The 144179-nt window shown below is 44.6% G+C and overlaps 2 protein-coding genes across 2 annotated transcripts; both read left to right on the top strand.

Annotated features, from left to right (window-relative positions):
• The first annotated feature begins 40578 nt into the window (after positions 1 to 40578).
• Positions 40579 to 110473, top strand: LOC143975931 (extracellular calcium-sensing receptor-like). Its single transcript, XM_077478464.1, has 5 exons — positions 40579 to 41019; positions 56898 to 57189; positions 85478 to 86278; positions 108431 to 108658; positions 110390 to 110473. The coding sequence occupies exons 1-5, from the start codon at positions 40673 to 40675 to the stop codon at positions 110471 to 110473; spliced, it is 1752 nt and encodes a 583-aa protein (XP_077334590.1). The 5' UTR covers positions 40579 to 40672.
• A 15166-nt stretch (positions 110474 to 125639) lies between these two features.
• On the top strand, positions 125640 to 131906 carry LOC143975609 (vomeronasal type-2 receptor 26-like). The gene is made up of 2 exons (XM_077478085.1): positions 125640 to 125759; positions 128245 to 131906. The coding sequence occupies exon 2, from the start codon at positions 128259 to 128261 to the stop codon at positions 129150 to 129152; it is 894 nt and encodes a 297-aa protein (XP_077334211.1). The 5' UTR covers positions 125640 to 125759; positions 128245 to 128258; the 3' UTR covers positions 129153 to 131906.
• The last annotated feature ends 12273 nt before the right edge of the window (positions 131907 to 144179 follow it).

The raw sequence follows: 144179 nt of genomic DNA, 5'->3' as shown, positions 1-144179 counted from the left end.
TGCATTGATTGGACCTCGTTCAGCGACTGGATGGGTGGTGAGGGCGCTGAGTTGGGTGAGCCTCCCGAGTGTGGGATAGAATGCCTGTGAGTTTCCATCGGTGTGGTTGCAGTATCAGGGATTATGCCCCATGAGCGCAGATAGTTTAGTCCTTCCGTCAGGTTGGAGGCTGTAACTTTAGCCCCATTGTAGGTTATCAAGAGCTTAGCAGGATTTATCCATTTGTAAGGAAGATTATGGTTCCTCAGAGCTTTTGTAACCGTATTCAGCTCTCTACGCAGCTGAAGCGTATATTGTGACAGGTCAGCAAATATTTATAGGTGCGAATACGGATCGGGTAAAGATTTCTCTTTTCTAGCAATTTGCACTATCTGCTCCTTGACATGGTAAAAATGAATACGTAAGATCACGTCACGTGGAACGGAGTCAGGTAGGGATGGCGGTTTCGGCAAACGGTGGATACGGTCTATCACCATTTCCATATTTTTCAAATTGGGTAGTAGTGTTTTGAAAAGCCCTTTAGCATAGGCTGATAGATCTTGGGGTTGCACCGTTTCCGCTATTCCTCTAATTTTTAGATTGTTGCGACGAGATCTATCTTCGAGACCTGCCAATTTGCGTTTAATCCAAGCGTGATCTTCTAGGTTAACCTCATGTGCGTCAACAAGATCATTCACGGTCGATGCGAATCCCCCCAATCCGTTTTCAATATGTGATACTCTAGTAGATACGGAGGCTATATCAGCATGCAGGCGTTGCATAATTGATACCATATCCGTTTGCATAGAATTTCTGAGGGTGGATAACATATCCTTAAGTGTGGTATCAAGAATAGGCTGGTTGTTGGTAGGGAAGCTAGCAAAAGGATCAATGGCATTGCAGGGGTTAATAGACTGTATAGTGTTCAGGCTCACCTCAGGTGCTACTGGGTCCTCTGAGTCCAGCCTCATTCTAGCCTTTGCAGGGCTACCGGTCAATGGAGTGCCTGGATAAGAGGCAGGGAGGCTCTGTGCAGTGCTAGTGAGCTCCATGAAACCCTCCTCTAGCTCACTGGTCTGATGGCTCTGTAACGCTGAAAGCTGTGAGGGGAGACCTGCAGACGCTGCAGCCGCGGCGCCATCTTGGATTTTTCCGGCGGCTGGCTGGTGTAAATAGGCCGTTATTTTTTGTGGATGGCGGTATCCCTTCCGTTTAGAGGACATACTGCCACGCTGCAGGGATATCCCAAGAGTTCCCCTGTGAAGTTTTCGTGTGAAAACGAGGTCTCAATGCGCTGTGGTAAGTCGCTAATCGCGGGTGTCTCTCAGCCCTCAGTGAAAGACGTCCATGCCGCTCGGAAGTTGGCCACGCTCCCCCCCATTTGGGTTATTTTTACCAAAGAAATGTATAATTTTAAGCATAAGCATAATTTTTGGTCAAAATTTATCAAGAGAAATTACTTATTTGCTAAATTTTATAACAGAAAATAAGAAAAAATAAATTTTTAGAAAATGTTTTGTTCTATTTGTAGCATAAAAAATAAAAACCCCAGCAGTGATTAAATACCACAAAAAAAGCTCTATTTATGTGAAAAAAAATGATAAAAATTTCATTTGAGTGCAGTCATCATTCAAAGAGTGACAGCGCAAAAGCAGAAAATTGCTTTGGGAAGGAAAGGGGTGAAAGTGCCCAGTAGTGAAGTGGTTAAATATGTTGCTATGTATGTTTAACAACAATATTCCACCCATCATCCTCATGTAAAAAAAGTATTATGTGCATATTATTATCAGAAATGGGTTAAAAATGTTCCAATGTTTGTTTAACTATAATATTCCACCCATAATCCCATATATAAACATAATTATATGCATAATATTATCAGAAATGGGTTTAAGATATTCCTATGTAGCTTAATTGTAATTTTCCACCCATAGTCCCCATGTAAAAACAATGATATGCATATTCTTATCAGAAATAGATTTAATGTATTCCTATGTATGTTTAACTGTAATATTCCACCTATAATTCCCATGTAGAAAATGTATTATATGCATATTCTTACTAGAAATATGTTAAATATATTCCTAGGTATGTTTAACCACAATATTCCACCCATAATCCCCATGTAGAAAAATTATTATATGCATATTCTTATCAGAAATAGGTTAAATACATTCCTAGGTATGTTTAAATACATTCCTAGATATGTAGTCCACCCATCATACCCATGTACAAAAATAATGATATGCATATTCTTATCAGAAATTGGTTAAATATGTTCCTATGTATGTTTAGCTATAATATTCCACCTATAATTCCCACATAGAAAAAGTATTATGTGAAAATTCTTATCAAAATGGGTTAAAAATGTTCAGATGTATGTTTAACTATAATATTCCACCCATACCCCCATGTAGAAAAATAATTATATGCATATCAGAAATTGTCTAAATATGTGCCTATGTATGTTTAACTACAATATTCCATACATAATTCCCATGAAGAAAATACCTATATGAAAATTCTTAAAAGAAAAACGTTAAATATGAAGTGGTTAAATATGCTCCGATGTATTTTTAACTATAATATTCCAACCATACACCCCATGTAGAAAAATAATTATATGCATATCAGAAATTGGTTAAATATGTTCCTATGTATATTTAACTACAATATTCCTCCCATCATCCCCATGTAGAAAAATAATTATATGCATATTTTTATCACAAATGAATGAAATGTGTTCCTATGTATGTTTAACTACAATATTCCACCCATCATCCAGATGTAGAAAAGTAATTAGAGGGGCGTGGCCAGCGCATGAGCTGAATGGAAGCTCTGTGAGAGAGCTCCGTGACACGAACGGGCATATTAGCGACAATTCACAGTGAATATCGGTAAAAAAGATACGAACAGACGACGGAAGAGTTCCTGAATCCGAAGGTGATGTCAAATAAGCGGAAAGACGAACAGAAAATGAAAAACCTAACGACATTCTCCTCTCAGTCAGCGGGAGGGAGAAAAAAAGATGGCACAGATCCTCTCACAGCTGCTGTACCAGCAACGGCCTCCTCAGGGAGAGTGCAATACACTGACAGGCCTGATGCTGCTCTAGAAGAATCACCTCAGAAAACACATCTGGAATCTCCTCATGAGGAAGATTGCCTCAGCCCTACATGTCGCAGCCCGGCTAAAACTCGTATCAAACTGGATTTCACAGACCAGGAGGTAAGCTATAAAATACCTCATATTAGTCAAGATAACACAGTCATAACTCCTATAGCTTCACCTATAGCCGCATTTCCCACTAATAACCAGCCTATTCTGGACACCCAATTAAAAGAAATGCTATTAACTTTACATACTTCGCTTCATACGGATATTTTACAACTCACAAATCAATTCTCCAAAGCAGTGAACTCCTTAGGTGAAAGAGTACACATTATTGAGAACTCTATGGGAGACATGACCAATACTATTAATGATTTAATAGATGCTCATGAAGAAAATAAAGCGAAAAAAGAGTGGCTTAAATTTAAAATCGCAGATTTAGAAGACCGCTCAAGGAAGAACAATCTCAAAATCAGGGGTATCCCTGAAAATATACAGCAGTCTGATCTTAAAAAATATGCCACTGACTTATTCTCCAACTTGCTGCCAGCTATACCAGCCTTAGAGCTCACAATTGATCGTATCCATCGGATTCCGAAACCGTCATTTTTCCCTCCACAGATACCACGTGATGTACTACTTAGAGTACACTTCTACCATGTTAAAGAACAAATCCTATATAAAGTGCGACATCTAGGACAACTTCCACAACCATATAATACAATCCAGATTTATGCTGACTTGTCTAAACATACTCTAGATATGAGAAGACAACTTTCCACGATTACAAAAGCTCTGCGTAATCATAAAATTGAATACCGTTGGAAACAACCATCTAAACTACTGATACAGAAGAACGACACCTACCATACAATCACTTCTGTGGAACAAGGCATTAAGTTACTTCACGCATTGGGGTATTATCCCCGAACCAACTCCACCTATCGGAGCTAAGAAGAATCCTGAGAAACTTACGCCACAATGGCATTAGCTTTCATTGACTAGATCCGGTCAAAATACAATCCTATCTTTAGGAAACCGATCTATCAGCTTGTCCGCCGTGCCGTGCGATACTAAATCTTTGGAACAGCTGACCTTTGAACTAATTCCCCATTCTAATGTTGCAGTATACATTGAAATGTTTACCACTGCAAGTTAAGTTTAATGTTTGGTTATATTTTTGTTTGTGCTTTTACTTTTATTTTTTTCTTCGCAGTATCCTATACACAACTCATAGCATTCAAAGGGACAGGTATGTTGTGAACCTACAAAATTTGAATCAAAACTTTTCAGTCACTAAATTTTTGGACATTCATAGTCATTTCAGACTACAGATTGTTCACATGGAAGTAGAATTAAAAGCTATTATCAGGCTAGTATGTACTTACTTTTTCCATCTTATTAATATCCTTTTATGAGTATAAAGTTAATATCTTTAAATACTAGACATGTGCATTCGTTTTCGTCCGAATGCATTTTCGTCCGAATTTCAGCTATTTTTGTTTTCGTTTTGACAAACGATAACGAAAGCACAAAATCTGAAAAACGAAAGATCCGACATAAATAAATGCTTTATTTTCGTTTTCATTGTTACAACAGTTCGATATAGAATAGGAGATTCGACATGACTCTGACAATAACAATCTGTCTATAGAACCTGTGGTCGAATGTGCCTAACCTTACCTCTATTAGTCCAAGATTATATAGAGAAAATATGCGACAGAGAAAAAAGATTTGGCAGAGAGAAAAGATTCTGCAAGTTACTGTCCTAAAAAGTGTTTGGGGACCCGGGTCCTGCCCCAGGGGACATATATCAATGCAAAAAAAAGTTTTAAAAACTGCAGTTTTTTCGGGAGCAGTGATTTTAATAATGATTAAAGTGAAACAATAAAAGTGTAATATTCCTTTAAATTTCGTAGGGGGGGGGGGTGTCTATAGTATGCCTGTGAAGGGGCTCATGTTTCTGGTGCTTAGAACTGTCCCTGCACAAAGTGTCATTTATGCAGGAAAAAAGGCCTTTAAAATCACTCGCAGCTATTATGAATTGCCGGCTCCGTAATACAGAGAACACTTGATTGTCCTTCATTGAAAGACATTGATAAAAAAATAAAAAAATAAAAATAAAAAAAAAAGCGTGGGGGTCCCCCAAATTCAATTACCAGGCCCTTCGGGTCTGGTATGGATATTAAGGGGAACCCTGCCTCAAATTTAAGAAAACATTTGACGTGGGGTTCCCCCTAAATATCCATAACCAGACCCTTCAGGTCTGGTATGGATATTAAGGGGAACCCCGCGTCAAATTTTAAAAAAAATTGACGTGGGGGTCCCCCTAAAAATCCATACCAGACCCTTTATCCGAGCATGCAACCTGGCAGGCCGCAGGAAAAGAGAGGGGGACGAGAGAGCGGCCCCCCTCCCTCCTGAACTGTACCAAGCCACATGCCCTCAACATTGGGAGGATGCTTTGGGGGTCTGTGACCCCTCAAAGCACCTTGTCCCCATGTTGATGAGGACAAGGGCCTCATCCCCACAACCGTGGCCGGTGGTTGTGGAGGTCTGCGGGCGGGGGGCTTATCAGAATCTGGAAGCCCCCTTTAACAAGGGGACCCCCATATCCCAGCCCCCCCCTGTTTGAAATGGTAAGGGGGTACAAAAGTACCCCTACCATTTCACAAAGAAAGTGTAAAAAATAGTTAAATAAGACAAACACACTTTTGAAAAATTCCTTTATTAAAAAAATAAAAAATAAAAAAAAGATTCCAGCGGCGGTAATCCACTCTTGCTATCCAGCGACGGACGGTCATCTCTCCAGTGATGGCTCATCTCATCCAGCGCAGCGAATCCATCCTTCTTCTGTCTCTGCTGAGGAGACACTGCAAGGATTCCGGCGGTCTGATGTTTCTTATATACGGAGGGCGGGGCCACCCGTCACCTGACCCCGCCCCCCTCTGACGCAAGGGGAAACCCGGGGTTCCCTGTGACGTATGGGTGACCCCGCACCCCTCTGATGTAACACAGGCAGGTTTCCGTTACAGGGGGTTGTGAGGATGAGGCCCTTGTCCTCATCAACATGGGGACAAGGCGCTTTGAGGGGTCACAGACCCCCAAAGCATCCTCCCAATGTTGAGGGCATGTGGCCTGGTACGGTTCAGGAGGGAGGGGGGCCGCTCTCTCGTCCCCCCTCTTTTCCTGCGGCCTGCCAGGTTGCGTGCTCGGATAAAGGGTCTGGTATGGATTTTTAGGGGGACCCCCACGTCAATTTTTTTTTAATTTGACGCGGGGTTCCCCTTAATATCCATACCAGGACTTTTTTTCCTGCATAAATGACACTTTGTGCAGGGACAGTTCTAAGCACCAGAAACATGAGCCCCTTCACAGGAATATTACACTTTTATTGTTTCACTTTAATCATTATTAAAATCACTGCTCCCGAAAAAACTGCCGTTTTTAAAACTTATTTTTGCATTGATACATGTCCCCTGGGGCAGGACCCGGGTCCCCAAACACTTTTTAGGACAGTAACTTGCAAATTAGTCTTTAAAATGAGCACTTTAGATTTTGAATGTTGGAGTCCCATAGACTTTAACAGGGGTTCTAAAGTATGCTATATACTAGCTCCGTCGAATCTTCTTTATACATTCGACAGACACCATAAGCCTTCAAAGACAGATTCGACAGTAATTCATGTGGATTTTCAGACGAATGCAATTTTTGAACGAAAAACTAAATAAATAAAAACGAATTTCGGGAGTAACTAAATAAATTAAGTTTTCGGCCGAAAACGAAATTCCGAAACGAAATATTTTACTCTGCACATGTCTATTAAATACTAATGGTCTTAACCATCCAGCAAAAAGAGCGTCGATGTGGCAAATGGCTAACACCCAGCGATGTCAAATATTGTGTATACAAGAAACCCATTTCAAAACAGGCGCTATTCCCACTTGCACCCATAAGATCTTTCCTCACATATTTACAGCATCAGGCCAACAGAAAAAAAGAGGAGTACTTATTGCCATACATCATTCAGTTAATTTTCAATTGCATGAATCTATTGTAGATACCAATGGACGATACCTCATATTAATATGTACCATTGATAATACACTTACTACATTGGTAAATGTGTATGCGCCTAATAAAAGGCAATCCTATTTTCTGAATGGCCTGATGAGAAAAATAGGTAAATGCCAAAAAGGTGCCTTAATAATTTGTGGAGACTTCAACACAATACATGAACAAGAACTAGACACTTCTAATCCCAAAACCAGAACCAACTGTGCACTTAAAATTTTTTTGAATAAAAGTGATCTCTATGATGTATGGAGATGCCATCATCCTGGAGATCGTGAATACACATATCATTCCCTGGTACATAATACCTATACTCGTATCGATTATATTTTTACGGATAAGTGGTTATTGCAGCGGGTGAGGGAGTCTGACATTGCACCCATCACTTGGATTGATCATGCCCCAATTAGTATGACTATTCTACCTAAACACTCTCAAACGACCCATTTTCTATGGAGAACAAATGCATATCTTATCAAAATGCCTACCTATGCTACAGCTATACAAAACCAGATAACTGAATTCTTTAAATATAATGTGGGATCGGTGTCAGACTCCGCCACCCTATGGGGTGCTCATAAAGCATTTAGTAGGGGAATCCTAATGCAACTGAATGCTCAATTCAGGAAAAATAAAACGAAACTCATTGAGAAACTTACTGCTGACATTAAAACATTAGATTCCCAAAACCAATCTCACCCATCACAACAACTGAAAACTAAACTACAAATATTACGACAGGAACTCAGAACGACTTTATTGGATACATTTGAAAAACATACTAGAAAACTTAAAGCTAAATATTACCATACTAGCAACAAAGCAGGAAAAAACATGGCACTTCGGATCAAAGGCAGATATTCCAAATCAAAGATTCCATATCTATACCACCCTATTACTAGAGAAAAATTGCAAGACCCCCAAGACATAGTGAATGCATTTAGCTGTTATTATAGCTCCCTTTACAATCTTAAAGATGATTCTTAAACTCCCACACCTACCCCAAAGATAATAAGTGATTTCTTAGATACTATTAGTCTCCCATCATTAACTACTGATCAAATCTCTGATCTTAATGTCCCATTTTCAGTGGAAGAAATTGCTATAACTATAGACTCCCTGCCCAACAATAAATCTCCGGGCCCAGACGGAATGATAGGAGAATACTATAAATTACTTTGAGATATACTGGCTCCCCACTTATGCTCACTTTTTAACGAAGCGGCATCCAAATCAGAATTTCCGGCTGAGATGCTTCAGGCCTTGATCATAACACTGCCGAAACCAGGCAAACATCCCAATGCTCCCCAAAATTTCAGACCGATTTCATTATTGAACATTGACATCAAAATATACGCCAAAGCAATAGCGAATCGACTGATGAACTACATACCAGACCTCATTCACAAAGATCAATCTGGCTTTACTAAAGGTCGACAATCTTCAGATGCAACAAGACGTCTGATTGATATTATACACTTCACTGAGAGACATCAAACGCCTTCTCTGCTCCTTTCTTTGGATGCAGAGAAGGCGTTTGATAGGGTCCATTGGGGCTATTTACAGTCAGTGCTTTTAAAATTCGGCTTTCATGGAAATATTTTATCGGCAATTTTTGCACTGTATAAGGGCCCCTCAGCGAGAGTATACACAAATGATATGATGTCTAGGCCCTTTGGCATCTCGAATGGAACACGACAAGGTTGCCCCTTATCTCCTTTAATATTTAATTTAGCCATCAAACCTCTAGCAGAACGTATACGATCTGACACAAAACTATCTGGTATAAAAATTGGGCAAATAGATAATAAAATAAGTCTGTTCGCAGATGACATAGTGCTTATAGTGTCTGATCCTATTTCATCTCTCCCTAATCTCCAAAATATACTAACAACATTTGGAGCAGCATCATATTATAAAATCAATGAAACTAAGTCCAATATTTTAGACCTAGGATTAGATAACACAACCAGGCAGTTATTGTCTAATAAATACCCCTACCACTGGAAAGACGAGGGGATTTCTTACTTAGGAATCACTCTCACTAACAAAACAAAACAGTTATTTAAAACAAACTTTTTACCATTTAAGAAACATTTTGAAACAGATCTGACAACACTTAGTAAATTCGAATTTACATGGGCTGGTCACCTGGCAGCTTTCAAAATGATGACCTTGACAAAATTATTATATCAACTCAGGTCCCTTCCAATATGTATCCCTAAATACTACTTTAAATCCTTACAAAGCCGTTTGGGAAAATATCTATGGAATGGCAAAAAATCCCGTTGCGCATACCATATACTAATTAAACATAGAAATATAGGTGGTGCGACCGTACCTGATCTACAGGATTATTATGACGCAACTCTTTTGACCCAATTGCAAGAATGGTTCTTGCCTACACCTAAAACTTTATGGGGACAAATTGAGAAAGACATCACACGACGGCCTAATATGCAATTCTGGTTACTTAGTAGGAAAATTAAGTCCACAATTACAGCTCAACGGTGAAAGTGACGCTACACTCTTGGCAGAGAATCATCACATATAAATGGGATAAAACTCCAATAACGGTGTTAAACCCTCCTCTAACAATTATACCAACATTAATTCCTGGCATACAAATACACGACTGGAATTTGGGTCGGGATATCAAATTTGGTTCCTTCTTCCAACAGGGCTCATTAAAGTCTTTTTCTCAGTTAAGTAATGAATTAAAGCTTCCGAATTCTGAGCGATCTACATATATTCAAATAGAAAAGTGTCTGCTACACAATCCACAACTCAGAGCTTCAATCCCGGTTAAAATATGGTCTTTCCTCAATAACCATGCCACCTCACAGAAAGGAGTAGCTACAATATACCCAATTCTAGGGGGAAAAAACATACCCAGCAAACTACTTTCCTTCCTTAAATGGGAACAAGATTTGGGGCAAGACTTTTCAATTAAACAATGGATGGCTTCCCTACGAAGCATATATAGGGCCACTGCATGTGTTACACTATGGGAACTGGCACAAAAAATTGTTCAAAGACAATACCTGACTCCACATATCCTAGCAAAATTCAAGGGGAACTCGTCACCTAATTGCTGGAGAAATTGTACCCAATTGGGGACCCTATTTCATATTATGTGGGACTGCCTAAGCTTACATAACTACTGGCAGGCAATCTCCCATTTACTCACTTCCGTAACAGGTATTGTCCTTCAACTTTCACCAGAACTAGCCATTCTGAATATGAATTTACATACGATTCCCAAACAATATCGTAATGTAGTAACACATATACTTTTAGCTGCGAGACTATCCATAACTAGAAAATGGAAAACTGACTCTCTTCCTACTATGACAGAAGTTATAGAATTAACCCAACTCCACCACTCCTACGAATTGTTAGTTCCTAATGACAAATCCCTATATATTAAGGAACAACAACTATGGGAACCTTGGAGTACATGGTACAAAAATTATACTTCCACAATTTAGATAATGCTGATTCTTTAATCATATAGAAGAAAGAACTCCTGTGCATTTTAATATTTTTTTTGGATGGCTTTAAAAATAATTTCATAACAAAGTGACAAATATATCACATGTTTGTTTATCTGAATTGAGCTGCGGAGTAAGAATAGATCTTTATTTTCCTTCATAAAAGATAACTACTGTGTTTGAATTTCCTTTAGGATGTTGGACTAGGTACTCCAAGACACAGATAGATCCCTGTGAGGGGTGTCTTGGGGTCCAGAAGTGGCCATTATCCATATCGCTATTTATAAATCTTACAATAATTATATTACGGACTTTATTATACAAATTCTAAGAGACTTACTCTTGTTCGAGTCCCTTTATGACTATGAATATTAGATACTTGGGAATACTACTTTATTCTTTATTGTGGATTATTTGTTTATATGCTATATTGTGCTGAGAAAACCCTGTCACTACATTATACTGTGTTATGTTACTTTTATTACTATATATATATTTTTTTTGTTTTGTAACCCTTGTTGTAACTAACTCTGCTAAAAATCTCAATAAAAACATTTGAAAAGAAAAGTAATTATATACATATTCTTATCAGAAATGGGTTGAATATATCCCTATGTATGTTTAACTAAAATATTCCACCCATAATCCTCATGTAGAAACATAATTATATGCATATTTTTATCAGAATGGGGTTGAATATATTCCAATGTATGTTTAACTACAATATTCCACCCATAATCCCCATGTACAAAAATAATTATATATGTATTCTTATCAGAAATGGGTTTAATATGTTCATAGGTGTGTTTAACTACAATATTCCACCCATAATCCCCAGGTAAAAAAAAATTATATGCATATTCATATCATAAATAGGCTAACTATGTTACTGTGTATGATTAACTGTAATATTCCACCTATAATTCCCATGTAGAAAAAGTATTGTATGCATATTCTTATCAGAAATGGGTTAAAAATGTTCTGATGTATGTTTAATGCCGCGTACACATGAATAGACTTTTCAACGGACTTGGTCCAGTGGACTGGAGTCCGTCGGACAATTCAATCGTGTGTGGGCTCAAGCAGACTTTTTCTTCCACAAGTCAGTCGGACCTAGAAATAAAACTTGCTTCAAATCTTTACGACGGACTTGAGTCCGGTTGAAAAATCCGGTCGTCTGTGTGCTAATCCGATGGTCTAAAACCGACGCTAGGGCAGCTATTGGCTACTGGCTATGAACTTCCTTATTCTATGTCATCACGTTCGAATCCATCAGACTTTTGGAGTCATCATGTGTGGCCAAGTCCGTTCGTTTGAAAGTCCGGTGGGACCTCAGCTGCAAAGTCCGCCGGATTATCCGCCGGACCAAGTCCGTCGAAGAGTCCGGTCGTGTGTACACAGCATTACTATAATATTTCACCCATACTCCCCATGTAGAAAAATAAATATATGCATATCAGAAATTGATTAACCACTTTGCGCTGGTAGGACGTCCAGGGAGGGCCCCTCGGCTTTCGGTGTTTATATCTGAATGATGCCTGAGGCCACAGACATCATTCAGATATCGGCATTTTCAGCCGGCGATTCCCTGCACCATAAGAACAATCATAGCGGCTGTTCTGCCACTTGATCGTTCTTATGGGAGGCGGGAGGGGACGTCCCCCCTCCCACAACCCTCCGGTGCTTCTACCGACTCACCGCTTCCATCGGTGAGTCGGTCACAGGATCTACCGCCCCCCGGATAATACCATAGAGATTTCCAGCGGACCAGATCATCCCTGGAGTCTTTATGATCGTTTGAGGCCAGGCACGATGTTATGACATCACACCCGGCCTCTGCATTCAAAATAACAGCGCCAATTTGGCTAGGAAGCCAGGATCGTTTTTTTATTTTTATTTTAGGCTTCCCAGCCTAGAGGTGAGATGTGGGGTCTTATTGACCCCATATCTCACTGTAAGTAGGTCCGATCATGCCATATTTCTATTACAAGGGATGTTTACATTCCTTGTAATAGGAATAAAAGTAATCAATTTTTTTTTTTTAAGTGTCAAACTAAAAAATAAAAGTAAAATTAACAATAAAAAAAAATTAAAGCGCCCCTATCCCCGTAAGCTTGTACGCAGAAGCGAACGCATACGTAAGTCCCGCCCACATATGAAACTGGTGTGCAAACCACCCATGTGAGGTATCGCCGCGAACGTTAGAGTGAGAGCAATAATTCTAGCACTAGACTTCCTCTGTAATGCAAAACATGTAACCAGTAAAAAATTTTAAAGCGTCGCTTATGGGGATTTTTAAATACCAAAGTTTGGTGCCATTCCATGAGCGCGTGCAATTTTGAAGCGTGACATGTTGGGTATCTATTTACTTGGCGTATCTTCATTTATCACATTATGCAAAAAAATTGGGCTAACTTTACTGTTTTTTTTTTTATAAGCATGAAAACAAATTTTTCTGAAAAAAACGCGTTCGAAAAATATTATATGCCTATTGTTATCACAAATGGGTTAAAAATGTTCAGATGTTTGTTTAACTATAATATTCCACCCATACTCCCCATGTATAAAAATAATTATATGCATAATCTTATCAGAAATGGGTTTAATATATTTCTATGTTCCTTAACTGTAATATTCCACCCATAATCCCCATGTAAATAAACAATAATATGCATATTCTTATCAAAAATAGATGAAATATGTTCCTATGTATGTTTAACTGTAATATTCTACCTATAATCCCATGTAGAAAACGTATTATATGCATATGCTTACCAGAAATACATTAAACATATTTCTAGGTATGCTTAACTACAATATTCCAACCATAATCCCCATGTATACAAATTATTATATGCATATTCTTATCAGAAATAGGTTAAATACGTTCCTAGGCATGTTTAACTACAATAGTCCACCCATCATCCCCATGTAGAAAAATAATTATATTCGCATTCTTATCAGAAATAGGTTAAATATGTTCCTAGGTATGTGAATAGTATTTTAACCTCTATCTCAAATAGACAGTGATAAAAATAGTGGCACAAAAATCACAATTAAAATGAAAAAAAATGTATATATAAATCAAATGTGATAAACAAACAATGTGCACATAATATATATTATCACCCTGTGACAAGTGAAAACATATATGTGTATATAAGTCCATAAAATAATACAAAAGCAATGATTCAGTGTAGTATCTTCTTAATCATCCACTACACCGTGTGCAAGTGATTCCGCTCCCTTTAGAAAACACACTCACCTACTCAAATTGCCTCACACTCTCGTGTTTGGCTATACCACTTTAAACTACACAGAAAGGGTTAAAGTTAACTTAAATATCAAGCCATGAGAAAACCAGGATCTCTCCACATGAAAACAATAAGAAGTGCTCCAATAGTGTAATACCATAAAACCAGTTTAATATACCACTACAAAATCTTCAATCATTGCACTCACATCAATATCGATTAAGTAAGCCAAAAAAATCACAGCAAACTTACCATTAAATGCCCAAAGGGGTGTATAGCGGTCACCGAAGACCCGAGGTGTGTGGACTCTGTCTCACCCTCACCCATTATTCAGATTCAGATCTCGACTTCCTAGTGTAGCGTGCCGTGTCAGACGTTCATGATGGTTCCCGTATAGCCACGCACTTACATGTTTCGTCACACAGACTTAATCACGTGATTGGCTATACGACACAGCAACCCACCCTATTATACCCCTTACACCAATTACGGGCAGAAGCATTCCCATTGCACATGCGCACATCTTGTGTCTCCGTGCTCTCAATACCCCAACAAACGGGTTGCTGATCAGCCATTCAGAGGACTTTATACAAGACTTTGCCACAAATACATAAACTTTTCATATTTGGCATCACAACAAAAAAGGTGATTAAGCCTAGGAGTAAGGATGAGCCGAACACCCCCGGTTCGGTTCGCATCCAAAACATAGGAATAGGCAAAAAAATGTGTTTGGAAACGCAAACACCATTAAAGTCTATGGGAAACGAACATGAATAATCAAAAGTGCTAATTTTAAAGGCTTACAGGGTACATGCAAGTTATTGTCATAAAAAGTGTTTGGGGACCCAGGTCCTGTCCCAGGGGACATGTATCAATGCAAAAAAAAGTTTTTAAAATTGCCATTTTTTCTGGAGCAGTGATTTTAATAATGCTTAAAGTGAAACAATAAAAGTGTAATATTCATTTAAATGTCGTACCTGGGGGGTGTCTATAGCATTCACGTAAAGGGGCGCATGTTTCTCGTGCTTAGAACAGTCTGACAGCAAAATGACATTTCTAAAGGAAAAAAGTCATTTAAAACTACTCACGGGTGGCTGTAATGAATTGTCGGTCCGACAATACACATAAAAGTTCATTGATAAAAACAGCATGGGATTTCCCCACAGGGGAACCCGGAACCAAGATTAAAAAAAATGCATGGGGGTCCCCCTAAATTCCATACCAGTCCCTTCAGGGTCACCCATTTACGTAAATGGGGTGACCCCACCCCCTCTGCCAACACGGGGAAAGCCATAGGGAAGTCCCCGTGCGTTAGAGGGGGCGGGGTCACCGGGTGGCCATGCCCTCCGTTATATAAGAAGTGTCAGAAGAACCAAAGCATCACATGGTGGAAGACTCCCACTGAGGCGGATCGCGTGGAGGATGGAGCGGAGAAGAAGCTGGACGAAGATGCGGGACGAAGAAGATGGAGAAGATGGAGAAGAAGATGGAGAAGAAGAAGAAGATGGAGGAAGAAGAAGAACACCGAAGGAAGACCAGAAGAAAGAAGATCTCGTCTCTTGTGTTTCTTAACCTTTTTGACACTTTTTTTAGGGCTGATTAAAAATTGTGTTCGATTAATCAATTTATTTTTTTAATCGATTAATCAACTAATTTAGATTAATTATAACGCGCATACAAATCCAACTACTTTTAGCTGATCTCCTTGCATTGCAACTCTGCATTAGGCAGTGGTAAATGTGCTATACACTATATACAATCACCCGACACTAGTTAGTTCCTACAATCCATGACTTAACTTCACAGTTCACAAAAATAAGTTTTAAATTCAAACTGTAGCACTGGCGTAAGTAATTTTTTTTCACAGTAGCGTGACAATCCCTCCACCTCCAATCTAACTAAGCACTCTCGCCTTATGGCATGGACCCCTGTGCAAACAGGTGGTCATGCAAGTGGGTATCAAAAGAGTTAACACGGACCATAAACTTCTCTCATGTCTCCTTAGATCTCAGCAAGGACACCAGGTCATGGGTAGAGAGAAAAGATCTAAGTGCTCATCGCTTAAGTATAATATAAAATGTTTGTGTTTAACCCCTTTCCGCCAAGCGTACGCAGATGTGCGTACTCGGCTTCCGGGGGGTATACCGGGATGATGCCCGCACCTGCGGGAAAATTACAAACTTTTTTTTTTTTTTTTTTTTTCACAAAGTTGTCACTAAATGATATATTGCTCACACATGCCATGGGCATATGTGAAATGACACCCCAAAATAAATTCTGCTGCTTCTCCTGAGTACGGGGATACCACATGTGTGGGATTTTTTGGGAGCCTAGCTGCGTACGGGGCCCCGAAAGCCAAGAACCGCCTTCAGGCTTTCTAAGGGCGTAAATTTTTGATTTCACGCCTCACTACCTATTACAGTTTTGAAGGCCATAAAATGCCAAGATGGCACAAAACTTCCACAAATGACCCCATTTTAGAAAGTAGACACCCCAAGCTATTTGCTGAGAGGCATGTTGAGTCCATGGAATATTTTATATTTTGCCACAAGTTGCGGGAAAAGTACAAACTTTTATTTTTTTTTATTTTTTTTTCACAAAGTTGTCACTAAATGATATATTGCTCACACATGCCAGGGGCATATGTGAAATGACACCCCAAAATAAATTCTGCTGCTTCTCCTGAGTACGGGGATACCACATGTGTGGGACTTTTTGGGAGCCTAGTCGCGTACGGGGCCCCGAAAACCAAGAACCGCCTTCAGGATTTCTAAGGGTGTAAATATTTGATTTCACACCTCACTACCTATCACAGTTTTGAAGGCCATAAAATGCCAAAATAGCACAAAACCCCCCAAAATGTCATTTGTTTTTGAAAATGAAGAAAAAAAAAATAATGTATATTTTTTTTCTTTTTTTCAATTTTCAAAACTTTGTGACAAAAATGAAGGTCTGCAAAATACTAACCATACCTCTCGGCAAATAGCTTGAGGTGTCTCCTTTCCAAAATGGGGTCACTTGGGGGGATTTTGTGCTATCTGGGCATTCCATGGCCTCCGAAACTGTGATAGGCAGTGAGGAATGAAATCAAAAATTTACACCCTTAGAAATCCTGAAGGTGGTGCTTGGATTTTGGGGTACCGTACGCGGTTAGGCTCCCAAAAGGTCTCACACTTGTGGTATCCCCGTACTCAGGAGAAGCAACAGAATGTATTTTGGGGTGTAATTTTACATATAACTATGGCATGTTTGAGCAATATATCATTTAATGACAACTTTGTGCAAAAAAAAAAAATAGTAATGTATTTTTTCCACAACTTTTGTCAAAATATAAAATATTCCATGGACTCGACATGCCTCTCAGCAAATAGCTCGGGGTGTCTACTTTCTAAAATGGGGTCATTTGGGGAGGTTTTGAACTGTCCTGGCATTTTATGCACAACATTTAGAAGCTTATTGTAATTTTTTTTTCATGCAGCCTGTGGGCTGAACGAAAAAAAAAATATTGATCGGTGGGTATGCCCACCATTAGATACCACCCTTCATCCACCCACTTTCTAATGGTGGGCATACATGCACCATTTATATATGCCGAAGCATGGGGGCATCCTCCCGCAAAAGGTAGGAGCAGATCGCTCCTCCACCCCTTATGCCCCCATGCTTCGGCATATATGCTCTTTTTTAACTGTGGTGGTGAAATCACCCCCGACAGTGCTGGAGTCGCGGCTTTATGTATCATGGGAGCAAACGCTGTTGCTGTCAAGATAAATAAATCCGCGCTGCAACTGAATGGCGTACCTGCTAAGCAAATGATGGTTAACAATAAAACAAAGTAACATTACAGTATAACAGTAAGACGTACCATACCTGCAAAGCAAATACAAAAAAAATAGCAAAAAATAACACATTTAACACAATCTGTGCCTAAAATATATATATGCCGAAGCATGGGGGCATCCTCCCGCAAAAAAGTTATGCCACGTACATACATTCAAACTTTTCCACGGGCAAGCCCTCCGTCGGAATTTTGACTGTATGTACGTGGCATTAGGAGCAAAATCGCTCCTCCACCCCTTATGCCCCCATGCTTCGGCATATATGCTCTTTTTTAACTGTGGTGGTGAAATCACCTCCGACAGCGCTGGAGTCGTGGCTTTACGTATCGTGGGAGCAAACGCTGTTGCTGTCAAGATAAATAAATCCACGCTACAGCTGAATGGCGTACCTGAAAACAAAAAATGGTTAACAATAAAACATTGCAGAATAGAATACAGTACAAAGGAGCAGAACAATAGAGAGAGAATAGAGAGAGAGAGAGAGAGAGAACAATAAAACGACAACTATTTTTGTTTTTTTTATTTTATATTTTTTTTGGTTTTTTGGTTTTTTTACTTTTTTTTTTTTTTTAACACTTTTTTATGTAACTTTAACACTTCTGTTGTGTCGGTTTGGGTCTCTCAAAATGTGATGGCATCTTGGGAGACCCTGTGAACGTGTGCCTAGCCTGTGCAATGCTGTACCCTACGCTAATACTCAACTAGTTCATGGTAGCGTTCAAAACACTCACCCTGACAAAGACCAGGATTGCCAGGACAGCGGGGACAATAAGAACGGGTGTCACGCCTAAATCCGCGCTTTCTGCAGACACGACATTTTCTTTGGGGGGCTCGTTGGGTAGGGGTACTCGGGAGGACATAAGAATAATGCCTCTCATGCAGCCGGCTTACTGCATCTGGTAGGGGAAGGTGAGGTGGAGCACCGCCTGGATACAGAAGGGCTCTGACGATATCCTCCTGGAATTTGAGGAAGGATCCAGTCCGTCCTGAAGCTTTGTGTAGTACATAAGCATTCAGTATAGCCAATTGGAATAAATAAACAGACACTTTTTTGTACCAGCGTCTGGACTTACGGGCAACTAGATACGGCGCCAACAACTGGTCATTGAGGTCCACCCCTCCCATGTTAAGGTTATATTTGTGGACACAGAGGGGTTTCTCCACAATACCAGTCGCCGTAGGAATTTGGACCGTCGTGTCTGCATGAAGGGAGATAAGAACGAAAACATTCTTATTATCCCTCCACTTCATAGCGAGCAAATTATTACTGCGCAAGCAGGCTCTCTCCCCCAGCCTAAGACGGGACTCTACAAGCCGCTGGGGAAAGCCCCGGCGATTAGGTCGCACGGTGCCACATGCTCCAATCTGCTGATCAAACAAGTGACTAAACAGTGGCACGCTTGTGTAATAATTGTCCACGTACAAGTGGTACCCCTTTCCGAATAAGGGTGACACCATGTCCCACACTATCTTGCCAGCGCTTCCTATGTAGTCAGGGCAGTTCTCCGGCTCTACGTGACTATCTTTACCCTCATAAACCATGAAACTACGTGTATAGCCTGTGGCCCTGTCACAGAGCTTATACATCTTGACCCCGTATCTGGAACGCTTGTTGGGGACGTATTGTTTGAATGACAAGCGACCAGAAAACTTAATCAGGGACTCATCAACGCAGACAACTTGATCGGGAGTAAACAAGTCTGCAAAACGTTGGTTGAAGTGGTTTATGAGGGGCCGAATTTTGTAGAGCCGATCGTATTCAGGGTCTCCACGAGGACGACAGAGTTCATTGTCGCTGAAGTGCATGAACCGCAAAATCATCTCGTATCGTGCCCTGGACATGGAAGCAGAGAACACGCGCATATGGTGAATTGGGTCAGTGGACCAATATGACCGCAACTCACTCTTTTTGGTTATGCCCATGTTGAGGGAGAGGCCCAGAAAGATTTTAAATTCGGAAACCGTAACTGGTTTCCATTGTCTGGCAAGGGCGGACTGGGGAATAGTGGCGATGTGTTGAGCAGCGTACAAATTGGTTTGGTCCACAATAGATCTATAGAGATCTTCGGTGAAAAACAGTGAGTAAAAGTCAAGTGTCGTAAAATCAACTGTTTCCACGTTAATGCCAGGTTGGCCAGTGAATGGGGGAAGTACGGGTTCTGCAGAAGTGGTGGGCACCCAAATAGGATTGGCGAATTCTGCAGGAAGGGCACTATGGGTACGACGGGCCTGTCTTTGTCTTCTTCTTGGTGGCAGCGGGACACTACTTGTGCTTGCCACCTCGCCAGCTTGAACTGCACTTATGGGACTCGCCACGTCACCACGTGTTACTGCAGTGCTGGATGTAGGTCCAGGGTGTACTAGGCCGCTGGTGCTTGCCAGTTCACCAGAAGGATGAGCGGCTCTAGTACGTCTCTGCTCCATTCGAGTGGCCTGCGGTTTATGCACCTCAACAACAGAATACATTCGGGATCGGGCACACCTGTCCCTAACAGAGGCCTCATCTCCGTCGTCAGAGCTATCTGTCATGGAGCCACTGTCCTCTACAGGATCGTATTCTGAGCCTGAATCTGACAGATGAGTGACGTCCTCTTCACTATCTGTCATGCTCAGAAACGTGTAGGCCTCTTCACTAGTGTACCTTCGCTTTGCCATTTTGGGCTCTAAATTTAGGGGTACACTAGTGAGACTCACAGGTAAAAAAGCACCTAGCCTGTCAGCGACTGTTTCAAAACGCTACAAAAAAAACTGTTAGCGATCGCAGGGATCAAGCCTGACTCTGCGAACGCTGCAGTTATGTGTGTTGTGTTTTGTAAGTGACAGCGATCGATCGATACTGCACTTGGGTGGGCTGGGCTGGGCTTGGCGGAGGGGCTAAACGCAGGTGCTAGCAGGTATCTGGGCTGATCCCGCTAACAATGCGTTTTGGGAAACCTAAAATGCTGGCAACGCTAATATAGATCTGATCAGATACTATATTACTAAGGGAGGTGTATGCTTTGCGCGTGGGTGTTAGCGGTACTGGCACTAACCTGACGCTGGGGCGACGCAGGCCTTATCTGACCCTCAAACTTATATCACCCGCCGGGTGATCAGGGGGTTAAACCTTTATTAGGTAATAAATGGCGGGTGCCCTGAAACAAAAAAAAAATAACTAACCAACCAGCGTCACCTGTAACAGTTATATGGTGATCACTGGTGAAAGGGTTAACTGGGGGGCAATCAGGGGGCTATGCGGTAGTATATGGGGGTCCCTGACGCTATAAAAAGCTGCAGCGAACCTAAATACCTACCTGCCTAACTAGCGAGAAAAACGATCGCTTATTAGTGACACTGGCAACGGGGGGTGATCACGGGGTTAAACCTTTATTGGGGGGGTTAGGGGGGCACCCTAGAGCTAAAGGGGGCTAGCCCTAACTGCCCTAACAGTTATTACAGTCACAAATGACACCAATGCAAAAAAATAAAAATAAAAAAAAAATAAAAAAATATGCAATTGGTGTCACTGTGACTGGGGGGGGCAGGGGTGATTGGGGGGTGATTGGGGGGTGATCAGGGGGGTGAAAAGTGTGCCTGGCGTGTTCTACTGTTAGTGTAGTGTTAGGTGCAACTCACGATCCTCTCTCCTCGGTGCCGGAACGAAAAAGACCGACACGAGGAGAAATTACATCACTTCCTCTGCCTGTGTTTACATTACAGGAGAGGAAGTGATGTCACCGAGCTTTTTCATTCGTCGGGAGCGATCGCGAGGGGGTGGCCATGAATGAATGGCCGTCCCCTCGTCCGGGATCGCTCCCGAACGAATACCGATCACCGCAGGCACCGGGCGGGGGCCCGATCGGGCCCCCGACCCGCGGGCAGGCAAGGACGTACATGTAAGCCCTTATGCCTGCCCGTGCCATTCTGTCGACGTACATCGTCGTGCGGCGGTCGGCAAGTGGTTAAAAAAACGGCTGTTTTTAAAACTTTTTTTGCATTGATACATGTCCCCCGAGGCAGGACCCAGGTCTCCAAACACTTTTTATGACAATAATTTGCATATAAACCTTTAAAATGACTACTTTGGATTTCTCCCATAGTCTTTTAAAGGGTGTGCCGCAGCTTTCAAATTTGCCGCAAACACCCCAATTTGTACGCTATTCAGCAAACGGGTGAACAGCCAATGTTCAAGTCGAACTCATGTTTGACCTGAACATAAAGCTCATACCTACCTAGCACCATCTAGTATCTAGTAAGTGCAAATATTTTAATGAACAATAAAATCCTAATCACAATAATTAATATTATGACTAGTCGACTAAATGACTGGAATTAATGCTAAATGTTGGTAAATATAATACTTGATAACCATTTACTGATCCACAAGATAATTAAAAATAAAAAAAAAATACATAAAATAAAAAATATGATATATGTTAAAAATTAATACAAAACTATAAAATACATATACAATCAATTATATATATATATATATATATATATATATATATATATATATATATATATATAGTATATTTTTAAAATTAATTTATCTTACACTAGTGAACATCCACTGGTAGGTTGTTATAGTACCACACTCCATTCAAATGATTCTACTTCTATTTCCTATATTTATCAAAGCAAATTGATCCTAAACATTAGAAGCCGATAATTTTCAATTATTAAAAATTATTAATGAAGTAATTAAGGTCTATCTCAATGTTTAAGCTTTTTGGAAAAATACATTTTAACAAGAAAATCCAACAAGTTTCCCAATTAAACAAATCGCTTACCCAAATCGAAACCCTTTTATGATGGAAACACACAGTCTATCCCACAAAACTGTAATAGAGTGGGATCTTGGTGATGTTTCTCTTTAAAATGTAGGGAAACACTATAATATCTAAAACCCTTCTTGATTTTAAATGTAAATGCTCAACAATACAGATTTTCAATAATCTTTTTGTTTGCCCCACATAAAATAACCCACATGGGCACCACAACAGGTATACCACATGAGGAATTACAAGTGATGAAATCTTTTATCTCAAATGTTTCATCATCCTTGTTCGTAATGCTAGTCATACACCTATTATTTACCCTCACCGTTCTAGAGCATATACATTTTCTACATGAATAGAACCCCTTCAGATTAATTTTTAATGTTTTTTGGCCAGGAAGGTCCAAGATCTTTCTATCCATCTGGTCCCCAAAATTTGGTGCTCTTCTATAAATACATTTTGGTTGTTCGGGTAAGACTTCCCCCAAATGCCTGTCTCTACTTAGAATATACCAGTGTTTTCTAAAAATAGTTTCAATTTCTTTATACTAATAGTGTAAATACAAAATAAATCCCCATTGATGTTGGTCGTTACCTACTTGAACCTCTTTTTTCTTTAAGCATTGATCCCTTGGGATATTTGCCACTTCATGAATTATTCATTCAGGGAGTTCTCTTCATAACCTTTTTGGATGAATTTTTCTTTGAGTATATTAGCTTTTATATAATAGTCTTCTTGTTTACTACAATTGTGTCATACTCTTAAGCCCCATACACACTATCAGATTGTCTGCAGATTTTTTCCTTCAGATTTACCAAAACCATATATTATGAGGTCAAACCTTAGGAGTTTCAATTTGTATGCAATCAGGCAGGACCTTGCACTACATGGTTTTGGTAAATCTGAAGGAAAAAATCTGCAGAAAATCTGATAGTGTGTATGGGGCTTTAGTATCTGCACCTTTGGGCTATTTCTAATCTAAGCAGGATGATGCCCACTTCTAATGGATAAGTAACTATTCCGATCTGTTGGTTTGAAGTATACTTTCGTTCAGATTCCTTTCAATAGTTACATCCAAAAAATTGTTAATTTGATAATCCCACACAATATTATTTGAGTTTTTATTCAGATCCCCCAGAAATTCAACCACAGATTCATCTGACCCCTCCCAAATAAACAGGAGGTCATCTATGAGAACCTCAATTGGGATCTCTGTCTCCTGAACACATTCCTATCTTCCCTATCTTCCCATTCTGCCATAAACAGGTTGGCTAGGCTGGGAGCAAACTTTTTCCCATAGCCACGCCAACCTGCTGTAAAAAAAAAAAAAAAAGAGCCATTATAGCAAAAATAATTATGCAACATGCAGAAATCCAATATATGTCCCAAAAACATTTCTGCATGTGTGGTATATCATCCCTTCTGCTCAGGGCCCAATTTAGCGCTAGTGATGCATCCTCGTGCTGTATTATGCCCTGTACATGAGGTTGGACTTTTCCGATGGAAAATGTGCGATTGGATCTTGTTGTCAGAAAATCCGATTGTGTGTGGGCTCCATCTGACTTTTTCTGTCGGAATTTCCGACATATGGTGTAATCCTCGCTGCTTCTATACAACCCACTTGGCTTCTCTAAAGATCTCCCAGGAATGGGGATAAAAGGGTTAAGCCCAGAGCTGTATTTAAAAAAGCTTGCTACATGTGGCAGTCTCTCCCCATATGAATCCCTGGGTGTGCTGATGCACTCATGCTGTGCTCCTTGCTCCCTACTACTCTTAGGCAAGATCCCTTCTGAAACCAGGTGCTAAAAGGATTCTTCCCAGCCAACCCAAGCCCAACCTGGAGGCAAAACCCCCTTAGACCTAGAGGACCCCTCCTAGGCCACCTACAGCCTCCTCAGAACTCCATCTTCCACCTTACTTCCCTACTGGCATGTCTCCACCATATTTAAGGGCTCAGTTAGCCACCCTGCCAGGAAATTCTGCCCTCAAGTATGCAGATCAGGACCTTCTGGCCTATGCCCACTAACTTCCAGAAGCTTCTACAAGCTTCTAGATCCAGGTAGAGGTACCAGAGACCTGCATCTGTGAAGTCATCAAGCCTGACCTGCAGTAACCCGACCCAATTTCAGACCCGCATAACTTATCATGAGTCATAAGCTTAAATCTACCTACACTTAAGCCTCGTACACATGATCGGATTCCCCAATATGAAATGTGTGATGACAGGCTGTTGGTGGAAAATCCGACCATGTGTATGCTCCAACGGACAATTGTCAGATTTTCCACGGACAAATGTTGGATAGTAGGTTTTAAAATTGTCCACGGACAAATGCCTGTTGTTGGATTTTCTGAGCATGTTTACACAAGTCCATCGGACAAAAGTCCAAAGTACAAACGCGCATGCTCGGAAGCAAGGATGAGCCGGAAATCTTGTAAAACTAGTGTTCATAATGGAGAATTAACATTTGTGACCTGGCAAATTATGAAATCTCACAATGCAGCGCACATTCTCTTCTTCTTTATAATGGGTTAATAATGGGATAATAATGAAGCTGCTTTGCTCGTGATATTGACAGGGTTCTGCCAAACGTATTTCAAAAGGATTTTATTTCTAGTGATATCCAGAATAATATATATATATTTTTTTTAATTTTGAGTCAAGTTACCACAACACCATTATTATCTTGTAGTTTTTAAGCTCAAAAATACAACTATTTTGGTGTTCCTTGTTAATTTGACATTGGATTTTTGAAATTAACCTGCCTACTCACAAACAAGCTGTCTTTTTTTAAGTAAAATTTAATAGGGAGCACAAGAAGGTCATATAAAAAAATCAAGAGGAAGGCAGAAATGGAGAATTGGTGAAGCCTTTGTACCCCAGGGTAGACACCAATGTGAAGCACAAAATTGGGAACCTGAGGAGCCCATTTAATAGGGAGCACAATACGATCCTGTACTCTGTGAGATCGGGAGCAGCAGCAGATAACATATATGTCCCCAGGCTGCGCTTTTTGCCACACCAGACCAAACCCAGCCATCACTCTCAACGCATCCTTCCACATCGGCTGAGGCCATTTTTTTCCTGTGCATTCTTTAACAAATCAAATAAAATAGATGATACATGTAATATGCCCTACAAATCAAAATAAACAAATTTAAATAAAAAAAGGAAAAAAAAAGTATAACAACTCAAATCATAATTTAAAAAATAAACAAAAAGAAAATTAGAAATTGTAGGGGTGAAAATCCCCAGGCCACCGGGCTTGTTGGGGCTGTATTTTACGATGGTCCGCCATGCTGCTGTGGTAGGTGGGGTTGCTGTGGTGTCTGTGGAGGTGGTGGAGGTGTGTCATCCAAATCCCAGATGTGTGTTTTAGGTGTAATTTGGCCCCTCCTCCCCTTGTTGAGGAGCTTCAGGATCAGCTCCTCACACATACTCCGTTGCTCCATGTCTCTCAGCTTATTCCCTGTCATACAGCCAAATGCCTCCTGTGCATCCGAGGAAGGCAGCCATGGCCTCATCCAGGTTCCTGTTCTTCCTGGCCCTTTTAGTAGGAGGGCGTAGGGGAGGAATATATGAATCTGTCTGGCTGCTGGGCATGGGCTCGTCCTGACTGAGACTTTCCTGTGTATGAAAATGGGACATATTTGTGTTTTTTTGGTCATCAATCACACATAATTTTGAGCTCATGACTGTTGCAAATTAAAATTTGACAAATAGAAAAGACTATCATTCTGACCCCAGCATTTTTCTTTCTTATCCCAATCCTGGGATTCCAGGACCTTCTTGCTCTCCCTATTATATGTACTACGCAGGCTACCAATTTTGGCCTTTAAATAAAATGATGTCTGCCGTGGGGTACAGTGGCTTCACCAATTCCAAGAGTTTCTCCATCGCTGCCTTCCTCTTGATTTTATTTGAGTAATCCTTACTTTTCTCTTTCCATAGACACGGCAGCTCCCGGTACTGCTCTATAAATTCTGGCAAAAAGTCTGGCGTTGGGAATTTATCCACCATTGTAAATTAATAAATTAACAAATGCCTGCAAGACAGAACACAAGACAAACCATAATATCTGGCTCAACTCCTAAATAATCTGGTCCCAATATAGGCCTCAATCAAAGCATTATAGGTCACTAACTACTGATGTCCCAATTTACAATTGTACCTTTGTTTTATGTTTCCTTTTGGCGATGTTGATAGTTCATCCTCCACTCCCAGAACGTTTCTATGGCCGTTACATCTACCGCATGTTATATATACACTGCGAATGCGTGAAATTCTGCTCTCAGTGTGTCATGATGCTGGCATGTGTACATCTCTCTTCTGCGTTTGATACACATGGCGGAAGATTCAGGAGTGTGACAGCATGGCGGATTCTGACAATTCGAGGCAGGTCCGTTGTGGTGGAGCTTATAGGCAGCACAAAGCCACCCCCATGAGTAAGGCTGAGATGGTGGAGATGGTGCTCATCCTTGAATAGCACCACTATGATTGCAAGCTGCACAACTACGAAAGGACCTCATTTTGGAGAAGGTCCTTGCCATTTTGGAGGTCGAATTTTCAGTCAAATGAACAAAGGACCAAATCCAAAAGCAATGGTCTGATTTAAAGCACCGCGAGCAAGAGCAGATGGAGTCCATCCATCACATAATCAAAAAAAGTAAGCAATATTTGTATCTAAACAATATGTATATGTGTAAATTCGCTGTCTATATATGTGCTTTCTCCAAGTATGTTTTTAAAATTCTAGATAATGTTTTCTCTAATCTTTGTCTAATCTTTATCATAACTTTAACATGAAGGTAATTATAAAGCAGATATGAACATTTAAATTTTTTTTCTTTTTTTGACATTTTTTTGTTTAAAAATATTTTTTTACTCTTCTTTCAACAGGGAAGCACAAAAAAGGAGGGTACAGACAAGCCACCAGGGGGAACAAAGGGAGCATACCCTAGCCTGGGCCCCAACAGGAGAGACAACAAGGCCATCTTCCCCCCCAAAATTGTAAGTGACAACTTCAAACACACTCATTTAGCCACTGACATGGGTGATTCTAGGTGGGCCAAAGGCCCTGGGCTTAGGGCAGAACTTAAGGGGTAAAGAACACTTTCTGGTTGCTGCCTGGCTCTTCAGTTCCCATTAATGCAGCCTTGCCAGGGTAGACATGGGTAGAGGAGAGGCTCACAGTCACACATGCCTGCTAGAATGAGCCTCATATATCCCCTATCCCACCATCCCACCATAGGAGACAAGAGGGATGGGGGGCAACTGCATGAGTTTTTCAATGCTGGCACTTGTCCAGTGTTTCCCCTTTGTAAAATGACATCACCTTCCCATTTTGATGCATTTTTAAGGGGGAAAAAAACACAGTGCAGCATGGTGTAGTCCACTTATCATGAGCAAACATTATCCCCAGTGCAAGGTTGGTCAACTAATGCAGCAAAATGGATGCTAGAAACATACAGTTTCTCAAAAAAGTAAGTATACTCCTCACATTTTTGTAAATATTTTATTATATTTTTTTCATGTGACAACACTGAAGACATGACACTTTCTTTGCTACAATGTAAAGTAATGAGTGTACAGCTTGTATAATAGTGTAAATTTGCTGTCCCCTTAAAATAACACACAGCCATTAATGTCTAAACCGCTGGCAATAAAAGTGAGTACACCCCTAAGTGAAAATGTCCAAATTGGGCCCAAAGTGTCAATATTTTGTGTGGCCACCATTATTTTCCAGCACTGCCTGAACACCCTTGGGCATGGAGCTCACCAGAGCTTCACAGGTTGCCACTGGAGTCCTCTTCCACTCCTCCATGATGACATCATTGAGCCTGTGGATGTTAAAGACCTTGCGCTCCTCCACCTTCCGTTTGAGGATGCCCCACAGATGCTTTAATAGGGTTTAGGGCTGGAGACATGCTTGTCCAATCCATCACCTTTACCCTCAGCTGCTTTAGCAAGGCAGTGGTTGTCTTGGAGGTGTTTGGGGTCATTCTCATTCTCATGCATCCTTCCCAACTGCCAGTAGGGTCACTCAGTGGGCCATGAAAGATAAATAACGTCCCTGTCCATGAACGCTGGACCATGAGTCAGCGGTAAAATGTACCTTACAAGACATTGCCTTCCACATACCGGTAGAGAGCCGGAATTGCCTTCTGTGAAAACAAGTGGCATTTGGGAACCTGCCACTGAGGAACCGCACATTCCACAAACTCACGGAAGGGGGCAGAGTCTACCAACTGAAAAGGCAACAGTTGAATTGCTATCAATTTAGCCAAGCTAGCATTCAAATGCTGGGCATGTGGATGACTGGAAGCGAACTTCTTTCGGTGGTGCAGCATCTGGGGCAGGGAAATTTGTCTGGTATAATCGGACATTGGTGTACCGATAGCAGATTGCCCACAAGTACTTGACAGTGACACACCTAATTCTACACCTTCATTCCTCTCAGTGCAGGTTTCAGAAAGGACTGAAGGTATAGTGGGGTTGGAGATCCTAGCTGATGAGGAGCAAGCAGAGGTCCGCTTTGTTCTTTGGTGTGGGTCTTTTATGTATGCTTGCATGGCAGATCGACATATGTCTGGTCAAGCATGTGGTGCCCAAGCGGCTGCTGTTTTGGCCACAGAGTTACGCTTCAGACATATGTTGTAAATAACAATGATGCGATCTGCTGCACATGTCTCAAAAAAGGCCAACACCAAAGAACTTTTGGAATAACACACAGAGACAGCAGCGCCCTGCACATGCGGAGCTCTGCAGTGTGATGCAGTCAGTTGGCTACTCTTAAGCTGGCCCCTGGAGGGCACCCTGCCTCGTTGGAGATGTGCCTTCTCCTCTCTTCTATCTGGCACCCACATAGAGTCAGTGACCTCATCATCCCTTCCCTCCTTGCCACTGGAGCAAACCTGGCAGTATGCTGCAGCTTGGGGAACATGACTGCCAGTTTGCTGTCCTTCTTGGGCGCCCCCTCTCTGTGGGCTCACGTAACTGCCTTCCTCAAGCTGAGTACCATCATCGGAGCCCTCAAAATGCTGCGCATCCTCCTGCAGCATGTACCCAACACTGTGGTCAAACAGTCTGGGGGACTCCTCAGGACATAGTGGGACTAGGGAAGGAGTGGCTGTTGCCACTGAGCCGAGGGAAGAGGCCGCTTTGGCAGCTGCTTTGGCAGACAAAGTACACTGAGCCTAGGTGAGAGAGGATGAGGAGGATGAGGACAGATTGGTCATCCACTCTACCAAGTCTTCTGAATGTTGTGGGTCAACACGAGCAGCTCCTGAAAAAAAGGACAAGCGTGCCCCACGGCCAGATGCTGAGGATGCACTGTGTCCACGACCAGCACTGTTTGCTGTAGACACAGAGCCTGCTTGCCCTCTTTTAGTGGCCTGTGAGCGTCTGCCTCTCCTTGGTGACCTTCCAAACATAGTGCACAATTATATTAGCAAAACAACACCTGAAGTTTAATATATATATATATATATATATATATATATATATATATATATATATATATATATATATATTTATGGTCCAGAGCCCTCTGACCGATACGGATAAGGATGACAAACAAGGTTAACATAAACTCTCTTCCTTGAAATGGACCTGAAAGTGTGCCCTGGTCTAACGTACGGTATACCAAAATAAGGGGGCATACCCTAGATAGAGAAATGGGTATAAATGAGATGAATATGAAATGGAGTGAAATGAGTACTCTCATGAGGAGTATAATGCCTGAGAAATGCCCTAAAAAGGGGATGGGTGGGTGGGTATCGCGCACCGGAACCGACGAGGAAGGTAGGCGAACGGGCTAGTTATATACCCCACCGGGCTCCTCCCATAATTCCAGGCCACCATACTGGCCTTTCTATTTATGGTCCAGAGCCCTCTGACCGATACGGATAAGGATGACAAACAAGGTTAACATAAACTCTCTTCCTTGAAATGGACCTGAAAGTGTGCCCTGGTCTAACGTACGGTATACCAAAATAAGGGGGCAAAACATTCAGGTAGGGGTTGTATTTTATTGTTTCAAGTTTGAGACTGGGTGAGTTTGACAAAGGCCTGGGCCATCTCCACTTGCGGATTGGGTATGTAACGGGCGAAACAGGTGGACTTCCATCTGCCCAACTTCTTGATAACATGGTCCGGGACCCCTTGGCGGGAGGCGGTTGAAGCTGCTCCGATACGGAAAGAATGTCCGGAGTAGTGAGTAGGATTGAGGTGAAGGATGCCCAGAAGTATCCTGACATGTTCCATAAACTGGGCAGCGTTCAGTGGTTTAGTGTGAAATGGCAGAAGCGGACCAGACCCTGGTTGACCGGCCAGAAGGGTTAACAAGCGGGTGAGAATGGCGACCGGGCACCAGCGGTTGTTGGTTTTATAGAAATGTATGTCCGTACCCGAGCCAAGCTGCTGCGTCTTGGAGACTGCTAAGTGTAGAATGTAATGGTCTTCGTATCGGACCAGGTGGTGCTTGCACAGCATACGTGCTGTGGGGCCATTACAAGTAAACTCGCCTGGCCGTAAGAAGCCGTAGAAGGCCAGGTGTATGGCTGCTTGCAAAACGATACTTATGCGGAGACCGAAAGGTGAAGTGGCCAGAATATCTGACATATCTCTAAAAACGTCTCCTGTAATAGGCAGCCGTTTGGTGCGGGCCACTGGCTGGCGCTTCTGGACGCCGCGCATAACAGCCCGCACGGCGTGATAAGAAAATAAGGAAGGTTCGGTAGGGTCCTGGAGGGACGAGAAATGTTGTACACCGGCCAGATATAGCCGGATCGTATTAAAGGATAACGCCAGCTCCGAGTGGCAGTAGGAAATGAAGGCTAGGACTTGCTTGACAGGGGACGTCTCTGTGCTGTGACACGTCATGAAGCGGTTAAAGGCCCTCCAGGCCGATTGATAGGCCTTAAGGGTATTGCGTGAGAGGGAGTGCTCGATGAGTTGGGTGGCCGCTAGGAGGTGTGGTGCTAATCCAGGGTCAGCTGAGACCAGTCCGGGATAGCTGCTGATGTTGGTCCGGCTCCGGGTACCTGATCAAAAAAAGAGACAAAGTTAAAGCGGGAGAGGGCGTCCGCTGCCTGATTGAATTTACCGGGGATAAAGGAACAATGGATGTTGAACTGAAATGATAAAGAGAGCTGGACCAGTCGACGAAGGAAGGACATAATCGCTAGAGAGTTGGATCTGCCTTTATTAATGATCTCCGCAGTGGTTAAATTATCTGTTGAAAAGGTCACCGTTTGCCCCGACCAACTGCGGCCCCATGTGTGTGCTGCAGCTACGATGGGGTACAACTCAAAGAGGGAGGACGTCTCGGCGAAGCCAGGAATAGCCAGTATCTGGGGAGGCCAGGGAGCTGCGAGCCACAGATGGCCAAAAATTGCCGCAAAGCCTGTGGAGGCCGCTGCGTCGGTCACCACCTGGGGTGAAAGGGAAGATACAGAGGGAATGAACAGGGACACGCCATTCCAAGAGGATAGGAACTCCTCCCACATAGAAAGGTCTGCTATCGCCGTGGGATCCAGGCTGAGGACTTGCTCCGGGTCCTGTGAGAGGGACAGTAAGACTAATAGGCGTGACACGAATGCGCGACCCTGAGGGATGATGCGCACGGCGAAATTCAGCATGCCGAGTAGGGGCTGTAGCTGTCTTTTGGTGCAAGTTCTGGCACGGGTGAAGTCCCTCAGGACCGTCCTGATGCGGGCCAGTTTATCCGGGGGGAGGCTGGCCTGCATGGTGTTGGTGTCTAGGCTGACCCCGAGAAAGGTGATGGTCTGCGTTGGACCATCCACCTTGTGCTCGGCAATGGGGACTTTGAGGTTACTGAAGACCGCCCTTAATTTATCCAGATCTCCTGGAGGTGAGCCGGGTGGCTCGATCAGCAGGAAGTCATCCAGATAGTGTATGACTCCCCGACACTGGGCTACGTGCAGCAGGATCCACGAGAGAGTCTGTACGAAAGTATCGAAGAGCCAGGGGCTGCTTTTGGACCCGAATGTTAGTTTGGTGTCGAAATAGTACCGCTCCTTCCACTTGATGCCATGCCAGCACCAGAGAGATGGATGGATGGGAAGGAGCTTGAAGGCGTCCGAGATGTCGGCCTTGGAGAGCCAGGTTTCTGTGCCTGTTTTGAGAATGGCCTGGATGGCCGTGTCTACGGACGCATACTTGAGGGAGAACTCCTCTGAGGGGATAAGGGAATTAAGACTGGGGACAGAAGAGGAATGAGGCGCTGACAAATCGTACACCAATCTGAGTTTATTTGAGAACTTGCCCTTGACAAGCCCAATAGGGCTGACTCTCTAGGTGTTGAATGGGGGCTGTGTGAAAGGGCCTATGATGAAGTCTCGGTCTAACTCTGACTGTAGTAGTTGGTCAATGGCTCGTTCATCCATAGCTGCTGACCGCAGGTTCTGGCATTCGTGCGTGAGGTGAGGGAGAGAAATAAGTCCAGTGTGAAAGCCTTGAGTGAAGCCCTGAACAAGGTAGGCGGATAGTGAGGGGGTAGGATGATCGGTAAGGTAGGTGCTGAGCCACGAGACGTTGACCCGGCTTAGTCAAGACTTCTTAATCTGTTTGACCTCACACATGAGCCTGGGATGAGCCCTATGACACTGCGTGCATACGTGGAGCAGCCTGCACTGACTAAAATTGCATGAGCCGCTATTGTAATTGTTGCAGATTGCTGCACCTCCCATGGTCTTGACCGGGCACCCAAATTTATCCGTCTGCGGCAGGCGTGCCGGCGCCTGTGGGCCCTGAGCGGTACCTGAGGTAGAAGGACCGTCTGAGGGCGGGGCTGCCACTGAGCTAGCACACCAAGTCGCGGTATGAGTAGCCGATTGGCAAATCGCACAGAGAGGAGACCGTAGCCCTGCGAAGTGGCGGCAAAATAGCTCGGTATCCATGGCGATCCAATCAGTAGGCGTCTGGAACTGGAAGAGCCTGGCGGCCGCCTTAGCTGAGAAGGAGCGGTGGTAGTCGTAAAATGAAAAACCGCCGTATTTATAACCTAGATATACTACCACATGGAGGTAGCGATCCAGCTCCTCCCTCCTGCCAGGGGAGACTGAGCAGATGATGTCCCTCATCATGCCGAAGGCCAATGTAAATTCAGTGACAGAAAGCTTCCTGTCCAGCCTGGGGTCTTTGGTCTTGAGGACCACCGACACGTCCCCCCATGTATAAGCCTTGTTCTCCGCAAGTTCATGAATGGAGATGAGAAGCGAAGCCAGATTGACGTCCTTTCCCTCTAGGATGTCCTTCCTGATGCTAGCTGATACCAGATGAGAAGGGTACACCACTGATGTACACCCGGTGGTACCTGCGAGAGGGTTAGTCACCGCCTGGGATGCTGGTACTGGAGGAGACACGGGCGGGCGGGTCTCGAGGAGGGCCACCCGATTCTGGACCTCTGACATTGAGGTCATCAGGGAAGACACCAAGGTATGGAGCTGCAAAATAGAAGAAGCGATAGAGCCCAGGGAGGCCTGGGTACTAGCCTCAGCCGCAGCTGGGGGAGGAAAGAGGAGCCTGAAAAGCTCGGCCTTTCTGGCTGTTGCCGGAAAGGGTACGCCTCTGCGCCTAAGCTCAGCTGTCAGCTTAGGAATAGTCCATGCTCTGAGGGACCGTTGGCTGCCACTCTCTGAGACTAGAGACAGGGATAATGGGGTAGTGAGGTCCTCGCTGCCAGCCCGGGACATGGTGGCGTAATCCAGGCCTGGCGAGCCTATTAGTCCTCGGGTTCGGGTTTTCTCCTACACGGAACCTACATGAGGGTGACATGGATTACAAGACTCGTTGGAGACTCCTGAAAAAGAATATATGCTTAACAAGAAGGATGCTTCCGCTCATGAGCGTTTCCTCCCAGATGACGTTTTTTTTTTCCTTACCTAAGGAGGCACCGTCCCACCAGGTGCAGGGTGGACCTACTGAAGACTCGACTGACCTGAGGAGATGAGGTGAAGTTTGTTTGAGAGTTCTATACCTGAACAGAAATGGCTAGCTAAAATAGTGACTTCATGGAGGTGAGATTTAGAAATGAAATGAAATAAAATAAATGAAAATGAAACAAACAAATGAAATGTTGCTTTCCTTTCTTTTTTCCTCTTTTTATTTTTTTATTTTTTTTAGCAGGTATGAAACTTTGAAGCAATTTATAGTGAAATGAGGCCGATGAGCAAGGCCCCCAGTAGGAATCCAAACTTGAAGAATCAACTGGACTCATACCGGGAAGCGGCATGTGACAGTGAAATTAGTGAATCTGCCATGACAGAGGTCCGGATCGCCATGCCACAATCTTGCGACCGAGTACGAAACGGATTCTGGAGCATGTACTGAAATGAGGCCAGTCCTAGGGCACGCCGAGACGAATTTGGTACACAGATGTGACTATTCGTACCGGAGCGTGATAGGTGAGATGAAATGATACCCATGACAAAGACAAGAATCAGAGGATGAGCCCATGAATGAAACAAATGAACCCTGTCTTTGGAGCATGTACAGAAATGAGGCGTGACAGCTGGGCACACCGGAACAAATCGGTGCATCAATAAATGCAACAGGATTCGAATCGGAGCGTGATAAGTGACAGAAATGATATGCCATGTCAGAGACAAGAATCAACAACTGGACTGATGGTTACAACAAAGAATCCGTCTCTGGAGCATGTACTGAAATGAGGCGTAACAGCTGGGCACACCGGAACGAATCGGTGCATCAATGAATGCAACGGGATTCGAATCGGAGCGTAATAGGTGACCGAAATGGTATGCCATGACAAAGACTAGAATCAGGGACTGTGCCTGAACCTGCGAGTGACTCAGTCTCTGGAGCATGTACAGAAATGAGGCCGAAACTGGGGCACTTCGAAGCGAATCGGTGCATCGGGGATGCGACAGGATTCGCACCGGAGCGCGGTAAGTGACAGAAATGATGAAATGATTAGAAATGATTGAAATGATTGAAATGATTCGATCTGACATAAGAGAGATTGAAATGATACGAAATGACATGAAATGATCGCAATAATTTGAACGGAATGAAATGATTGAAATGACTTTGAATATATGAATCGTATTGCAACGGTCGGACCGATTTACTGTTTGAAACGACATGGCATTTGAAATGGTCCGGACTGCTTGAATTTAACGTAATGAGCAGTCGGCTGTGGTATTGAAGTGTTTCGATCGATTCGAATATTTTTTAAGAAATGATCGGGGAATCGTTTCGGCTCGAACCGAAGTGCCTGACGTGGCACGACCGACATGTCTCGAAACGAAATAACGACTTTCCTTCGAAAGGAAAGGAGTAGTGACATGAGGTAACGAGTACGAGTGACACGGTTTAAAATGTTCGTGAAATGAAAAGTGAGAGGTTCGTGAGTTCGGGCTATCGCGTTTAAGTGACATTGTAACACATGAAATAAAAATGGGTGCCGAAGCCCTACCTGCGACAGCCGGCCCAGACGCGTTGTACGACAACGGCAATTTCTTTGAGTATTGCGACACTCGGACGGAAAAACACACGAACGCCAACGACGACAAGAAGACTGACAACACCGACACGATCGGGACAAACACGGGAACTCACGAACACAACTCGCTACGTTTGGTCTCGAACAGTCGGCCCTTGATCTCTGACGTATCAGATATCGCGCACCGGAACCGACGAGGAAGGTAGGCGAACGGGCTAGTTATATACCCCACCGGGCTCCTCCCATAATTCCAGGCCACCATACTGGCCTTTCTATATATATATATATATATATATATATATATATATATATATATATATTCAAGCCTGTACATATATATATTAAACACACTGATCTCAGTGAGTCACCTGCCTGGTGCACTGCCTATCATAAATAGCCCCCAGTTTGTCAACATGTGCTAGCTCCCATCATGGGCTATTAATGGACATGTTTCGGGGGTGCAACCCCTTCCTCTCACCTACTTTAGTTTTGAGGAAGGGGTTGCACCCCAAAATGCGTACTTTGATATCCCGTGATGGGAGATAACACGTTGACACACTGTGTGTTTTGGGGCTTTAGAAACTAACCTGTTTGTACCTACACACATTTTAGGCAGGGGATCATAAGGGACATTTTTGCCTCTATGTGTACATGGCTTCAAATTTTGTCTTATAGAGGGGTAAGATCACCCCATCTGAGAAAGGCCACATCAACACAGTCTTGGGATACTAATGTCTCATATGACCTTCACTTTAGCAAAGTCGAACTGTGTAAGTTCCTTAGTTGAGGATGTGTATCTTATGTTTTTAAACAAGGCAAAATAATGGCAAACATACATGTTATACACCAAGATGTTGGTTTGTTCAAAAACCTTTTAAAATGCATATGTAAATGTGCTTGGAGTAAAATGTTTTATACTAAACAATGTGTGGCTTCTTATTTCAATGCTCAATACCAGTGTATTTGTTAAGTTGGTGTAGTTACAGTGACAATGTGTTCTGAAATGTGGCAGATTTAGGGCCTAAAAGAAATTAAAGGAGTTGAAAAGGCTGAATATATTTAGCTGCTTGCACTTCTCCATAAGTAATTGTGCAGTATGCAGCAGCACAATACCACATTGTTGATCTTGTATTTGGCCAGGTTCATTTATGTTAGCAACAGACTGAAACAATTGGACAGTATGCCAAAGGCATTTTCCACAACCTTTCTGGCACGAGAGAGCCTGTAATGCCTTGTACACACGGTTGGACATTCCGACCACAAAATCCGTTGCATTTTTTCCAATGGATTTTGTTCGAAACTGTTGTTGCATGCACACGGTTTGACAAAGTTGTCAGAAAAGCCAATCATTAGGAATGAGGTGACATTTGTGCGTACAACGGGACTATGTAGAGGCTAGTAGCCAATAGCTTTGGTCTCATAATTTAATCTGAGCATGCGTGGCACTTTGTCCGATCGGAAATCTCTATAAATTATTGGAAAAAGTCCAATTGGATTTTTTTATCAGAAAATTTTAGATCCTGCTCTCAAATTTCTTCAGTTGGAATTTCCGACGGAAAAAGTCTGATAGAACCCACACACGATCGGATTTTCCGACAATATAATCTGACCGGACCTTTTCCGTCTGAACTTCCGACCGTGTGTACAGGGCATTATTGTAGATCCTCTGCTCTCGGATGAGGTTCCTCATAGGAAAGGGCTTCATAAGATGTTCCCCCAGAGCAAAGGCCTTATCTGCCACTTAGACAAAATTGAGACCCTCAACATTGTCCTCAGGAGGTGTCAAATATAAGGTGCCATTCTGGAGCCGATGGTAGAATTCAGTCTGTGTAATCAATCTTCCATCAGAGTTGCGGCCATTCTTCCCAACATCCAGGTACAGGAACTCGTAGTTGGCAGACACTACCACTAGCATGACTATGCTACAAAAGCCCTTATAGTTAGGAGCCTGAGCTGGGTGGTGGGACAATACGGATATGCTTCCCATCAATCGCCCCATCACAGTTGGGAAAATCCCACTGATGTCAGAATTGGGCTACAATAGCCTGCCATTGCTGTGGGCTGGAAGGAAACTGTGGAGTCAAACAATAAAAAAAATCCTACTTTTGCATATACAATTGCAAGCAGATTTGACACAAAAATTATTGGCCAACATAAGTAGAACATTTATTTAAATGAGTATTTAAAGACAAAATTATAAGGTCAAATTATCAGAATCCTTGCCCCCTCTAGTGGCCCATTCTAAAAATGTTTTGGTGGGGAGGGTGGGTGGGTAGATGTTTTGGACAGGTAACCCTTTCCACTTCCATGGGAGCTAATTGCATAACTAATGTGTGATACTTTGGCCAGCTTTTCCTTACTTACACTATTGCCACCCTACTGGCCAGGTAAGAAAATACAAAAATATGGATACACACTGTCCAAATTGAAGCACATTTTTACATTCATAAATTACCATCATTATAATAGGAGACAAAAACTTTCAACAGTACCATTTGAAGGTATTCAGGCAGGCCCTTGCACTACATGCTTTTGTGAATTCATCCAGAAATATGACCACAAAAGTGGTATAGTGTATATGGGTTTTGCAAAGTCAGCAGATAGATTATTGGAATCGGTTGACTTTGCATTTGGTGGGGCGGTTCCAAATGAGTTTGTGCCCCCCAAAAAAGGCCTTCTTGCACTTGGCCAGAATTTGAGGACCACAATAACAGTTATACATTTTTTTAGGGTATGTTTAGGGTAAGCACAAAAATGTAGCTGACAAAATACATTGTTACATTATTAGGCTAGGTGTGTATGGCCCAGGATAGCATTCTGGGGAGGTTAGTGAAGGAAAATATGCATGAAGGACAAGAAAGGAGCATTAAAAGCTTTTAGCATGCATGAGGACACAGAGGACATTCACAGTATATTACAATAATGGTTATTGTGGAATGAAGAAATTAATACAATACATTAGCAAACATTAAATACATAGAATGTTATGTTAAAGGCTAAAACTTAACCCGAATATAGTCCTTCTGCAGGACTTGGATAATGGCAGAACAGGTCTCTGGAATAATGGCTCCCAGACACTGAGGAGAGATCCCAGTTGTGAACTTCAGGTCCTGGAGACTTCTCCCCATCGCCAAGTACCGCAAGGTGGTGACGAGCCTGTGCTTGGGAGTAATGGCCAGCTGCATGCATGTTTCCTGCTTCCTAATATAAGGTATCAGCAATTCCAATAGACGGTGAAAGCAGGGGTCCCTCATCTGGAGATAATTCCTGAAATCATCACGATTATTCTCCTGGAGCTCCCACAGCAAAGGCATGTGACATAATTGGTCATGATTAAGCAACCAATTCTTGGTTCAAGAACTCCTCCTCTTTCTGTTTCTGGACTGGACTTGGGTCAAAGCAGTAACTCCTAGCCCAATGATAGCCCAATCTCTCTGATGAGGACGCCACATGTCTAGTAGACGAATGACTGTTCAGAAATGAACTGACAAGCACTCACTGAAAATCAGAAATTACCTGACAAGCATGACCTGAAAATCAGAAACTACCCAACAAGCACAACCTGAAAATTAGAAATGAACTGAAAAGCATGCACTGAAAATCAAAAATGATCTGACAAGCACAACCTGAAAAACAGAAATGAACTGACAAGCACAAGCTGAAAAGTGTGAATTGACACTCACCAAACTTCTGCTAACGCGAGATTAGCAGAAGGAGCCCAAAGGGTGGTGCATGACTATTGAACTTCCTTTTTATCGGCTCGTAGTCTAGTACGTCACTACGTTCATAATTGTTGGCCATCAATTGTGTGCCATGTGTATGCAAGACAAGTTTGGGCCAGCGCCCTTTGGAAAAAATTTCACGGTTTTGTTGGCCAACAATCCGATTTTGTGTGGGAGGCTTAACACTAGTAGCTCACTAGAGGGTGCTACATAAATACAATGGTTTGAAGACTCTATAACTTTCACACGGACTAAATAATATACACTTATTTGGGATGTTATTTTTTACCATAGAAATGTAGCAGAATACATTAAGGACTTAAGTTATGAGGAAGGATTATTTGATTTTCAATTTTTTTTATAACAGAAAATAAGAAAAGTGTGTCCCCCCCCCCAAAAAAAAATAAATAGGTAAATACCGCTAAAAGAAAGTTCTATTTATTTAAAAAAAATATATATAAATGTAACTTTGGTACAGTGTTGCATGTCTGCATAACCTTCACGTAACTTTGTCATTCATAGTGTGAGAGCCATGAAATCTGAAAATTGGCCTGGGCAGGAATAGGATGAAAGTGTCTGTGGTATGCGCTTAAATGCATTGTTATTAACAGGGAGTCTCATTTTATTTAAACATTTCACTATCAATTTCTTTAAAATCTGTCAAGCCATCTCATTAAAAGTACAGACCTATTTTAAAAAAAAGTTCAGTTGATTTATATATTTTTTTCAATAAAGTTAAAGCTATTTCTTTCAGTATTTTTTTAAAGTAAAGTTCAGTTTATTTCTTTCATTTTTTTTAATATATATAAAAGTTCATTTTAAGCACGGCTGAAAGTAGATTCATGATGATGACATGGCTATCTATATTTAGAACAATGAGAAATCTATCACACTGAACAGTATAAAATGAGCAAGAAGAGAAGGAGAGAAATTGACACCATCACATGCTGTGGAGATGTCACTGACCCGTATGTGTCATCATAGCACAGAACCCTGTAGACACTATGGTATATTCTCCATAACAGAGTGTGTATTATTGTCTATAGTTATGAAGATTAAAGCTACCGCTGTATGTACCGTGCAGAAATTCCGGATCGCTTGGATTGTTCTATGGATGGCTCTTTGTATATACAGCACTCAGAGTTCATCATCACCCTGTAATCTCATGATAAAGGACGTAGATGAGGAATTTGGATTTTACCAAGAGGGTGACTTCATAATCGGAGGAGTCTTCACTATACGTGCCGGGACTACAAATCTTAAGGGAACAAAATCATATATGAAAGAATTTTTCTGTGTGGAGTAAGTAACATTTTATTTCACTATCACACCACACAATGTCATTTTCCTATGTAAGCGCATTGTTCAATGTTTGGGATCTGTGTCATTATCAGATTAGGGTTGAAAGGAAACCTGTCACAAACATGCCTCACATTCTATGCACACACATGTATACATGACTTCATACAAGCAGATACTGTAAGTATGAATTGCAACACTGGCAGCTACAAGAAGATGGAGAAAATTTTGACATCTGCTTTCCTGTGCACACATACAATGCATTGAAAAAGTATTCACACCCCTTGTAATTTTCCACATTTTGTCATGTTACAACCAAAAATGTAAATGTATTTTTTTGGGGGATTTTATGTGATAGACCAACACAAAGTGACACATAATTGTGAAGTGGAAGGAAAATGATACGTGGTTTTCAATTTTTTTTTACAAATAAATATGTGAAAAGTGTGGAGTGGATTTGTATGGCACCCCCCGGAGTCAATACTTTGTAGAACCACCTTTCACTGCAATTACAGCTGAAAGTCTTTTTGGGGATGTCTCTACCAGCTTTGCACATTTGAGAGGGACATTTTTGCCCATTTTTCTTATCAAAATAGCTCAAGCTCTGTCTGATTGGATGGCGAGCATTTGTGAACAGCAATTTTCAAGTCTTGCCACAGATGCTCATTTGGATTTAGGTCTGTACATTTTCTTTGACCTAAACTATTTTATTGTAGCTCTGGCTATATGTTTAGGGTTGTTATCCTGCTGAAAGGTGAAACTCTTTTGCAGACTCTAATACCATGTACACAAGAGCGGAATGTCCGACAGAAAAAGTCAGACGGGAACTTTTCATTGTATATTCCGATCGTGTGTATGCCCCATCAGACTTTTTATGTCAAAAATTCTGATGGACCTAGAAATATAACATGTTCAAAATATTTCTGATGGAACCAATTCCTATCGGGAAAACAGCTCATCTGTATGCTGTTCCGATGTTCCAAAAACGACGCATGCGCTGAAGCAAGTATAAGACAGAAGCGCTTGGTGTGGTAAAACTAGCATTCATATTGGAGCTAGCACATTCCTCACGCAGAAAATTCTGTGATCTTTTAATGCAGCACATTCTTTTTGTCTTTATAATGCTAGAAGAATGAAGTTGTTTTTGCTGCTCATATTCACACAGATGGATTTCTTGATTATTTCTCCTGATCTCATGAATAATCTTTTAATTTTTAAAAGCCCAATCACCATAATAATGTTTAGAATTGTTTTTTATATTCTTTTTTTTTTATTTCATCAAGATCTCCTTTTTTTTGGATTATTGAAAAATTATTTTCTATTGATCTCCATATATAATTAAATTTTGTGTGTGTCAAGTTACCACAATAACATTATTATCTTGCATTTTTTATTAACCTCAAGGAGGTTGGTGTCCCCTGTTAATGTGACATTGTCTATTAGAAATGTACCTGCCTACTCACAAACAAACTGTCCTTTTTTGTAGAAAAGCACATAGGCAAGTATTTTTAGGAAAATAAAATCTCCATTTGTTCTGGTTGATAACAAAATAAAGAGGAAGGCAACGTTGGAGAAACTTTTGGAATTTGTGAAGCCTTTTGGCCCCCAGGGCACACATCAAGTCTGTGGAAAATAAAATTGTTAGCTTGAGGAGTCCATATAATTTGGAGCACAATCTGGTCCAGGAATCCCAGAGATTAGGACCAGCAGCAGATGACATATCTGTCCCCAGGCTGTAGTACTACACCATTAAAAACAAAAGTTATTGGCGCACAAATGAATAAAACCTTTTGTAGAGAACGCTTTATCCAAATATTAGGTTAATTGTTGTCTCAAAGAGGGCCTGTAATTAGTCTCAATGTGCAGCTGCTAGACCACTTTGGACTTGGTGGAAGAAAGCAGAAATTGAACCATCAGAAGAACAGCGCATCAGAGAGACTCATAGTCTGATGTAAAAAGCATAAAGACAATTTATTAAATGAAAAAGAAAAAAACTCAATAAAAGACGTCTGATCCTCCTGGGATCTTAAAACCTTTACATCAGTCAATCACGACAATAAAACAACAGTTGCTTGATGATAAATTAACCCTGGGATCTTCTATCCGTGACTTTGAGATGTTGGTAAAAACAGGGCTGTGTTGCTGAGCTGGAGGAGTGGAAGAGAAAGGGTCAATCCTGCTCCCTGTGCTCCGGGACGGAGGGCTTTGATAAAGCGCATGCGCGCGAAACATGTTAGCAGGCCGGTCGGCATGGCAACTCCCCCTGCTACGGAGCCTTCCACGTGACCAATAGTGACCCGCAACCGCTCGGGCAAGCAGAGCGCTGCGCTCCAAGCCTCTCCAACACACAAGGTGGACGCCACCTTGTGTCCAACTTGGATTAACATCCTTCAGCGTTTACTGCACCTCCGTCCCGGAGCACAGGGAGCAGGATTGACCCTTTCTCTTCCACTCCTCCAGCTTAGCATGACGGCGCCCCAGCCCTACAGTCCAGCCATTAACAAAAGTGAGTGACTTTTGGAACTCAGTTTCAACCATTTTTTTACACTTGTATATGAACTCTACTGGTTCCCCCTGCCTCTGGGAGATAATCACCCACAATCATTAAATCTACGTGCACAATAGACTACACTGGCAACACAGCCCTGTTTTTACCAACATCTCAAAGTCACGGATAGAAGATCCCAGGGTTAATTTATCATCAAGCAACTGTTGTTTTATTGTCGTGATTGACTGATGTAAAGGTTTTAAGATCCCAGGAGGATCAGACGTCTTTTATTGAGTTTTTTTCTTTTTCATTTAATAAATTGTCTTTATGCTTTTTACATCAGACTATGAGTCTCTCTGATGCGCTGTTCTTCTGATGGTTCAATTTTTGTAGTACTACACCAGCCTGGGGACTCGTGAGCCTGGGGTTGAGGGAAGGGTGGAGGGAGGGCTGCAGGAAAGGGTAGAAAGTGATTCCCTGGCTTCAGTCTAGTCATCCAGAAACCACAGTTTGTTGAAGTACCACAGCCTGGGGACATACACTTGTGCTGCTGAGGCTCCTGATCGGAGTGATTTCTGGATCTTATTATGCTCCTTCTTATACATGTTCCTCGAGGTCCCAATTTTCTTTACCAAGAACACAATGGTTTTATCTGGGACTCGAGTCTTCACAAATTCCAGAAGTTTCTCCAGCATTGACCTCCTAGCTTGTTTATTATAATATAAGCTGTGTTTCACCTCAAACAAAATCCTCATCTCTCTGTATTTGTCTATGTAACTGGCCATGAATTCTGTGTCCTTAAAGCGGGAGTCCACCGTTTTTTTTTTTTTTTTAAATCCAGCAGCTACAAATACTGCAGCTGCTGACTTTTAAAATAATGACACTTACCCGCCCAGCGTGCCCGCGATGTCGGCACCCGAAGCCGATCTCTCGATCGTCTCTCGGGTGCTGCCGCTGCCATCTTGGCTATGGGAATCAGGAAGTGGAGCCTTGAGGCTTTATTTCCCGGTTCCCTACTGCACAGTGCGGCTCGTCCCCGCTGTCTCTGGGATCTGTGTGTTTCCCAGCAGACAGCGGGGGACTTTCGGAAAGGGGCGTAGATATCTGCAGAAAGGGGCGTATATTCTGCAGATATCTATGCCGGAAGTGGGTACAGATACCTGTACTGTACAGGTACCTGCACACTCCTCCCCCCTCAAAGGTGCCAATTGTGGCGCCGGAGGGGGGGAGGGTTCCAATGAGCGGAACTTTAGGGTGGACCTCCGCTTTAAAGTGATTCATATTTGCTGTAAGGCAATACACAAGACCAAAACACTAATGTCAGCCTAAACTCTCATAATCCTATCCCAATATAGGCCTCAATCTTGAATCAGTATATGCCACTGATAACCCAAGTTAAAATGTTACCTTCCTTAGAACTCCGCACACAGAACGTACGTACGATAACGAGCGTTAACTTTATATATACTGCATATGTATGAAACTCCACCTGTGCCGCCTGCCCCTGACATTCATTCAAGAATATTCCCTGCCCCTTCTCTTCAGTGTGCAGTAGGAGCAACATAGCAGAGACAGAGCAGGTGTGTGGTTAGAGTCAGAATGAGGAGGAGGAAAGCCTGGAGGCCAAAATGTCCTGATCCCGGAGGCGAAGATTTAAGGCTTCAAATATGGCCTTTCTTGAGATAGTGGAGATGGTGGACATCTTAAGGAGGAATGACTATGATGGCAAGAATGGACCATACACCAACCCGAATGTGAGAAAGGACAAAATCATGAAAAAAGATGTGAAGAATCTGCACACAAAATTTGGGGTACAATGATCAAAAGGAGCAAATAAGGAAACGCTGGTCGGACCTGAAACTGAGGGAGCAGGATCAGTATAGAGGGATCAAGAAAGTTCTTCTAAAAAGTAAGTAGTTTTCATGTTTTCTGATTATTATTATTATTACTTGCATGCTGCGCCATGTTATTTTCGTTACTGTTGTACAGTTTAAAATGGCGACTTTCATGTTCATGGGCACATTAATCGGTCGTAGGAAACATTGTTCGCTCATTAAATACGATGTTTTGGGCAGACTCAAATACAGTAGGTGCCAGCGATATTGTGTCAATCTCACCGCTTTTATCGGCAAGATTGACACCCTGCGAGCCCCGTTGCGGGAGCCAGTGCTGAGCCGGCTCGAATTCGGAAAGGAAAAATGATTTTTTTCCTTTCCCGATAAGCAACAAGCATCGCTGATATTGAGGCCGGGTTCACACTGGTGCAGGGGATCCGAATTGGATTCCCGCCAATACCAGGCACTGTATTTGGTATTAATCTTAAGGGAGAACTCCACACCAAATTTTAAATAAAAAAACGGCATGGGTTCCCCCTCCGGAGGCATACCAAGCCCTTAGGTCTGGTAGGGATTTTAAGGAGAAGCCCCTACCCCAAAATAATCGGCATGGGGATCCTCCCAAAATCCATACCAGACTCCTCCAAAATCCATACCAGACGCAGGCCAGCCAGTCACGAAAGGGGGTAGGGATGAGCAAGCGCCCCCCTCCTGAGCCGTACCAGGCCGTGCGTGCCCTCAACATGGGGGGGTGGATGCTTTGGGGAAAGGAGGGCGCCCTGCAGCCCCCCCACCCCAAAGCACCTTGTCCCCATGTTGATGAGGACAAGGGCCTCTTCTCGACAACCCTGGCCGTTGGTTGTCAGGGTCTGCGGGCAGGGGTGCTTATGGGAATCCGGGAGCCCCCTTTAATAAGGGGGCCCCAGATACCGGCCCCCACCCCATGTGAATGAGTATGGGGTACCATGTACCCCTACCCATTCACCTGGTGAAAAAAGTGTAAAGACAAAAACACAACACATGTTTTTTAAAATAATTTATTTCAATTTATAGTGACCCCCCAAAGCACCTTGTCTCCATGTTGATGGGGAGAAGGGCCTCATCCCCACAACTCTTGCCTGGTGGTTGTGGGGGGTCTGTGGGCGGGGGGCTTATAGAAATCTGGAAGTCCCCTTTAACAAGGGGACCCCCAGATTCCAGCCCCCACTGTGTGAATTGGTAATGGAGTACAAATGTACGCCTACTTTTTCACACAAAAAGTGTCAAAAGGGTTAAAAAACACAAGAGACAGTCTTTGACAAGTCCTTTATTAATTTCTTCTTCTTTCCGCTTCTTCTTCAATCTTCTTTCTTCTGGTCTTCCTTTGGTGTTATTCTTCTTCCTCCATCTTCTTCTTCATCTTCTTCTTCTTCCGCTCTTCTCATCCCACATCTTGCTCCGGCTTAAAGATGCGGGATGAGAAGAGCGGAGGAAGAAGAAGATGAAGAAGAAGATGGAGAAGAAGAAGATGGAGGAAGGAGAAGAACACCGAAGGAAAACCAGAAGATTGAGGAAGAAGAAGAAGCGCAAAGAAGAAGAAATTGATAAAGCATTTGTCAAAAAATGTCTCTTGTGTTTTTTAACCCTTTTGACACTTTTTTTGTGAAATGGTAGGGTTAAATTTGTACCCCATTAACAGTTCACATGAGGGGCCAGGATCTGGGGGTCCCCTTGTTAAAAGGGGCTTCCAGATTCTGATAAGCCCCCTGCCCACAGACCCCCACAACCACCGGGCAAGGGTTGTGGGGATAAGGCCCTTCTTCCCATCAACATGGGGACAAGGTGTTTTGGGGGGCTACCCCAAAGCACCCTCCCAATTTTGAGGGCATGTGGCCTGGTACGTTTTAGGAGGGGGCGACGTTCTCTCATCCCCCTCTTTTCCTGCGGCCTGCCAGGTTGCATGCTCGGATAAGGGTCTGGTATGAATTTTTGGGGGGTCCCCACGCTATTTTTTTTTTACATTTTGGCACGGGTTCCCCTTAATATCTATACAAGACCTGAAGGGCCTAGTATGGAATTTAGGGGGACCCCCACACATTTTTTTAAAAATTTTGGTTCGGGGTTCCCCTGTGGGGAGATCACCCGTCGCTGGATCAGATCAGCCATCGCTGGACCCCGGAGAGATGATCATCCATCACTGGATAGCAAGAGTGGATTACCACCGTTGGAATATTTTTTTATTTTTTTAAATTTTTTTATAAAGGACTTTTTCATAAGTGTGTTTGTCTAATTTAACTATTTTTTACACTTTCTTTGTGAAATGGTAGGGGTACTTTTGTACCCCCTTACCATTTCAAACGGGGGGCAGGATCTGGGGGTCCCCTTGTTAAAGGGGGCTTCCAGATTCTGATAAGCCCCCCGCCCGCAGACCCCTACAACCACCGGCCAGGGTTGTGGGAACAAGGCCCTTGTCCCCATCAACATGGGGACATGGTGCTTTGAGGGGTCACAGACCTTCAAAGCACCCTCCCAATGTTCAGGCATGTGGCCTGGTACGGTTCAGGAGGGGGGGGCTTCTCTCTCATCTCCCCCTCTTTTCCTGGGGCCTGCCAGGTTGCATGCTCGGATAAGGGTCTGGTATGGATTTCTGGGGGGTCCCCATGCCATTTTTTTTTACATTTTGGCACGGGTTCCCCTTAATATCTATACCAGACCTGAAGGGCCTGGTATGGAATTTAGGGGGACCCCCACACATTTTTTTTTAAATTTTGGTTCAGGGTTCCCCTGTGGGGAAGTTCCATGGAGTTTTTTTCTATGAACTGTTATGTGTATTGCCGGACCAACAATTCATTATAGCTGCGCATAGTAATAAATTTTTTTTTTCCTTTAGAAATGTCCTTTTGCTGTCAGACTGTTCTAAAAACGGGAAACATGCGCCCCTTTACAGGCATACTATAGACACCTCCCAGGTACGAAATTTAAAGGCATATTACACGTTTATTGTTTCACTTTAAGCATTATTAAAATCACTGCTAGCGGAAAAACAGCCGTTTTTAAAACTTTTTTTGCATTGATACATGTCCCCTGGGGCAGGACCCAGGTCCCCAAACACTTTTTATGACAATACCATGCATATAAGCCTTTACAATTAGCACTTTTGATTTCTCCCATAGACTTTTAAAGAGTGTTCCGGCTTTCAAATTTGCCACAAACACCCAAAATTGTTCGCTGTTCGGCGAACTGGCGAACAGCCAATTCTCGAGTCGAACTCATGTTCGACTCGATCATAAAGCCCACCCCTAGGCTGGAGACATTGATAAAACTCAGTCTGGGCAAAGACTCCTCCATCTGACATCCAGCCATTCTTCCCCACGTCCACATGGGGGAACTCATATTGTGCCGACACCACCGCCATTAACACTATACTATTAAACCCTTTATAGTTATAATAGTAAGACCCTGAATGGGGTGGTTGCATGATGTGGACGTGCTTCCCATCTATAGTCCCTCTACAGTTGGGAAAGTCCCAACGGTCAGCAAAATGGGATGCCACAGTCTGCCATTCCTGTAGCGTTGAAGGAAACTGTGGAGTTAAAAAAGAAACAAAAAGTACTTTTGCACATAACATTGCAAGCAGACTAGACACAAATATTCTTGGCTGACATCAGTATAACATTTATTTATTGAGTATTTCAAGACAAAAATCTAAGGTTCAATTCCTCACCCCCTCTGATGGCCCATTGTAAAAATTTTAGGAGGGAGGAGGGTTCGAGCTGAGTTTGGGACCTCCAAATTGAATTTAAGCACACAAATTGAATTTAAGGACACACATAACATTTGTACACATTTTAGGGGGTGTTTTGGGTAAAGCACTACAATGGAGCTGACAAAATACATTGTTAAGGGACTAGGCTATAGGGGTATATGGGCCCAGGATAGCAAGCCCGGGAGGTTAGTGAAGCTAAATATGCATGGAGGCCAAAAAAGAGCATTTTAAAATCTTACAGCATAGATGAGGATAAAGGGAACATTCACAGCATATTCCAATCATGGTAATTAGGGAACTATGAAATAAATACAATACATCAGCAAACATTAAATACATATAATGTGATGTTAAAGGATAAAACTTACCCTAATATAGTCCTTTTGCAGGACCTGAATGATGGCAGAACATGTCTCTGGAATAATGATCCCCAATGCCCGGGGGAGATGCCTGAGGAGAACTTGAGGTCCTATAGACTTCTCCCAGTCGCCAAGTACCACAAGGTGGCGACGAGCCTCTGCTCCGAAGTGATGGCTTGCTGCATGCAGGTGTCCTGCTTCCTAATATAAGGGACCAGCAAAGCCAATGGAAGGTGAAAAATGGGGTCCGTCATCCGAAAAAAAAAAATCATCAGGATTATTCTCCTGGATCTCATGCAGCAGAGGCATATGAGAGAATTTGTCATGCTGGAGTAACCAATTCTTGGTTCATGAACTCCTCCTCATGCTGTTCATGGACTGGGCTTGGGTCAAAGTATGAAACCCAACACCAAGCCCCCACACAGCTCGAACTGTACGATGAGTACGTAACTGCAACATGGTTTCAAAACGGTCGGCCAGTCAGAACAAACTTAACAGAATGCACTGAAGTACAGATACAAACCCACAAGCACAAACTGAACAGCAATTCAAACGATCTGAAAAGTAAGAGTCTGAAAAGCACGAATCGTCTTTAGCTAAATTTCTACTAACATGAGATTAGCAGAAGGAGCCCAATGGGTGGCACACTGGGTATTGGCCGTCTTGTACATCACCACGTTCTTGACGGTCAGACTTTGGTGTGATCGTGTATAGGCAAGACAGTTTCAGCGGAATTCCGTCGGAACTCCGTCGGAAAAACCTTCATAATTTATTCTGACGGGAAAACCGGTCATGTGTTCACGGCATTACAGATTTTCTTCTAAGATTGCCCTGTATTTGGCTCAATCCATCTTCACATCAACTCTGACCAGCTTCCCTGTCCCTGCTGAGAAAATGCATCCCCACAACATGATGCTGCCACCACCATGTGTAGTAGTTGGGTGTCCAGGGTGATGTGCAGTGTTAGTTTTCCACCACACATAGCGTTTTGCTTTTAGGCCAAAAGGTTCAATTTTGGTCTCATCTAACCAGAGCATCTTCTTCCACATGTTTGCTGTGTTCTCAACATGACTTCTCACAAAGTGAAAATGTGACTTATTATGGCTTTTTTCATCAATAGCTTTCTTCTTACCGCTCTTCCATAAAGGGCAGATTTGTGGAGAGCACAACTAATAGTTGTCCTGTGGACAGATTCTCCCACCTGAGCTGTGGATCTCTGCAGCTCCTCCAGAGTTACCATGGGCCTCTTGGCTCTTCTCCGATTAATGCTCTCCTTGCCCAGCCTGTCAGTTTAGGTGGACGGCCATGTCTTGGTAGGTTTGCAGTTGTACAATTCTCTTTCCATTTTCGGATGATGGATTGAACAGTGCTCTGTGAGATGTTCAAAGCTTGGGATATTTTTGTATACCCTAACCCTGCTTTAAACTTACCCACAACTTAATCCCTGACCTGTCTGGTGTGTTCCTTGGCCTTCATAGTGCTGTTTGTTCACTAAGGTTTCAATAGATTTTAGTAAGGGCTATTAGAGTAAAGGGGGCTGAATACAAATGCATGCCACACTTTTAAGATATTTATTTGTTAAAAAATTTGAAAACCATTTATAATTTTCCTTCCACTTCACAATTATGTGATACTTTGTGTTTACCTATCGCATAAAATCCCAATAAAATATATAAATAAGTTTTTGGTTGCAACATGAGAAAATGTGGACTTTTTCAAGGGATATGAATACTTTTTCAAAGCATTGTATACACAAAGTCTTACCGGAACATAACTTGTGTTTTTTAGGCTGTATGCACACAGCGGTATGACATTGTACACACGGTATGACATTGTATCATGTTGTCGAAAAATTTTATATCCAGCTCTCAAACTTTGTTGGTCGGACATTCCGACTGAAAAATTCCGATGTAGCCCACACACGGTCGGATTATCCGACAACATGGTCCGATCTGACCTTTTCCGCCAGAATTTCCAACCGTGTGTACAGGGGCTTAGAGCTTTACTGATCATATAGGATGATTTTCTTGCTGAAAAGTTCCTATGTAAATGATAAGTCAAATGCTTGCATTTAGATACATGTAAGGCTTCGTTCAGACTGGTGTTGCTGCATGTTCTAAATGGAGGCTGTGTTTGTTGTTGCACATGCATTCACCCCGGGCAGTATACAGGCAAACTATAGAGATGAATACTGCAGCTGCATGGATACAGCAGGACACAACCACATTTGGATATGTGCACCCGCTGCTGTACATGTCAATCTCTGATATGTAGTTGTGTCTGGCTACATCTATAGGCAGAGAAAGTCATTCATAATGTGCAGGCTCTGTGATCTGTCAGTGTCTGAGATTTGTCTGTCAGTCTATCAGTCTATCTATCTATCTATCTATCTATCTATCTATCTATCTATCTATCTATCTATCTATCTATCTATCTATCTATCTCTATCTATTTCTCAGCAACCTCACTGTTACATAGATAAACTTGTTTTCCCTTTTGAAAAATACAAGCCCCAGATTTCCCAGCCAGCCAGATTCTACATGTATGCAGGGAAGGGTTCCATCCTCAGGTTATGACTGTTTGTTGTATGATAAGTCCACCATGTTGTGCCTGACAGGATGGGATTTGTAGTTCCTCAACAACAGCCATTCCTAATTTCTGTGTATCTGTTGGCTGTGAAACTACAATCCAGTTTGTCCAGTCAAGTGCTGTATATGTAGATGGGGTGATGACCATTCTGATACTAAAGATTCATTCACACCATAGGCATTGGGTTGTGATGAAAAGCCTTACCCCTTGAGTCACAAAGCATAGACAAGGCAAATTGTCCCACTCATTTCTAGCCTGTGGCTTCAGAGTTACTTCAGGAGAGAAATCCCAAGCATGTCAAGCATATTTTGTATGTGTATCACAGGGTGTCATGGCATGCTGCGACTTGTAGCTCCTCTATATAAGCCTGCCTAAACCTATGGCTCTCAAGCACAATTTTATTGCATATTGAATGTTAATAGGCTATTTCCTGTGATGTGTGAATGTTTTTTATTGATTTAAAACAAATGTTGAGAAATGGGAATTCTAGGAACATCGGGGCAGTTGCTGAGGCTGCTCCCTTGGCATCAAGTACTGAGATGTAAAAAAAGTTTTAAAACGGACGTTTTTTCGGGAGCAGTGATTATAATAATGATTAAAGTGAAACGGTAAAAGTGTAATATTCCTTGAAATGTTGTACCTGGGGAATGTCTATAGTATGCCTGTGAAGGGGCGCATGTTTCCCGTGCTTAGAACTGTCCCTGCACAAAGTGTCATTTCTGCAGGAAAAAAAGTCTTTTAAAATCACTCGCGGCTATAATGAATTGTCGGCTCCCGTAATACAGAGAACACTCATTGAAAGTCATTGATAAAAAAAAAAGTGTGGGATTCCCCCAAATTCAATTATCAGGCCTTTCAGGTCTGGTATGGATATTAAGGGAAACCCCGTGTCAAATTTTAAAACAAATGGGAAGTGGGGGTCCCCCTAAAAATCCATACCAGACCCTTTATCCGAGCACGCAACCTGGCAGGCCACAGGAAAAGAGGGGGAGATGAGAGAGCGGGCCCCCCCCCTCCTGAACCGTACCAGGCCACTTGCCCTCAACATTGGGAGGATGCTTTGGGGGTCTGTGACCCCTCAAAGCACCATGTCCCCATGTTGATGGGGACAAGGGCCTCATCATAACAACCATGGCCGGTGGTTGTGGGGGTCTTCAGGTGAGGGCTTATGAGAATCTGGAAGACCCCTTTAACAAGGGGACCCCCAGATCCTGCCCCCCTGTTTGAAATGGTAAGGGGGTACAAAAGTACCCCTACCATTTCACAAAGAAAGTGTAAAAAATAGTTAAATAAGACAAACACACTTATCAATAAGTCCTTAAAAAAATATTCCAGCGGTGGTAATCCACTCTTACTATCCAGCGACGGATGATCATTTCTCCGGGGTCCAGCAATGGCTGATCTGATCCAGCGAGGGGTGATCTCTCAGTTCAGCGCAGCGCAGTCCATCCGACCTCTGTCTCCACTGGCTGAGACACTGCGGGATCCTGGCAGCCTGATGTTTCTTATATGAGGAGGGCAGGGTAACCCGTCACCTGACCCCGCCTCCCTCTGCCGCAAGTGGGGAAGCCCGGCTTCCCCAATGACGTGTGGGTGACCCCACCCCCCTCTGATGTAACGGAAACCTGTCCTCATCAACATGGGGACATGGTGCCTTGGGGGGATCCCAAAGCATCCTCCCAATGTTGAGGGCATGTGGACTGGTACGGTTCAGGAGGGGGGGTGCTCTCTCGTCCCCCCCTCTTTTTTCCTGCGGCCTGCCAGGTTACGTGCTTGTATAAAGGCACTGGTATGGATTTTTAGGGGGAACCCCACGTCAATTTTTTTTTTAATTTGATGCAGGGTTCTCCTTAATATCCATACCAGACCTGAAGGGCCTGGTAATTGAATTTGGGGGAACCTCACACTTTTTTTTTCTTCTCACTGACTTTCAATGACTGTTCTCTGTATTACGGGAGCCGACAATTCATTATAGCCGAGTGATTTTAAATGACTTTTTTTCCTGCAGAAATGACACTTTGTGCAGGGACAGTTCTAAGTACGGGAAACATGCGCCCCTTCACAGGCATACTATAGACACCCCCCAGGTACAAAATCGAAAGGAATGTTACACTTGTATTGTTTCACTTTAATCATTATTAACCTTCCTAGCGATGATCCCGAGTCTGGCTCGGGTTAGGATTTTAGTTCCACAAGCAGTAACCCCGAGCCAGACTCGGGATCACATCGCTGGATAGAGGGAGGACACAGAGAAGTTACTTACCTTGTCCCCTGAATCCAGTGATATCCTCCACGCTGTGTGATCGATCTGTCCTCCGTTCAATTCACACAGTGCCCGAATGCCGCCGAGCTCCGTTCCCTGCGACGTTACTGCGCACAGAAGTGGAGATCGGTGCCAAATTCAAAAAAGTTAAAGTACACAAAACACACACTGTACTTTAATCTTACAGATTACAGTACTGTATAAAAAAATACACACCACCTTTGTCCCTAGTGGTCTGTGCAGTGCCCTGCATGCAATTTTTTATTATAAATACTGTTTTTTATGGCTGGAATTTGGAGATTGTCCATAGCAACCAGAAAGTGTCCCTTTTTCAGTGTTTTAGGATTTGATTACATTATTGAATAATTTTTATTATTATTTATTATATTATAAACTTTATCATACCCGGGATGTCTGCTAGACTCTGGTTTGAACAGATTTAAGAGAGTTATTCCTAGGAATTACAGGACTACAATATAAAACGTCAAATTTCCATGCTAAATAATTATACCGCTTTCAGCATCTAAAACCAGACTGAATCATACCGCCAGGGAGGTTAAAATCACTGCTCTCAAAAAACCTCAATTTTTAAAACTTTTTTTTGCATTGATCCATGTCCCCTGGGGCAGGACCCAGGTCCCCAAACACTTTTTAGGACAGTAACTTGCATATTAGTCTTTAAAATTAGCCCTTTAGATTTCTCCCATAGACTTGTACAGGGTATTCCGCGGCTTTTCAAATTTGCCACGAACACCCCAAATTGTTCACTGTTCGCCGGACAGGCGAACAGGAAATGTTTGAGTCGAACATGAGTTCGACTCAGACTCTAAGCTCATCCCTAATCAAGAGCCACGACACACAGACGGATCCTTGACATGGTCTTCAAATGTTGTATTCCTCTTGTCAAGCCACTCCTGAACAACAATGTCAGAAGCGTCTTACCTGGGCTAAGGAAAAACCGACCTGGTCTGTTGCTCAGTGGTCCAAAGTTCCCTTTCCTAATCAGAGCAAATTTTGTATCTCATTTGGAAACCAAGGACCCAGAGTATGGAGGAAGAATGGAGAGGCACATACTGCAAGATGCTTTAAGTCCAGTGTGAAGTTTCCACAGTCTGCGTTGATTTGTGGAGCCATGTCCTCTGTTGGTGTTGAACCACTGTTCTTCATTAAGTCCAGGGTCAACGCAGCCATCTACCAGGAGATTTTGGAGCACTTCATGCTCCCTTCTGTAGACAAGCTCTATGGGGATGCTGACTTAATTTTCCAGCAGGACTTGGAACCTGCCCACACTGCCAAAAGCACTAAAATCTGGTTCAATGACCATGGGATTAGTGTGCTTGATTGACCAGCAAACTCGCCTGACCTGAACCCCCATAGAGAATCTATGGGGCATTGCCAAGAGAAAGATCAGAGACATAAGACTGAACAATACAGAAGAGCTGAAGGTCGCTATTGAAGCATCCTGATCTTCCATAACAGCTCAGCAGTTCCATAGGCTGATGGCTTTCATGCCAGGCTGCATTACATAGTTACATAGTTAGTCAGGTTGAAAAAAGACACAAGTCCATCCAGTTCAACCTTAAAGAATTGAGGCAGTAATTGCTGCAAAAGTGACCCAAACCAAGTACTGAGTACATATGCATGCTTATACTTTTCAGAGGTCGGCTATTGTTCTGTGTACAATCCTTGTTTTATTGATTGCATGTCATATTCTAATTTTTGTAGATTGTGGATTTGGGAATTTCATGAGCTGTAAGCCATAGGCATCACAATTATGACAAATCACGGAACTATCTGGCTTTGCATGTAATACCACGTACACACGACCAGACTTTCCAGCAGACTAGGTACGACAGTCTTCCAGACGGACTTTCGGCAGAGTTCCAATGGACTTTCCGAATGAACGGACTTGGCCACACATGAACGGATTAAGTCAGTTCGAAAGTCCGTTCATTTTGAACGTGATGACATAAGATGATGCCATATTTGGTCCGTCGGCCCAGCAAACAGACGAACGGTTTTCCCAAAAAGAATTGAGTCTGTCGGACAGATTTGAAACGTTCTATTTCTAGGTCCGTTGTATTTTTTTCACAAAAAACTATCGGATTAGTCCACACATGACTGGATTGTCTGACAGACAAATTATGTCAGACCTAGTCTGCTGGAAAGTCCGGTCGTGTGTGTGATAATGAATATCATATCTTAGTTTCACCTTTTAAGTTGCATTAGTGAAATAAATTAACTTTTGCACGATATTCAAGTTTTTAGATTATCACCTGTAATTAACTTTTACCTTGGTGTTTATTGTGGCTGCCACTGCTTTAGTTTTAGTTGTAGATGAGACTACTTAACAGTTGCAGGAGTGCCGGGAGCTGTCACTCATCTACCATCCGGTCTACTAGCATAGAAAGATCACTTACCAGCCTACAGAGGCTCACCTTTCCATGTTGGATTCCAAAACATTGCTGTAGTGCCTGCTTTGAGTTGACTCAAGTCAAACCAATGTCTGCATTTTGGCATCAATATTATATTGCCTGTAAGCATAATTATTAATATCTTGAAGATTCACTCTAACACAATATAATTATCTTTATTTCTACAGTGATGATTTTCGAGCACTACTAAATGTTTTGGTTTTTCATTTTGCTATTCACAAAGTTAACCAGAATGCAGAAATTTTACCCAATATAACACTGGGATATCATATGACTGATTCATCATTAGATGCTGGTATGGCTGTAAGAAATGTCCTACAAATTTTATCTGGACCACAGAAAACAGTCCCTAATTATTTATGCTCTGGAGAAGGCAAACTAGTGGGGTTTATTGGAGACCATTACTCAGTGACCACTATTCCAATGGCACAAATACTGGGGCTCTATGGATATACACAGGTAGGTGTTTTGTACATGAACGTCTATAATATTGTTTACATTATTTTAGGATGCCTCAGTAAACAGAAAATATGTTCCTGTACAATAAAGAAAAAAGGGTTGTATTAGTGTTGAGTGAACCCGAACTGTAAAGTTTGGGTTCGTACCGAAATTTTGGCTTTTTGGGTCCCGAACCCGAACAATTGACTGTATGTTCGGGTTCGGTGTTCGGTAATGTAATGGAGCTGTTTTAACAGCTGTAGGGCAGCCAATTAACATTCATTTAACTCATGTGCCCTTAGAAGCCATCACAGCCATGCCTACTAATGGCATGGCTGTAATTGGCCAGTGCAGCATGTGACCCAGCCTCTATTTAAGACAGAGGCACACAGCACAGCACAGCACTCTGCTTTAGATAGTGTAGGGAAAGGTTCCTGGCTGCTGCTGCTTTGAGGGAGAGAATTAGATAGGAGTACTGATTCTGAAATCTATTCTAATTAGTCACGATCTACATTGATTTAGTGATGTGGGTGCAGTGCACAAGTTTTTTACACTGCACTGAGAGAAAAGATAGACAGTGTAGGGTAAGGTTCCTGTTGCTGTTTTGAAGGAGAGAGAATTTCCCAAGAGTCCAGATTCAGAAATCTATTCTAATAACTCAGCGATCTACATAGATTTACCTAGTTGGGTTGCAGTGCACAGTCTTTTTACACTGCCATGAGCCCAATGCCAGAGAAAATATAACTTTTATCTGCAAGCTCAGTACACCAGCACTGCATATGTTACTGTGACATACACCCTGTACATACTGTGGGTGTATTCTGTTCTTCCAAAACACCCATTTAGGGTAAAAAATATATATTTTGCAGTGTTTGCCGCATATGTGGAGATGTGCGTTACGCAATTTATATAGTTTTCTTCTATTGTGCTATTCAAATGAAAAAAAATTAGGGAAAAAACATTTTTTTGAATAGCATTTTCATCATTCCTGTAGCTCTAAGATACACCATTTACATACTCTGGGTGTATTGTGCTATTGCAAAAACACCCATTTAGGACAAGATCCTAAATTTGGAAAATATGAGGAGAACGTCAAAGAAGGGATATGGCTTCGGTCAAGGTGCTGCTGGTGGAGCTCCTGTTGTAAGTGAAACACCTTCCTCAGGTGCGAGTAAGCGATAGAGACTGCAGCGGTATTTGATCAGGCCTAATGTGGCTTTACGAATGTTGAGGCCAGGACAAGTACAGGCGATACTAGATTGGGTTGCTGACAGTGCCTCCGGTTCCTTGACATTGTCTCCCACCCAGTCTCCTGATGAAAGATCAAAGTTGGCACCTGCAGCCAATGTCCATCAGTCTTTCACCTCACCCCCTTGCAAATCAGCCAAGCAGTCTGAGCCCCAGACCATGCAGCAGTCTCTTCTGCTTTTTGATGACTTTGTTAGCAGGGTTTCCCATGGCCATCCACCTAGCCCTGCCACAGAAGTGGAAGAAATTGTGTGCACCGATGCCCAACCACTTATGTTTCATGATAAGTAAGTACAGCATCCTCCAGGACTGTGACATTATAAGGGGGCGGGGTTACCATGTGACATCAACCGGTGACCCAACCCCTTGTCCCTATATAAGTCTCTGCACACCACGTCCCTGGCATTGCGGCTGGAGAGAGCGTCGAGTCAACATCTCCAGAAGAAGAAGAAGAAGAACGGAAGGCGGTGGCAGCAGTGGTGGCGGCGGTGACAGAAGACCGGGCCACCGCTAGTAAAAGAGCTGGAAGAAGAAGCGGTGGTCCGGCAAGAAGAACCGAAGAGGGGGACAAGACCCCCGAAGTCGGAAGAAGAGGGCGGCGACGAAGAAGAAAGCTGGGCTCCTCCGCTAGCAAAAGAGCTAGCTAAAGAGCAGAAGATAGCGGAGGAGTCTGGCGAGAAGACCCCTGAAGACGGAAGAAGACCCCTGGAGCTGTGCAATAAACTATTTTAACCCTTGTGTGTTGTGTTTTTTTTACATTTTTTTCACAGGTGAATGGGTAGGGGTACATTGTACCCCATACTCATTCACATAGGGTGGGGGGCCACTATCCAGGGGCCCCCTTATTAAAGGGGGCTCCCGGATTCCGATAAGCCCCCCACCCGCAGACCCCGACAACCAACGGCCAGGGTTGTCGGGAAGAGGCCCTTGTCCTCATCAACATGGGGGCAAGGTGCTTTGGGATGGGGGGCCGCAGGGCGCCCTCCTTCCCCCAAAGCACCCACCCTCCCATTTTGAGGGCACGCAGCCTGGTACGGCTTGGGGGGGGGGCGATCGCTCGTCCCCACCCCCTTTCCTGACTGGCCGGGCTGTGTGCTCGGATAGGGGTCTGGTATGGATTTTGGGGGGACCCCACGCCATTTTTTTCGGCATAAGGGATTCCCCTTAAAATCCCTACTGGACCTAAGGGCCTGGTATGCCTCCCAAGGGGGAACCCATGGCGTTTTTTTTTTATTTGGCGTGGAGTTCTCCCTTAGGATTCTTACTAAATACAGTGCCTGGTATTGGCGGGAATTCGGATCCCCGCACCAGTGTGAACCCGGCCAGCGATGCTTGTCGCTTATCGGGAAAGGAAAAGAAACATTTTTCCTTTCCCGATGCGAGCCAGCTCGGCGCTGGCTCCCACGACGGGGCTCGCAGGGTGTCAATCTCGCCGATAGAAGTGGCGAGATTGACACAATATTACGGTCACCAACTGTAGCTGGCAAATTACAGACTGTCCCTGCTCCAAACAGCAAACTCTATCCCTACACTGAGAAAAGACTGAGAAAAGACAGCTGCAGAATCGGTCAGCACTGCAGTGCACTATAATATGCTTTCTATATTTGAAAGAAAGTATATTATAAGTGTATTACAACCCTATATACTGTATAGCTATACCAGTCCTTAAAATGACTTTTGTGGACCTAATAGTAATAGCTAGTGATTACAGACTGATTGTCCCTGCTCCACACAGCGTCCTTTCCCTACACTGACAAAAGACAGAATGTAAAATGGCCTCCAGATCAGGTCTATTTATAAGGTAGGGGGTATGTCCATGTGCTGAAATGTCTCAATTGGCTGTCCTGTACCCCATGATGGATGTGTCATGGGTCAAAATTCTTCACAATGTAAACGAATATGAACAGCGTCATAAGTCCGCTGGTTTATCGAATTGTGAACGAGCAAAGTTTGCAGTGAACCGACCGCCAGGCGAACCGCAAGGCCATCTCTATCCAGGACTAGGGATGATCCGAACACCCCCGGTTCGGTTTGTACCAGAACCTTCGAACGGACCGAAAATTCGTACGAACTTTAGAACCCCATTAAAGTCTATGGGACTCGATCGTTCGAAATCAAAAGTGCTAATTTTAAAGGCTAATATGCAAGTTATTGTCCTAAAAAGGGTTTGGGGACCCGGCTCCTGCCCCAGTGGACATGTATCAATGCAAAAAATTTTAATGACGCTTTAATGACGCTTAAAGTAAAAAAAAAAAAAAAGTGAAATATTCCTTTAAATATCCTGCCTGGGGTATGTCTATAGTATGCCTGTGAAGTGGCATGTGTTTCCCGTGTCTAGAACAGTCCCTGTACAAAATGACATTTCTAAAAAAAAACTGCTTGCGGTTTTAATGTAATGTCTGGTTTCGGCAATACGGATGAAAATCATTGAGAAAAATGGCATGGGTAGCCTCCTCGCCCATTACCAGCCCCTTTGGGACTTGTACAGATATTAAAGGGAACCCCGTACTCAAATAAAAAATAGCAAAGGTGTGGGGCCCCCAGGCCCTATATACTCAGAACAGCAGTATACAGGCAGTGCAAACAAGACAGGGTCTGTGTAGGTTTGTTGTGTTAAATAGAATCTGTTTGTAATTTAGAACTGGTACATTTTTAAAGTGTATCTCCAGTCAAAACATCTATTTTTAAGCTTTTTGGAAAACATAGGGAAGAGTTATCTTCCCTGTATACTTTTTGTTTGCCGTCCATCTTTTTTCATCTCACTTCCTGTTGTCTCCTTCCATTTGCAAGTAGGAGACGTTTGTAAGTTGGATGTTTGAAAGTATGGGCTTGCCCTATATCCTCTACAGAAATTTGGCCCTAAGATGTTGGTGTTGCCACAACACTGTAAGCCCTCAAATGACTCTTGGTGGGCGCAGGAACACCCTGCTGTGAACTTTTATATCAAGAATTGTAATTACATGCCATAGTTGAACAGTGGTAGAAAAATTGGGCCTTTGGTGGTGGTGCTGGTTTTTACAACACTGTAAGTCCTCACAATTACTCTCGGTGGGCGCTGGAATGGGCCTTGCTGTGAAATAGAATATCAAGAATTGTAATTGCATGCACCTGTTAAACAGGGGCTGGAAAATTGGGCCTTAGGCACTGGTGCTACGACACTGCAACCCCTCACAGATACTCTAGTTGGAGAGCAGGAATGAGCCCTGCTGCAAAGTATTGCATCAAAAATTTTAATTATATGACCCTGTTAAACAGGGGCTGAAAAATTGGGCCTTAGGCACTGGTGCCACGACACTGCAACCCCTCACAGATACTCTAGTTGGAGAGCAGGAATGAGCCCTGCTGCAAAAATTTTAATTAGACGACCCTGTTAAACAGGGGCTGAAAAATTGGGCCTTAGCCACTGGTGGTGCGCCCAGAACCAAAAATGTTCTTCCAAGCTATCAGCAGGATCATTGAGTAGGAAGAGGATAATCAGTCAACATAACAGGATAGTCACTCAGCATCAGCATAGGTAGTCTTGAAGGTATGTGACATTTAAAAAAAAATATATTTGATTACATCAGCTTCAGGTGCTTGATAGCTGGTGGTGATCCAAGACTGATTCATCTTTATGAAGGTCAGTCGATCAACAGAGTTGATGGACAGGAGCACCCTGTGATTGGTTACAAAGCCTCCATCAGCACTGAATGTGCATTCAGAAAGAACGCTGGATGCAGGACAGGCCAGTAGCTCAATTGCATACTGTGCAAGCTCTGGCCAGTGATCCATCCTCAAGACCCAGTAAGCCAGAGGATTTTCGGTGGGAAAGGTGTCTAAGTCTGACCTTGCCCCTAGGTATTCCTGCACCATGTAAATCAGGCACTGGCGATGGTTGCTGGAACCGAACAGACCGTGGGACTGCGGACTAAAAAATTGTCTGAACGCATCGGTCAGATGGCCACCTTCTCCACCGCTCCTTCTGTGACTGACCGAAGCCTCAGCAACACGTTGTCCAGGACCAGGAATTTGTAACCTCCCAGTCTCTGGGAATGCATTGCACAAACCTTTCTGCAAGGCCTCCTGGAGAATTCTCATCCTCTGCTCCCTCTGCAAAGGCAAGATAAGGTCCGCAACCTTGCCCTTGTACCGTGGACCAAGGAGCGTTGCCAGCCAGTAATGATCCCTCTCCTTGATCCGCTGAATACAAGGATCCTTCTGCAGGCTTTGCAGGATCAGGGAGGCCATGCAGTGTAGGTTAGCTGAGAAATTCGGTCCGGTGTCCTCTGGGTCACAAAGGATGACATGATCTGCAGTCACCTCCTCCAAGCCATGTACAAGTCCATGGGTTTCTTGGGACTGTAAATCATCCCTAAAAGACTGCTGCTGCTGATGCTGAGTGCCAGGCTCCACCCCCATGCTGACACAATCCTCCTCCTCTTCCTGTGTGATCGGCGGGACAGCAGGAACCCTGTCTGGATAAAGGGGGCCTTGAGAGGCAAGGAAGTCCTCCTCTTCCTGCCTCTGTTCTGCCTCAAGTGCCCTGTACATTATACCATGCAGCATGTGCTCCAATAGGTGGACAAGAGGTACAGTGTCACTGATGCACGCACTGTCTCTGCTCATCATCCTTGTGGCCTCCTGAAATGGTGACAGGACAGTGCATGCATCCCTGATCATGACCCACTGGCGTGGGGAAAAAAACGAGCTCCCCTGACCCTATCCTTGTGCCGTAGTCCCACAAGTACTCACTGATGGCCCTCTGCTGCGTGCGCAGCCGCTGCAGCATGGCCAACGCTAAGTTCCACCTGGTGGGCATGTCACAGATAAGGCGGTTCCTGGGCAGATTCAACTCTTTTTGGAGCTCAGCCACCCGAGCACTAGCTTGATATGACCGGCGGAAATGAACACAGACTTTCCTGGCCTACCTCTGGACATCCTGTAAGCCCGAGTAGTAAGTTAAGCACGTGAGCCAGACAGGGCACATGGGTCAGTTGTCCCTGTCGGAGGGCGGAGAGGAGGTTGGTGTCATTGTCGCAAACCACCATTCCTGGCTTAAGCTGGCAGGGCGTCAACCACCTCTCAGCCTGCCCCTGCAGGGCTGACAGGATATTTGCCCCAGTGTGGCTCCTGTCCCCCAAGCACACCAGTGCAAGCACGGCATGGCATCTTTTTGCCTGGGTACTTGCGTAGCCCCTTGAACGCCTACGGAGCACCTCTGGTTCTGAAGACAAAGCACAGGAAGAGGCCATGGAGGAAGAAGAGGAGTGGGTGGAGGAGAGAGGTGTGTCACAACCAGTAGTAGCATTTTGGAGGTGTGGTGGTGGAACAACCTTCAAAACTACTGCACCTTGTCCTGCATCCTTCCCAGCTGCCAGAAGAGTGACCCAATGGGCAGTGAAAGACAGGTAACATCCCTGTCCATGCCTGCTGGACCATGAGTCAGCGGTAATATGCACCTTACCACTGACCGCCCTGTCCAGCGAGGCATGGACGTTGCCTTCCATATGCCGGTAGAGAGCCGGAATAGCCTTCCGTGAGAAAAAGTGGCGTTTAGGAACCTGCCACTGAGGAACCGCACATTGCACAAACTCACAGAAGGGGGCCGAGTCTACCAACTGACAAGGCAGCAGTTGAAGTGCTAGCAATTTAACCAAGCTAGCATTCAAACGCTGGGCATGTGAATGGCTGGGAGTGAACTTCTTTAGACAGTCCAGCAGCTGGGGCAGGGAAATTTGTCTGGTACAATCGGACGTCCGTGTACTGCTAGCAGAACGCCCGCAAGTACTTGGCTGTGACAAACCTAATACTACACCTTCATTCCTCTCAGTGCAGGTTTCAGAGAGGACTGAAGGTGTAGTGGGGTTGGAGATCCCAGCTTATGAGGAGCAAGGAGAGGTCCGCTTTGTTCTTTGGTGTGGGTCTTTAAGGTATGCTTGCCAACGAACTGCATGGCATATGTCTGGTCAAGCATGTGGTGCCCAAGAGGCTGATGTTTTGGCCACGTGAGATACACTTCAGACATATGTTACAAATAGCAGTATTGCGATCTAATGCATTGGTCTCAAAAAAGGCCCACACCAAAGAACTTTTGGAATAACGCGCAGAGGCAGCGTCCCTCACAGGCAGATCTCTGCGGTGTGATTCAGTCGGGGTGCTGCCCTTAAGCTGGCCCCTGAAGGCAATCCTGCCTCATTGGAGATGTGCCTCCTCCTCCTCTTCTCTGCTATCCGGCACCCATGTGGAGTCAGTGACCTCATCATCCCCTCCATCTTCATCACTGGAGCAAACCTGGCAGTATGCTGCAGTTGGTGGAACAATGCTGACAGATTGCTGTCCTTCTTGAGCATCCCCTCTCTCTGGGCACACGCTACTGCCTTCCTCTAGCTCAGTATCATCATCAGATACTTCAAAACGATCGTCATCCTTCTGGAGCATGTACCCAACACTGTGCTCAAACAGTTCAGGGGACTCCTTCAGGCGGACATGATGGGTCTAGGGAAGGAGTGACTGATGCCATTGAGACGAGGGAAGAGGCCGCGTTGGCAGGTGCTTTGCTAGTAAACTAAGCCTCGGTGAGAGAGGATGAGGAGGATGTGGAGGGCTTGGTCATCCACTCTACCAAATTTTCAGCATGTTGCGACTCAATACGTCCAGCTGCCAAAAATAAGGGCAAGCGTGTCCCATGGCCACGTGTTGATGACGATGCACCGCATCCACGATCAGCACTGCTGTCTCTAGACACAGAGCCTGCTTGCCCTCCTTTTTAATGTTGAAACTTTTTATTGAAGTAATATCACTCACATGTACATAACAGAAAAGTAAAGTACAGGTACACTTTTAGCATGAACAGGTAGGATGTAACAAAGAACAAAAGATCCACAATTCAAAGTAATGCAAGGACCGTCAAACCTAGTCCTATTATCTTCCCCATCCTGCAAGGCTCTGTCAAGTAATAATTGGACTTATTTGTATTGCTAACAACAACTGAATGTTAACTAAGTAGAGACTAAACTTAGATCTCCTTGGGCTGCTCTGCAAGAGCTCTGGAACTGGTGATTCTATCCCCAACCCTCCCACCCCCACGGGGATCTAACTGTGAGAGGGAAGGGGATCTCAAATTAACATTGGTTGCATAAGGCCACCTCGTTCCTATGTACGTTTATTATGCCTGCCCATCTTATGTCTTGGAGACATTGTGTGTGAAAGGTTAATACCGACCAGGCGGGGTCTGGGGATCTAAACATGAGTTGACCTTCTAGCCTTTGGATCGTGATACCTACTCTAATGGGTAAGGGAACAAATCAGAGTAGTGTACAGGGAAAAGGATGGAAGAGTGGGATAGATACCAGTACATGTAGGTCAGTGTAATTAATTAGGCGGAGGTCATCCCTCAGGTCAAGCTATAGACTGCGTAAGGCCGCGTACACACGGGCGGACTGTTGGCTCAACTTTGTCCGCTGAACAGTGTTTCAGCGGACAGTCCGCTCGTGTGTGGGGCTTCAGCGGACAGTTTCAGCGGACAGTTTAACGAACAAAGTTTTTCGGAAATTCCGAAAAACTGTCCGCTGAAACTTGGTTTGAGCGAACAGTCCGCCCGTGTGTAGGCTACTTTCGAAATGAGCAAACTGTTCCCGCTCGGAGGGAAGTCTGCTCATTTCGAGCGCGTGTGCAGGTAGGCGGGGCCCGCGACGGAGACGTCGCGGGCTCCGCCGCCTGGAATGGACTTAAAGGGGAACTCCAACGCCGAAAAAAATCGGCGTGGGGGTCCCCCCAAAGTCCACAACAGACCCTTGTCCGAGCACGCTACCCGGCCGGCCAGGAAAGGGGGGCGAGCGAGCGCGCCCCCCCTCCTGAGCCGTACCAGGCCGCGTGCCCTCAACATGGGGGGTGCCTTGGGGAAGGGGGGGAAGCGCGGCCCCCCCACCCCAAAGCACCTTGTCCCCATGTTGATGAGGACAAGGGCCTCTTCCCGACAACCCTGGCCGTTGGTTGTCGGGGTCTGCGGGCGGGGGGCTTATCGGAATCCGGGAGCCCCCTTTAATAAGGGGGCCCCCGGATAACGGCCCCCCACCCTATGTGAATGAGTATGGGGTACAATGTACCCCTACCCATTCACCTGTAAAATAAAAGTACCCAAAAAAAAACACAACACACAAGATAAAATATTTTATTGCACAGCTCCGGGGGTCTTCCGTCTTCGGGGGTCTTGTCCCCCTCTTCGGTTCTTCTGCCGGGCCACCACGCCTTCTTATAGCTCTTTTGCAGGTGGTGGCCCGGTGGTCGCCCCCCTTTCCTGGCCGGCCGGGTAGCGTGCTCGGACAAGGGTCTGTTGTGGACTTTGGGGGGACCCCACGCCGATTTTTTTCGGCGTTGGGGTTCCCCTTTAAGTCCATTCCAGGTGGCGGAGCCTGCGACGTCTCTGTCGCGGGCCCCGCCTACCTTGACACGCGCTCGAAATGAGCGGACTGTTGCCTCGTGTGTGGGCGATTCCGCTCATTTCAAAAGTTGCGCGGACTTAGTACGACGAACAAAGTTTGCCGTATTTGTCCGCTCAAAAAGTGCCGTGTGTGGGCGTGTTCGTTCATTCAAAAGTTTGAGCGGACTGTTTGACGAACTTAGTTTCGGCAGACAGTCCCCGCGTGTGTACGCGGCCTAAGAGTTTTTTATATTCCTCCATTTGTTGAAACTGTAGCCAGCATGCCCAAGTTGTCTGAAATTTGTGTGAGGTTTCCTTAACCTGGTGTATGATAGCTTCCATCTCTGCAATCTTATTTACCCTCTGTAACCACTCAGCAATGCTGGGAGGGGTGGTGGATTTCCATCGTGTAGGTATGCATAATTTTGCTGCATTTATCAAATGGTGCATGAGGGATTTCCTGTATTGCCGTTGGGGCAATGCTGTGTGGTGGAGTAGAAATAGGGCTGGGGTAAACTCAGGAGTATATGTAGTGATTTTCGAAATGAGGCGACCGATCTCTGCCCAGAAAGGTTGGATTCTATCACATTCCCACCATATGTGCATGATATTACCTGTGGCTTTCTCACACCTCCAACAGGTGGGAGGAATTTGTGGGTAACACTTGTGGAGACGTTCGGGTGTTTTGTACCAGCGTGAGAAAAGTTTGTAACCGTTTTCCTGAACTGATACATTCAGGGAGCCCTTATGTATGTTTAGCCAAATATTGTCCCATTCCTCCTGCGTCAGGGAGATATTCAGATCATTTTCCCATCTGTGTATGCATGGGTTGTCTGACTTTGAAGGCTTGGGAGATAGGATGGTGTATAACTCTGATATGACATGTCTGATGGGTTCGTCACTAGAACACAGCATCTCAAAAGGTGTGAGATCTCTGCTCCATTGTTGTGGCGTGGCTGTCTTGAGTAGGAAATGTCGGATTTGGAGGAATTGAAAGAAAGGTACTATCCTATCTGGAAAGTGAATCGGAAGGTCATGGAAAGGGATCAACTCCCCCTTTTTGAAGAACGCCCCTGCTTTCCTAGCGTTTATCGGATAGCTAGAAAGTGCTGGATGGTTTGGCATGCCCGGAGAGAAGTCCGGGTTCCCTTCCAGAGGGGTTAATGGACCTGGGACCGAAGCTATCTGAGTCTTTCGACAGGCGTTTCGGAAAATAGTTATGGTTGGGCCTATTAAAGGGTGTTGCAAAAGTGCTTGTGGCGTGGATTTTGTGCTGAGCCAAGGTAGGTGTTGTAATGGTAATGGGGAGAAAGCTCCCTCCAGCCATACCCAAGCTTTGAATTCCCCGTGTACGTGCCAGTCTATGATCCTGGACAGGAGGCATGCCCAGTGGTATTTTTGTACATCCGGGAGTCCTATACCTCCCTGTCTGATAGATTTGGTCAGGATGGACCATTTGATGCGAGGAGGTTTATCTGCCCATAGGAATTTCAAACATAAACTTTTGTAAGTAGAAAATAATGTTTGGGGTAGCTTTATTGGAATTGTCTGTAAAAGGTACAAAAGTCTGGGAAGAGTGTTCATTTTGAGAATCGCCGCTCTGCCAAACCAAGAGAACGACTGCTTATGCCAGTTCTCAAGATCCTGCCTAATGGTGTTGAGAAGCGGGAGAAAATTTCTGGGATATAGATCTTCTAATTTAGCTGGAAGTTGAATTCCCAAATATGTAATGGAATGCCTTTCCCAGCCAAATGGAAAATTCGCTTTGAATTGTTGGACAATGGCTTTAGATTTACCAAAGTTAATTTGTAGGTTTGAGAGTTCCTTAAATAGGGAAAAATCTTTTAGCAGGTTGGGTATCGTTGTGATTGGGTCAGACAAGAATAGAAGCACATCGTCGGCGTAAGCCGCCACCTTTTGTTGGACGCCGTTTATCTGCACCCTTTTAATGGATGGGTTTGCCCTGATTCTTTGAAGCATTGGTTCCATAGTGAGGACGAAAATTAGTGGTGAAAGGGGGCATCCCTGCCTGGTTCCGTTGGATAGGGAGAAGGCGTCCGACAGGTGACCATTGGTTTTGATTCTAGCTGTTGGGAACGAGTACAATGCCATAATATATTTGAGGAGTCGCTCTCCAAGGCCCACTTTGCGCAGTACTGCTATCATATAGTCCCAGGCCACTCTGTCGAACGCCTTCTCCGCATCCAAGGAAAGAAAAAACCCCGGGATATTGTGTGTGGTCATCCATTTGTGTATGTTAATTGCTTTTAGGGTATTGTCTTGGGCCTCTCGATTCGGGATGAAACTAACTTGGTCTAGGGTTATCAGGGAAGGTAATAGAGGGAGTATTCTGTTTGCCAGGATTTTTGCATATATATTCATATCTACATTAATTAAAGAAATGGGTCTGTAATTGGGGATAAGGGCTGCCTCCTTTCCAGGTTTAGGGAGAACTGTGATATGAGCTTTAAGGATGTCGGTGTGTTTGGAAGGTTCAGTAGGCATGGTATTGAAAAACTTTAGGATGTAGGGGCTTAAGGTTTCTGAAAATGTTTTATAATAACTGGCGGATAGGCCGTCCGGTCCTGGGCTTTTGCCTGTTTTCAATTGCTTAAGGGCCATAATGAGCTCCTCCCCCGTGATAGGAGAGTCTAGGGTCGTCGCCGTTTCAGGGGTGATGGGTTTTGGGCTGTATTGCTCTAGGAAGTCCCGTATCTTCTGTCGTCTGTCTGTGGCCGTATCGGTTGTGGGGGGTGAGGGCAAGTTGTAGAGGTCCGTGTAAAAATGTCTAAATTGTTGAGCAATAGCTGTGGGGGTTATATGTTTATTACCCTTAGGGTCTGTAATATGGTGAATAACCGAAGACATTCTTTTCTTTTGTAGTGCCCTCGCTAAATATTTGCTTGACTTGTTGCCAAATTCGTAAAAAAGGCGTTGTGTAAGCGCAAATTTGCGTTTAGTGGTTTTCCCCAATTCCACCTTCAGGTCCTCCCGTGCCTGCTGGAGTTCAGCCAGCGTGGCTTCAACAAGCGACTGTTTGTGTAAGGCCTCAAGGGTATGAATGTGCTCCGATAAGCTGTTAATACGGGCCTGGCGGATTTTCTGTCGCCTAGCCGCTAATGCCATAAATTCACCACGGATCACACATTTATGCGCCGCCCACAATGTGATCGGGTGCGTCGTGGAAGGAGAATTCTCCTGAAAGTAGTGCTTGAGGCATTTGTCAATATTTTGGGTGTTGTCCATATCAGTTAACAAGGAATTGTCTAGTCGCCATTTGAACAGTCTGGTTGGAGCAAGAGGGGATGAAATAGTGACCGTGATCGGGTGATGGTCCGATGGGACCATGGGATCAATAGATGCTGTTGTGAGGGATTCTAGGTTTGTCTGGGACATGAAAAAATAGTAAATTCTTGTATATTTATGATGTGGGGGGGAATAGAACGTGTAGTCCTTGATTGTTGGGTGGAGTGTGCGCCAAGTATCATGTAGAGCTAGTGTCGCCAACTGTGTTTTGATAGCACGCAGTGCGCGGTAGGTAATGGATGATGTTCCCGAAGACGAGTCTATTGCCGGTGAAAGAGCCACGTTAAAGTCTCCTCCAAGTATCAGCATACCCTGAGTGAAGGAGGTGAGCTGTTGGATTGTGTCACAAAAAGAATGGGACCTGCATTTTGTTTGGGGTATATATATTTGCTAAAGTGACTGTCTTGTTGTATAACTTCCCTTTCAGAAATATATAGCGAGCAGTCGGGTCGATGAGAGTATCCTGTACTTGTAGGGGGCAGTGCTTAGATACTAGAATTGAAACGCCTTTAGTTTTGGCATTCTCATTGGTTGCATGATACACTATTGGGAAGTATGAGGAATGTAACTTGGGTATGTGGCGTGTTTTGAAGTGAGTTTCCTGAAGGAATACTACGTCCGCTTTGGCTTTTTTAAGGAGGAGTAATAATTGTGACCTCTTCTCAGGGGTGTTTAGGCCCCTTGCATTAAGAGAATAGAGCTTGACCTGAGGGGGTCGAGTAGCAACGTCCCTACGTGACATGTTTTTAGGCTGTCACCTTGGAACTTAGTTGGGCCTGTGAGAACGTCGAAAGAAGAAAAGAAGAAAAAAAAATAAGAAAAAGGAGGGAAAAAAAAGGGGGGGGGGGGGGGGTTAGGAATAGAGTGAAAAAGATTCACTCTAAGGTTCAGTACCGGAAAGGAAAGGGACCAGCCCCCCCCTTTGCAGAACTGTCAGTCCGGTTGGGTACAGTGCCCGGGGGAGGTGTGTCCCCTATTGATAGGGGCACTCTCCCCTAGACCTCTGTGTGGGGGTTGGAGAAGACCGAACGAAGGGAACGGATCTGTGACCAAATTAGGTGACAACGGCACACCGCCGCTGTCCATGCCAGGTGTGAATCTGCTTGACAGATGACATGGAGGCATGAAATCTTTGAACCAGTTAGAACCATATAGAAGAGGCGACAGAGTCATAGGACTTAAGACACCTATAAGTTGGACTCCAGCCACATAGTTAATGCTGCGTTGTGGATGTATGCATGCCTATCAGGACAACGGACCATTAACTAAGTATATTGATCTTAGCCATTTAAATACTAGTTACAGATATAAAGCCGCAACTCACAAGCGTGCACTACATAAATGTACATTTCTATTTCAATGTAAATCCAAATTTATCCCCTGTGGACATGAGGATGGAGCCCACGGGCATCCCGAGACTTACAACCTCTCATTCATAGGTGTAACCGAACAGTTAGTAAGTGGGAAACGTTATGGTAACTAGTGTCACCCACCAATCCAATGAATGGTCGTCTGTCTCCTTAGTGTGACACTAAGGGCAACTAGCTAGGAGTAGAGGCTCACACGATGTTTGGGTTTAAAGACCCCAGTTAAAGGTCCATTTACCTAAGTACCCTACTCATGGCCTTAGTGACGGGTAAACCTGCGGATCACGGAGTCATTTAATCAGGTTAGATAATGTGCACCATTCTCCATGCTACCGTGAACCCATCTCCTTCCTTATTAGCCCACAGAAGCAATGCCTACCGGATGGGACTCTGTGATGTTGCTTTTGTCATCAACTTTATACAGACATGTCTAAGCAATGCAAGCGTTCGCGGAGGGGGTGCTGGAGGGAATACTGGGGTGAAAGGGAATCAAAGTGGTTTATGAGCAATGCTGCACTCCATGTGAGCGCGTTAGGTCATTCGGCAGTTGCTCACAGCTCTTGGGGAATTTTACAACCATGAGGGTACCTGATGGGGTGAGGTTTGGTATGTATAGGCGTATTAAAGCCTAGAAGAGTCATCCCTCCAGCATTCCCTTACCTTAGCCAACCTGCCCTAAACACTTATGCTTCCACAAACAGAGAGAGAAAGAAAAAAAAAAAAAAACCCAAAAAGGGGGGCAAATTATACCATTTAGAAAGCACAGTTCCCCATGTTACCTCCGTACAATTACTACAGGTCCATTTGAGGAGGTCTATCATGAGGTGTTCCGTGAATGCGGCCTCCCTCTTAAGGGCCTTCCACCAGGCCTTATGTATATACCTGGAATACGTCCAGTGGTGTGGTGGGTGGACCGTGCAGTACATCGAGGGAGACTCAGCTTGTTAGTTCAGCCATGGAGATGTCCATGTTAAGGCGGAACCTGGGTAAGCACTTATTAGGCCTCAAGGCTCTAATTACCAGTACCATGAAGTCATGGTTATATTGCAGGTAGAAGTGAGAAGTGATGGAAAAAAAAAAAAAAACCCAGATAAAATAGCAAGAATGTAAAGGTTATAAAGTAATGCAAAGAGCAAAAATGGGGATACGCTGGGACTTAGCTGCAGTGGAAGATCAGTATCTTGGAGAGAGACCCCGGTGGGGTCCAATGTCCCGTCTTGCTCTCCTGGATCTTGGTGAGTCAGAAGGGCTGACGTCGGTGTGAGACCCTCCACGAGGGGCATGTTGTCTCGGTCCTGAAGGAGACCTGTGTCTGCGATGTCTGGAGTTTTGGGCATCCATCGGTTCCTCCTGTGATCGACGTCTGCTGGGTGGAGGACGGCTCCGAAATCCTGCGTACCAAGCTGGGATATCCATTACTGGTATGTCCATAGCTTCGCAAAAGTACGGGAGCTCCTCAGGGACTCTCAACAATGCAGTGCGACCGCGGTAGGTCGCGGATAGACCGAAGGGAAATTTCCATTTGTACGGAATACCTTTAGAGCGTAAGGTATCTAGTAGTGGACGCAAATCCCTTCTGTGCTGAAGCGTTATGCCCGATAGGTCCTGGTATATGTGTATTGTGGCGCCCTCATGTTCCAACTGTATTCTGTTCCGCGCTTTGCAGGGTATTTCTTCCTTCAGTTTGTAGTCCACGAGACAGCACACAACGTCACGCGGGGGGTCAGTATCTCTTCCTTTAGGCCTCAGGGCTCTATGGATCCTCTCCATAGCCACTGGAGATTGCATAGGTTTATCCAAGAGATTATTAAACAGCCCTGTCACTGTTACTTCAAGCTGTTCCGCGTCTACAGATTCTGGCAGACCCCGCACCCGTATGTTATGACGTCTTCCTCTGTTGTCTAGGTCTTCCAAGTGACGCTGAAGGTCTCTCATTTGTAATGTGTGCGTGTCTACCTTGGAAGCTATACTGTAGATGGCTGTGCTCTGCTGGGCCGTTGTCCTTTCTACCTCATGGACCCTGTCTGCAATAGCCCTGATGTCAATCCTGAGATCTGCTATGGCTGCAGACATAGTTTCCTTAATGTCAGCAGCGATCATCCTCAGGTCCATTAGGCTGGGATGCTGCCGCTGCGGGTTCCCCTGCTCTCTCATATCAGTCAGTGTGAGGTGGGGAGATCCGCTCGGCGGTGTAGTGTGAGCGGCCTGTGGCGGAGTCTGGCGGGAAGCCGCCATGTTACCTCGCTGCGTGCGGAAGATGTCCGGGATCGTTTGGCTCAGACTGCCCGGTTGTCGCCTCGGTGATCGCGAGCGGGATGCCGATGAGTGCCTGGAGGCTGTGCCCATGTTTTTCCTTTCTTGTGCTTCGTGAAAAGCCTCCTATTCAGCTGTGGAGATGGACAGCGGCGGGGAGCTCTGCTCTCAAGTGTCCATTTCCCTCCGCGGTCAGGCCACGCCCCCTGCTTGCCCTCTTTTATTGTCTTGTGACTGTCTGCCTCTCCTTGTTGGCCTTCCAGACATACTAATGGTCTGCAGGGAGATGATAACACCAGCAATTGGGGTAGCTTTAGGTGCACACTGAGCAGATGACACAGTACACCAACTGTAATTACTGCAGTTGCCTGCCTGTGGTATAGGATCTGAAGAACATGAGCAATTGGGGTAGCATCCTGCCTGTGGCCAATTATGGCTCTCCTCGCTGCCAGCACTGTGATTGGCCAAGCATGTGGGTCACAGGGCATGCTTGGCCAATCATCAGCCAGCAATGAACGACGAGACATAGCAACGGCGCCATTGGCTCCCGCCTCTGTCAGTCAAAATCAGTTAGCCAATCAGGAGAGAGGGGTGACGAGGCTGAACCAGGGCTCCATGTCTGAATGGAAACAGGGAGCTGTGACACGGCTCGGGTGCCCAAAATTGCAAGGTGCTTGCTGTGGGGGCACTGGACAGGAGGAAGAGGCCAGGAGAACCTAAGAGGGACCTGAGAAGAGAAGGATCTGGGCTGTTCTGTGCAAAAACACTGCACAGGGCAGGTAAGTATACCCTGTTTGTTATTTTTAGAGAAAAAAACAAAACTAGACTTTAGAATTCACAGATTCATTATTCACTTTGTATGCAAATTTCTGCTTAAGTGAGTGATGATTACAATAGTCACATACATCGGGATTGTTGTCCTTTGATGTGTGGAGTTCTTGTTTGGCGTGTTCCTTCTCGGTCTCCCCTTAGTTCAGATACCCCGGATGGCCTTGAAGTACACTTTCCCTCCATCCTCCCCCCTCCCTCCCCCCTTCCCCCCCTTTTTCCTTTTTCTCCCCCTTCTTTCATGTATTATGTACAGACCTATTCATGTATATTGACTAAAGTATGAAGCAATTCAGCCTTAAAGAAGGGACTGTACCAATATAACTGCAAAACATCTCGGCTTTGACTGCTTGTATACAGTGTACTTACTGTATATACGTTACTGTTTTTATAGGGACGACATTTGGCCCCTTGTTTATATATGTGTATGTCTTTCTTTGTAAACTTTTTTTCAATAATAAATTATATATTCATGTATTTTTAAATTTTGTGTTATATTATACTTCTCTGGAGATGACCGTTCAACACCCTATATCCATTGCTTACTTTCCTTATAGACTTTATAATCACTTAAAGTGATTTAATACAGAAGAAGATGTGAAAGTATCACAAGGTGTCAGATTATATCATCATCTTTTTCATCATACGTCTAAAATTATATGCAGTCTTCCCATATTCTCTACTTTGCCTAGAATACATTTAACTGAACGGGTTTGAAAGTATTTTAATGGCAAAGTGGAGAATTTTAAAACATCATGGTGTATACAAGCCTCCCTAATGAGAGCAAAATGTATAATTCCTAAATGCAAGTAAAGATAAACAAATTTATCTCATTTTGGATAGATTCGGCATGTCAGATGTTGGCACCCAGAATTGAAAACGACAGGGGGTGTGGACAAATGAGGAGGCAGAGTTATATTGTATGGCTAGGTTCATTGTATATGTAAATACACTCCAATCACTATAAGAGTATTTACATATACACAGTTAGATCTGCATTGTCAATTCCAGTTGATACATGTACTTCGTCAGATGCAGGAAACATCTCCTCATGTTCAACTTATATATTATTAGTGTTGGGCGAGCAGTTCAGGCCGTGAATAGGTTTGTGGTGTACATCACCTGTTTGCATGTTTGGTGAACAGCCACATTTTCGGGGTGCTCCGAGGCAAGTTTGCCCACTGAGCACACAATGAATAACTACTGGTTGTTAAGGAGTGGATTGGGAAGCCAGGCACCACGTCCTTAACAGCAGATGAGTCATCAGCTGTCTACGGGCCTCCCCACTGACAGCTGAATTTAAATAAAAACATTGTCGGCAATAGAAATAAAAATAAAAAAAAAGCAATGTTGAGGGTCCCTTCCAATCCATACCAGGCCCTTTGGATCAGGTATGGATTTTAAGGGGAACCCACGCCAAAAAAAAATAAAAAACCCATATCCGATCATGCAGCCTGGCAGGCCAGGAAGGGGGGGGGGGCGCCCCCTCTGAACCATACCAGTCCACATTCCCTCACCATGGGGGGTGCTTTGGAGCAGGGGGGATCTGCCCCCTCCACCTCAAAGCACCTTCTCCCCTCCACACCAAAGCACCTTGTCCCTATGTTGATGTGGACAGGCTGCCAGGTTGCATTCTCGAATATGGGTCTGGTATGGATTATGGGGGGGGGGGAGGACCTCACACCATTTATTTTTATTTTTTTGGGTGGAGTATGCCTTAAAATCTATACCAGATCCAAAGGGCCTGGTATGGATTGGGGGGACCCCCACACCATTTGTTTTACATTTTTGTATTGCCAGCAATGGCTTGCAGCCAGGAAAATCAATTTAAAATTATTATTAATTTTTTTCATATACTTTTTGTCAGCTTTTCTGCAGCAAGTTCTATATATGGTACAGATGTGTTATTTTACAGGCAGGCTAAGGGGACCCCCCATGCACTTTATTTAAAGGAGTTTTTGATTTTTATTGTTTCATTTTAGGCCTCATTAAAATCACACAAAATAAGTGTAAATACCATAGTTTGTAGGTGTGATAACTTCCATGCGAACCAATCGATATACACTTTTTTTAATCGTAAACATGTTGCAGAATAAATGTTGGCCAAAAATTATGAAGAAGTTTGATTTTTACATTTTTTTTATTGGATATGTCTTATAGTAGAAAGAAAAAATTATATATTTTTTTCAATATTTTCTGTATTTTTTCATTTATATCACAAAAAATGAAAAAACCCAGTAGTGATAAAATACCACAAAAAGAAAGCTCTATTTGTGTGAAAAAAATATAGAAATTGTGTTTGGGTATAGTGATGGACGAACTTCCGACGGGACGTTTCGCGAAAGCGAAATGCGAACGGACCCAAACGTTCGCGAAACCGAACGTTCGCCGCGGGCCCCATTGACTTCAATGGGAGGCGAACTTTGCAAACCTTCATGTCGAATTTGCGGCCACGTGGTAATTATTAGGGGGTAAAACGTAGTCCCACCATCTGGACAATGACATAATACATGTATGAGGTGAATTTGGGATCGATAACTACAAGCATTTTTATTTTATTTGGGAAATTGTTCTAACAATTCAGGACTATGGAGCTAATGAAGGCAATGGAGGAGAGGGAAGGTCAGGGACCAGGGTAGGCAAAGAAGAGGGTGCAGGAGATGATCACCAGCAGCGTGACATACCGGAATGACACATGCACCGTGATAGAGGCATCTGACAGCAGCACCGTAATACAGAGCACTGACAGCAGCACCGTGACATACAGCGCTGACAGCAGCACCGTGACATACAGCGCTGACAGCAGCACCGTGACATACAGCGCTGACAGCAGCACCGTGACATACAGCGCTGACAGCAGCACCGTGACATACAGCGCTGACAGCAGCACCGTGACATACAGCGCTGACAGCAGCACCGTGACATACAGCGCTGACAGCAGCACCGTGACATACAGCGCTGACAGCAGCACCGTGACATACAGCGCTGACAGCAGCACCGTGACATACAGCACTGACAGCAGCACCGTAAGCAGCCCCAGGAGGAAGTCAGCACAGCACAGGGATGGTGTGATCCCCTCATAATAAGAACCCCCAGGAGGAAGTCAGCACAGCACAGGGATAGTGTGATCCCTTCATAATAAGAACCCCCAGGAGGAAGTCAGCACAGCACAGGGATATCATAAGCAGCCCCAGTAGAAATATGACACCGCTCAACCTCTTCAAAGAGGAGGGTAGGGGCATATAGTACGGTGTGCTTTTTTGGGTCAAGGAAGTGAGCCAAATGAATTAAGAAGGTCTGTGTGCTTGATTAAAAAAATAGTTTATAGACATATACATGGTCTACTGGTCACATGTGTTGAATTCCTCCGAGATCCATGCCTCATTCATTTTTAGAAATGTGAGGTAGTTAACACTGTGGTGAGCTAGGCGAGTACGCTTATCGGTCACAATCCCCCCTGCTGCGCTGAACGTCCTTTCGGACAGGACACTGGATGAGGGGCAAGCCAACAGTTCGATTGCAAATTGGGCAAGCTCTGGCCAGAGGTCAAGCCTGCCCACCCAGTAGTCTAGGGGTTCATCACTCCTCAGAGCGTCCACATCGGCCGTTAACCCAATGTAGTCGGACACCTGACGGTCTAGGCGTTCCCTGATGCTGGATCCGGATGACACCTGTCGATGGGTCGGCTGAAAGAATGACCTCATATCCGAAGTCACCAACACATCTTCAAACCGGCCTCTTCTTGCAGGCGCTGTTGGATTGGTACCCGCAAATCCTTCTCTGGGAGTGGGAATTGCTCCTCTGCCAGCGCACGCAAAAGCAGAATGCAGCATTTCTCGAAGCAAGGCCTGGAAGTGCTGCATTCTGACAGCCCTCTGCGACGGCGGTAACATTTCCGCCATTTTGTGTTTGTACCGGGGGTCTAAGTACGTTGCCACCCAGTACTGGTCCTTGACCCTCATGCTTTTTATACGGGGGTCCCTATTAAAACACTGGAGCATGAAGGCCCCCATTTGCACTAAAGTGGAAGCGGTGTGGTGGCCTGGCTCCTGCTCATCATCCAGGATAATGTCGTCCTCTTCATTCTCCTCTCCCCATCCTCGCACAACAGGGATCCCAGAAAGGTTTAAAGCATGCTCTTCTTGCTCCTGCTCATCCGCCCCGGCACCATCCTCCTCTGACTCCTCATCAGACTCCTGTTGTTGACTTGTCTCAGATAGAGTAGCCCCCCCTGGGAATTCATCCAGCATTGCGACTTCCTCATCTTCCCGCTCCTGCTCCTCCACAGCCTGATCAATGACACGACGCAATGCACGCTCCAGAAAGAAGGCATAAGGTACCATGTCACTGATGGCGCCATGGCTGCGACTGACCAGTTTGGTGATCTCCTCAAATGGCCGCAGAAGTCTGCATGTGTCGCGCATGAGCAGCCACTGGCGCGGTGAAAAAAAACCCAGCTCCCCAGAACCGTTTCTTTCGCAGAGTTCATACAGGTAGACGTTAACTGCACGTTTCTGCTGGAGCAGCCTATCAAGCATATAGAAGGTTGAGTTCCATCGCGTCGGGCAATCGCAAATAAGACGTCTGACCGGCAGATGGTGTCGCCGCTGAATGTCAGCAAGGCGAGCCATGGCCGTGTAAGATCTTCTGAAATGGGCCGAGATTTTCCTTGCCTGCCGCAAGATGTCCTGGACCCCAGGGTATTTGACAAGGAATCGCTGCACGACCAAGTTTAAGACGTGTGCCATGCACGGCACGTGCGTGATTTTGCCCTGTTTCAATGCGCTAAGCAGATTGGCACCGTTGTCACACACCACTTTACCAACTGTCAAATTGAGCGGTGTTAGCCACTCATCTGCCTGTGAACGCAAAGCTGAAAGGAGTGCCGGGCCAGTGTGGCTCTTTGCTTCCAGGCACAACAGACGCAGCACGGCATGGCAACGTCTCACCTGGCATGTGGAATAGGTTCTGGGGAGCTTGGGCGGTGCAGTGGAAGAGACGCTAGCAGCGGAAAAGGAGGAGGCAGCTGAGGAGGAGAGGGAGGAGGATGGAGTAGGAGGAGGAGAAGAAGAGTCAGGCCTGCATGCAATCCGTGGCGGTAAAACCAAATCTACACGGGTGCCACGGGTTACATGCTTGACGGCCGTCAGAAGGTTCACCCAGTGGGCAGTAAAACTGATATACCTTCCCTGCCCGTGTTTGCTAGACCACGTGTCTGTGGTCAGATGTATCTTGGCACCGACACTGTGTGCCAGAGATACATTCACTTGCCGCTGAACATGGCCATATAGCTCTGGGATGCCCTTCTCTGAGAAATACTTCCTTCCTGGGACCTTCCATTGTGGTGTTCCAATGGCCACAAATTTGCGAAAGGCCTCCGAGTCCACCAGTTTATATGGCAGTAGTTGGCGGGCTATGAGTTCTGACAAGCCAGCCGCCAACCGTTGGGCAAGAGGGTTATCCGGCGTCATCATTTTTTTACGCTCAAACATTAGGCCCACGGAAGCCTGCCTTTTTGCAGAAAAATGTGAGCTTGGCGTGATGGAAGGTGGAGTGGAGGACAATTGTGAGGAGAGAGGAGAAGGAGAAGTAGAAGACGAGGCTGGACGGTGAGAGCCTGCAGTGTGGCTTTGTGTGTTCCGTTGCTCCCACTGGGCTCGGTGATGGCTGCTCATGTGCCTTCTTAAGGCGGTCGTCCCTAGGTGAGTATTGGGCTTACCGCGACTAACGCGTTGACTGCAAAGATTGCAGATGGCAACGCTATTGTCAGCAGCGGACACGTTAAAAAAAGCCCACACTGCGGAGCCATGTGCCGGTGTCCTGGGAGCGCCAGATGTGACCGTACATGGTCGATGACTCGCTCCTGATACATTTGCAGTCTGCTTTGTCCCTGCTGTGCAATGTAAGTCATTGCTGCTTCTCCTCCCTATCTGCTGGTCCATATCTCCCTCTGAACTCCCCTCCTCTTCCTCTCTTGTGGGCACCCACGTGACATCACTAGACACGTCATCATCAACGTCACCTTCCCCACCGCTATAAGTAGAGATCTCGGAGTAGGCAGCAACACCGGGGACCAACCTCCTCCTTGGGCTGATCTGGGTACTGGCGTCAGACTGCTGAGTAGCGCTTGTTGCTACCTCCTCTTCCTGATCCAATACCAAGAGTGGCTGCGCATCAGAAATGTCCTCTTGATATGGATCGGAAAATAATTCCAGTGACTCAAGCGGAAGGTATGTGGTGGTGGTGGTGGTGGTCGTGTTGTTGGTGGTAGTGTCTTTGGGGGTGCACATAGCAGAGAGTGAAGAAGAGGGTGCAGATCGAGAGGATGAGGAGGGTGCAGAAGAGTAAGGCTGAGCGAGCCACTCAACCAAGTCTGGTGCATCCTTTAAAGTAATTGAACGCACCTTCTGCAACTTCCCACTTTGGCTCAAGCCTGTTGCTCCTGCCCTACCCCTACCACCCCTGCGGAAGGGCCTGCCTCTTCCTCTGCCTGTCATTTTTTAAATGACCCTGTGACAAAACTCTTAGTCCCTATACCGATGAAGGACTGCTGCAGTATAGGGCAGCGGTCAGCAGTGGTGCACGTCAACCCTATCTATTGTGGACCGATAGCGGTCCTTACAGAACAGCAGACTGTACCGCACTCAAGCCTATGTACCGTAGCACCCTATACCAAGTTACCAGTCCTTATAAGAACTTTTGTGGACCAAGCAGGTTGTGTATTAGTGTTTAGCAGACTGTACGTCAGTCCCTATACCGCTGAAGGACTGCTGCAGTATAGGGCAGCGGTCAGCAGTGGTGCACGTCAACCCTATCTATTGTGGACCGATAGCGGTCCTTACAGAACAGCAGACTGTACCGCACTCAAGCCTATGTACCGTAGCACCCTATACCAAGTTACCAGTCCTTATAAGAACTTTTGTGGACCAAGCAGGTTGTGTATTAGTGTTTAGCAGACTGTACGTCAGTCCCTATACCGCTGAAGGACTGCTGCAGTATAGGGCAGCGGTCAGCAGTGGTGCACGTCAACCCTATCTATTGTGGACCGATAGCGGTCCTTACAGAACAGCAGACTGTACCGCACTCAAGCCTATGTACCGTAGCACCCTATACCAAGTTACCAGTCCTTATAAGAACTTTTGTGGACCAAGCAGGTTGTGTATTAGTGTTTAGCAGACTGTACGTCAGTCCCTATACCGCTGAAGGACTGCTGCAGTATAGGGCAGCGGTCAGCAGTGGTGCACGTCAACCCTATCTATTGTGGACCGATAGCGGTCCTTACAGAACAGCAGACTGTACCGCACTCAAGCCTATGTACCGTAGCACCCTATACCAAGTTACCAGTCCTTATAAGAACTTTTGTGGAACAAGCAGGTTGTGTGTTAGTGATTAGCAGACTGTACGTCAGTCCCTATACCGCTGAAGGACTGCTGCAGTATAGGTGAGCGGTCAGCAGTGGTGCACGTCAACCCTATCTATTGTGGACCTATAGCGGTCCTTACAGAACAGCAGACTGTACCGCACTCAAGCCTATGTACCGTAGCACCCTATACCAAGTTACCAGTCCTTATAAGAACTTTTGTGGACCAAGCAGGTTGTGTATTAGTGTTTAGCAGACTGTACGTCAGTCCCTATACCGCTGAAGGACTGCTGCAGTATAGGGCAGCGGTCAGCAGTGGTGCACGTCAACCCTATCTATTGTGGACCGATAGCGGTCCTTACAGAACAGCAGACTGTACCGCACTCAAGCCTATGTACCGTAGCACCCTATACCAAGTTACCAGTCCTTATAAGAACTTTTGTGGACCAAGCAGGTTGTGTATTAGTGTTTAGCAGACTGTACGTCAGTCCCTATACCGCTGAAGGACTGCTGCAGTATAGGGCAGCGGTCAGCAGTGGTGCACGTCAACCCTATCTATTGTGGACCGATAGCGGTCCTTACAGAACAGCAGACTGTACCGCACTCAAGCCTATGTACCGTAGCACCCTATACCAAGTTACCAGTCCTTATAAGAACTTTTGTGGACCAAGCAGGTTGTGTATTAGTGTTTAGCAGACTGTACGTCAGTCCCTATACCGCTGAAGGACTGCTGCAGTATAGGGCAGCGGTCAGCAGTGGTGCACGTCAACCCTATCTATTGTGGACCGATAGCGGTCCTTACAGAACAGCAGACTGTACCGCACTCAAGCCTATGTACCGTAGCACCCTATACCAAGTTACCAGTCCTTATAAGAACTTTTGTGGACCAAGCAGGTTGTGTATTAGTGTTTAGCAGACTGTACGTCAGTCCCTATACCGCTGAAGGACTGCTGCAGTATAGGGCAGCGGTCAGCAGTGGTGCACGTCAACCCTATCTATTGTGGACCGATAGCGGTCCTTACAGAACAGCAGACTGTACCGCACTCAAGCCTATGTACCGTAGCACCCTATACCAAGTTACCAGTCCTTATAAGAACTTTTGTGGAACAAGCAGGTTGTGTGTTAGTGATTAGCAGACTGTACGTCAGTCCCTATACCGCTGAAGGACTGCTGCAGTATAGGTGAGCGGTCAGCAGTGGTGCACGTCAACCCTATCTATTGTGGACCTATAGCGGTCCTTACAGAACAGCAGACTGTACCGCACTCAAGCCTATGTACCGTAGCACCCTATACCAAGTTACCAGTCCTTATAAGAACTTTTGTGGACCAAGCAGGTTGTGTATTAGTGTTTAGCAGACTGTACGTCAGTCCCTATACCGCTGAAGGACTGCTGCAGTATAGGGCAGCGGTCAGCAGTGGTGCACGTCAACCCTATCTATTGTGGACCGATAGCGGTCCTTACAGAACAGCAGACTGTACCGCACTCAAGCCTATGTACCGTGGCACCCTATACCAAGTTACCAGTCCTTATAAGAACTTTTGTGGAACAAGCAGGTTGTGTGTTAGTGATTAGCAGACTGTACGTCAGTCCCTATACCGCTGAAGGACTGCTGCAGTATAGGGCAGCGGTCAGCAGTGGTGCACGTCAACCCTATCTATTGTGGACCGATAGCGGTCCTTACAGAACAGCAGACTGTACCGCACTCAAGCCTATGTACCGTAGCACCCTATACCAAGTTACCAGTCCTTATAAGAACTTTTGTGGAACAAGTGAGTTGTGAATGTTTAGCAGACTGCAGCAGAAGGGCAGCAGTCAAGTATAATATCCTTTCTATATTTGGAAGAAAGAATATTATACATGTACAAGCCTATTACTGTACCACTGATACCAGTCCTGAAAAGAACCTTTGTGGAACTAATAATAACAGCAAGTCTTTAAAATTACCCTCACTGCCTGACAACACTGCTTCCTTCCTGTCCCTATACAAATTGGCAAAAAAAGAGAACGATTAGTGGTTACTGGAACAGCTCTTTTGTGGACCTTGATAGTAACAGCTAATGATGATGATGATGATGATGATGATGAAAGACTAATCTGGCTGTCCCTGTAGCATACACCGTCCTTTCCCTTTCTCTAAACTAACAAAAGACACTCAGGCTGCTGCAAGAATCAGCAGCACAGCAAACCTATCAACACCTAACACCTATACCAGTCCTGAAAAGAACTTTTGTGTACCAAATAGCTAGTGGTTTATCTCTCCCTACTCCACACAGGAACCTGTCCCTATCGTAACAGAAGAAAGAATGTAAAATGGCCACCGGATCGGGTGTATTTATAGGTTAGGGGGAATGTCCAAGTGTCCATGTGCTGTCATGTCTCAATTGGCTGTCCTGTATCACATGATAAACGTGTCACCAAAGGTTAAAGTTCTTGTATACATTAAACACGTAAGTCCGCCGCGGCGAACGACGGAAAAAGGCGTTCGAACGTGCGGACCGCGAATGTCGGAAATTCGCCGCGAAACGACCGCCGGGCGAAACGTTCGTCCATCACTATTTGGGTACATGACCTTGCAATTGCCAGTTAAAGTTGGTCCAGTGCCGAACAGCAAAAAAGGGCCTGGTCATGAAGAGAGTAACATTTTTCTGGAGCTGAAGTGGTTAATGGAGATTTCACATAAACTCATTATCTAAAATCCCCCGTGGTGAGTGCTCCCATAGCAAGCCTCTTTCTTTGAGGGCATCCGTGTGTGCTTGTTCCCAAGCTGACTCTGTGTGTCCTTTGACACACAGAACGGGGTTCAGCCCTCCGCCCCCGACTCCCTCCTCACTGGTTGTAATTGTGTCTGAGCCAACCAGGAGGGAGAGAAATGAGAGAGCAGTTGCTCTTGTGCACATTGCTGGATTGAGATAGAGCTCAGTTAAAGTGGTTGTAAACCCTTATAAACCACTTTGACCTACAGGTAAGCCTAGATCAAGGCTTACCTGTAGGTCCAAGTAATATCTCCTAAACCTATACGGTTTAGGAGATATTTCCAAAAAGACAGCCACCGCTATCTACGGCGCATGCACCATAGACAGCGGCGCGCAGGCGCACTGGGCACGCCGAAGATTGCAGTGATATGCCGCGAGTGTCAGCTCCCGTGCACATGCAGGGGAGTGATGTCATCGCTGCTCTGGCGAATCACAGCGCTGAAGCAGCGAGACCCGGAAGTCACTCCGGGATCCATGGCAGTGGCAGACATGAAGACGGAGGACCGCTTCAGGGGCTTCGTTCTCAGGTAAGTTATTCATAATGAGCTAATATGCTATGCATACTAGCTCATTATGCCTTTGCCTTGCAGGTTGCTTCCCCCCCCCCCCCCATGGGTTTACAACCACTTTAAGTATTGAAGGAGGTTGGGGGGGATCTGCACACAGAAGGATTTTTATCTTGTTTCATAGAATGAATGAAGGTAAAGAGCCTTTAGAAACACTTTAATATAATGCTTATTGTTTTATTGATGAATTAGTGCCTAAAAGACATAAGTTAATGATTCTCTTTCACAGATAAGTTACGGAGCTACAGACCCTTCTCTTACTGACAGACGTCTTTATCCTCATGTTTTCCGGACAGTTCAGAATGATCATGTCCACTATTTGGCTGTAATTGAGCTGTTGAAATACTTTGGCTGGACTTGGGTTGGAATATTCACAACAGATGATGATGCTGGAGATAAGGAAAGAGAAATTTTAACTAAGTACATGATCACTCATGGGATTTGCATTGAGTTTACACATAAACAAGGAATAGAAACTGTAAATGATAGAATGTCTTTCAAAGCTATTGAAGCCTCTGCCGCTAATTTGAAAAACTCCACTTCTAAGGTCATCGTAGTCTGTGGATCTTATGTCTACATCAATGCAGTTTTCTCTCTCTATGACAGTTTTGTCTCTGATAAAACATTTATTTTTCCTCCTATTTGGGTTTCCAGATCTTCAGTACATCTATTACCAATAACTGCAATTAACGGGAGTTTAGCGGTGGAACTCTACCCCTTATCCCTTCCAGATAAAGAGCATTTCTTTGATGGCATTGACAAGATGAATAGTACAAACAATTCACCAGGTTCCCATTATTTTTTAACTATCGCAAAGTGTTTGTCTGCAAACAGAGGAAAGAGCAAAATAGTGTGTGAAACAACAACTGACAAAGCAGAAAAATATCCAAACATGGACGGTTTTGTGAATCAAGGTGTCACGCCGCGAATATATTGCGCAGTAGAAAACTTGGCTAAAGCTCTTCACAATATGCAACTACTCCGTAAAGGAAAATCTGATGATAGGCGACGTCATTATTATAAGCATCAGGTAGAGGGTACATCATATCTTCATTTTAAAGAAATATTTAACACAACATTAATGTACAGAATGTTCCGTTAGATAGTTTGATAGATAGTTAGAAACACTTTTAATAAATACACAGTATTTTCAGTTCAAAATGTAAAGTTCTTATTAAGGTGCCAGTCATCAATTTTACTTAACCACTTCAATACCGGGCATTTTCACCTTCCTGCCCAGACCAAATTTCAGCTTTCAGCACTGTTGCACTTTAATTGACAATTGCAGGGTCATGCGCACTGTACCCATATTCATTTTTTATCATTTTTTGAAACAGATAGAGCTTTATTTTGATGGTATTTAATCCCCTACTGTTTTTTTTTTTTTTTTACTTTTTGCTAAACAACCAAAAAAAGATTGAACATTTGGGAAAAAAAAAGTTTTTCTTATTTTCTGTATAACATTTTGCAAATATAAAATATCAATATAACATTTTTTTCCATTGGTACCAAACCCCAGAAACCCTAAGCAAAACCTATTCAACAACCATGGATGCATGCATTGCAAGAATGACTTCAGCCCCCTGCAACATATAGTACTGGCCACTAATTCAGCCATATTGGGAAACCAATTGGGAATTACATATGAAGACCAGGATCAGATTCTCCCAGCCCATCTCCACAATGCTCTAGAAAACTGAAACAGGCTTTTTGGAGCCATACCAGACCACATGCCCTTAACATGGGGGGTGCCCCCCACCCCAAAGCACCTGGTCCCATAGTGATGGAGGCAAGGGCCTCTTCCTCAAAACCTTGGGCGGTGGTTGTGGTTGTCTATGGGTGGGGGTCTTATCGGAATCTGGAAATCCCCTTTAACAAGGGGGCCCCCAGATTCTGGCCCCTCCCCATGTGAATGAGTATAGGGTACCCTATCCAATTATCAAAAAAGTGTAAAAAGGGATTAAAGACACTACACAAGTTTTTGACAATTCCTTTATTAAAAAATAGCCGCAACGCTGAACCCAAGAAAAGAAAAAACCTCCGGCATCGAAGCTCCCTGCCAACTGCCTGCTAATTCATCTGACATTTCTTTAATAGCTACGGGGAGAAGTCATCAGCGGGTGACCACACCCCCTTTTAAAGTCATTGACCCAGCATGTCCTGGTCGCAGAGGGGTGGGGTGGGGTCACTGGAGTGAAAATTCTATTTGCGTTTAGTAATTGTACCCTATGTTCCCTAACGGCAGAATGCAGAAAAGGAATAAAAATGGTTCCAATCTCTCATATCTAGGCACAAGTCTTCTAGTTGCTTAGCATGAAACATATACTACAAATAAAAAAAAGCAAAAAAAAAAAACGTTTTTTTTTTAAGTAAAAGAGGCGAACTCTCTGACTTACAAGTGTATAGCTTGTGTGTTCTAATTTTATTTTCTGCATATTTCTTATCCACTTAGGCTCTCACACCTGTTCACCCCTTAGGGACCCAAGCAATTTTCACATTTCTGCTATGAGCCTGTTTAATTGGCAATGATTTTGTCATTACATAACAATGTAATACAGTACATATATTGTTTTTTTTTTTTAAGGACAAACGAGGCTTTCCTGACAGACTACATGGCAGCCTATGTGTGGGTTAACCCCGCCTCCTCTCCAATGCTATAGGAACTCATTCCCATAAATGAACACTCACCACTAGATACTGTGTTTCTTTTTTGTCCTCCTCCAAATGGATCTACAAATGCTGTTTCGCATCCGGATGGATCTAGGATTCTTTCTGGCATACCTTTTGTGGTGCAGCTCAGAGCCCAGCCACAGGTGGGCGAGTAGCTTTCAGAAGCTGTGTAGACCCCTATGGTGGAAGGGTGGTCGCCTCTGTATGCTCAACGGACGGTCAGACAGATGCATCAATGGCTGGCAAGGTCTGCGGTTTTTCTCTACCTCCATGGCAGTCTTCTATTTGTCTGTTTTGTCTGTTTCCCCTTAGTATGCGTGTGTGGCTTCCTGTACTATACTTCATGGTGGCTGGAGCGCTTGTGCATTCCAGCTCGCCACGGTGTTTCCACATTACGGTCGCCTCCATTGGTCACGAATGCGCTTTTGGCCTCCGCGGGTCCGAGGCTTGGTTCATGCTTGCTCAGTCCTGCGGGTCGGATGGCAGGCACACAGGTGCCGTACGGCCACCTCCCCACGGCGCAGGTGCGAGGTGGGAAGTGCGATGACGTCAAAAAAGGGAAAAAATAGGGAAATAGTAATATTAGTTATATTGTTTATGAATACATATATATTTGGGTGAGCAAGTTTGTTTCAAATTGCTCCCGATATCCTTGGCTTTCAGGCCCTCACTTTATTTTGCAGACCACCCGTATTGTGACGCTCTTCATCCAGAGATCATGGATAAGTCTCCGCCTCTAAGTGGCCAGCCCTCACGCACTAGGTATGTGCTTGTGGGGGGAGGGGTTAAGGTACAGTCGCATATATTTGCGCCTTTTGATGACATATCCCCCCCCCCCCCCCTATTTTTTTCTTTTTCCAGCCCTTCCAGATTGGACCCACAGATCGGAGTCCAGAAGAATAGAGACCTTACCAGGCCACAATACCACTCATCATCCAGATCCAGACGAGACTCTCCATATGGATCTCACCACCAGAGGAGATGCTCCCATGCCTCCTCCAGACACTGCTCCCACCACCATGATAGCTGTTCTGATCGCAGAGCCTGCTGGGGATGTGGGACACTAGTCCAGGAGGGCAAGCCCTTGTGCGACCATAGTTATTCCTGTGTGGTTGGGGAAAAGAAGACGGAAAGTCAGCGTATGGAATCTTTTGTAAAACATGTGGTGCAACAATCACTGAGGGAGATGGATACACACACGCTGAGCCAATCCACTACTTTGTCTGGCCCTCCAGCTGATGAGGCCCGTGATGATCCGGGTACTTCCCAGCCCTATGTGACTTCCAATGACTCTTATGATGATGAGTTTGTAGGCGAAGAGGACATGGAAAGGCTTCGACTTCGCTATGGTCTCGCCACTAATCAAAGCAATTAAGAAGGCCCTTAAGTGGGAAGGCTCATCCACCCACCCAGTTAAGCATAAAAAGTTCTTCAAGCAGCTGGGGAAAGAATGCTCAAACTTTCCTCTTCTTACCCCGTTGAAGGATATTATTGAGAAAGAGTGGAATAAGGTGGATAAGAAGACTTCCATGGCTAATAAGACTTCCAGATTATATCCCTTCAAGACAGAAGAGGTAAAATATTTGGAAAATGCTCCTCTTGTGGATGCAGGCTTGATGCATCTAGCTAAACATGTTACTCTCCCTTTGGATGATGCAGTATGCTTTAAAGATGAAAATTAAAACAAGAATATTAGTGCGCTAATACCATGTATGGCAATATGTCAAACCAAATAAATATAACAAATGAAAGTCCGTGTGTATAAAACACCTGAAATGCTTCACAAAACGTGCTCCATAAATAAATAAAATTATGAGCAGAATAAAAGGTTCCAACCACTATCTTAGGCGGGCTGCTGCACAGGGAATGGATGGATAAATGAATCACAAATAATTGTCAATTCTTTGCAATCATAACACTTCCATGCAATAAATTGAAAAAAAAAACTTTAAATATAGCAGCTTGCATTTGCCTTGAGAGCTTTCCAAAAATCCCATTATGCAGTCTCCTATACTGAGTCCATACGCCTCATGCCCCTCCAGTGTTCAAACGCTAAACTGAATGTGTCTCTTCACTTCCTAATCTCCTCCTCCTCTTATTTCCACCTTATTTCCACCATTCACATACAAAGGAAAAAAAGAGAGAGAGACAGGGCATAGCGTGATACTGCAAGGTAAAATAGGCTATTTCATACTCGTCGTTCCATTCACAAAACCTCTCTTGTTTGGAGCATAGATTGATGCCAACTGTCAGATTCTACTCCTCCTCACAGCCTCCCCGTGCTTTACTACACTGCAGGCTTGACGTCACTGGCTCCTCCTCCCGATGCGTTGTGTCACAGGTCACGTGACATTCTCAAGGGAAATGAGCCTTGTGATGCTCGGGGGAGATTTTTAAACTGCATTATGTTGTGCGGTTGCCATAGTGACTCCACAGGGATCCTTGTGATATCATACCACCTCTCTCTGAGCTCCCAACATGAGCCGAAACATGACAAACTTATAGTACAATCTTTGCCACAAAAATTATATATAAGCATTGTACATGTTCATTACGTTTTACCAATCTGAACATAGCTATTTAATAAGAAATCTTAAAAATACAGATAAACACAGAAAATACCAATAAAATAAAAATAAAAGTAAAAATAAATATAAAAATAAAAATAAAATTACAGTTAAAAAAGAGAGTTAAAAGAGGATCTGTCATAACCATACTTGTGGTGCTAAAATAACTCCTAAATCCTTTTCTCACCCTTATGCTTTATCCCATGTAATAATCTAAAATCCTTCACCCAGGGGTTGCTGATCTTAAATAGTACAGATATGAAAATATTAAATGCTTCAAATAAATACTAAAAATCAGATATAAAACGGTTTAAATCAAAATCAATATTGAGGCCAGGAGGCACAAAACGTAAAACGTTTTACGTAAAACGTAATGAACATGTACAATGCTTATATAATTTTGTGGCAAAGATTTTACTCTAAATTTGTCATGATTCAGCTCATGTTGGGAGCTCAGAGAGAGGTGGTATGATATCACAAGGATCCATGTGGAGTCACTATGGCAACCACACAACATAATGCGGTTTAAAAATCTCCCCCGAGCATCACAAGGCTCATTTCCCTTGAGAATGTCACGTGACCTGTGACGCAATGCGTCGGGAGGAGGAGCCAATGACGCCAAGCCTGCAGTGTAGTAAAGCACGGGGAGGCTGTGAGGAGGAGTAGAATCTGACAGTTGCCATCAATCTATGCTCCAAACAAGAGAGGTTTTGTGAGTGGACTCACTATAGGAGACTGCATAATGGGATTTTTGTAAAGCTCTCAAGGCTAATGCAAGCTGTTATGATTGCAAAGAATCGACAATTATTTGTGATTCATTTATACATCCATCCCCTGTGTATTTTTATAACACAGATTTATCTAATTATTATATATATACACTGTACCAGCGCTTGAGCACTTTGCACTTTAACCCTTTCATGACTAAGCCTATTTTTGGAATTTGGTGTTTACAAGTTAAAATCCATATTTTTTGCTAGAAAATTACTTGGAACCCCCAAACATTATATATATTTTTTTAGCAGAGACTCTAGAGAATAAAATTGTTGCAATATTTTATGTCACACGGTATTTGCGCAGTGGTGTTTTAAACGCAACTTTTTGGGAAAAGGGACACTTTCATGAATAAAAAAAAAAAAAACAGTAAAATTAGCCCAATTTTTTTGCATAATGTGAAAGATAATGTTACGCCGAGTAAATAGATACCAAACATGTCACACTTTATAATTGCGCGCACTTGTAGATTGACGACAAAGTACGGTACCTAAAAATCTCAATAGGTGATGCTTTAAAAAAAAATTACGGTTACCAGGTTAGCGTTACAGAGGAGGTCTAGTGCTAGAATTATTGCTCTCGCTCTGATGATCGCGGCGATACCTCACATGTGTGATTTGAACACCGTTTACATACGCGGGCGCGACTTCTGTATGCGTTTTCTTTGCTTTGCGAGCTCGCGGGGACGGCGGGCGCTTTAAAAAAATTTTTTTTTTTTTTTTATTTATTTTAAAATGACTAAATTGTTTTAAAAAAAAAAAAATTGATCACTTTTATTGCTGTCACAAGGAATGTAAACATCCCTTGTGACAGTAATAGGTGGTGACAGGTCCTCTTTATGGAGGGATCGGGGGTCTAAAAGACCCCCCACCCCTCCTTTACACTTCAATGTATTCAGATCGCCGAAAACGGCGATTCTGAATACCGGATATTTTTTTAAAACCGGCGCCATTGGCAGCCGAGTAAACGGGAAGTGACGTCATGACGTCGCTTCCGTGTTTACGATGAGGAGACTGGAACGAAGCCGATTACGGCTTCGTTCCAGTTCCTCCGCAGCAGCCGGAGGCGTCGGATTGCGAATCGGTGCTCCCGATCGAGCGGGAGCACCGGTAACAACGGCGAGAGGCGGCGGGAGGGGGGACTTCCTCTCCCGCTCCTCCGGCATAACAGCCGAGCGGCTTTTAGCCGCATCGGTTGTTATGCCTGGATAGCCAATCGCCTGCTGCAAAAAACGGTACCGGGATGATGCCTGCAGGTGCGGGCATCATCCCGGTATACCCCCCGGAAGCCGAGTACGCATATATCTGCGTACGCTCGGCGGGAACGGGTTAATCCTTTAAAGATGGTCTTGAAAGGAAGATTTACCAGGACTTCAAGAGGATCTATGGACTTGCCGGTATGGCCTGTAAACTTGCCTTGGTGCTAGCAGCCATGTCCAAGGCCATGGAAGCTTGGACGGAGAATGTAGACTCCTTCCTCAGAGGAGTTTCTGAAGAGTTGGCTAGAAGTTTGGCAGTGGCGGAGATAAAGCTAGTGGCAGTCTTTCTATTAACCTGATCCGCCTGCTGGCTCATGTTATGTTATCTTCAGTCACGGCTAAGCGGGCTTTGTGGTTGCATCCCTGGCTCGCTGATCCGGTCTCACTGTTTGGCAACAAGCTGGATGATGCCATAACATGGGCCATGGGCTGTAAGTCTGGCTTCCTTCCCCAGGACAGACATCTGCTTGGATGGAAGAAACCCCAATATAGAAAATGCAGCCCAGAGCGCTCAAGAGAAGCACGCTCTTACAAGCCTGGATGGGACTTCAGGAAGAATTGGAGCAGAGGACAGGCATCCTTTCGTAAGCACGCTAAAAGCCAGACGTCCAGTGGACGTGAGCCGGCCAAGTCCTTCTGAGATTGCGCCCATCCAGGCAAGTCAGATGGGGGCCCGTCTGTTCCTCTTCCAGCACATCTGGGTGGCCTTGATCTCAGACTACTGGTTCGTCAGGACGATCTCATCAGGACACAGATGGGCCTTCTCCAGTACTCCTCCCCCCAGATTAATTTCCACTCTACTTCCTCATTTGTAGGAACAGAGACAGGTGTTGCTGTCCTACGTGGAATTACTGAAGATTCAAGGTGTAGCAGGACGGAGCTAGAGGCGGACATGTGAACAGTGCTTTACAGGAGCTCCGGCCGGGACATCACATTCTGTTAACATCCTGATTGTCAGAGACACGGAACCTCCACAATATCGAAACCCCCTTATCCCCTGTACCTTGATGAACAACCGGAGATGGTTAAATATGAACCAGCACCTATGGAACCGGCCATGGAACGATTATCCTGCTATGCCTGGGGATACCAAGATGGCGGCACGCATGAGGCAGCAGACCAGGGCACCAGCAGCACACAGCGGAGCTGAGCTGATAGATCGCCCACACACTCTGGGAAGGTAAGCCCGCTACCCCGCAGATACCCTGGATGAAGAAGAGGCCTGTCCAGAGATAGACTTCCCCATACAGATACAAGGGACACAGGGCTGATGCAGCGGATGGACCCTCATTAAAAAAAACAAATCATGGAGGCTATTTACACCTGCCAAACTACTCTCACTGAGCACATAGATGGGATGAGGGCAGAAATGTCCTTCCTGAAGCAGGATGTACAGAACGTCAGAGAGAGACCTTCAGAAGCAGAGCAAAGAATTAGTGACATGGAGAATGTGGTGCCTCCTATGGAGGCTAAAGTACTAAATTAACACAGAGAAGTACATGCTTACACTGATAAGCTTGGAGAAATGGAGGACAGACAGAGGAGAAACAATGTCCGTTTTGTCAGTTTTCCTTAAAAAGCTGAAGGAAAACAGCCAGAAGATTTTCTGGAGATTTGGCTTAAAGATAATATGGCTAACATCACTCGCTCACCCCCCCCCCTTTCCTGGCCGACCGGGTAGCGTGCTCGGACAAGGGTCTGAAGTTGACCTGGGGGGGACCCCCACGCCGATTTTTTTCGGCGTTGGGGTTCCCCTTTAAGTCCATACCAGGTGGCGGGGCCAGCGACGTCTCCTTCGTGGGCCCCACCTACCTGGAGACGCGCTCAAAATGAGCGGACTTTCCTCTGCGTGCGTGGGCGAGTCCGTTCATTTTAAAAGTAGGGCGGATAGTACGGCGGACTTAGTACGCCGTATTAGTCCGTGGAAAAAGTGTCGTGTGTGGGCAAGTAGCCCGTTCGGAAAGTCCGATGGACAGTCTGGCGGGAAGTCCGCCAGACTAAGTCCATCGGATAGTCCGCTACGTGTGTACGCGGCATAAGACCCACGGGACACTCTCTAGAATAGACTTAGTGCTATCGTCATTAGATGGACTTTCATATATATCTGACATCAGACATCTCCCTAGAGCTATATCAGACCACTCTCCCTTGGAGGTTACACTGGATCTGAAAGCTCTACGGGGAAGGAGACAATGGCAGATAAACTGGCTCCAAGAGGAATACATTACTATTAAATGCAAAACAAGCATTGATCAATATTGGAAGGAGAATGGGATGGAAACACGGATGGCCAATCAGTGGGATGTCGTTGAGGCGACCATGAGGGGAGTCTTTACGAGTCTTTACGACTGGACTAGAAATTTCTCTAAAGTGATCAACTCTGATATGAAAGACGCAGAGATCAAAGCTGAAACGCTGAAAGGGAATATATACACGTCTCAAACCATCTAAATACACAGCTTGGCAGGCCCAAACGCGGCAGTACAGCTTACTTCTGACCGAACACACGGCTACAAAGCAACTATGCCACGATAGGTCCTTCTTTGAATTTGGAGACGAGAGCGGTTGCCTTCTCTTCCTCTTAGCGAGACCACTCAATACCACGATCTCGGTAGTGAAACTTCTGTCGCAGCTGTCGCCGCCGCCGCCGCCGCCTTCTGTTCTGTTCTGTTCTTCTCTTTTTCTTCTTCTTCTTCAGATGTTGCCTCATCGAGTCCTCCACTCACAATGGCTCTGACCGGGCACGCGGCGACTTATATAGGGACATCTCGGATGATGTCCCCGCCCATTACGAGGCAACATCTGAAGAAGAAGAAGAACAGAACAGAACAGAAGGCGGCAGCGGCGACAGCGGCGACAGAAGACTGAAGAGGGGGACAAGACCCCCGAAGTCGGAAGAAGAGGCCGCGGTGAGGAAGAAAGCTGGACTCCTCCGCTAGTAAAAGAGCTACAAGAAGATAGCGGAGGAGTCCGGCGAGAAGACCCCCGAAGACGGAAGACGCCCGGTGCTGTGCAATAAACTATTTTATCTTGTGTGTTGTGTTTTTTTTGTACTTTATTTTACAGGTGAATGGGTAGGGGTACATTGTACCCCATACTCATTCACATAGGGTGGGGGGCCGGTATCCGGGGGCCCCCTTATTAAAGGGGGCTCCCGGATTCCGATAAGCCCCTTGCCCGCAGATCCCGACAACCAACGGCCAGGGTTGTCGGGAAGAGGCCCTTGTCCTCATCAACATGGGGACAAGGTGCTTTGGGGTGGGGGGGCGCGGCACGGCCCCCCTTCCCCAAGGCACCCCCCATGTTGAGGGCACGTGGCCTGGTACGGCCCCGGAGGGGGGGCACTCGCTCACCCCCCCCCCCCTTTCCTGGCCGACCAGGTAGCGTGCTCGGACAAGGGTCTGAAGTTGACCTGGGGGGGACCCCCACGCCGATTTTTTTCGGCATTGGGGTTCCCCTTTAAGTCCATACCAGGTGGCGGGGCCAGCGACGTCTCCTTCGTGGGCCCCACCTACCTGGAGACGTGCTCAAAATGAGCGGACTTTCCTCTGCGTGCATGGGCGAGTCCGTTCATTTCAAAAGTAGGGCGGATAGTACGGTGGACTTAGTACGCCGTATTAGTCCGTGGAAAAAGTGCCGTGTGTGGGCAAGTAGCCCGTTCGGAAAGTCAGATGGACAGTCTGGCGGGAAGTCCGCCAGACTAAGTGTCTGGCGGGAAGTCCGCCAGACTAAGTCCGTCGGATAGTCCGCTACGTGTGTACGCGGCATAAGACCCACGGGACACTCTCTAGAATAGACTTAGTGCTATCGTCAGTAGATGGACTTTCATATATATCTGACATCAGACATCTCCCTAGAGCTATATCAGACCACTCTCCCTTGGAGGTTACACTGGATCTGAAAGCTCTACGGGGAAGGAGACAATGGCAGATAAACTGGCTTCAAGAGGAATACATTACTATTAAATGCAAAACAAGCATTGATCAATATTGGAAGGAGAATGGGATGGAAACACGGATGGCCAATCAATGGGATGTCGTTGAGGCGACCATGAGGGGAGTCTTTATGACTGGACTAGAAATTTCTCTAAAGTGATCAACTCTGATATGAAAGACGCAGAGATCAAAGCTGAAACGCTGAAAGGGAATATATACACGTCTCAAACCATCTAAATACACAGCTTGGCAGGCCCAAACGCGGCAGTACAGCTTACTTCTGACCGAACACACGGCTACAAAGCAACTATGCCACGATAGGTCCTTCTTTGAATTTGGAGACGAGAGTGGTTGCCTTCTCTTCTTCTTAGCGAGACCACTCAATACCACGATCTCGGTAGTGAAACTCAAAAAAAATGAATGGAGAGGTGGTAGGGGAATTTTAGGAGATTCTAAACACCTTTCTGAACGTCTACGAAACCCTATACCAGACTCACTCGAAATACTGATCAGGAACTAGCAGACTATATGCAGGATTTATCCCTCCCTTCACTAGCTCAGGAAGATAGGGAAACTTTGGAACTACCAATATCGCTGGAAGAAATAAGCAGCACAATTTCCTCCTTCAAACCTGGTAAATCACCTGGCTTAGATGGGCTCCCAGCGGAGTGATACCAATTACATAAGGAGAAACTAGCTCCAACTCTCCAAAAAGTTTTTATAGCAGCAGGAAAAGAGGACATATTACCAGACTCTCTGAGGGAGGCCTTAATTGTAGTGATCCCCAAACCTGCTAAGGATCCGCACGAATGTGAGTCATACAGACTGATCTCTCTAATCAACTCGGATGTCAAAATACTGACCAAAATTCTAACTAGAAAACTAGATTGAAGTCAGTGATCCTTAAAGGGGTTGTAAAGGTAAATATTTTTTCACCTTAATGCATAGAATGCAAAACATCTCACAGTGCCAGCACCCCCAGCCCCCCTGTTTTACTTACTTGACCCCTTGAAAGTCCCACACTTGTTGGAGATCCCAGCTGATGAGGTGCAAGGAGAGGTCTGCTTTGTTCTTTGGTGTGGGTCTTTAAGCTACGCTTGCCAATGAGCTGCATGGCAGGTCAACATTTGTCTGGTCAAGCATGTGGTGCCCAAGTGGCTGATGTTTTGGCCACGTGAGATACGCTTGAGACATATGTCGCAAATAGCAGCGGTGCGATCTGATGCACTGGTCTCAAAAAAGGCCCACACCAAAGAACATTTAGAATAATGCGCAGAGGCAGCGCCTTGCACAGGCCCCCGGAGGGCATCCTGCCTCATTGGAGATGTGCCACATCCTCTTCGCCACTCAGCCTGGCCGCTGATTGGCTGAAGTGGATGGATTCAAAGCAGCACAGCCATTGGCTTGCGCTGCTGTCAATCACATCCAATGACGTGGCACGCCGGGGGCGGGGACGAGTGATACAGCGATTTGCTATAGCCGCTGGCTATATCACAGGAGTGTGTCTGCAAGTGCTTCTCACCACTTGAGGGAGCTTGCATGAATGTGAGAAGTACTTGCGGGAGGAAGCAGAGACAGCCACCAAGGGACCCCAGAAGACCAGGTTCGGGGCCACTCTGTGCAAAACGAGCTGCACAGTGGAAGTAAGTATAACATGTTTGTTATTTTAAAATATAAATAAATAACTTTACAACCCCTTTAAACTAATTAACTCAGATCAGACAGGATTCATACCCAGTAGATCTACCCAAATGAACTTGCGTAGACTATATGTCAACCTGCAAAGCCAACATATGAATAAGGGCAAACGAGTAATTGCATCTTTAGACACCAAAAAGGCGTTTGATTCTGTAGAATGGAACTATTTATTCTCCCTCTTAGGCAAAATGGGTTTTGGACCAAAATTTATCTCCTGGATTAGGCTATTATATAAAGAGTGAATAGACTTATTTCAAACTCCTTTCAGATTCACAGGGGAACGAGACAGGGGTGCCCCCTGTCTCCTCTCCTATTTGCCCTGGCCATTGAGCCACTGGCAGCTAAGATCAGAATCAATGACACTCTACAGGGATTTCTGGTTGGGGACCTGGAGGAACATGTATGATTATATGCAGATGACATGCTCCTATACTTAAAAGACTCTGACGTGTCTTTAACTACAGCAGTCTCCCTGATTCTAGAGTTTGGAGATTTCTTTGGCTTTCGATTCAATTGGACCAAGTCAGTCATTTTTCCTCTAGACCCCCAGCCGGACTTAACCCTCCCAGCTCAATGCCCTCTGGCCATTGTAAAAAAGTTCAAATACCTAGGAATAATCCAATTCCCAATTGAATGAATGATCCAACTACCGGTAGACACATTCACTGAAGCTAACCTGTGGCCCATAATAAGAGCATTTAGGGATAGAATACAGAAATGGAAAGATCTCCCACTTACACTCTACGGTAGATCCAATTTATTTAAAATGATTTTCCTTCCGAAATTATTATATGTTCTTTCCAATGCCCCAAAGTACATTCCGAAGAAACTTTTCAAACATATCAATTCCTTGCTGACATCTTTCCTATGGGGCAATAAGGCAGCTAGAGTTATTGATTAGAGATATTACAATTGCCAGTCCAAAGATGGGGATTGGCAATACCTGACCTACGTCGTCTATACTACCTAGCATCCCAATTAGTATTTATCCACTGGCGAATGTTCCCACAACTAAATAAAGCTGCAGTTGCAGTGGAAGCAGCAACAGTAACCTCATATGAAACTTTACTAAACTTCTTTTTCAGAGGAAAGACTCCCACTGAAGAGGGTAATGAGATACTCAAATCCGCTAAATGTATATTGGGGACCTGTATGAAACATATAAAGGACAGGCCTCTTCACCACTCCCCTAATTCCCAGTTATGGTTCAACCCTTATCTAAAGTAAGGTGACCAGATGTACCCGGTTTCAGGGGACAGTCCCCAGATTGAGGACACTGTCCCCGGACCAAGCCTGTCCCCGGATTTGACTTCAACAGGCGCTGGGCAAAAAATATTCTGAATTACACACCCCCACTTCTACTAGCTTAGGCAGGTGTATTTTTTCTATTATCTGTGTCCCTTTCTGATGATGATGTGCTGGTCAGAGAGGATGGACTATTTATTTTTCGTCACATGCTCATTCAGCTCACATGTTATTCTGCCTTGGCTCAAATTCCGGCCAGCCACCTGCCTGCTTATGTCCTTGCCTTCAGAGTCATTTTCCTTCGCTCCCCACCCAGTAGTAGCCAGGGCCTGGAGAGTGAGACCTGAGAGGCAGTGAGGCAGGTGGCGGAGGTGGCTATGGGCAGAGAGGCAGCTGAGCTCAGCTGATGATGTCCAGCAGCAGGAATAGAGGGGAAGCAGATCCAATCGTGGGGCTGCCAGTGTCTTCAAGGCTTCAACACAGGTGTGCTTTGGCGGTGTCTGTGAATAGACTACATTGCACTGTGTCTGTCTCTCTGGCATAATGGATGGTATCAGAATTCACAGGCAGCAGGCACTTATTGGTCATAAGTTAACAAAATCAGCACCCAGCAGCCATGTCATGTGACACACTGTGACAGAGCCAGCCAGAGCCATGATAGAGTGCCTGCTGCCTGTGAGTTATCATAATGCTGATGATCTTAACCAGCTTCCGATCGCCTGATAGCAGATTTACTGCTACAGGGCAGTCGCGCTGCGCAGGATCACTTATATACGTGATCCTGCATTTCTGGGTGTCAGAGCCAATCAGTGGATCTTGCGGATTCACCTAGTAGTCTGCCTATGTAAACAAGGCAGTTCACCATTCTGTCAGTATGGAAGACATTGATCCTGTGTTCCTGCAAAGCATGTACAGGGATCTATGTTTTCACCTGCCCCACAGTGAGAAAACACTTGTTAGGCACAACCCAATGGTAACCCATTGATTGCCCTATATGTTATCCCCTTCTCAGCCAGTGTCATTAGTACAGTGACAGTACATATTGTTAGCACTGATCACTCTATTAGTGTCACTGATTCCCACAAAGTTTCCAAAGTGTCACTAGCAGAATGTCCGGCAGAAAAAGTCAGACGGAATCTTTTCAGTGGGGTATTCCGATTGTGTGTGTGCCTCATCTGACTTTTCTTTTTTTTTGAAAATTCTGACGGACCTTGAAATAGAACATGTTTTAAATATTTCCGACTGAACCAATTCCTATCGGGAAAACCGCTCGTCTGTATGCTGTTCCCGACGGACCAAAAACGACGCATGCTCTGAAGCAAGTACGAGATGGTAGCTATTGGCTAATGGCTATTGAACTTCCTTTTTCTAGTCCCGTCATACGCGTTGTACGTCATCTTGTTCTAAACGGTCGGACTTTGGTGCGATCGTGTGTACACAAGTCAGTTTCAGTGGAACTCTGTCGGAAAAACTTTCGGAGTTTATTCCGATGGGAAAACCAGTCGTGTGTACACAACATTAGTGTCCGATTTGATCATTTCATTTTAAAAATCTGGTCACCTTAATCTAAAGCAATTTTTCTGTTTAGAGGACGGACTCACATACCTACATCAGTTATACGATAACGGGGAACTAAAGTCCTTCGTACAGCTGAAAAGGGAACTAAATGTCCCAGAGACATGGGAATACCAGTTCACTAGACTGAAACATGCTGTTTATGCTCAGTTTGGAACTGGACTAGTATCACTGGAAAACTCTAAACTAGAAAAATTACTTACTGATCCAGACCACACTAAAAGAATATCCACATACTATAATATACTAACAGACAGGTTGGACCCTAAGGAAAGGAAACTCAGAGAAAAACAGGTGGAGATTATACCAGAAAATCACAGATGAACAATGGGAAGGAGTTCTTACCTCCTACCTGCCTACGGTCATCTCTGCCAGAGACAAGCTGATACAACTTAGATACTTACACCAAATGTATTATACCCCTCTAAGGCTATATAAAATGGGGCGACGGGATAACCCCACTTGTCACAAATGCTTGACAGAAGTAGGCTCTTTTATACACATGGTATGAGAATGTGACAGGATGGTCCCAGGTAACCCAATTTATTGCTGATACGTTAGATATACATATGTAGCCCACTTCTCGGACTGTTCGGGGTTATAGAAGATGAGGTTATGAGCAACAATATGAGAATACTATTAAGACTGTTGTTTTACTATATAAGGAAACTAATTGCACTCCATTGGATCAGAAAAGAGCATCTTACAATAAACTCCTGGAAAGGATTAGTTAACGCTAAATTTACCATGTATAAAATGATATATAAGTCCAGAGGATCAACCAAAAAATTTAATAAAGTGTGGGGAAAATGGCTTAACTCTGAAAACACTCTACAAACTGATATGTATTTACATAAGTCAACTATATGACCGGGTTGGCGATGGAGAGATCTTGTGGGGAATTAGACAGCAGCACACGGCACAAATGTTTACGGGGGACATCCCCTCGGGACTATGAAGTACTATATGCACAAGAAATGTATACCTTATCTATAGAAACATTCATTTTTTTTGTTTTTTTTTAAATGTACTTCTGGTTCAATTTGGTTTGGTTTCGACTTATTTAAAAAATAGGTAGCTGAATGTACAAAGAACAAGACATAGAGATGAAGAACTATTTTATTATGAAAATATTATTGACCTGGATATGTATCAGAAGGTGTCTTATCTTGTTTATTGCATTGTAATAACAATATGTATAAACATTTGGTGAATAAAAATCTTTTAAGAAGATTCAAGGTGCAGTAGTACAGGTACCAAGGGAATAATGGTTCCAGGGAATCTACTCCCCTCTCTTCCTGGTACAAAAGAAAAGTGGTTCTTGGTGCCCGGTCATAGACCTGACCTATCTCAACAAATTTATAGAACACGTGAAATTCAAAATGGAAATGCTATCAACCATTCAACAAGCCATACAGCCAGGAGATTGGATGATTTTGATCGACCTAAAAGACGCCTATTTCCACATTCCGGTGGAAGGGGAATTTCACAAATATCTCAGATTCCATGTCGGGCAAATCATCTACAATTTATTTGCCTCCCCTTTGGCTGACTACGTCCCCCCCAGTCTTTTCAAAGGTTCTCTTGGCCGTAGTGGCTCTTATCAGATTAAAAGGGATAGGTCTTTACCATTACCTCTACGACCTTCTAGTATTGTCCCAAGACAAAGAACAGTTGCTAGTGCACTGGGAGCAGGTGATCTCCACCTTGCCCAGCTTTGGGTGGCTTCTGAGCTTGGCAAAGAGTCATCTAGATGATGATCCAGTCCAACACCTGATATACTTAGGGGCTCAGTTTGACACTCTGGAAAGCACCATCTCTCTTCCAGTAGAAATGATTCAGACTATGCGAGAAAGAATCTCTCGGGCTCTACACCCCCCTGTATCTGAAAGCCTCTCAGTGCCTGGAGATTGTCGGCACAATGGTCTCTACGACTCCCATGGTCAAGTGGGCCTTGGGGAGATTACAACCTTTCCACATGGGTTTTCTCAACCAATGGAAGTCAGGAGACAAGAACCAACATATCCGCATAACTGCGACAATGAGGAACAGCCTTCTTCTGGTGGCTCCAGCGCAAGGACCCGCTGACTTGTCACTCCATCGCTCCCATCTCTTGGGTCACGGTCACGACTGACGCCAGCGGGACTGGTTAGGGGCCCCTTTGTGGATTGAACCTTGCGCAGGGCAAGTGGGACACATGTCTCCCCATTCCGGGCTCGAACGTCCTGGAACTTTGAGCAGCCTGGTGTGCTCTCCGGTCCTTCTCTCACCTTTTGAAGGGGAAGTCAGTATTATTAAGGATGGACAATACCACGGCAGTCTCTTATGTGAAAAGGCAAGGGGGTACTTGGAGCTCTACACTCCTTTGAGAAGTCAAACCCATTTTATCATGGGCACATAAGAACCTATTAGACATCTCAGCAGTCTTCGTCCCAGGGGTTCAGAACACTCAAGCCGACTTCCTATCACACACTCAGTTGGGCAACAATGAGTGGTCCCTTGATGTTAAAACATTCAAGTGGATTCTGTCGCTGGGGTTCAATTCTGAGGTAGATCTATTCGCTTCCCCGTGCAATTTCAAGGTGAAGAAATTCTACACTCGGAGACGTTGTAGCCAGGCCTTTGGAACAGACGCCCTGACGGATCAGTGGAAGTTCCGGAGGGCGTATGCCTTTCCTCGCTACCGGTTATCCTCAGGTTTCTGTGGAGGCTCCAAGCGGAAGCAGTCAAAGTGGTGACAATAGCTCCCCACTGGCCGAACAGGCCTTGGTTCCCCCTCCTGGTACAGTTTTCGGGATGCGGTACCTCTCCCCCTCGGGCTAGACCTTCTTTCTCAAGGGGCAGTCTTGCACCCTTGCCCAGCACTTCTGAGACTGACGGTCTGGTTCTTGAGAGGGAGGGGCTAGAATCTCTCGGGTGTGCCTTGAGAGTAATTTCCACCCTCGTGAGCTCAAGGAGGTCAAGCACAAATAAAGTTTATGGTAGGATATGGACCAAATTTGTGGAATTTTGTTCCTCTATGGGTAGGCCTTTCAAACATCCAGGAGTCCAGGACATTCTCGGCTTCCTTTAAACTGGGCTTGATCTACCTTTATCCATTCGTTCCCTCAGAGTCCAAGTATCAGCTTTGTCAGCCTTTTCCGGTACTTCATGGGGGGTTCATCCCTTGATACAGCAGTTCTTCTGTGGACCATCAAGGCTTAAGCCCCAAAGAAAGCCAAGGTTTCCCAAGTGGGATCTTCCCTTCGACCTTGACTCAATCACTGGACTTAGTACCACGGAGCCCTTCCCGCTTTCCATTAAGGACTTTTCGGCAAAAGTTGCATTTTTGGTAGCTGTCACTTCGGCTAAGAGGGTCTCTGAAATTGGATCATTGGGCTATGAAGAGCCTTTTTTGACGTTCTTTCCAGACCGGGTAGTCCTCATCCCCATGCTGGGTTCCAACCCGAAAATGATTTCAGTGTTCCATGAAAACCAAGAGATCGTCTTACCTACTTTTAGGACACCGGGGTCTACTGAAATTCATCCTCTGGATGTAGGTGAAGCTTTAAAGGAATATTTACAAATGACTTCTTCCTTCAGACGGTCTGACCACCTCTTTGTCCTGCACTCAGGTAGCAATAAGGGGAAGAAAGCTTCAACCAGGACACTCAAGACTTGGATTGTGCGGACCATCCAACAAGCATACATGGCTAAGGGCTTGGCTCCTCCAGAGGCGGTGACGGCACACTCCACCAGAGGAATGGCAGCCTCTTGGGCTGTGGCACGTCATGTGGCTCCTGACACCATTTGCAAGGTGGCCTCTTGGGCCTCAATTAATATATTCATGTCTCATTATTGCATTGAGCCTGCTTCACTGTTTTCTGTAAACTTTGGTTTAAAGATCCTATTGGCCGATAGGACAAATTAAAATATTTTTTGTTCAGCATACCCACCCATGTGGTTGGCTAGTTATTTCCCACACGTAGGCTGCCATGGAGTCTATCTGCAAAAAGGAAAAATTATTATCAAATACTTACCGTAATTTTCCTTTCCTGATGGACTCCATGGCAGACGGAGTTCCCACCTATGGGTCAAAGAGTAGGCTAGTTACGGAACACAGTATCTAGTGGTAAGTGCTCATTTATGGGAATGGGGTCCGATAGAATTGGAGAGGAGGCGGGGTTAACCCACACGTAGGCTGCCATGGAGTCCATCAGAAAAGGAAAATTACGTTAAGTATTTGATAATAAATTTTGCTTTTTCTTTTTGTGAATATTGTCCTGCAACAATTATTTTTTTTCCGCAATCCTTTTTTGAGCAGTGTTAATTTAAAAATAAATAGTGTTACTGCACATAAAAAGTGTGCATTTTATGCTGTAATTTGTCCCGTTTAACCACTTGCTGATCGTCTCACGCCGATATACATCGTCAAAGTGGCACGGGTGCGCAAAATCCCGTATGGGTACATTGGCCCTTTAAGAGCCACCAGAGAGAACTCTATGCACGTGGCCGGCAGGTGCTATCACTGCTTGCTACTCTCGATCTTGTGAACAAGCACCAGCACGGGAATTTGTGTGTGTAAAACATGTCTCCTCTCCCCTGTGCTGTCAGGGGAGAGGAGACATGTTGTTGGGTTCCTAGTAAACAGGAACAACGATATGTCTCCTCTCTTACTCAGTTCTATCCCCCCACACTTAGAACACACTGGGGAATCACACCTTTAACTCCTTGATCGCCCCCTAGTGTTTAACCCCTTCCCCGCCAGTGTCATTTACACAGTAATGAGTGCATTTTTATTGCACTGATCGCTGTATAAATGTCAGTGGTCCCAAAAATGTGTCAAAAGTGTCCGATCTGTCCACCGCAATGTTGCAATCCCTATAAAACTCGCAGATTGCCGCCATTAAAAAAATGCCATAAATATTTCCCATAGTTTGCAGACGCTATAACTTTTGTGCAAACCAATTTTTTTTTTTTTTACTAAGAATATGTAGAAGAATATATATTGGCCTAAACTGATGAAAAACATTTTGAGGTATTTATTATAGCAAAAAGTAAAAAATATTGTTTTGTTTTGTTTTTTCAAAATTGTCGCTGTTTTTTTTTGTTTATAATGTAAAAAATAAAAACTGCAGAGGTTATCAAATACCACCAAAAGAAAAAAAATTACGCAAATTTTGTTTGGGTACAGTATCGCATAACTGCACAATTTCCAGTTAAACAACGCAGTGCCAAATTGTAAAAAGTGCTCTGGTCAAGGAAGGGGGTATGGACCTGGTATGGACTTAAAGGGGAAGTCCTACGCCGAAAAAACGGTGTGGGGATACCCACATGGTCCATATCAGACCCTTATCCGAGCACGCAACCCGGCTGGTCAGGAAAGGGGGTGGGGACAAGCGAGCGCCCCCCCCTCCTGAGCCATACCAGGCCGCATGTCCTCAACATGGGGGTGCTTTGGGAAAGGGGGGGCTGCGCGGCCCCCCACCCCAAAGCACCTTGTCCCCATGTTGATGAGGAAAATGGCCTCTTTCCGACAACCCTGGCCGTTGGTTGTCGGGGTCTGCGGGCGGGGGGCTTATTGGAATCCAGGAGCCCCCTTTAATAAGGGGACCCCCGGATACCGGCCCCCCACCCTATGTGAATGAGTATGGGGTACAATATACCCCTACCCATTCATCTGTGAAAAAAATGTAAATAAAACACAACACACAAGGGTTAAATATAGTTTATTGCACAGCTCCGGGGGTCTTCTTCCGTCTTGGGGGGTCTTCTCGCCGGAATCCTCCGCTATCTTCTGCTAGCTCTTTTACTAGCAGAGGAGCCCGGCTTTCTTCTTCTGACTTCGGGGGTCTTGTCCCCCTCTTCGGGGTTCTTGTCCCCCTCTTTGGTTCTTCTTGCCGGGCCTCCGCGCCTTCTTCCAGCTCTTTTACAAGCGGCGGCCCGGTCTTCTATCGCCGCCGCCGCCTTCTGTTCTTCTTTTCTTTTCTTCTTCTCTTCTTGAGATGTTGCCTCGTCGCTGTCTCTGACCGCAATGACAGGGACTCGGTGTGAGGCGCCCATTATGATGTCCCAGTCGAGTCCCTGTCATTGCGGCCAGAGACAGCAACAAGGCAACATCTCAAGAAGAGAAGAACAGAAGGCAGTGGCGGCAGTGATGCCGAGAGAAGAGCGGGCCACCGCTTGTAACTGCGAGACTGGTGGGCAAATTTTGATGCAAAACTACTTTCTAAGTCCGCCGGATTGTTTGATCATGTGTACGCAGTATAAGTTGCCAGGCTGTGAAAAAGTCCCACACATGGTATCATAATACTCAGGAGGAGTAGCAGAATGTATTTTTGGGTGTCATTTGTGGTATACACATGCCATGTGAGAGAAATAACCTATTACAATGACAATTTTGTGGGAAAAATAAAATAAAAAAATCTTCATTTTGCAAAGAATTGTGGGAAAAAATGACAACACCAAAAACCTCACTATGCCTCTTACTAAATACCTTGGAATGTCTACTTTCCAAAAAGGGGTCATTTGGGGGGTATTTGTACTTTTCTGGCTTGTTTGGGTCACATTAAATGAGATAGGTCACCAGTACATCAGTTGTGATCAATTTTTTATGATTTGCACCATAACTTGTAGACTCTCTAACGTTCACAAAGACCAAATAATATCCAATAATTTGGGTTATTTTTACCAAAGATATGTAGCAGTATAAATTGTGGCCAAAATGAATGAGAAAAAAAAATAATTTGCAAAATGTTATCACAGAAACAAAGAAAAATGTGCTTTTTTTCAAAATGTTTAGTCTTTTTTTCATTTATAGCGCAAAATAAATAAATAAATAAATAAAACAGAGGTGATCAAATACCACCAAATAAAAGCTCTATTTGTATGAAAAAAAGGACAAAAAAATAATTTGGATACAGTGTGAGAGCACCGAAAGCTGAAAATTGGTCTGGGCAGGAGGTGGGTTTAAGTACCCAGTAGGCAAGTGGTTAACTGACTTCTTCTGCAGATTGATGTACATTCCTTTGATTTGTAGATGAATAAACAGAAACATACAAAATTAAACGTTTCATTGTAGCTTCCTGTATTTGCAGCTGAGCAATGTTGTTGATAAAAATTTCCAGACTGATTTTTTTTTACAGCTCCTGCTGCCGGGACCCCCTCTGTATACTCGCAATGCAGCTGTGATTAATCAGTGTACTGGGACAGGGGGATCCCAGCAACAAGACAGAAGGACTGGACGTACTAGGGATGCCCTGTCTATATTGATGACTTTTTTTGGGCGTGTCTAGTGCGCCCAGAGTCTGCAACTGGTTATGAGTTGGGTGACTTGCAGTAAAACAGAAGGATGTATTTGACATACCTTTTATCCTGTGAGGGGAGTCAAAAATGTCTGGATCCTCTGAAAATGATTTGTTCCTTCTCACAGATTCTATTATACCAGCATGCATTTTTACCTTTCTATGTTTATTTTCAAGCTGTATTGCCTCCTAAAAGAAATGAAATATTCCTTTGACTCGGCTGAGCCAGCGCCATTCTTTAATGAATATGGAGAATTTGTTTATCACTACAGAATAACTAACTGGATATTGGGCAACGATTATACTGCAGATTATAAGGAGGTGGGAAACTTTACACCCTGGGCTCCAGAAGGTCAGAAGCTTCATGTCAACCATAAAGCCATAACATGGAAATTTGCCAATAAGGTGGGACTATGTTATAAATTTGAGTATTAATAAAGATAAAGTCGATGGAAATTGAAAGAATGCAAAAAAGGCAAAGCTCACCAGAGTATCCTTACTTTCTTAAGACTTTTCAGAGTTTATAATGTACATCAAAATCTATTTGCCAACAGGCTATAAACTGCAAAGCTTAAAGTGGTTGTAAAGGCAGAAGGTTTTTCATCTTAATGCATTCTATTAATTAGGATAAAAAGCCCTGTGTGTGCAGCAGCCCCCCTCAGCCCCCCCACCCCCCCAATATTTCCCCAAGTCCAATCTCGATCCATCAAGTGAAGCACCATTGTCTCCCACTACTGTCAAAGTCATTGAACCAATGAGGAGAGTGAGGGGGCGGGGCAGGGCCGCAGCTCCATGTCTGAATGGACACAGGGAGTTTCGCCTTGGCTTGGGTGCCCCCATAGGAAGCTGCCTGCTGTAGGGGCACTCAAAAGGAGGGAGGGGCCAGAAGCACTGTTGAAGGATCTGAGAAGGAGGAATGTGTGCTAAACCACTGCACAGAGCAGGTAAGTATAACATGTTTATGTTTAAAACACTGCCAGTGTAATGACGCCCAGAAGTGTGTCACATGCATGGCGTGTGTCACGTGGCGTCGATGAATAGCGCGGAAGTATCCATCCACTCCAATAAGGAGGGGGGAGATCCCACGATACACATCGCAGCTCGTGGATATAGAAGTCAGCCCATTGTCTCACGCATCCAGGTCAGAAAAACATCACCAACTGCAGCGTGAGTAAATCAGTAAATGATGGCTTAAGTGAAAACAGAAAGCCCATAGTTATCTATTCCCCCAAAGAAAAATGTAGTGAGCCTACAAAAGGAAGGATTAGAAAGAGCCTTGGTGTCTGGCATAATATAGCCAGTTGAAACGTGACATTGGGTATGAACCGATGACCGTTCTAATGACATACACCACATGAGGACCGCAAGTCTCCATCCCTTATTGCTTTAGCAGAAAAGAAGGATTGGGACTTTAAATGAGGTAAATACCTCCATCCCGGTCCTCGTGTGGTGTATGTCATTAAAACGGTACCGCGTACCGCGGGATCTCCCCTCTCCTTATTGGAGTGGATGGATACTTCCACGTTATGCATCAACGCCACGTAACGCACTTCTGAGCGTCATTACACTGGCAGTATTTTTCCATCTATGGTCAGTGAGAAGGGTCCTCGATGCCCATGCCATATGATGCCATCATTTTGGCAATGGCGCCCCTCCCCCCACTGACACTGTGGCGTTAGACGTGCGGCCCTTCATATTGGCCCCACCCGGGCGGTCTGTCCACGCTGTTGGCTCAAGTTCCATGGTTTGGCTGGCATTCACCCAAGGCATATCTTGGCTGCTTCAAGTTTAATAATAGGTAATATAGGCAATTATATGTATATATTTGCATTACTTCATTCATATTTAAGTACAGAAATCGTCCAATCATAAGATATTTGCAGCCATTATCAGCAATTTGGGTTATATGAGCCATCAGTGTTTGGACAGCCTCTCTCGGGTTGTGGGATCCCTTTTTGTGGGCCTGCATGTGCCACGCTCTGTCCCGGTCAAGACACCCTTAGGGGAGCTTCCAGCTCTCAGTATAGCATCTCCTTATGGCGGTTGTGAGTATTGTTCAGACCATAAATTTTCCCTATTACATCTCTTCCTTCTCCAATGTAGTGACTTAGACACTTGTTATTGTCTCCTTTTTAGACCAAGACATTGCTGCTCCCGATGAGTGGATCAACACGCTCCACGAAACGCGTAGAGCCTTATTATATGCAATGCATAAATTGATCAATTGTTGTACTTTATCTCTACTTATATGGAGGGAGCCTTAGTACATGTTATGCCAAAGCCGCTTAATTATTGTTATTATTCACAGGGATAGTTGTAATGCTATCAGTAATTTCAAATGAACAGGAAGTTACTCAGTCAATGTAGTATAAGGGCTATATACTGTCATGTAAATTCATGTTCCTATTTGTATATATATGAAATTTGCTGTTTTATCATTTATTTCATTGTATGAATTTTAATTCTATATTAAATATGCCGCTTCTTACACCCACCACTGTCGACTGTACTGTCGACTGTACATCTCATTTAAAGTCCCACCCTGTTCTCCTTTTTTCTCACATAACCGGGATGGAGGTATTTACCTCATTTAAAGTCCCAATCCTTCTTTTCTGCAAATGCAATTAGGGATGGAGACTTGCAGTTCTCATATGTATGTCATTAAAACGGTCATCGGTTCATACCCAATGTCAAATTTCAACTGGCTATATTATGCCAGACATCAAGGCTCTTTCCAATCCTTCCTTTTGTATTCTCACTCCATTTTTCTTTGGGGGAATAGATAACTATGGGCTTTCTGTTTTCACTTAATCCATCATTTACTGATTTACTCACGCTGCAGTTGGTGATGTTTTTCTGACCTGGATGCGTGAGCCAATGGGCTCACTTCTATATCCAGGAGCTGCAATGCGTACCTGCTAAAACAAATAAGGGTGTAGCATCCGATTGTTTAAATGCAGCCGCCACCATGTACAGATTGTAGTCGTGGACACATTCAGGATTTACAACAGGGCCGCGTCTTCTCTGGATCTCCACCAAAGTGTCATTGTGGATGGTAGAGAGGATGTGGACATCTTTCTTGTCCACCCACTTCATGGCCAACACCTCCTCATACCTCATGAATGCAGATTGCCCGTTTTGCAATTTTTTTTGTTAATAGATTTTGTGGAAAGCTCTACTATTTTTTTTTTTTTTTAAGGTACCGCAGGCCAGGGATTGTTTACTGTAAAGGTGACAAAAAAGGCTGGTATAATAGTTGTCAACATATAAGTGGTATCCTTTTTCGAACAGGGGATATGCCAGCTCCCAGACAATTTTCCCACTGGTTCCAATATATTTGGGGCACTCACAGGGCTGGAGCTTTGCCTTCATAAATACGGAATGTGTACATCTATCCAGTGCCTCGATCACACAATTTATTTAATTTTAAACCCATACCTGGCTCTTTTACTTGGTATATACTGCTTGAAGTGCAGTTGGCCAGTAAAATGTATAAGGGATTTGTCCACACACATTTTTTTGGTCTGGGATAAAAACGCTGGGAAAAGGAATTGATTGGGGGGTGTATCTTGTACAATTTGTCACGGTTGGGATGATCTCAGGGAAGGCACTGCAAACTATCATTGAAGTGTAGAAAACACATAATCATGTCATAGCATGTCCTGGATATGACAGCATATATGACAATATATTGGCATGTGGTGGATGGGGTTGGTGGCATGGAGTTTGTTCTTTTTTACAAGCCCCATAGAGAACGTAAGGCCAAAAAACTATTTAAATTCCTCCAGTGTGAGATGTCGCCACTGGAAAATAAGGTTGTAGGATGAATTGGAGTTGGCAGCAATAAATTGGGATGCATACAGATTGTTTTTTTCAACCATATTCTGCAGCAAATCTTGTGGGAAAAATAAATGAAAATAATCTAATTGGGAAAAAATTGTTGTGTTGGACTGCACACCTGGCTGTGCGGTGAAAGGGGGGATTATAGCGGATCCTAAGTTGGCAGGCAACCATAAGGGGTTTGCCAGGGCATTGGTAAGGTAGGACTGAGGCTGGATTATTTTCTTCTTTTCTTCTTTTCATCTCGTTGGATGTGTAATTCCAGTACTTGTACTAGGCTCCTCTTCCTGGGGTCTGGCGCTGCTGGTGGTGGGCAGGTCTTCTGATCTTGATCCTGATCTCCTTATTCTTTTAGGAGGGACGGTTTCCTCCACGGACTCGGGCTCTGTTCCCCCCTGCTCTCATCATCCAACATGGTAAGGATGGCATATGCCTCCTCAGGTGTGTAAACCCTTTGAGAAATTATGGCGGTACTTATTGGTGGGCCTGTGCGAAAGTACTGCTGGTGGTACTGGTGGTGGGCCTGTGTGGTGGTACCGAAAGTGATATTAGTGGCAGGCCTGTGTGGCGGCACCGATGGCGGTAGTAGTGATGGGTCTGTGTGGCAGTAATGATGGCGAGACTGGTGGCGGGCCTGTGTGGCGATACCGATGGTGGGTCAATGCAGATATACCAATGGCGGTATTAGTGGTGGTACTAGTGGCGGGCCTGTGTAGATATACCGATGGCGGTATTAGTGGCGGTACCGATGGTGGTGCTAGTGAGCCTGTGTGGTGGTACTGGTGGCAGGTCTGTGTGGTGGCATCAATGGCAGTACGGATGGTACCGATGGCGGTACTGGTGGCAGTACTGGTGGCGGTACCGATGGCGGTACTGGTAGTGGGCCTGTAACAGATGGGCTTTTTGACAGATTTACAGGTATCAGGAGATAGCGTCACATTCAGGGCGTTAGATTTCAAGAAATTGATTTGCAGGTTGGTCAGTGTCTTGAAAGTGTCGAAGTCTTTAAGTAGGTTTGGGATTGTCCTGAGCTGTTCCGTGAGAAAAAGGAGGATGTCATCTGCAAAGGCCACTAACTTGTAGGTGCGATTTTTAATTTCTATGCCCTTAATATCTGGGTTGATGCCTCTCAGTAGAGGTTAAAGTGTGAGGATAAATATTAAGAGGGAAAGGGGTCAGCCCTGGCGGGTTCCATTTGAGGTGGAGAATGCATCCGCAAGGTGGCCATACACTCGGACTTTCGCAGTAGGGTTGGAGTAGAGCACCAGTATGAAGTTTAACATCTTAGTGGGAAGGCCTATGGCCTTTAGGACTTCTGTCATATAGTCCCAGGCCACCCTGTCAAATGCCTTCTCCGCATTGAGTGATAATAGGAAACCTTGGTTGTGCGTAGAGGATAACCAATGATGGATATTGATGGCTTTGAGAGTATTGTCTCTCGCTTCCCTGCCCGGAACAAAACCAACTTGGTCAAGATCGACGATTTGGGGAAGGAAAGGGAGAAGACGGTTGGCTAATGTTTTTGCATACCATTTCAGATCCACGTTGAGCAGCGAGATGGGCCTGTAGCTGGTAACTATGGAAGGATCTTTGCCTGGCTTCGGTATCACTGTTATGTGGGCGCTAAGTAGGTCACGCAGGGGTTCAGTGGGAGTCGCAAAAGATTTGAAAGCTGATAGAAAAAACGGGGTGAGAATCTCTGCGTATGATTTGTAGTAGCCTACAGTTAGACCGTCGGGACCGGGGCTTTTGCCCTGTTTCATTTGTTTCAGTGTCAGGTCAACTTCCACTTTTGTCATTGGGGTATCGAGGTCTTGTGCGATGGTTTGAGATATTGGAGTTGGGCTGTATTGTCGTAAAAAGTCAGAAATCATTTGTTTCCTCGTGGTCTCAGCTTTGGAAGGATCTATTTGGGGAAGATTGTATAGTTTAGTGTAGTATTTGACAAATTGTTTGGCTATGTCCAGGGTTGCAGTTAGTTTATGTCCAGGTGTATCAGTAATGGAATGTATCGTTGAGGCAGATTTTTTAGCTTGCGGGGCTCTTGCTAGCAGTCTGCTAGCTTTGTTGCCATACTCGTAAAATGTTTTCTTAGAAAGGATATATTTGTGTTGGACCTGCTTGTCTAGGAGATCCAGTAATTCCTTTCTAGTTTGTATAAGTTCAGGGTGTCTAAAGCTTGAGTTAGTTTATGTGTGCTCTCAAGTCTGTGGATCCGGTCCGTGAGTTGAGTGTATCTTTTCCGACGTTCTTGGTTACGTTTGGCAGCTGCTGCATTTAGGATGCCACAAATTACGCATTTGTGAGTTTCCCAAGTGGTGAGTGGGGATGAGTCAGAGGGCTTGTTTTCAAGAAAGAAGTGTTGGGGATGGGTTTCAATATCTTTGGCGACAGCGGGGTCGGTAAGCAGAGAGGGGTCCTGCCGCCATGTTTGCAGGCAAGGAAGCGTTTCTGGGACAGTCAGTGTCATGAAAATGGGGTGATGATCCGAGAGGAACATGGGGTTGATGGATGTATGGTGAAGCATAGATAGGTCTTTTTGAGTTAAGAACAGATAATCTATCCTTGAATATTGATTGTGTGGTGCTGAAAAAAGGTATAATCTTTGCCGTCGGGATTTAGGGTATGCCAAGTGTCGTAATGTAGATTTTTAAGGTGGGATTTAATGTTCCGTAAGGCTGCATATGGTAGGGAGGAGGTGCCAGAAGATGTATCTTGGGTGGGATTGAGCGGGGCATTGAAGTCACCTCCCAAAATGAGGGTGCCCTCCTGGAAGGTAAGTAGTGCATCAGAATGGCACGAAAAAACGATACTTGGCGGACATTCGGTGCATATATGTTAGCTAATGTTATTATCTTATCGAAGCAGGAGTCTTTCAACAAAAGGTATCTGCCCTCTTTGTCTATAAGCGACTCTGTAAGTTGAAAGTGGCAGTTTTTAGCTATGAGTATCGAAACTCCTTTCGACTTGGCTGAGGGGTTCGTTGCATGGTATACCGATGGAAAGTGGTGATTGTACAGTTTTGGTGTTGAGTCTGATCGAAAGTAATTTCTTGTAAGAAAATGATGGATGCTATGTTTCGTTTCATGGTTAGAAGGAGTTGGGAACATTTCTTAGGGGTATTCAGACCCCTAGCATTGAGTGATATGATTTTGATCATGGGTGTGGTTGTAGGGGCTGGTGTGGAAGCCATCTGTAGAGGTGAATTTTGTATCTTTCAAGCTGATAAGGAGGGTAGGTTGAAAGAGCTGTGACAGGAAGGGCAGGAGCGAAGGTGTGTTGATCTGGAGTGTGTCGATAGGAATGGTAAGTAGCACTTGGGAGGAAAGGGAAGCGGGTCAGAGAGGAGATGTTCCGGCGGTGGGTGAGGTCTCACCCACCTTTGTAGGGGGATGGGGATCTCACACATAGGTGTACCGGTTAAGGTCAGTGGTTGTAATATGAGTCAATACAAACAAATTACTATTATTGTTCGTGGCCACTGTTTGGGGGTTGGCTTGTCTCAATAGAAGAATGAAAATAGATATTAGGTACTGTTTAAACAGGCCATCACACCAGGAGCCTTATCGTGCAGGGTTGTGAGAGGTCAGGGGATGTGTCACGTCATATAAGAATGGGGAGTAGGGGAAGTGGGGCGGCACATGCTATAAGTTGTGTTGCAATCTCAAGGGAGTAGCTCTGGTAGGATGCTTCCTTCTTCCCTGAGTGTGGAATAGGTCATACGGGGACCTCTGGTTTCCTGGGGAGGGAGTGAAAGATTTTTGTTTTCCCACAGGCACGTTTCGGTTCAGAGGGAGAAAGTCATATAACAAAACTTAACTCATATCTGAGTACTTAACGTTTGCATTGGGCCTGTGAATCAGTTTCACCTTTTAGAGAGTATACCCTGCTGTAAGGTGAGTTAAACAATCGTCAACAGGACGAGAACTTCTCGTAGTTAGGGCAGGAGAGGATGTAGCTCCTGGGATGGGAAGGAGGTGGAACGGGGGCGGTCAAGAGAGACCGTAACGTTATTAGTGGTCGACGAGCTAGATATGCTCGAGTATGAATTGAAGTGAGTAGCACAGTATGAGTCGATGGTGTCATTAGCTACAAGGGTGCAGTATTCAGTGTCTTCCCATGTTGAGATGCATAAGTTGCCATCTGGTTATCTTGTTCTATAATAAGCAATACAAGTAACATTGCTAAGCCCTTGTACCTTGTTAGTACTCTGAAGGCCCCATTAGGTGGCAGTGTGGTGTGAGGTTGCAATATAAGCACCGTGTAGTGTTATAGCACCTATGGCCCACTGGAGATAGAGCAAAATGGTGTATAGCAGGAGTAGTCTCAAACCACTTACAATCAGTGGTTGACGGTCTATTTTAAGTTGTGCAGACCTAAAAGGTATAATATCAAAGGAGTATAAAAAAAATAAAAAAAAAAGAGGAAATGCATATATAATTACCCATAGTAATGTCCATATCTGCAAGAAGTCCAAAAATCATTACTGGGTATCTGTGATGCAGTGGTGGTTATGAGGCATTTTCCATCATCCCTTCCGCTGACCTCAAAGGGTCCTATGAGGGATCAGTCGGCTGTTTCCAGGTAGCTTTTCTAAAATTCTTCCGCTATTTCCAGATGTCTAGGTTGGACGCCAGTAAGGCGGGGGACGCTAGGTGCGTGGAAGACACTACTTTGAAACGGGGTGCAATCTCCTGGCAGTAGCCGTTCTGTGTGTCGCCGGTGTCGGGTGGCTCTGTTCCAAGAGGAATTGAAGCAGCTGAAAGAACGTATTGTAAGCAATTTCTGAATGTCACTTGGCAGGTGGTGGAAGAAGAGTAGATCATGGGCCAATTCATGCCATTCACTAGCGGGGTAGGAGTAGGGAGAGAAAAGATTGGGAGAGCAGCTGTACTCATCTTATCTGCATGTCTTGGGTCGCATCACTGGTACAGGGATCAACGGTCTACGTGGCATGGGTGCTGTCATGGGGCTTTGAGGTGGGTATCAGTGTCATGCAGTAGAGCTGGGTCCCATGGCTGACGGCGATCGTTGTCTTCGGTGTCTATATCCTGTGCTTCCATCGGTTCCTCGGTGGTTAGGCGATGGTTGGGGTCAGAAATTTCAAATTATGCGTAACAGTTCTGGACCGCAGTGTATGGGATGTCCAAAGTGTGGCAGAATGCCTCAAGCTCTTCTGGGATGCTTAGAAGGGCTGAGCATCCCTGGTGTGAAGCCTGGAGACTGAAGGGGAACTTCCAGTGGTATCGAATCCCCCTGGCCAGAAGGACTTCCAGCAAAGGGCGTAGGTCCTTATGATGTCTGAACGTGATTGCTGACAGGTCCTGGTATATAGATATGGGTTGTCCCTCAAATTCTAGGTGTGCTTTGTGGTGGGCTTTCTGCAGAATTGACTCTTTGATGGTGTAGTCGTTGATGTGGCAAATAATATCTCTTGGGGGGTCTGTGTCTCTGCCACGCAGTCAGAGTGCTCTGTGAATGTGCTTCATTGCAATCTGTGCTTGGCGGGGCTGCTCTATGAGACAATTGAATAAGTTGGTCACAGTAGGATGTATTTGGTTGTTTTCAATGGATTCGGGTATACCTCTAATTCTCAGATTGTGTCTCCTGCCCATATTGTCAAGATCTTCAGTATGACGCTGGAGATCACGGAGCTGCAGGGTGTGTGTCTACCTTATTATGGATCATCCATATGACAGATTGCTGTTGTGCCGTCTTGTTCTCCCCACTCTGAACGCTTCCTTCAGTAGCCTGTATTTCCTGTCGGAGGTCTGTAATGGCTGCAAACAGGGTGTCTTTGATGTCGGTGGCTACATCTTGTAGATCTTGTATGCTCAACTGCCTGTGAGATATCATGGTGTTCTCCGTATGTGCAGGAGGCAGCTCTGTTGGGCTTAATGTAATCCCGATGCTCTGGCTCTGAGGTGGTGGTGGCGTGGGAAGAGAGGTCGCCATGTTAGGTCCCTGTGAGCTGAAGAGCTCCGGGATTGTTTGGCTCTGGCAGCCGCTGGTGTCCCTCGGGGATCATGATCGGGATGTGGAGCTCCCGCGGGATGAAGTCCCCATACTGTAAAGCGGAAAAGCAGTGGTAATCCCCGATGATCACTTATGTTAGGCTGTGGTTTGACGGAGCCCAGGGGTTCAGCGGCCATTTTCCAGCAAGGCAAACCACGCCCCTCCTTTTGTAAATATTTTATTATATCTTTTCATGTGACAACACTGAAGAAATGACACATTGCTACAATGTAAAACAGTGTGTGTACAGCTTGTATAACAGTGTAAATTTGCTGTCCCCTCAAAATAATTCAACACACAGCCAATGTTGTCTAAACGGCTGGCAACAAAAGTGAGTACACCCCTAAGTGAAAATTGTTGCTCTATGTAAAGATGGCCTAGGCTATAACAAGATTCCCAAGACCCTAAAAGTGAGCTGCAGCATACAGCAGTTTAGCATGACAGGTTCCACTCAGAACAGGCCTCTCCATGGTCGACCAAAGATTTGAGTTGAGTGCAAGTGCTCAGCGTCATATCTAGAGGTTGTCTTTGGGAAATAGACACATGAGTGCTGCCAGCATTTCTGCAGAGGTTGAAAGGGTGGGAAGTCAGCCTATTGGTGCTCAGAACATTTGCTGCACACTGCATCAAATCGGTCTGCATGTCTGTTATCCCAGAAGGAAGGCTTTTCTAAAGATGATGCACAAGAAAGCTCACAAATAGTTTGCTGAAGACAAGCAGACTAAGGGTGTGGATTACTGGAACCATGTCCTGTGGTCTGATGAGATCAAGATAAACTTATTTGTTTCAGATGGTGTCAAGCGTGTCTGGAGGCAACCAGGTGAGGAGATGAGGAGTATAAGACAAGTGTGTAAGTGTGTCTTGCCTACAGTCAAGCATGGTGGTGGGAGTGTCATAGTCTGGGACTGCATGAGTGCTGCCAGCACTGAGGAGCTACAGTTCATTGAGGGAACCATGAATGCCAACATGTACTGTGACATACTGAAGCAAAGCATAATCCCCTCCCTTCGGAGACTGGCCGCAGGGCAGTATTCCAACATGATAATGACCCCAAACACAGATCTCGCAGTGCATTATGGGTATTCTACGGCACTCCAAATATCCACAAATGCCCCATAATGTTCAGTATTCGTCAAACAGGCGAACACCCGATGTTTGAGTCAAATGTTTGTTTGACTTGAACAGCTGAGCCATCCCTACTCCCTATACAGTATGTGGGCAGACTCTGGGTAGTTGAGGCTACAGTATTTGTTATGTAATAAATTATTGTATGCAAGTGGAGAGGGACTATTCTGTCTTATCATGGACAGTAAGCAGGGGCAGGCTGGGCCAGGGGGAAGAGTGACAATTGCCTCCCAGGCCACCCTAAATGATATTTAAATTGGTCTGTGCCGCGGTAGCTGCTTGCTGACAATTTTTCTTCTTCTTATGGAGTCGGAGGTTTATGTGGAAGTGCAGCAGCTGCGGCGCTAGCCATTTTAACTTGCTAGCAACTAGCTGATGGGATGATGTTGCTGCATTCTGAAAGTTGTAGTCCGTGGCCTGACTCAAGCTCCCAGTTTGTGGAGAACTGAGAGCAGCACAGCCAGCCAGAAAACTACAACTCCTGGATCTTGGATGCAGGCAGCGGACAGAAGCATCACCACCCCCCACAGAACTGAAGGAGGCCATGCACGGACCTTATGAGCTGAGCTGACAGATTGGCTGAGGTGGGAGAACCTGACACCCCAAGCTGACCCCCACATCCCACCTATCCCCCCATACACCCCATTTACCCTGCCTCAGTGCCCACCCAATAACTTCAAAATAGCCCTCAACACTGTGGGTCCTGCTGGGAGCTGGTCATGGTCCGTGGGTCCTGTTGGCTGCTGGTCTGAAGATCCTGCTGGGAGCTGGTCATGGCCTATGGGTCCTGCTGGCCTGCAGATCCTTCTGGCCTCTGGCCTGTAGGTCCTACTGGGAGATGACCATGGCCTATGTATCCTGGTGGCCTTTAAGTCCTGCTGGGAGCTGACCATGGTCTAGGGGTCCTTCTGGCTTGTGGGTCCCGCTGGCTGCTGGCCTGTAGGTTCCGCTGGGAGCTGGCCATGGCCTGTGGGCACACAGGCCATGGCCAGCTCCCAGCACAACCTACAGGCCAGGGGCCATCAGGGCCCATAGGCCATGGTCAGCTCCCAGCAGAACCTACAGGCCAGTGTCCAGCAGGACACACAGGCCATGACCAGCTCCCAGCAGAACCTACAGGCCAGTAGCCAGCAGGACCAACAGGGATGGGCACTGTGAGTCTGAGCTGATGGGCACTGATCAGGCTTCATTGATGGGCACTGGTGAGACGGCATTGATGGGCTCTGGTGAGGCTGCATTGATGGGCACCATTGAGGCTGAAATTATTGACACTGGTGAGGCTGCATTAAAGGGCACTGATCAGGCTGCATTGATGGATACTGGGGAGGCTGCATTAATGGGCACTGATCAGGTTGCATTGATGGGCATTGATGAGGATGTGCTGATGGGCACTGATCAGGCTGCATTGATGGGCACTGATGAGGCTGCATTGATGGGCACTGATGAGGCTGTATTTATGGGCACTGGTGAGGCTGCATTGATCAGCTGCAGCATTGCCAAAGTCCAGTTCCACCTGGTGGGCATTTCACAAATCAGGCGGTTTACGGGCAAGTGGAATTCTCACTGAATTTCAGCCAACTGAGCACTGACTGTGTACAACTAAAGACTCTTCTGGCCTGCTTTAGCAGATCTTCCAACCCTGGATACCTATTTAAGAATGTTGCACCACCAAATTAAGGATATATGTTAGGCATGGTACATGTGTGAACTTTCCCTGTCTAAGGATGGAGAGGAGATTTGTGCCATTATCGTACACCACCATTCCAGCTGGTGTGGCATGAACCACCTCTGGGCCTGCCCCTGCAAAGCTGCAAGAATCTCTGCTTTGGTGTGGTCCCTGTCCCCTAGACAGACCAGCTGAAGCACTGCATGCCACCTTTTAGACTTACTTGTTTAATAGCCCCTTGAACACATAGGGGGTACTTGTGGTTCTTAGGACCATTCAGCAGAGGAGGGCATGGAGGAGGAGGAGGAGGAGGAGGGGGTAGAGCTGACAAATCTTGCATCATAACCACTAGCTGTATGGAGACGTGGCTGCAAAAGCTGCAGCACTGAGCCCTCTTCTGAATCCTTCCATACTGCAAGCAGAGTTACTCAATGTGCTGTGAACAAAATATATCATCCCTGAGAATGCTTGCTGGACCATGTGGCAGCAGTAATGTGGACTTTTGCGGCTGACAACCTTGCCCAACGATGCCACAAGATTGCCTTCCACATGATGGTACAGAGCTGGAATGGCCTTACATGAAAAGAAAGTGACTGCCATTGTGGTACAGCACATTATGCAAATTCAGGGAAGGGGGCAGAATCCAACTGATGGAAAGGCAGAAGTTGTAGAGCCTGCAGCTTTGACAAGTTTGCATCTAGACTCTGAGCATGTGGATGCTTGCTATGTCTACAGCTGGTGGTGTGCTACTGGCAGATATGCTGCAAGGACCTGGGACACCCTGCACTATTCCATCATCCCTGTTAGTGGAGGCTACTGATTGGTCATGAGGTAAAGCACGGGCTGACTGAAGGGTGTAAGGAGGAACAGAATTGCATCACTTTTGTTTGGTTTTCAGTTGCATTTGCTAACAGGCTGCATGGTGGGAGGTTAAATGTCTTGTCAAGCATGTGGTACCCAAATGGCTGGTGTTTTTGAGATGCTTGATACGTTTTCAAATTGCAACAGTCCAATTGGCTGCACATGTGCTAAAAAAGGCCCAGACAGCTGAGCTGTGGGAAGAGGGTTGGGAGATAACAGCTCCATAATGTGAATAGGGAGGCTGCTGTCTACTATTCCATGATGGCTGCCTCATTGAGGTTGTGCCTCAACCTCACTTTCTTCCTCTGCTCTATCCAGCACTCAACTCATGTCAGTGACCTCATCATCATCATTTCCTCCATCCTCATTACCACTGGAGACAACATGGCAATATACTGTGGCTGGGGGAACATGACTGCCAATTTGTGTACCAGTGTTCTCCCCTCTGTGGGTTCATGTTCCTACATTCCTCAACCTCAGAGCCAACATCTGAATCAAGTAATGGCTGTGCATCTTCATGAAGTAACTAGCTGATGCTGTGTTCAAATAACTCAGCTGACTCCTTTTTGCCTGATGCTGGGTCTATGGCAGAAATAGCTGTGGACAAGGAGGCAGATTTAGCCACTCTGGCAGCTGCAGTAGACTGCGCACTAGTCTCTGCTTTGATGATGAAAGGTTGAGGATGGTTTAGTTAGTCAGTCCACCACCTCTTCTGCATGCTGTGGCTGGATAGCATGGGCAACATCACTAAACAGGAACAGGAACAGGAACAGGAAATTATGCCCTGCCTGAGGACTAACCATGTCCACCTTTGCCTGTGGACACATATGCTGCTGGCCCCCTCACAGTGCCATGGGAACATTTACCTCTCCTTGTTGTCCTCCCATACATGAGGGGGGAGGGGTGCTTATTAATAAAATGTAACAAAGATGTGGAAATGTGTACATAAATGCACTTTAATCACTGGAAAGTGGTGTTTGGTGGAATTTAACCTGAGTACTCACTACACAGGCACACGCCACTGATACTGACACTACAATATACTGCAGTAAACTGATATATACTGCATTAAACATGCACCGCATTACACATGCACTAACGCACAGAAATATACTTTGTTAAATGTGCACTAATGCACTGAAATATACTGCATTAAACGACACACAACACATTGAAATACATTATGTTAAACGTGCAGTAGCACACTGAAATATACTGCGTTAAACATGCAGTAATGCACAGAAATATACTGCGTTAAACGGCATGTAATGCACAGAAATATACTGCATTAAACATGCAGTAATGCACAGAAATATACTTTGTTAAACGGTGTGTAATTTAGAAAAATATACTGTGTTAAACATGTAGTAATGCACAGATATATACTGCGTTAAACATGCACTATTGCACAGAAATGTACTGTGCTAAACGTGCACTAACACACTGAACTATACTGCAGTAAACCTGCCCTGACAAAATAAACTGACATAATGTAAAAATTTATGGTCACTACACTCACACTGACTGAACTATCACTGGATTCACACTAAAGTGACAATAAAGTGACCATGAATGGTCACTACCCTCACACTGACTGAACTATCACTAGATTCACAATAAAATGATATTCTACACTGACAATAGAATCAGAATAGCACACTATAGCATACTAACTACCTAGTAGCACTGAACAGAGCCCTGTTCTATCTCTCTCCATGTCGATATCACACAAACAAATGGCCACTATTGAAAGAATACTTTTATAATGTGGGGGGACTAAGGGCAATGAGCCATGATTGAATAGAGTCATCATTACTTTCTCCAATCATGGCTCTGACAGTGCTCTCTGCCCTGATTTGGAAAAGCTTTCATTGCTTCAGCCAATCAGGGCTTCCAAATCACAGGGCAACAAATGGTCAAACACCCTGATAATTTGTGTGTTTATTGAATGGGTGAACAGCCAATGTCAGGTCCAAACTCATGCTCGGGCTAAACCGTTCGCCCATCCCTAAAATTTAGGCTAAATAAACTTGGATGTCTCATTCAATGGCCACAATCTCATAATTTAATAATTTAAAGTTTAAAAAAAAAGTAAAAAAAAAGGGACATGACTTGCCATTAATCTGATGTGCTCCTCGTACTGCTGACTCCTGGATTCCTTGATATCGTCACCCACCGATGCTGCCCTAACACCATTGCCATAATCTTCTCATCAAGAGTGCCTGCCTATGCTTGCCCTTTCTGCCCTGCTTCTTCACTGATAGAAGGTGTAGTACAGCTACTGTGAACGAAACGTGATCACGATGGATGTAGGGGTAGACCTTTCAATCATCCACCTGTCCTCCATTCATAGATCACATTTTATAGATATGTAGTGCTAGCCTGCAAGGGCTGCTGTTTTTAACAGTTTTTTCCCTCAAACCATATAGAGACCAGAGATGTATTGTTTGTAAAATGTGTACAGTAACAGGAGAGGGGGATTAGGACATGGGATATTCCAAAATGGTTAGCAATTAGCTGTGAGAGGAAAATGTTGGACAGTCTAAGGTCTCACAGCTGTAGACCATAAGGTATGCTTCTTTGGCATCTGGTTACCCTACACAGCTATATGTAACCAGTGCATTCTCCAGAACACATCAACATGGAAACACTCTGCTCTAGGTTCACAGTCTAGGATCCTGCTGAGGAACAGAGAATGTCCTGTACTCTAAGATGCTATGAGGACTGCCTCAGGCCAAGCTACCTCTGGCACTTATATCCCAAAAGCCCACAGTCACCAGGAATCAATTCAGGGTCATTACTCATAAGTCCCCAGGACAGCTGCCACTTTCCAGCTTCCTCCAGACGCTACCCAGTGAGTGAGTCAGTGCTTCTCTCAGCTAGATTCGTTTAGTGACATCCTGCAGTCAGCTCCAGGCCCCAGCTCTGCCACAAATAAGACCTCACAGAACAGCAACACAGTCCATAGGCTGTCTTAGGGCCAATACCCCACGAGGCATGGAACTTTCCTTGCTCAGGATAAAGCCGCACTTCACAGCTCCAGACTATTTATCAGCTTCCCAGCCAACATCTGGACACACCTTTGCAGTGATTGGCTGGGCCCTGATCAGTATTCAGGCCGGGTATTTAAATTCTCCCTCCCTAAGCTTGAGAAACTTCTTCTAAAGGCAGGGGGAAGCAATCAAACTCCCAGTCTAAACAACCCTGAACAGACCGGAGTAAACAATCACTGCTCCCTTGATTACAAAATGAGCCAACAACTAAATTTACCTAGCATCCTACGTTAGAAGGGTGCTACACAAAGAAGCTGTAATTATAGTTTCTATGAATGGAGACGCTGGGCAGAAAAGGAAGGCATAGTTGGGCACTCTTGCCAAGAGTCTGTGACAACCCCCCAGTTCTATTCATCTCCCACCGCTCTAATCTTCCAGTAGGAGGGATCAAAGGATGAAGATTTCAAGGAATCCAGGAGCCAGAAGTACAAATGGCAGATCAGATTATTGGTAAGTCATGTCCCCTACGTTTTTTTTTTTTTTTTTACTAAGCCTACTTTATAATACTGTAAAGGATATCCATTGCAGATGAGTAAAACTACAGATAATGTGAATTCAGAAAGAAGAAATAGAATTGTAGGGATAGTTTATTTGAAGTGTTGTTTTAGGCTAATTTTTCCAGATTTCCTTTTTTTCCTTTTGAGCATCCAATCAGATTTGTCTTAATGCAACATTATCACCTTGCCCCTTCAGGACAAAGTAATAGTGTCTCTGCAAAGTGCCCCCAACCCCACATATTCACCTTACTATTGATCGTTTGCTGCTTTTTACCTCCATTTCAGTTAACAAGCCAGCTGTCAGCCAATTTCCTTTTTTTTTTAGGTTCCGGTATCTCGATGCTCAGGACCCTGCTTGCCTGGTAACAGAAAAAAAATTGGAACGTCATTTTATAAATGTTGCTATGAGTGCATCCCATGTCCAGAAGGAGAGATCTCCAACATTTCTGGTAGAGTGTATATTTGCCATAGACTTGTGCTGTAATTCAGAAAGAGAATTTGACTGGTATGAAAAAACTGCACAGGCTTTCGGTGCTGAAAAGGTCCACTGTACCACTGTACCTATGCACTCCACTGACTGCATTAACACCACATACTTCTTTACTGACTGCCTTTGTATTGGTGGACATAACAAACTTCAATACTTCCATGCTGCTCCTCTTATACATACTATCACTGCACCTAAAAACTGTTCCACTGAACCCTTGCCCACTTCTGCAATTGTTGCTGCACACAAAGCAACACACTGGGTCTGTGTAGAAAAAAAAGTGTTGGGGGATACCTTACGCATTTGTACATGCACCTCAAATGATTGCTGTATTGTTTGTAATATGAGTATCTTCTATGGTCGCCAGCTCCATCTAGTGACCACAATGCAATATATTCCTAAATTTGCCTCAATCAAGAAAAAAAAAAACATTATAGGCACTAGATGGAGCTGAAAATCATAGGAAATAATCATATTACAAACAATACAATAATCAAAGACCATTTTTACCACAAACTGCTGCTCATGGTGTATATTTATACCACAATGAATTTTCTTACAAATTTGGTATTTCTCCCAGTATATCAGTCCAATTTTGCTGATATAGTTTCAAAAAGTTGTTTTTATGGAAATCACTCAGGTTTTTACTTTAAAGACAAACATCATTTTTATGTAAGACAACAGTGTGAACTTGTAAACTCTGTATATGCTGTACATGAATTTCATTTTGTATGCTTTATCTACTACAGCAAACATCCTTGATATCATACCAAACCTTCTGCCGTGTATTCACATTCCTAATAGAAATGGGCCGAACATCCCCCGGTTCGGTTTGCAAAAGAACTCCTGAACAAGGAAAAAGTTTCCCCTTAAACCTTAAACTCCATGGAAGTCTATGAAACCTGAATCTGAAAAATCAAAAGTCCCCATTTTGAAGGCTTATATGCAAGTTATTGGCCATAAGCCATAAAAAGGGTATGGGGGCCTGGGTACTGCCCTGGGGAACATGAATCAATGCACACATTGTTTTAAAAAAAACTATAATTTTTAAACAAGCAGTGATTTGAATGATGCTTAAAGTGCAACAATTAAAATGAAAATTCCCTTTAAATAAAGTGCATTGGGGGTCCCCTTGGTGTGCCTGTAAAGTGGTGCATCTGTAGCATGTAAAGAACATGCTGCAGCAAAAATTATATTTTTAAAGAAAAAAGTCAAATCACATTTAAATTGACTTGCGGTTTCAATTCCTAGATGGCAATATAAAAAAAAGACAAAATGGTGTGGAGTTTTGGTTTCCCAGCTTGCCAGACCCGCTCCTTAACTACATATTGATTGTGCGCACATCTCGCCGAATGCCCAGAAAATGAGCTAGGTTTGGGACAAACTTTTGCTCAGCACCAACCGTTTGCTCAAAAGCAATTTCTAAGATCTTGATAAGAAAAAAGCATGCCTACATATGGTTTACAATTGTAATAATAATGTGTAGGGATGGGGGAATGGTTAGGCCTGAGCATAAGTTCGGGCAGAACTTTGGTTGTTTGGATGTTCGGGTGAACACCGAACAATATGCAGTGTTCGGGGCAAATTTGAAAGCCACTGGAACACTGTTAAAATCTATGGGACAGGAATGTGAAATATCAAAAGTGCTCATTTTAAAGGCTTATATGAAAGTTATTGTCATAAAAAGTGTTTGGGGCCCGGGTCCTGCCCCAGGGGACAAGTACAGTATCAATGTGATTTTTTTTTTTAAACTGCAGTTTTTTCTGGAGCAGTGATATTTTAATGCTTAAAGTGAAACAATAAAAATTGAGATTCCATCTCTATTAGGAATGTGAATACACGGCAGAAGGTTTGGTATGATATCAAGGATGTTTGCTGCAGTAGATAAAGCATTTTTATTGTTTCACTTTAGGCATTATTAAAATCACTGCTCCAGAAAAAAAATGCTGTTTTTAAAACTTTTTTTTTGCATTGATACATGTCCCCTGGGGCAAGACCTGGTTCCCCAAACACCTTTTATAACAATAACTTGCATATAAGCCTTTAAAATTAGCACTTTTGATTTTTCATGTCCGTGTCCCATAGACTTTAAAGGTGTTTGTGTGTCCTGACAAATTTTTTGCCTGTTTGGATGTTCTGGGGCGAACCGAAACGGGGGGGGGGGGGGGGGGGGAGCTAGTTCGGCTCATCCATGATAATGTCATACCTACATAAGCATGGTTCGAAAAAAAGGAAAAAAAAAACACTCAAAGTGCTGAATATACAAGACCGTTATTTGAAAAGGTTCTGGGTGTATCTTTTTTGCCTGTCCCCTACTGCAGTAGTTATTAGTTTTAAGCCACTGATCAATGTTAATATATGAGTTGCCTAGTTATAAAATAGACTGTTTATTCCTGAGATACTTTAATAAATATGTCTATCATGTGTGTTTTTTTCAATACCTGCAGACAGTGAAAACTGCATGACATGTCCTGATGATGAATGGCCAAATGAGAAGAAGGATCAATGTCTTCCAAAACTGGTGGAATTTCTCTCCTACACGGATGATACTATTTCTGTAGTATTTTCATCCGTTTCCATACTTTTTTGCCTTCTGACTGGTTTAATATTGGGGATATTTGTGCATTACCAGGACACTCCCATTGTTAAAGCAAATAACCTGAACCTGAGCTATCTTCTCCTGGTCTCCATTTTGCTGAGCTTCCTCTGTGTCTTCTTGTTCCTCGGATGTCCAGTAGATGTAACCTGCATGCTGCGTGTGACCTCTTTCGGTGTCATCTTCTCAGTTGCTGTCACTTCTCTACTTGCCAAAAGTATCATGGTGTGTATTGCTTTTAAAGCCACCAAACCTGGAAGTCCGTGGAAGAAATGGATGGGAGCCAGATTGCCCAATTCTATAATGACTGTGTGTCCCGTGGTTCAAGTAACAATATGTGCGACTTGGTTATCTATTTCTCCCCCCTTCCAGGACCAAGACTTTTACTCTTATCAGGGAAAGATCATCATTCAGTGTAATGAGGGTTCAGTTATCGGCTTCTACTCTGTCCTGGGATATATGGGGCTTCTGGCAGCTGTGAGCTTCATTATAGCATTTTTAGCCAGGACATTACCAGATAGTTTTAATGAGGCCAAGTACATCACCTTCAGCATGCTGGTGTTCTGCAGTGTCTGGATTGCCATGATCCCGGCCTATCTGAGCACTAAAGGGAAATATATGGTGGCTGTTGAGATTTTTGCTATATTGGCATCAAGTGCTGGACTTCTTGGCTGTATATTCTTTCCAAAATGTTACATAATTCTATTTAAACCTAACTTGAACACAAAAACAGGTTTGCTTGGAAATAGAACCAAATGAGTTTATTACTTACTGAAAATAAAATTAAACAAACTCAATATGTATAAGAATATTATTAACATTTTAGAAAATATAGTCTCATATACTGTATTATGCAGCCAAATCTTGATGTATTTGCTCTGTGGAGCCCCACTTCAATCTCCTTTGTTTTCTTCCATTAGATTTTCTGCAGATTTTTGTCTTCAGATTTAACAAAACCATTTAGTGCAAGGGTCTGCCTGGTTGCAAACAAATTGAAACTCTTAGGCCGCGTACACACGGGCGGACTATCCGTCCAACTAAGTCCGTCAGACAATCCGACAGACAGTCCGTCCTACTTTTGAATGAACGGACTTGACCACACACGACGAACAGACAGTCCGCTGAAAGCTTGCGCGATGACGTGTACGGCACGTACGACGGGACTAGAAATTCGACGTCCAATACACTGCAATGCAACCTTCGGCCGTGTAAATCCTTTCTGAGCATGCGCCATACTCAGTCCGTCGAACTAGCCTACTCACGAGCGGACTGTCCGCTGAAACCAAGTTTGGACGGACAATATTACGGAAATTCCGTAAGACTTAGTCCGCCAGACTGTCCGCTGAATAAGTCCGCTGAAGCCCACACACGAGCGGATTGTCCGCTGAAACACGTTTCAGCGGACTAAGTTGGACGGACAATCCTCTCGTGTGTACGCGGCCTTAAGGTTTTGGTAAATCTGAAGACAAAAATCAGCAAAAAAATATAATAGTGTGTATGGGGCTTAAGTCTGGGGTGGTAGCCTGTCTTCACTCCATAACCCCAGCAATTAAAGTAACAGAGGACTGCACACTGATGACATCACTGAGAAAAGACTTTAATTCTAGGTCCGTAGGCTAACAGTCCCAGTGCTTAGCCATATTACTCAGGCTCATTTTACCCTGATAGAGCTTAATCATAGTGATATAGCTGATTAGGGAGGGGGGTATTTATACCATAAGGCACAATGTAATACGATCAAAAGCAGTGACTGCAAGTGATTGGCAATGATTGGCAATGGAAAAGGGCATAATATAAAATAGCACATAGAGAAAGGGAAAACAAGTAATAACCAAACCAGTCAGACTGGTACAAGAAATATATACAGTATCTCACAAAAGTGAGTACACCCCTCACATTTTTGTAAATATTTTATTATATCTTTTCATGTGACAACACTGAAGAATTACACTTTGCTACAATGTAAAGTAGTGAGTGTACAGATTGTATAACAGTGTAAATTTGCTGTCCCCTCAAAATAACTCAACACACAGCCAGTAATTTCTAAACCACTGGAAACAAAAGTGAGTACACCCCTAAGTGAAAATGTCCACATTGGGCCCAATTAGCCATTTTCCCTCCCCGGTGCCATGTGACTCATTAGTCGTACAAGGTCTCAGGTGTGAATGGGGAGCAGGTGTGTTAAATTTGGTGTTATCGCGCCTGGAGGCGATTCAGTTCACATTGTAGCGCTATACAAATTATTCATTCATTGCTCTCACTATCTCTCATACTGGTCACTGGAAGTTCAACATGGCACCTCATAGCAAAGAACTCTCTGAGGATCTGAAAAAAATGAATTGTTGCTCTACCTAAAGATAGCCTATTCTATAAGAAGATTGCCAAGACCCTTAAACTGAGCTGCAGAACGATGGCCAAGACCAAACAGGACAGGTTCCACTCATAATAGGCCTCACCATGGTTGACCAAAGAAGTTGAGTGCACGTGCTCAGCATCATTTCCAGAGGTTGTCTTTGGAAAATAGACATATGAGTGCTGCCAGCATTGCTGCAGAGGTTGAAGGGGTGGGGGGTCAGCCTGTCAGTGTTCAGACCATAAGCTGAACACTACATCAAATTGGTCTGCATGGCTGTTGTCCCAGGAGGAAGCCTCTTCTAAAGATGATGCACAAGAAAGCCAGCAAACAGTTTGCTGAAGACAAGCAAGCTGAGGACATGGATTACTGGAACCATGTCCTGTGGTCTGATGAGACCAAGATAAACTTATTTAGTTCAGATGGTGTCAAGCGTGTGTGGAGGGAACCAGATGAGGAGTACAAAGACAAGTGTGTCTTGCCTACAGTCAGGCATGGTGGTGGGAGTGTCATGGTCTGGGGCTGCATGAGTGCTACTGGCACTGGGGAGCTACAGTTCATTGAGGGAACCATGAATGCCAACATGTACTATGACATACTGAAGCAGAGCATGATCCCCTCCCTACAGAGACTGGGCCACAGAGCAGTATTTCAACATGATAACGACCCAAAACACAGTTCCAAGATGATCACTGCCTTGCTAAAGAAGCTGAGGGTAAAGGTGATGGACTGGCCAAACCCTATTGAGTATATGCAGGGCATCCTCAATACAGAAGGTGGAGGAGCTCAAGGTCTCTAACAACCACCAGCTCTGTGATGTAATCATGTAGGAGTGGAAGAGGACTCCAGTGGCAACCTGTGAAGCTTTGGCAAACTCCATGCCAAAAAGGTTAAGGCAGTACTGGAAAAAAATGGTGACCACACAAAATATTAACACTTTGGGCCCAATTTGGACATTTTCACTTAGTGGTGTACTCACTTTTGTTGCCAGCTTCCCTCTCTTGACAAATCTTTTCCAGCTACTCCCTCATCAAAAATCCCACAAAGCAGTGAAATGTAGACATGTGCATTCGTTTTCGTCCGAACGCATTTTCGTCCGAATTTCAGCTATTTTCGTTTTCGTTTTGACAAACGATAACGAAAGCACAAAATCCGAAAAACGAAAATCTGACATAAATAATTTGCGTTCGTTTTCGTTGTTACAACAGTTCGATATAGAATAGGAGATTGGGTCCTGCCCCAGGGGACATGTATCAATGCAAAAAAAAGTTTTAAAAACGGCCGTTTTTTCGGGAGCAGTGATTTTAATAATGATTAAAGTGAAACAATAAAAGTGTAATATTCCTTTAAATTTCGTAGGGGGGGGGTTGTCTATAGTATGCCTGTGAAGGGGCGCATGTTTCCCGTGCTTAGAATTGTCCCTGCACAAAGTGTCATTTATGCAGGAAAAAAAGTCCTTTAAAATCACTCGCAGCTATAATGAATTGTCGGCTCCGTAATACAGAGAACACTCATTGAAAGTCATTGATAAAAAAATAAATAAATAAAAAAAAAAAAAAGCGTGGGGGTCCCCCAAATTCAATTACCAGGCCCTTCAGGTCTGGTATGGATATTAAGGGGAACCCTGCCTCAAATTTAAGAAAAAATTTGACGTGGGGTTCCCCCTAAATATCCATAACCAGACCCTTCAGGTCTGGTATGGATAATAAGGGGAACCCCGCGTCAAATTTAAAAAAAAATTGACGTGGGGTTCCCCCTAAAAATCCATACCAGACCCTTTATCCGAGCACGCAACCTGGCAGGCCGCAGGAAAAGAGGGGGGGGACGAGAGAGCGGCCCCCCCTCCCTCCTGAACCGTACCAGGCCACATGCCCTCAACATTGGGAGGATGCTTTGGGGGTCTGTGACCCCTCAAAGCACCTTGTCCCCATGTTGATGAGGACAAGGGCCTCATCCCCACAACCCTGGCCGGTGGTTGTGGAGGTCTGCGGGCGGGGGGCTTATCAGAATCTGGAAGCCCCCTTTAACAAGGGGACCCCCAGATCCCGCCCCCCCCCTGTTTGAAATGGTAAGGAGGTACAAAAGTTCCCCTACCATTTCACAAAGAAAGTGTAAAAAATGGTTAAATAAAACAAACACACTTTTGAAAAATTCCTTTATTAAAAATAAAAAAATTAAAAAAAGATTCCAGCGGCGGTAATCCACTCTTGCTATCCAGCGACGGACGGTCATCTCTCCAGCGATGTCTCATCTCATCCAGCGCAGCGATCCATCCTTCTTCTGTATCCTCCATGGAGACACTACAGGCATTCCGGCGGTTGACGTTTCTTATATACGGAGGGCGGGGCCACCCGTCACCTGACCCTGCCCCCCTCTGACGCAAGGGGAAACCCAGGGTTCCCCGTGACGTATGGGTGACCCCGCCCCCCCTCTGATGTAACGGAAACCTGCCTGTGTTACATCAGAGGGGTGCGGGTCACCCCTACGTCACAGGGAACCCCGGGTTTCCCCTTGCGTCAGAGGGGGGCGGGGTCAGGTGACGGGTGGCCCCGCCCTCCGTATATAAGAAACGTCAGCCGCCGGAATGCCTGTAGTGTCTCCGTGGAGGAGACAGAAGACAGGATCGCTGCGCTGGATGAGATGAGACATCGCTGGAGAGATGACCGTCCGTCGCTGGATAGCAAGAGTGGAATCTTTTTTTTATTTTTTTATTTTTAATAAAGGAATTTTTCAAAAGTGTGTTTGTTTTATTTAACCATTTTTTACACTTTCTTTGTGAAATGGTAGGGGTACTTTTGTACCCCCTTACCATTTCAAACAGGGGGGGGCCGGGATCTGGGGGTCCCCTTGTTAAAGGGGGCTTCCAGATTCTGATAAGCCCCCCGCCCGCAGACCTCCACAACCACCGGCCAGGGTTGTGGGGATGAGGCCCTTGTCCTCATCAACATGGGGACAAGGTGCTTTGAGGGGTCACAGACCCCCAAAGCATCCTCCCAATGTTGAGGGCATGTGGCCTGGTACGGTTCAGGAGGGAGGGGGGGCCGCTCTCTCGTCCCCCCCTCTTTTCCTGCGGCCTGCCAGGTTGCGTGCTCAGATAAAGGGTCTGGTATGGATTTTTAGGGGGAACCCCACGTCAATTTTTTTTAAAATTTGACACAGGGTTCCCCTTAATATCCATACCAGACCTGAAGGGTCTGGTTATGGATATTTAGGGGGAACCCCACGTCAAATTTTTTCTTAAATTTGAGGCAGGGTTCCCCTTAATATCCATACCAGACCTGAAGGGCCTGGTAATTGAATTTGGGGGACCCCCACGCTTTTCTTTAAATTTATTTATTTATTTTTTTATCAATGACTTTCAATGAGTGTTCTCTGTATTACGGAGCCGACAATTCATTATAGCTGCGAGTGATTTTAAAGGACTTTTTTTCCTGCATAAATGACACTTTGTGCAGGGACAATTCTAAGCACGGGAAACATGCGCCCCTTCACAGGCATACTATAGACAACCCCCCCCTACGAAATTTAAAGGAATATTACACTTTTATTGTTTCACTTCAATCATTATTAAAATCACTGCTCCCGAAAAAACGGCCGTTTTTAAAACTTTTTTTTGCATTGATACATGTCCCCTGGGGCAGGACCCGGGTCCCCAAACACTTTTTAGGACAGTAACTTGCAAATTTGCCTTTAAAATTAGCACTTTAGATTTTGAACGTTGGAGTCCCATAGACTTTAATAGGGTTCTAAAGTATGCTATATAGTTAGCTCCGTCAAATCTTCTTTATACATTGACAGACACCATAAGCCTTCCAAGACAGATTCGAACGTAATTCATGTGGATTTTCGGACGAATGCAATTTTTGAACGAAAACGAAATAAATAAAAACGATTTTCGGGAGTAACTAAATAAATTAAGTTTTCGGACGAAAACGAAATTCCGAAATGAAATATTTTACTCTGCACATGTCTAGTGAAATGTGACAAAAAACCAATAGCTGGTTTTTGAGAACTCCTTTATTGTAAAATAGCTCCGAGTATTCTTCGCCCCCGAGCTGTGTCTCCCACCGCCAACTTCTCCTGGTGATGTCTCTTTTTCTGCCATCTTCTGTCACCGTCTTCTGTTGCCTGTCACCGCCTACTTCTCCCGCCACCTTCTCCTGCTGCTGTGTTCTTCCTCGCCTGCCCTGTTCCTCCATTGTGTTGTCACCCACTGTTTGGCATCTCTTACACAGCCATGGGGCGTGACCATCCATTGACGTCACACAGAAAGCCCACTCCCTTTTTTCCAAAAAATAAATGGCTGTTTAAGGAGATACCAGACAGCGGGTGACAACACAATGGAGGAACACAGCAGTGGGAAAAGTAGGCGGTGGCGGGAGAGATGGCCACAGAAGATGGCTGCAAGAGAGACAGCACCAGAAGAAGATTATGGCGGGAGACACGGCTCAGGGGAGAAGACCATTCAGAGCTATTTTACAATAAAGAATTTGTCAAAAACTGACTATTGCTTTATGTCACAAATTCACTGTTTTTGTTTGGTGAATGGGTAGGGGTACAATGTACCTGGTATCCATTCACATGGGGCGGTGGGATCTGGGGCCCCCTCTTGTTAAAGGGGGCTTCCAGATTCCGATAACCCCGCAGACCCCCACAACCACTGGGCAAGGGTTGTGGAGATGAGGCCCTTGTCACCTTGGGACAATGTACTTTTGGCATGGCGGGGAGGTCCCCTCCAGGCCCATATTGGACCCAAAGAGCCTTTTTTGTCTGGCTTTTTTTTAACTTTCAATGGGGAAGCTGCTGACAGCTGATGACTTATTGGTTGTTAAGGATGCGGCGTCTGGCTTCCCAGCTCACCGGTTAGCAACCAGCTATATACAGTGTTAAAATAAGAACCGCAAAAGACAACAAAAATCACATGACAAATGCAACAGTTACATTTCTGGTGCGGTCCTGTTGAAATCTATCACACGCAAATTGCTTGAAAAAAGTCCCCAGCCATTCCCAAAAATGCACTGCCCACAAAACGCATAAATGTGAACTAATACCATAGGAAACCGTGATAAATGGACAGTAGAGTGTTTCTGCAAACTGCAAAATGCACTAAAAAATGCATAGGTGTGAACCTAGGGTTAGGGCCAGTTCACAATGGAGCGATGCGGGAACCCTGTGAATCCAGTGCGGGATCCAGCATCGCATTCAACTTGTAGGCAGTGCACATTGCCATATGCGAACTGCTGGGAGTGTCGGTAGAAAGCTCATGACACCCCCAAATCAGTTATGGGAAAGTTCCCCCAGAGGGTTTTTTTAGTAGCGAAGTAAATAAATAATAAATGTAATTGGAAAAATATGGTCTTTATTAAAAATTAATAGTATACAGTGTTTCCACTAAAGTACATGATTTTATATAACAACATGTCTAATGTAAGCCAAAGCCTGAGCCTGACAAATACTGACGCGTTTCAACCGATTTTGTAGGGGTCTCCTTCAGAGGATAGGTTTGCTGCAAAGAGACTACATTTAGCACATCAGGCTGAAAGATGCTTAAAAGGCTAAATGTGATCAAAGTGGCCATTTCACATATAGTGGTGTGAAAAAGTGTTTGCCCCCTTCCTCATTTCCTGTTCCTTTGCATGTTTGTCACACTTAAGTGTTTCGGAACATCAAACCAATTTAAACAATAGTCAAGGACAACACAAGTAAACACAAAATGCAATTTGTAAATGAAGGTGTTTATTATTAAAGGTGAAAAAAAATCCAAACCATCATGGCCCTGTGTGAAAAAGTGATTGCCCCCTAAACCTAATAACTGGTTGGGCCACCCTTAGCAGCAACAACTGCAACCAAGCGTTTGCGATAACGTGCAATGAGGCTTTTACAGCTTCCTGGAGGAATTTTGGCCCACTCATCTTTGCAGAATTGTCCTAATTCAGTTACATTAGAGGGTTTTCGAGCATGAACGACCTTTTTAAGGTCATACCACAACATCTCAATAGGATTCAGGTCAGGACTTTGGCTAGGCCACTCCAAAGTCTTCATTTTGTTTTTCTTCAGCCATTCGGTGGTGGACTTGCTGGTGTGTTTAGGATCATTGTCCTGCTGCAGAACCCAAGTTCGTTTCAGCTTGAGTACACGAACAGATGGTCGGACATTCTCCTTCAGGATCTCTTGGTAGACAGCAGAATTCATAGTTCCTTTTATCACGGCAAGTCTTCCAGGTCCTGAAGCAGCAAAACAGCCCCAGACCATCACACTACCACCACCATATTTTACTGTTGGTATAATGTTCTTTTTATGAAATGCAGTGTTCCTTCTACGCCAGATATACTTGGACACACACCTTCCAAAGAGTTCCACTTTTGTCTCATCGGTCCACAGAATGTTGTCCCAAAAGTCTTGGGGATCATCAAGATGTGTTGTGGAGAAATTGAGACGAGCTTTGATGTTCTTTTTGCTCAGCAGTGGTTTTCTCCTTGGAACTCTGCCATGCAGGCCATTTTTGGCCAGTCTTTTCCTAATGGTGGAGGCATGAACGCTGACCTTAACTGAGGCAAGTGAGGCCTGCAGTTCCTTGGACGTTGTTGTGGGGTCTTTTGTGACCTCTTGGATGAGTCGTTGCTGCGCTCTTGGGGTAATTTTGGGCGGCCGGCCACTCCTGGGAAGGTTCACCACTGTTCCATGTCTTCACCATTTGTGGATAATGGCTCTCACTGTGGTTCGCTGGATTCCCAAAGCTTTGGAAATGGCTTTATAACCCTTTCCAGACTGATAGATCTCAATTACTTTCTTTCTCAATTGTTCCTGAATTTCTTTGGGTCTCGGCATGATGTGTAGCTTTTAAGGATCTTCTGGTGGACCTTACTGTGTCAAGCAGCTCCTATTTAAGTGATGCCTTGATTGTGAACAGGTGTGGCAATAATCAGGCCTGGGTGTGGCTAGAGAAATTGAACTCAGGTGTGGACAACCACAGTTATAGTATGTTTTAACAAGGGGGGCAATCACTTTTTCACACAGGGCCATGATGGTTTGGATTTTTTTTCACCTTTAATAATAAACACCTTCATTTACAAATTGCATTTTGTGTTTACTTGTGTTGTCCTTGACTATTGTTTAAATTGGTTTGATGTTCCGAAACACTTAAGTGTGACAAACATGCAAAGGAACAGGAAATGAGGAAGGGGGCAAACACTTTTTCACACCACTGTAGTTACCAATATATGTGGTGGGGACCTCCCAACCAAGATTTCCTTAAGCCCTTGTACACACGGTCGGAGAATCCGTCGGAATGTGTCCTATCGGACCGTGTTGTCGGATAATCCGACTGTGTGTGGTATGCATCGGACTGTTTCTGTCGGAATATCCGTCGGACCAAATTTTCAAACTTGCTGGAAATATTTTCCGACAAACTGGTCCGATATGACATACTTCGATCATGTGTAAAGAATTCCGATCGGACAAAGTGCCACGCATGCTCAGATCAAATTCCTACATCAAAACTATTGGCTACTTGCCTGAACGTAGTCCCATCGTAACGAAATTACGTCATCATGTTCTGAAAGATCAGATTTTTCGAGAACTTTGTCCGACCATGTGTATGCAACAGTTTCGGTCAAGATCCGACGGACAAAATCCGACGGACAAAATCCGACCGATTTGATTGTCGAAATGTCCGACCGTGTGTACAAGGGCTAAGAGCTATCAGATGATCCTGTGTGATTCAAGGTCAGATAATACCTCAGGAGGAGACGACAATTCACTGAGTGCAGCTTACAAGGAGTCAAACGTTTATATAACCCAGAGGGCACACCATGCCGGGTGGGGTCAACACCTGTGGCAGAGTTCCAGAGCATAAATTCATAGAATATATAATATATATATATATATATATATATATATATATATATATATATATATATATATATATAGTGCTTATATAGATTTAAAGAACGTTAAACTTGATGCATGGTCAGAAAGAAAGAACCCCCCCCCCCCCAGGGGAGTGTTATATATGTTATGTGTGAATGAGTGAAGGGAATGAAGAGTGAAAAAAATAATAAAAAAAGATTTAAGAAAAAGTGAAGGAATGAGAAAAAGAAATCAGAAAGTAAAAAATGACCAAAGTGCAATGGATGAAAGGGGAAGTGAATGAAAGTGAGAATATAGTTAAAAAGGCAAGGAGAAAGGAAAAAGGAAAAATGTGCATGTGGATGCACGGCAATGTAATGACGTGTCTGAGAATGTGTGGGGGAAAAGTGCAATGGTGTGAGAAATGAGCGATGAGCAGAATGGATAAAAAAAAGGAAAAGTGAAAACCAACATATTAAAATGCAATAGTCTCAGCATGAAGTGTGAAAAAAAAAAAAACAAGGAAAAAGAAAGGAAAGGGTAGAAGGAAAGGGGCAGGTGCATGGAAATGCACAATTAGGTTAGATGAGAGCATATAAAAAGGGGAAAGAATAGAATGGCCTCGACGGGTTAACAGAACAGCAGAAATGAGAAAATGTATACGTCATCAAGCAAGAGACAACCCAACAAAATTCAGTGACACTTGGACATGCTGGATACACTTTAGGGATTCTACAGCGACCACGAGTTTGACCAATCGCACACCTTCAACCACATGAAAAAGAACCTTTTTAGGCCCCGTACAACACCAACATCACCGCCACCACCCCTTAAACCACACAAAAGCCACAATACGCTCTTATCACCCTTACCTAACCCCGTACACGCAGCCTTTTCAATCTGTCCAGATAGAGGTACATGCCTGTAAGGCCGCTGGAGACCTACCCCCTTCTATTCTTGGACAACAAATTACCCTACTGCGGCTTACTCTTAAACTTCAATATACCGAACCTGTCTAGACCTTTCATATAATGACTCATGGCCCTCACTCATTCACAGTTAGATCCCTTCATGGGTGAATGGGTTTAAAGGTGACCTTTGTTGGTGTATACCAAACTACCATCCAGACCTCAATCCATACGCCCACCCCAACCCCCCCTACCTAAACATACATTGAGAACTCAAACTACTGCTCCTGATTACCGTAACACACCCGCATATGCTTAAAGCGGGATTCCGCTGCCAAATCTTTTTTTTTTTTTTCTGTGTCTTTGTTATGCGTTTACTAATGTGTTTTTGCACTCACTACTTGTGGCTTTTTACTCCCCGGCTTGCCGATTTCATGCGGAAGACACAGTTTTAAAATGTCATGCTGGCTGTTTCCATATTGCTTGTGGGAATTTGAAGCCCACAAGCATTTCCTTTCCGGGATGCGGTGATGCTGTGCTCCCAGCATTCACCACTCGATCCCGCGCATGCTCATTGATAGCAGCGAGCAGCGCCATAAAATGGTGCCTTCTAAGACGCCCTAGTCACATGACCGGCGTCATGTGATGCCAAAATCTCACGAGATTTCGGCAGGACAGCATTCTCCACTGATTCATGGGAACAAAGTTAGAAACCTCCTAGGGGACTTTGAGGAGCCGGGGAAAGGTAATAACCACCCCTACTCCCATGGGAGGGGAGCTCGGAAGTCACCTTTGAAATGTAAATTAAAAGTTGATTACGGCGATCAGATTTTTATAAAGGTTCGTTTTGGCATCTTTGGGAGAAACACTATGGCTTGTGAGGTTTTAAAAATGTGAGTACAACACCGCTTTAAGCAGTTCTAACTACATTAATATCTAATGCAAGTTACAAGCCAAAATATATTTCAGAACGTATACATTATTGTTTGTTTACAGCACTCAATGTTTCCTTTTATCTGCTGAAACTTTGTATGACCAAATGCTCATTCTATTCACCATTTGTGATTTTCTGTAAACCTGATATATCTAATAAAATTTCTTGGAAAAAAAAAAGGGGGGAAAGGAGTGATGAAAAATAAATGAAGTGTGCATGGATGGTGTGCTGTGTGGGGAATAGGACAAATATATATGAGACAACAAAAAGTGAAGGGAAAATAAAAAACAAAATAAAAAAGAAAAATGATAAAAAATGAGCAAAACTGTAAAAAACAGAGAAGTATGTGCATACTAAAGTTGTAACAAAATGATAATGAAGTGATGACAAAAGCAGGGGAAAAAAAAAGAGAAAAGTGGAGAGCAGAAAAGTGTGTACATACTACAGATGTATGGATTAGACAATTTAGACCAGCCTTTCTCAACCCTTTCAACACAGAGGAACCCTTGAAATAGTTCTCTGGTCTCGGGGGAACCCCTGCTAAAAAATAGAAATCTACAACACATGATACATTAGTGTGATGGTCAGTGAGAAGAGTAGTGATGGCCGAACGGTTCGCACGCCGCTCGTTTCACGACAAATTTCGGCTGTTCGCGGTCCGCCCGTTCGGCGGACTATTGGCGCCGTTCGCCCGGCGGACTTCCGCGTTTACTGTGTAAAATAATTTTGACCTATGATGACACATCCATCGTGGGGTACAGGACAGCCAATTGAGACATTACAGCACATGGACACTTGGACATTCCCCCTAACTTATAAACACACCCGATCCGGCGGCCATTTTACATTCTTTCTTCTGTCACTATAGGGAGAGGTTGCTGTGTGGAGCAGGGAGAGATTACAGTGACCCAAATCGCTATCTATTTGGTACACAAAAGTTCTTTTCAGGACTGGTATAGGTGTTAGGTGTAGTTCAGGATAGGCAGTGCTGTGCTAGTGATTGTTGCAGCAGCCTGAGTGTCTTTTGTCAGTTTAGAGAAAGGGACAGGACGGTGTGTGCTGCAGGGACAGCCAGTTTAGTCATTAGCTGTTACTATCAGGTCCACAAAAGTGCTATTTCAATTATTGTTCCAGTAGGCTCTGTTTTGTCAGTTTATTTAGGGACAGGCAGGAATCAGTGTGTGAGGCAGTGAGGGTCAGTTTAATCAGTAGCTGTTACTATTAGTTCCAAAAAGGTTCTTTTCAGGACTGGTATCAGTGGTATGGTAATAGGCTTGTACACGTATAATATTCTTTCTTCCAAATATAGAAAGAATATTATACTTGACTGCTGCCCTTCTGCTGCAGTCTGCTAATCATTCACAACCCACTTGTTCCACAAAGCTCCTTATAAGGACTGGTAACTTGGTCTGTCTAGGGTGCTACAGTACATAGGGTTGAGTGAGGTACAGTCTGCCGTTCTATAAGGACTGGTATCGGTCCACAATACATAGGGTTGAGGTGCACTACTGCTGACTGCTGGCCTATACTGCAGCAGTCCTTCATCGGTATAGGGACTGACGTACAGTCTGCTAATCACTCACACACAACCTACTTGGTCCACAAAGGTCCTTATTAGGACTGGTAAGATATAGGGTACTACAGTACATAGGGTTGAGTGAGGTTGAGAATATGCCCATACCCTCCTCTTTGAAGAGGTTGAGCGGTGTCATATTTCTACTGGGGCTGCTTATTATGAGGGGCTCCCACCATCCCTGTGCTGTGCTGACATCCTCCTGGGGCTGTACCTCTGCTGTGCATATTATGAGGGGCTCCCACCATCCCTGTGCTATGCTCACTATGAGGGGCTCCCACCATCCATGTGCTGTGCTGACTTCCTCCTGGGGCTGCTTATTATGAGGGGCTCCCACCATCCCTGTGCTATGCTCATTATGAGGGGCTCCCACCATCCCTGTGCTATGCTCGTTATGAGGGGCTCGCACCATCCCTGTGCTATGCTGACTTCCTCCTGGGGCTGCTTACGGTGCAGGTGTCAGTGCTGTATATCACGGTGCTGATGTCAGCACTCTCTATCACGGTGCTGCTGTCAGTGCTGTATATCACGGTGCTGGTGTGAGTGCTTTATGTCACGCTGCTGATATCAGTGCTCTCTATCACGGTGCTGCTGTCAGTGTTGTATATCACGGTGCTGGTGTGAGTGCTTTATGTCACGGTGCTGGTGTGAGTGCTTTATGTCACGCTGCTGATGTCAGTGCTCTCTATCACAGTGCTGCTGTCAGTGCTGTATATCACGGTGCTGGTGTGAGTGCTTTATGTCACGCTGCTGATGTCAGTGCTCTCTATCACGGTGCTGTTGTCAGATGACTCTATCACGGTGCATGTGTCATTGCTGTATGTCACGCTGCTGATGTCAGTGCTCTCTATCACGATGCTGCTGTCAGATGACTCTATCACGGTGCAGGTGTCATTGCTGTATGTCACGCTGCTGATGTCAGTGCTCTCTATCACGGTGCTGCTGTCAGATGACTCTATCATGGTGCAGGTGTCATTGCTGTATGTCACGCTGCTGGTGATCATCTCCTGCACCCTCTTCTTTGCCTACCCTGGTCCCTGACCTTCCCTCTCCTCCATTGCCTTCATGCGCTCCACAGTCCTGAATTGTCACAACAATTTCCCATATAAAAAAAGAATGCTTGTAGTTGTCGATCCCAGATTCACCTCATACATGTGTTATGTCATTGGCCATGTGGTGGGACTATGTTTGCACAGCTATTAATTATTTTGTGGCTGCAAATTTGACCTGTAGGTTTGCAAAGTTCGCCTCCCATTGAAGTAAATGTGGCCCGCCATGTTTCCGGTTCGCGAACTATCGGCCGCGTTCGCGAAACGTCCCGTCGGAAGTTCGTCCATCACTACTCAGATGGACTGGGACAGGTACTCTGGTACTCAGATGAACTGTGACAGGTACTCGGGTACTCAGATGGACTGGGACAGGTACTTGGGTACTCAGATGGACTGTGACAGGTACTCGGGTACTCTGATGGGCTGTGACAGGTATCCGGGTACTCGGATGAACCGTGACAGGTATTTGGGTACTTTGATGGGCTGTGACAGGTACTCGGGTACTTTGATGGGCTGTGACAGGTACTGGGGTACTCGGATGAACCGTGACAGGTACTCGGGTACTTTGATGGGCTGTGACAGGTACTCGGGTACTCTGATGGACCGTGACAGATACTCGGGACCCATGATGGACCGTGACAGGTACTCAGGTACCCTGATGGACCAAGACAGGTACTCGGGTACTCTGATGGACCGTGACAGGTACTTGGGTACCCTGATGGACCGTAACAGGTACTCAGGTACTCTGATGGACCGTGACAGATACTCGAGTACTCTGATGGATTGTGACAGATACTCAGGTACTCAGATGGGCTGTGACAGGTATTCGGGTACTCTGATGGACCGTGACAGGTACTCGAATAATGTGATGGGCCGTGACAGGTACTTGGGTACTCTGATGGGCTGTGGCAGGTTCTCTGGTACTCTGATGGACTGTGACAGGTACTCAAATACTCTGATGGACTGTGACAGGTACTCTGATGGACTGTGATTGACTGGTACTATAAGGGGTGGTGACAGATCCTCTTTATTGGGGGGGGGGGGGGCAATCAGTGTGGTTGGTGTACACTGTAGGTGGTAACGAGATGTTAACACAATCTCCTCCTCACGCACGATCGGTG

The sequence above is a fragment of the Lithobates pipiens genome, unplaced genomic scaffold (genome assembly GCF_037356315.1).
Source record: "Lithobates pipiens isolate NorthernLeopardFrog02 unplaced genomic scaffold, aLitPip1_a1.2 Scaffold_13, whole genome shotgun sequence".
NCBI lineage: Eukaryota > Metazoa > Chordata > Amphibia > Anura > Ranidae > Lithobates > Lithobates pipiens.
The sequence above is the reverse complement of the archived record's forward strand: the minus strand, read 5'-3'. Positions and strand labels throughout refer to the sequence as shown.

What these genes read in the sequence shown, in the direction of transcription:
- LOC143975931 (XM_077478464.1), top strand. Translation starts at nt 40,673, where the DNA reads ATGTCACTGACCCGTATGTGTCATCATAGCACAGAACCCTGTAGACAC. An exon ending in GGCTCTATGGATATACACAG is followed by an intron (nt 57,190 to 85,477) that starts GTAGGTGTTTTG and finishes TCTCTTTCACAG; the next exon opens with ATAAGTTACGGAGCTACAGA. An exon ending in CATGGAAATTTGCCAATAAG is followed by an intron (nt 108,659 to 110,389) that starts GTGGGACTATGT and finishes TCTCCTTTTTAG; the next exon opens with ACCAAGACATTGCTGCTCCC.
- LOC143975609 (XM_077478085.1), top strand. Translation starts at nt 128,259, where the DNA reads ATGACATGTCCTGATGATGAATGGCCAAATGAGAAGAAGGATCAATGT.